This window comes from Danio rerio, chromosome 18, assembly GCF_052040795.2.
Source record: "Danio rerio strain M-AB ecotype USA chromosome 18, GRCz13ab, whole genome shotgun sequence".
Taxonomy (NCBI): domain Eukaryota; kingdom Metazoa; phylum Chordata; class Actinopteri; order Cypriniformes; family Danionidae; genus Danio; species Danio rerio.
This window is the reverse complement of record NC_141038.1, coordinates 38317237-38447500: the sequence shown is the minus strand read 5'-3', so window position 1 is coordinate 38447500 and position 130264 is coordinate 38317237. Positions and strand designations below refer to the sequence as shown.

General features: G+C 35.4%; 1 protein-coding gene and 1 long non-coding RNA gene across 3 annotated transcripts; one reads left to right on the top strand and one right to left on the bottom strand.

Moving 5' to 3' along the window:
• The first annotated feature begins 9153 nt into the window (after nt 1-9153).
• On the top strand, nt 9154-129254 carry LOC100535882 (uncharacterized). Its single transcript, XM_087293328.1, has 14 exons — nt 9154-9675; nt 24013-24330; nt 91395-91452; nt 97086-97340; nt 101308-101368; nt 103906-104036; nt 113922-114041; nt 116575-116688; nt 118681-118794; nt 123719-123832; nt 124138-124184; nt 124296-124463; nt 126812-126962; nt 127044-129254. The coding sequence occupies exons 1-14, from the start codon at nt 9412-9414 to the stop codon at nt 127478-127480; spliced, it is 2352 nt and encodes a 783-aa protein (XP_087149454.1). The 5' UTR covers nt 9154-9411; the 3' UTR covers nt 127481-129254.
• On the bottom strand, nt 51048-51984 carry LOC137488314 (uncharacterized). Of its 2 annotated transcripts, none has more exons than XR_015515158.2 (3): nt 51909-51984; nt 51697-51804; nt 51048-51129 (listed from the first exon to the last, which is right to left on the bottom strand). It is a non-coding gene; the product is annotated as an uncharacterized LOC137488314 (long non-coding RNA). The 2 variants fall into 2 exon arrangements; XR_015945129.1 differs by having other exon boundaries at nt 51084-51159.
• Nucleotides 129255-130264: the final 1010 nt, after the last annotated feature.

The window sequence follows — 130264 nt, the reverse complement described above, 5'->3', positions numbered from 1 at the left end:
AGCAAATTAGAAATTCCAAGAGTTCAGTTAAAGCAGGGTGAATCCGCCTTCAGCTACTACACCCCATGCTGTTGGAATGAGCTTCCAGAAATGATCAGATGTGCTCCAACATTAGGTACATTCAAATCAAGACTGAAGACATCTGTTTAGCTGCACCGTTACTGAATGAGCACTGTGCTGTGTCCGACAGATCACACTATTATGTCTTTCTTTCATTTTTTTATTCTTTTAAAACCTGTTTTAACACATTTTAATCAGTTATTATCTGTTTTAGTTATTCTTTTAAACATTTTTATATTTTGGTTTATTTTATTCTTGTTTATGTAAAGCTTATGTGCTAAATAAATAAACCTGCCTTACCTTACAGTTGGTTTCATCAGTTTGTTTTATGATTATTATTAAAATATTTGTTCTTTAATTCACCATTACACAAACCCAATATGTTTAACTCTTTATAGAGATACATTCAGAAGCTCATTATAAACTATCTAATGTACAGTACCATTTGGCACACATGCATTCTTTAATCTCAAGCAGTGACTGATTCATATTGAAGGTAAAATAGCCTCTCTCGTTGTCCTGAAGTCTTTGTGTGTATTGTATAAGAGGTAATTGTGTGTATTGTATAAGAGGTAATTTACTCTTCAATTAAGTTTGAGGGACTCTGAACCGTCGGCTAAATAATAGGGGCCGCCTTGAGTTACATTGTGCTGTGACCTAAATGACTGGGTCAACTTTTTTTTTCTTCTTCTCTCCACACAAATGTGCATTCTTCTACAGTTTTCCCAAGCCTCTGCACACTCCTCTGTTTTGCCTTGAGAAAAACCTGACCTTAACTGCTGCATGCTTGTGTGTGTTTCATGCAATTGGCAGTTTGCCTGGCAGTTTGTTCTTCAGCAACACTGCCCCTTTTGAGTCACACAACAGGCACGTTTTATGCCAGTGATGTGTGGGACACAGCTGCCCCCATAATGATCATGTAATGACCACATGACAAGCTGGACAGTTGACAAAATGGCGTACGTACATTCATTTAGCACCGTCTTGTTTTGAATTTAAATATACACCCACAAACGACAACAAAATTTTTGCTTGGGGTTAAGGGGAGAATTTGACTTTACTCATTATGTCAGAGGTTTATATTTTATTACTTTTTTATTAACTGCATAATGGAGGTTTATGCTGAATTTAACTGATTTTTTTCTTCCAGATAATCAGCAAATTCGACAATATTCTTGTCCTAGGACCTGAGGATTTGTCTTTTATGAAGTTTCAGTTTGAGACGAGTCCAGCAGATGGAGACATTTACTGCACAGTTGTATTATTATTGGGTCAGGACCTGAGGAGAATGAGCTGTCATTGTTTCCATCTCATTTGCAGATTTTCTGCCCCAGGAAATATGCAGCATAAAGGCTGTCATCTTTGCTTTTCATCTTTTGCCATTTTTTATAAACTTTTCATCCAAGTAGTTAATCAACACGCTGCAGATGTGAGTAGCCTACAAGAATACTTTTTTCCCCTTTCAGTTTATAGTACAACGAAAAATTACTATTTGTACATTTTTTTAATGATGAATCATTTACCACTATAAAGAGCCTTTTGACCAAAAGGTTCCTTGAACCTTTGCCAACCTGGCAATGGTCATTGACTTGCAAGAATTTACCAGCTTTTAAACTGTTTGTGCATTAACCAGGCAGAATGAATTGGGGAAACATCTTTTTATTATGGCTTCTTAGCTTCTTCTTATTACATTTCTTTTCAATACCATACATAAAAAGATCATTTTTTATTAATATATTATTTTCAGCAGTGTCATTTGTTTTGCTTTTATGTTCAAAACTGTTGAGCTTTCTATATCATACATGAACAGTAACTTATTTCATAATTGTAAGTTGTTTTTTTTTTTGTTTGTTTTTTGCTTACATGTTGTGCTTGGCAAAGTTTAATTGCAATTAATTGCATCTAAAATGTGAAGGTTTGATTTGACCTTATATGTGTGTGCATATTATGTATATATTTATCATTTCTTTGTGGTATATATACCAGTCAAAACAAACTATTGGGTGCAATCAAGCAAAAATGACAAAGGCTTAAAATTTAAGCTTTTTAAGCAATGTAAGCAGTTTTAAGCTAAAAATTGTAGAGCTTTTAATTTGGCAGAAAGTTACAGAAACTTCACCAGTTGAAAATAGTTTTACCAGCCTTTAAATTTTATGTGCATTAACCAGGCCGAAAGAATTGTTGTGAAATGTTTTTCTTATTTTCACTTATTTAATCAAGTTTTTTTTTTCAATATCATACATGAACTGTAAATTATGTAAATCATAATTCAGTATTTGTCATTTTGCCAAACAGTCAAATAACTTTTTTTGTTGTTGTTGTTTTTAAAGCATAAGACTGTAGTGCTTTAATTTTAGAAGAACACCACAGAGAAACTTCTCTTCTGAAACACGTTTGTTGACAACACATTTATAAAGCATCCTCATTACACCCTTGGGAGGATGTTTAGTGTGTGTTGCAATTTTGTAATTGCACATAATATATAGCTCAAAGGTGACACGGTGGCGCAGTAGATAGTGCTGTCGCCTCACAGCAAGAAGGTCGATGGTTCGAGCTGGGTCAGTTGGCATTTCTGTGTGGAGTTTGCATGTTCTCCCCGCATTCATGTGGGTTTCCTTCAGGCGCTCCAGTTTTCCCCACAGTCCAAAGACATGCAGTTCAGGTGAATTGGGAAAGCTAAAATTTTCCGTAGTGTATGTGCGTGAATGAGTGTATGAGTGTTTCTTAGTGATGGGTTGCAGCTGAAAGGGTATCCGCTGCGTAAAACATGTGCTGGATAAGTTGGCGGTTCATGTGGCAACCCCTGATTAATAAAGGGACTAAGCCAAAAAGAAAATGAATAAATGAATATTACTCAAACTCACACTTGAAGCTAATCAAGTCACTCAGAGATAAAAGAAACACTGGAATCATGTGTAAAAGAACACAATGTTGCACATCAGATATTCCGATATTAGATTAGATTAGATTCAAATTTATTGTCATTACACATGTACAAGTACAAGGCAACAAAATGCAGTTTAGGTCTAACAAGGAGTGCAATAGCAGCAGGTGCAGGATACAGGCATAAGTTATAAAGTGCAGTTATAGAAAAACTATGGTGATATTTACAAAGGGATGTACCATCAACATTATTTACAGGTTGTATTAGCTATGAACAGAGATTTACATCAGATGAAAATATGTACAGGTTGCTATAAACAATCAGAAGTGTGCAGATAGATAAACATAATTAAAAATGTATATGCACAGTGGATGTGTACATAATTACAAATGTCCATGTGCAGTATGTACAGTTCAGATAAATGAATCAGTGCAATGTTGTGCATCGAATATGTGCAATTTTTTAAATGTGCAAATGTTGAATAGTGCAGTGATTATGAGGAGTATAAGCTATGAGGAGACTATAATACAGTCTTTGCTATTTTTAGCCCCAATTATTAGCCCCCTTTGATTTTTTTTCTTTTTTAAATATTTCACAAATGATGTTTTACAGAGCAAGGAAAATTTCACAATCTGAAAGTCTGAAAATATTTTTCTTCTACAGAAAGTCTTATTTGTTTTATTTGTACTAGAATAAAAGCAGTTTTTAATAAAAAAAATAAAAAAAACATTTTAAGGTCAAAATTATTTTAGCCCTTTAAAGCTATATATTTTTTTCAGATAATCTACTGAACAAACCATTATTATACAATAACTTGCGTAATTACTCTTACCTGCCTAGTTACCCTAATTAACCTAGTTATGCCTTTAAATGTCACTTTAAGCGTATAGAAGTGTTTTGAAAAATATCTAGTCAAATATTATTTACTGCCATCATGGCAAAGATAAAATAAAACTATTATGTTTAGAAATGTGTTGAAAAAATCTGCTCTACATTGAACAGAAATTGGGGAAAAAATAAACAGGCGAATGATAAGTCAGGGAGGCTAATAATTATGACTTCAACTATATATATATATATATATATATATATATATATATATATATATATATATATATATATATATATATATTCAACTATATACTATATATATATATGCTTTTACAATTTTTGAATAAATAGGTCAAACACTTTTGTCTACTCATGTTTGCTACTGATATTTAAGTGTGTTAAGTGTGTTACTGTATTAAGTAAACCCTGGTTAAACAGTTAAAGTTTTATAATGTAACCATACTGTAGATTCCACAGTAAAAACGAATTAGCTGACCACTTAAAAGGTGAATAAACCCGCTGATAAAGTAACTAATCACTTTTTACAGTGCAAAAACGATCCTTATTTTTTTTTAAGCGTGTGCTGGTAATTCATCCACACTATTATTAAGAAATACTTTGATTAATGTGTTGGTTGGAGATCTACAACCATACAGGTGTAATTCCAGTCAGCTTATGATATTTTTAACGAATCCATTAATGGCATCATTATCTTTAAGCATTAACCGCAAACGAGACTTCATAGAGTCAGTGAGAATAAAAAGTGATTAAAATTCAGTTGAGTCGAGGTCAGTGCCTCTCTATGCTAATCACAGCCGGACTTGAAGAGCTCTCTGTTCTGGCCACGGGTCACTCTACTTTGGGAAATAACCGGTTTCCAGGGATGTGCGCGTCAGCAACAAGTCCATCCCGTGCTGGGGGGAGGAAACAGGATTGAGTCAATAAAATCGGCTCATTATATTTTTAGCATAAAGCAGATGCTTTGTATAGTAGTAACTGCCTTCATCTCTACTCTACGCACACACTGGGATTTTTTCCTGATGTAGAGATATAAAAGGCAGAGGGAATGTAGCTTTGTATTTTTCACAATATTCAGTCAAATGTCTGCTTTAGGGTGAGCTGGATTTAAATCTGGATTAACATGATTAAACAGATTAAAGGACACAAATTTGACCCCTTTTACAATATGTAAGATAAGACTTTGGTGTCTCTAGAATGTGTCTGTAAAGCATAGGTCTCAAACTCAATTCCTGGAGGGCCGTAGCTCTGCACAGTTTTGCTCCAACCCTAATCAGACACACCTGATACAAATAATCAAGGTGTTCAACACTACTCTTGAACACCATTATTAGTTGGATCACCTGTGTTTGAATAGGGTTGGAGCAAAACTGTGAAGAGCTACGGCCCTCCAGGAATTGGGTTTTAGACACATGCTATAAAGTTTAAGCTCAAAATACCTATCAGATTATTTATTATATAATGTAGAATCAGACAATTTTGGTGTAATTTTCGGCCCATTTTGTAGCCTGTGACTTTAAATCTAAATGAGCTGCTTCTCTCTGTCCACCGATTCGACGTGCATGTCTGCTTCTCCTGCGTTACAACAGATACACAGCCATCAGTGATAGAGACAGACACGGATGAAGCTAAAATAAGGTCACTAGTAAGAAAAAAAAGTAAGTTTATTTGATGTATTTGTGGTGGAGTCTATTCAAGTCTGAAACGGTGAGTCACACACAAGTGTCGTTTGCAGTACACAAACACACACACATATGCTTGTTAACTGACACCATGCAGCCGTAGTGATTATAGTGGTTAAGAATTACAAAGAGAGTTTACTCTTTTTTTTATTACAAACATGCTCTGTTTTAAATACCTATTCAACCTAAAATAAAATACTTATTGAGGTGCAGCTGATCACAGAGAGTTATTAACATGTCTAATCCCAGTTTATTTGCAAAAGATGTTCTGTGGACATGTGTATACATGTTATTATGGAAACATGGCACCTGTTAATCAATTCAATGTGCGGAAAAACTGCACTCCTACATTACTTTGCGATGGGCTTCAAAATCACTGGGATTTGGATCCCATTTTAATGTCAAGAATAAAAAAGAGACTTATTGTGTTTCTATCGCTCCAATATGACTGTGGACACACTATACATACACACAGTTCTGCCCAAATAGCTTACAAAAGCTGATTTTCATCATAGGAGCTCTTTAATACCAAAGCCAATTCACTACATTGTAAAACATATCCTTAAATTAGCAGTTTTCTCTATTTTGTGATTCATGTTTTTATTTTTCCTCATTTATTTATGCTTTTGAATTGAATTATTGGACCTAATCTTTCTTCCAGCAACTTTTTAAGCTTTAAACTTTTTTTTCCAAACTAAAAGTTTGAACAAAGTGACTTTTATTTACATTGTTAATGGTTTAAAGTGATACATTGTCTGGGTTGGTTTTGTACATTAACCGTGTAATAAACTGCCAGTAAATTTTCTGTTATTTTATCTTATTTCTAATACATTTTATGATTTCAAATTACTAAAATGTCAATACATTTTCAACATCAAAAGTCGACAAAGCAGAGATCAAGGTTCCTATAATACAATTCACAACCGTAAATAAATAGAAAACACATGTGAATCACAAAATAAAGCAATGTTAAATAACAGATCTTTTCCCCAGTGTAGTTCTGAAAGAACCCATGGCTAAAAGACTCCTAAAATTCTAAAGTTCATTTTTATTGACATTTTCCATTTATTTCTTTAGCTATTTGGAATTATAAACCGTTTACAGTCATTGTGTGTGGTCCTCAGCAATGACAGATCTAACTGTAAACATCAAAATAATCAGTCCCTGTGAAATGTTCAATCATCCATATTCATTTCAGGAGCAATAGGGCCCCACAAACAGGATTTTGGCATCTAAACTTCTGAATAGCTGTGCTCGGGGTGTACAGCTTTGTTCTTACCCAGCGACCTAATGATTAAGTCAGAGAAAGCCTGCCGTTTCCACTTTTTGCCTATGATGTGATAAGCTGACGGTAATGTAAATGTGCATGAGTATTGAATGTAACAGGCCTCTGTCTGTCTATTGTCCAGCCTCTGACAGGGTCTTTTAATTGGTGCCGCAGCACTTTGATCATGCTCGGAGATTAAGTGAAGCTTGAGACCTATTATTCCACAACTGCCATGGGAGTATACTTGAAAAGAAACCCTATTGAGAATTTCCAGACAAGTCCAGTGCATTATATTACTGGCAATTCCCATAGTTTTACAGTCGTTTTCAGATAGATTCACAGTTTCACAGACAACAAACAGGACCAGGAAAAAGGGGTGTTTTAAAATGGACCCTTTTTACATTTTCGGGTTTCTCATAGTGAAAGTCATTATAGTTGGGTAAACATAGAGAGCAGTGAATAGGAGAGAAGAGCAATTTTTTTACAATCCTATTTGCTGAAATAATAGAAGAACAACTCGACTTTGATAATATCAAGACTTTAAAAAAGGGAGGAAAGTGTGAGATTGATAACGGTAGCCAGAAGAGAGAACAACGTCAAATTTACTGTCCTGCGCGTATACAGGCATTTCAAACACCTCACACAAGCAGTATTTTATTGTAGTTTGATGCAAAGGTGATATACAGTAGGTCTAATACATGTCAAGTTTTTAAAAATGGAAATATTAAAAACTTTTAAGCATTTAAGATTGTGTTGACAGTTAAACGAGTCATAACAGTATTGTTAAAAGGGACAATTGTTAGATTTGTCATCATGGCTGCCATCATGTGAAAAACAAAAAGGAGGGAAATAATGAACTCTAAACACGTCATAAAACGTTCATCATGACGACTTCTTTTTTTCAAAGTGTGTATTTTTAGCTTATACTGAACAAGTAAATGTGATTAGTATCACGATGAATTCACATTTGAATATAGGCTACTCATTTATTTTCATATTTGGGCCATTCCTTAACTACGCACACTTTCAGCCTTGTGAAGTTGAGTTTAAAAAAAGCTTGTTCAAAATTCACGTAGCCTAATAAGTTTATACAATTTGTTTAGTTTTAAGATCTGTAAGCGGACACACTTAAATAAGAAGAGAAACATTTTTTTTTCCATCGTGATCTGAACAAATGTCAATTCCACCACAACTCAATATTCAGTCAAACATTGTCTAAGATCTTTTTTGTATGTAGTTTAACCAACCTTTCTACAATATATACAATAATTATGCGTTTGTCAATGATATAAATTAGATGTATGCTGAATTGTACACTTGTTACACTAAAATGTAGGATTAAATTGGTTAAGAGCTTTTTAGAAAATAAATAAACTGAATTTGTATATTAAATAGAGCATGAACTTATACATTGTGAATACATTTTTAACGTGTGATGAGAACTTTTCAAATATATTTTTAAAAATGTGTGTGGTGGTGGAAATGACAGTGGTGGAAATGACATTTGAACAGTTTATTGTGAGAAATAGCTTCAAGGATTAGCTTTGAATTGATACTAGCCTTTCATGTATACAAAACAATCTTATTTACCTTAATTTTGTTTGGTTTTTAAAAACATCTCTGAAGGTACAGCATGTTTGGAAATGACGTAGAATAAATGTATTTCCTTATCAAGCAATATTTATTTAGATTTTTCTTCAAGTGTTATTGCTACAAATTTTAATTCCCTCCATCTTAAACAATAGTGATGACACTAATCATTTTCATAGAAACCACCTAAATAATCTTTCACACAAACTTTTTAAAGCGACTACAGTGTTGTGGTGGAAATATATAATACTGTGCGACAGCTATGTTTTGTATAAAAACAATATTGATAATAGTCTCACATTAATAAGTATAAAATATTTAAATTATTTCACAAGTGCTTAATTAAGATACAATAATAGATACCAGATAAATAACATTTTAAAATGATATTTTAATTGTTGAAGTTTTTAAACTCTGGATGTGTGAGGCGAAAACAGTAATTTTGACACCTAAAAGGAGGTTGAATAATACGAAAAACATATAACAGAAAGCTAGTACATTTAAAAAAAAATAGGCTAGGTTTTATTGTTAGTTTGACAAAGAAAGAGAAATTTGAACAAAATTATAGCCTTTATATTTTGGATATATGAGTGTCTGTATTTGAAGAATTACCCATTTGTGAAACTGGTCGGGGTGTAGCAGCACTCTTAACACTAACAAACTCCAAAAATACGCCTGGATACGTGGATAGATTTTACATTTCTAAATACGTAGCCTCACAGAAAATCGGGTATTATTTTCAAGATAGGTGACGGATATACCCATGCGGAGGACACACCCTCTACTGGCAACTTTAACCGCTACAGCTTCCCAGGCGATGCGCAGTCTTGCTCTTGCAGCGCTTTGCTTTGAGAGCACAGCCTATCCGGTTGACGCGAGAGTAAAGAAGTGCTTTCAGTCACTGGGAAAGTAAATGGGATGAAAGCTCAAGTCTATAGGTCAGCAGGTCTAACATACAAAGCCTCTTAACTGCAGCAGGTGGAAGGAGGAAGAGCAAGAGGAGGAGGAGGCGCCCTGGACTCCGCGCGGAGTGTGGAAAGACCTTGGTGGTCTTACTTACCTGAGTGAGCATCATTCATATGCCCGTTTTCACGCCGTGTCTTCATGATGGACAGATGGACAGTGTAAAGAAAGCGTCACCAAGCAAGACAAGGCTGATCAGCGCGCACAGGACAAGTGCGCAAATGTCAGCTATGAGATTGGATAGAGACCGAAAGAGTTGGCACTCTTGGGAAAGCTCGAGTTCGGACAGAAGGAGTGCTGTTAGGGCAATGATAAGGGATGTAAAGCGCGGACTACACTGGACTGTGATTTGCCTGTTCTCGCTTGCGCTGCGCCCGCAGGTAAGCCGCTGATTACGCGCTATTTTCAGCCGCCGTTTAACCTGCTTTGACTTTTTCAGGGGTGTTTTCTACACAGAGCTCTCCGTAGACGATTTTCAGCGCTGTTTCTTGTTACTTTAGAACTATTTGCAAGAGATATGGATTATAAATGTGGTTTTCGGAGTGACTTTTAAGGAGCACAACTTTTCAAACGCGTCAGTGATTTTCTGGGCGCAGTCCTAGTTTGAGGTTCACATCGCTCAATCGTTCTCTGCCCCAGATAACTACTTCAGCTATTTTTAACAAAAGACCACCCCAGTGTCCTGCAAAATCCACAATAACGCATAATATCAATAATTATGTTTTTTTATTATGTACTCCCGACAAATTAAGACGATATTGCAGCTGTTGCCATGGTTACCTCCTCACGCAAAGGTGATTTGTGTTCGCGGGCAAACGCACCTGGAGATCTCGTTAACTCAAACTTTGTTTGTTAGAATCATATCCAGAGCGAAAACATATTTTAAAGGCACCCATCATCTCCTTTCAACCCCCATTTAGGACTTTGAATTACGGGTGTCGAACCCCCACATTAGTCTGTTTGGGAGCCACCTGTTGTTCCATCATCATCTTTCTTTGTTACGTGCTGCACTTGTCGCTCTTTTGGGCGGGTTGCCTCGTTCTTCATGCAGATATTTAATCGTCATGCTTAGGTGGCTCACATATCAGGCACACAAGGAATGTGGTATTGCAAATGTGTTAAGACTATGTAACAAGATACATTCTAAATAAATCTCATATCAGCTCAACTGGTTTATTTGCACATGAAAGCATCATTTTGCTTCAGTAGTAAAATGAGGGTATTGCAGTGTTTTTCTGTTTAGAGCGGGGCTTATTTTTAATTTCATTATGTTTACATCAGGCAGTAAAGTAGCGGCCATGGAGATTTTATAAAGAGAAATTGGTCTCTTTGTGGGCTTGTGATTTTGTCTTTGTTTGCATTCCCAGAAAAACATTCACTGACTCTAATTATGCTGATCCATCAGTACCACCCAAATGGCTTAGCTGTATTTAGAGAACACATATCATTGCTTTATTTTCAAAACATGAATCTCTCTTGAAATAGAAGCCTATTCAATTTGAAACCAATTGGCATCAAAGCTGTTTCTGAATCTCCTCCTAGTGCTACATAACCCGACGCAGCCACCTATTACTGCAGGCTGTGAGTTTGGGCCGATGTTGTTGGTCTACGGTGGGTCAGACACCTCACCTGCTGTGGAGGGCAGATCCTGCCTATGAGGAGCCTTTGAGCTCAGAAGCCTCATGTGTGTTCTGGCCTGTTACTGCTGCATGAGCATACCTGTCTTGACTCTGAGGGCGTGTGAAAAATGCTTATATTTTGGTTCTGCAGTTTTTGCGGCATGAACTTTGGTTTTTGAACACTTTGATGATTCTTGGAAAACCGAAGGCCTCTTTTCACTCAGTATGTTTACAAAAATTGTCCAGTTCTGGAGAGAGGAAGGTTTATTGGTTTTATGTTGTCAGGTGAGATGAGGAAGGGAAGTAATGAATGGTTTTGTATTGTTGGTTGGCCTATAAATCACTGGGCTGTGAAGGAAATGCCACCTGATCTACTGGGTGTTTATGTCTTGTAAACACTTGTATTTATCTGTTTGATCATTAATGTTGCTTTCTGCATATTTTATGTTAAATATTATGTATTACCTAATGTGACACTGACGAAAGCACTCAAAGACATGTTACAGCAGATCACAAGCACATCATAAAAAATACAAGTATTAAAATAACAATTAACATAAACCACAAATCGTTAAAAGCTATCCTAAACAAAAACATTTTTATCTGAGATTTAAAATTGGATATAGAGTCCACCTGGCGAATGTGCAAAGGCAGTTTGATTTTATTTCAACTTATTAAATAAATTAATGAGTGAGGACCTTCTTTGGTACGTGTCAATTGGTATAATTAACCAGACTTATCCAGAAGAGCACATTGATGTATATTTGATTGTTTTACCTAATGTAACTTGAAAGTAGTGAAGATGTTTTAGTTATTGCTCGCTAAAAGGTGAATAAAAATGTAGATTTGTTTAAAATTGTAATTGCAATATTAAATAATTATTTATTAATGTATGATTATTTATAAATTTTACAGCAATGTCTGTTAAGCCTAAAACACAACCCAATGCAGGTAAATATCTAAATACAGGCATTTTGTCCTATTAATACTTTTACTATTATACTGTTGATGAAAAATATGGGGTTGGTACAGTTTTTAAATGTCTCTCATTTCTACCAAGAAGCTTAAATTAATAAAAAAAAAATGCAATAATACTGAATATTATAATAAAATCGGGAAAAAAAATCCCTGTGATGATATTCAAAGACAGGCACCGGATCCTTCTTAAATTCTAATTTATGATGATGAAACATTTCAGTTGTGCTACTTAACATGGGAATGGTGACACCGTTTTTTTGTCAGGATGTGAAGTTCAAAAGAACACCTTGTAACATGATATAATTTTTTATGTTAGTTTTGTAAATGTAATTTATCAATGCTTTAAGAATTGCTAATATTATTTTTTTATAGTGGCCAAGGGAGCTTAAACGCGCTGCAAGTAAAAAACAAACAAACACATGCAAATAAAAAAACAAGGACACATTGAGAAAACATCTTCATCAATTGGACAGCACAAGCTCACACATACAGAAACATGCTGCAAATAGCACAGACCACAATAGAAATTTGTTCGGGGACCAAAAAAAGAGATGAACCTGGTGAATCCTTTAGCTAATTTTAACATCCGAATTATACAGTACGATTTCTTGTTGCTTGTATATTATGTAATATAATATAATGAACGTAGGTGGCACAGTGGTTAGCACTGTCGCCTCACAGCAAGAAGGTTGCTGGTTCGAATCCAGGCTGGGCTAGTTGGCATTTTTGTGTGGAGCTTGCATGTTCTACCTGTGTTCGTGTGGGTTTCCTCCGAGTGCTCCCGTTTTCCCCACAGTCCAAAGAGATGTGGTATAGGTAAATTGAATAAACTAAAATGCCCCTAGTGTATGAGTGTGTATGGATGTTTCCCAGTACTGGGTTGAGGCTGTAAGGGCACCCGTTGCGTAAAACATATGCTGGAATACTTAGGGGTTCATGGCGGAATAGAGACTTTAAGGCAGTCTTAAAAGCATTGAAAAAGTCTCAAATTTGATCATCTCAAATTAAGGCCTTAATAGCCTAGAATCTGGTAAGCAGTCTTGGATTTTATTACAAAGGTCTTATTTTATTTATTTATTTATTTTTGCCTTTCCTCGAATTAAGTTACAAGTAACAAAATTAACTGTTACTAATGTAGGCTACATAAAAATTCATGCAGCGTAACGTTGAGTGCATCTCTCACTCCACATCATAGCAGAAAACGCTAAATTGTGCGCACCCATTACTATGATTACTAGGTAAGTGAGGTACAGAACAAGATAGTCGCTAGCCTAGCTTGTCGGCTGAAATTGTGTTGGATAAAATTGATAAAAGTGTCAGTTTAATCCGCTGTGGCCAAGAAAACCGAATTACGCTTGGGTCAAGCCTGTGCCAGTAAATGACCGCAGCGCCTACTGCTGTTGGTGCTGGAAATCTTTTAAGCTAGCGATGATTGGTGTTATGGCCCTGGACTTCTATATGAGGGGTGCCAAACACACCGCGTGTAGTACTGCTCGTCAGCGCCAACCACCTAATGTGCAGTTCTGTGCTATCAGTTTTAAAGAAAATTCTACATTAGAAGCATTGCCACCACAGCCAAGGGACATCTTATCTTACTGTGGCTCAACACCAACTCTGCGGGCAGAAGTGATGTTGGTATTTAAAACAATCTCTGAACACCACTCTTACACATCGAATGAGAACATTACAGAGGTTTTCAAAACCATGTTTCCTAACTCAGAGGTTGCAGCTATTCTCATGTGGAAGCAACAAAAGTGCATATATTAATAAATTCGGATTAGCTCATTTTATAACTAAAGATCTGACTGACCAGGCCAATGAGGCTAACGGATTTGTGGTCAAGTTTGACGAGAGTCTCAATAGGATGACGAAATGTAAGCAGTTGGACCTTTATATTCGCTACTGGGTGGACGACCACGATGTTGCATATGTATAAAATATTACTGATGATTGAAATAAAATGCTTTATTTAATTTAAGTAGCCGACTTGTACATATTTATTTTTGAGGGTTTAAATTTTATACAGATTTCACATTTTCCCCTCATACTTCAGTCGTAATGGGTAAAAAAGTTGCCATTAAATTTCATTTGAAATGGTATTAAAAAGGTCTTAAAAAGCCTTAAATTTAATTTGGAGGATCCCGGTGGGTACCCTGAAAGACTATTCATTCATGAGACTGAATAAATGTATATTTTGTATACTTTTAGCCCTAATAATCTCTTAGATCAGAGAACAAAATAAGAACCAGCCAGGTTCATCACTTTTTGGGGTCCCTCAATGTTTTCCTTTGTGGGCTGCCCTTTTTGCAGTGCATTTATTTTTTGTGTACAGATTGAATGACTATTTGCAGTGTTTCTCAAACCCCTTAGAGCCTTCTTTAGTGTGAAGACATACATATTAATTCAGTTTATTCTAAGTGATTCTAAGCCTATTTCAAAAAGTATTAGTACAAAACAGTAGGCTATTTATTTTATTTGTTGACATTGTATGCTTTTGATGGTGGGCTTTAATATGGAGAATACATAACACATAATGCAACATGCTGTGATGTAGATTCCCAGTGGGTTATATTTAAATTACGTGCATCAGGGAGCCGCTATTAATATGCAGGAGACTCCCAGACTTTCCAGGAGAGGTGGAATGTCTGTCATCTTAAATTTCTGCAATGAAATATACTTTACATATTGTCAGATTGGTTGCAAGTAACACTGATTAGCTTAGTTTGGTGCTCATGGACACTTTTTGACTTGTTTTTGACTTTTACTTTGAGTGGGAAAGCAGTGGCAAATGACCTATGCAAGTAAAAGGGACAGTATGCTAAAGATTTAATATAGAGCATTGATTTCCAAAACTTGAAAGTTAGTTTTTAAGAAACTATTAAGAAATTGATTGAAATTAAGCTGACAGATATTAGCATAATATAACATAATATGAAATATCTTTGTTTAAGACATTTATAACATCCAATAAGGCATTGCATTTTGATATAGAGAGAACATTCACTGTATCACCGGAATAAAATAAGGACAGAGATGCCCCGTTTTTAGAGTACTAAAGTGTGTGTTTTTGGTGCAGCACATAAACATTGTTATGTACATTGTAATAAATGTGATTAATTTGTAAATGCTACCATGTATTATAATTGTTGCCGTTTAAAGTAATGTAAAGAATAGCCATCTTAACTGGACCAGCTGCAAATAAACTGTTGAGTCTGCAGTAATATTGCATATGTTGCATATGTGCAGAAACGATGGCCTAAATAAACAGGGCAGCAGTGTATCAGATACACCAGCTGTGTTCTTTACTGTTGTGCTGGATACTGTCTGGTACTTGCAGTTGGCCTTTAACAGCTGGAGGACAGATATTTCAACAGTACAGTCTTTCATGAATTTAAGAAAGCATTAAAACTAAAGGGATAGTTACCCCAAAAATGAGAATTCTGTTATTAATTAATCACCACATGGTGCTCCAAACTCATAAGACTTTCCAAAATTCAATAATTTAGATGAAATTTGAGAGCTCTTTGACTAGCAAGGGTTCTGAAAGGCCTAAAATGTAAAAAAAAAAACAGTTCATGTGACTTCAGTGGTTCAATCATTATTTTAGTGAAGCTACAAGAATATGTTTGAGCACAAAACAAACCAAAAATAATGACTTTCTACAGCTTTAACTTCAGTGTCACTTCAGGATCCACAGTCACGAGATTGCCACAATACGCTTCACTGCAGTGTTGACGTATAACTCGAATAGAAAAGGCAGAGGAAGATGCACATTATGCATAAAACATTTTTCGCAAACATGTCTGAAGATTTCAACACAGTGAATTACTTGCTTTTTATGCCCAGCTTTACTTATTCAAGTCAGAATATACAGAAATAGGCAATATGTGCCAGAAGCATGACACTTTTTTTGAACACACAACCTGAACTGAAACTGGAGAGAAGAAATTGTTGAACAAAACCATTTTATTTATTTATTTATTTATTTATTTATTTGTTCGTTCAATCGTTCATTCATTCATTCATTCATTCATTCATTCATTCATTCAATCGTTTATTCATTCATCATTTAGCACATATAATTTATTATTCTTGTAGCCTCAAAAAATTATGGTTAATCTACTGAAGTGAGTTTTGATAATGTTCTGGGCCTTTATTGTTTTGAGACCCTTGTACTCAATTAAGAAACAAAGAGCTCTAAGATTTCATCAGAAATATCTTCATGTGTGTTCCAACGAAGCTATTATGTCTTTTAAAACAACGTTCATGAATTAACCCATTGAAACGTGCAATAAAACCGCTGTGTTCAGTCTTGGCTGGTTCTTGCAGCATATGATCACACTGTTGTGCATCATAAATCATATATTATCATAAATCACAATTTAGCACTGTTTCAATCAATAATGTTTAGTTTAGGTTTCAGACCTTTAAATATGCATAAGTACAAGTAAACATAACAAATGTGCTTTGTAAAATACATAATGATGTTGATGGAGATGACAATCATATTTTAAACATAATCAGACATGTTTTGTTCACATCAGATACACACATATATATATATATATGTATATATATATATACACAGTTGAAGTCAGAATTATTAGCCCCCTTTACTTTTTGATTTTTTAATTTTTTTAAATATTTCCCAAATGATGTTTAACCGAGCAAGGGAATTTTTTACAGTATGTCTGATAATATTTTGTCTTCTAGAGAAAGTCTTATTTATTTTATTCCGACTAGAATAAAAGCAGTTTTTAATTTTTTAAAAACCATTTTAAGGTCAAAATTATTATATAGTTAACCCAATTAAACTAGCTAAGCCTTTCAATGTCACTTTAAGCTGCATAGAAGTGTTTTGACAAATATCTAGTCAAATAAATTTTTTTGTCATCATGGCAATGTACAATAAATCAGTTATTAGAAATTAGTTATTCAAACTATTATGTTTAGAAATCTGTTAAAAAATCTTTCTGTTAAACAGAAATTATGGGAAAAAACAGGCAGGCTTCAACTGTATATATGTTTAGGTAACTAGAATATTCTCTCATTGTTCACCCAGTTAAACAGCCATTTACTTTCAAGTATTTGGCAGGACCCTGTTAAATTATCACGTTAATCCAGCAGCTGTAATCTCTCCACTGCAGTGCACACTATGGCGCCACCTATCACCTGTCACGTTTTAACTAATACAATCACTATTAAACTGTTTAAATGACAAAGTACATGTTCTTACACACACTTTTGGACCAGAATATTCAATCAATATTTGCAGAAAAGAGAGAACCTATACAGGTATATACTGTACATAAAATCATCAGAGCTACGGTGTGTCATGTGAAAAACTTGACATGGTACCACCGATGTTTAACCACTGTCAAGACTCTCTCATCATCAAACACATTCTATTAGAATGTACAATTTGAAAGACTTTTTTTTTTTACTGAGAGCACTTTGATGGATGTTTTAAAAATGAAGCATTAGAAAAAATTGAAGTCATCAAAAGTGTAACAGAAAAATAATTCTGAAAAAAGTTTTTAATGTAAACCTTTATTTATTGAAATGTTTTTATTTCTTTATGTATCATATCTTATTGAAACTTAAAGTGGTATTACAGTTATGGCTATGTCATATGTTTTATCTATATTGACAACGTATATACTGATGGGCAATAAATAATCTAACTTGTAAACAAATTGTAAACTTGACACGTCACGATGGAAACTTTATAGTGACAGGTTCTACTTAATGGTCACATTAAAAAGCTCAAATAGGGGGCTCAGCAGGAGTGTGTAACATTCATCCAATCATTCCTTTTCTTTTAGTTTCTTTTTAGTCTCTTTATTAATCAGGGGTTGCCACAGCGGAATGAACCGCCAACTTATCCAGCACATGTTTTACACAGCGGATACCCTTTCAGCTGCAACCCATCTCTTTAAAACGCCCACAATCTTTCACACACAGACAATTTCGCTTATTCAATTTACCTTTAGCACATGTCTTTGGACTGAAACCGGAGCACCTGGAGGAAACACACTCGAACATGGGGAGAACATGCAAACTCCACACAGAAATGTCAACTGACCCAGCTGAGGTTTGAACCAGCGACCTTCTTGCTGTAAGGCGATTGTGCTACCCACTGCACCATTGTGAAACCGCAGTATGTAACATGTGAAGGGTTATTGACATAGTTTTCAATTCTGAGTGAGCTATCGCTTTAAGGATGTATGATTCCTGGTTTAGTGACTAAACAGTGACTAAATGCATTTGTTTGTACTATTAGACATTGATAATGCAATAGCAGTTGGCCCCAGTTATTCCATTGAATACTTTAGCTGCCCCCTCACAAATGGATATCCGTTTTTGTTTTGAAAAGCAGCATGTCTTTGTCTCTGATGTTGGACAGCAGGAGTTCAGCATGAGACTTTGTGGGGTTTTAATGTCTCGGTAATGAGCTCTGTGATGCAGCTCCACAAGAGAGACTGCTGAAATACAGGTATGCTGGGAATGACTCTGGCAGAGGATGGAGGGAGAGGAAGAAAGAGGGATGGAGAGTGATGGCCGGTGGTCTGTCTACCGACTGTTTGATGTGTCCATGTTTTAGGAGCAGGAATGGGACAACATGTCATGATGGAACAATGGGAGGACAGTGCAGGCATTCAGCGGTCCTTCTCAAACGTGGGGTCACAGGGAGAGGACAGGCACCACTGAGACTTACTGTCTGTCCCGACTCAGAATGTCAAATTCACTGGAGAATCAGTGTGCGTTTGTGTGGAACAGAGTTTGTGATGCTTTAGGGGGTTTTCCTGAATTGTTATCTTTATGTATAAGACATCATGAACTGGAGACACTAGACATTGTCCTAAATTAACTCATGATTACCCATTCAGGGGTCTAGCAATACATTCAAGCATTCTTTAGGACTGATCTCACAATACAGTGCTCTAATGACACTTTAATACAGGGGTTTTCAAACTTTTCAGACCACAATCCCCAAAACAATGCCAGTGACTTGTGACCCCAATATCCTTTGAGGTGGTTATAATACGGAAACCTTGCATGCAACGATGCACACACATCAATAGATTTTTTTAAAATGTATTTGAGTTCTGTAAATGGGCCAGAAAGATTAACCTGCTGCCATAAAATCAATCTGCTGCATCTTTTGCTATTGCTTTGTCTTTAATATAATGTAATCCCCCCAAGAGTCACAATCCAATAGAAAAAAGGCTGTAACTATAAACTACTATTTATATCTTCAGTAGGTTATGTATAAAATATGGTAATTATAATGGTTTAATAAAATTTATTAGATTTTTGGAAATCACAAAGCGACATATGATGAACAATTAGCAAAAGTACTACATTTGCCACAAACACATCACCTTAATTTCGTCGTTTGCATTGACTTTGTAAGTAACGTAGTTGCGCAAATACTTAGGCCCAAACCCAATTCTATTTTTGTATCCCTACCCCTTCCTCTTCCCCTTCCTCTTGGCCCTTATAATCGAGGGTTAAGGGGAAGGGCTTCAAAATATACCCCTAAGAATTGGGACATCACTACAGCACCCGCACACGTCATCATATGTCATCATGATCTCATGCTTCATGCGAGATCACATGATCAAAACTTCTGTAGTGATTCCAGTTGTGCTATTTTTTATTATTTATCTTCAGGAAATCAATGAAGGCATATATTATGTCATCATAACGATCTAATGTGCAATAAGATCGTAACAGTACTGTGTATTTACACTGTGGCCATATTTATCTATATAAACAAACCAAAAACAACATTAACATTACAGCCCAGCCACTAGACATTACTGAAAGGGTATTGGAGTGTCATCGAGTGTCAGAATGTTGTGGGACTGTTGTACTGGAGTTATTATTAGGGATTAAAGATTGCAAAATGTAGCAATTTTAGATTTTTTTTTTGCGTTTTTTTTAAAGCATGATGATAAAACATGAACGCGATTATGAATATATTAAAACGTGTTTGTTTGTCGTAAAAATTCGTAATAATGACAAAAAATACTAATTTGTGGATCTCCTTACTTCCGGGTTCAGCAATGCTGCCTCTGTGGCTGGTGTATTCTTGGAATTTTTTTTACCCCTTGGTTTCGAGTGTGGTTCTGAAAAATCTTCGTTCGAAGGGCTATTCACCCCTTCCCCTTAGCCCTACGCCTTCAAGCTAAAGAGAATTGGGACACCCCTACCCCTTGGCGTGCACGTGCAAAACGAGGGGTAAGGGGAAGGGCTAAGGGGTAGAATTGGGATTGGGCCTTAGGCTCAATCCCAAATCTACCCCTTATCCCTGGCATAGTGTGAATAGGCCCTTAGACTTCCAACCCGGGCTCATTGTGGAAACGTAGCCCAGCGGACGTTTCTGCGGACCGCGATTTATGTCCCGGGAGGTATGTATTCGAGCGTTTTTTTGTTTTCGCGGATCCGCGAGAGGCCGCTGTGCGCGCTTTTTTGCGTCTCGGGCGGGCGCCTCTCGGGAGTGCGCGGCGTTCGCGCCCGCGCCGTTCTCGCGCGAATAGCCGCCGGATCGAAAAAAAAAAAAAAAAGCAAAAGCCCCCGTCTTCGATTTCTACCGCGTTTTCGGATCCCGCCGCGTTCTCGCCCTTATTTTGCGGATTCCGTTTTTCGTCTTACCTGATTTCCGGAACCCGCCGTTCCCCGGACTCGATCCCAGTCGTCGTCCACCGCGGCCGGCTCCGGCTTGTCCTCCTCCTCCTCCGGGGCCTCCGCTCCGCCGACGCAACGCTGTGAGCAAGGCGGACAAACTGATTGCATCGGGAAAGCCCTCCACTCGGAGGCGAGCCGTCGGCCAGCGAGCGCGAAGAGGAGGGGCGGAGCGGCGCCACACCGCCCCGCAGCGTTCGCTCGAAAAAAACCAAACGCGGCCTTTACGTACCTCCGGCCACTTAAATCGCGGTCTCCAGAAACGTCCGCGGGGCTACGTTTCCAGAATGAGCTTGGGTTGTAGACTTCTCAAGGGGGTATACTGGTGGAGCAATTCCGATAAAAAAGTGGTTGAAAATGCCTGTTCTTTGCCTGTGTTTTATTTCACTTGTATAGTCTTATTGTGTTTTTTACAAACTTAAAAGACGTAAGGACATAAAAGAAGTTAAAACATTGGATAAATTGGATAATTTTCTTTTCACGTGATCAATTCTTAATCCTTTAGATCAAGGGTTCTTAACTGGTTTGGTCGTGGGACCCACATTTCTACATGGTCATCAAGCTGTGACCCAAATTTTTAGAAACTATAATACTTATATTATATTATAATATATAATATATTATATCATATTATAATATATTTTAGGAATTATAATTAATTTTTATTTATTTGACACAAGTAGTGACAGATAAATCATTAGAAAATCACAAAGACTTACAAATAAATAAATGAAATTACAACACTTTATTGCTGTCATTTAACAAAATGTATCAAATTATAGAAATATTACAAAGTAAAAATGACAAATACTGTCAACAGTGGTTAGGGTTAAGATAAGTTTCACCATGAACTAAACTGAACTGTTAATAAAACATGTCTGGTTTCTAAAGGTCTTGTTAATTTAGATGGTTTCGTGCTCTCTTGTGAGAGCACCTCGCTACTTATAAGTATGACACACTGAGGCTTTAAGTCTTTTTTGTCATCAATATATGTAAATCCATACTTTACATATTCAGGGTCGTACCTGCGCTTCGACATATTTGTTGCTATAATTAAGTGAAATTTCACATGTCAAACAGTAGGGTTGTCGTGCAGGCATTTCAAAATAAAAGTCAAAATAAATAAAAAATAAAATTTTTTTTTTTTGAACACACACTCCGGGACTCACTAAAAATGTTCCCGCAACAAACTTTTGGGTCGCGACCCACCAGTTGAGAAACACTGCTTTAGATAATACTTTTCTTTAAAACCTAGTTACTTTCAATGATCTACAATTATTTTAAACATAATTGATAAAAATAAAAATGAATATATTTATTTTATTCATTCAATTTTCTTTTCAGTTTAGTCTCTTTATTAATCAGGGGTCACCACAGCGCAATGAACCGCCAACTTATCCAGCATATGTTTTACGCAGCGGATGCCCTTCCAGCTGCAATCCATCTCTGGGAAACATCCATACACACTCATACTATACGGACAATTTAGCCTAACCAATTTACCTGTACCAAATGTCTTTGGACTGTGGTGGAAACCGGAGCACCCAGAGGAAACCCACATGAACGCAGGGAGAGCATGCAAACTCCACACAGAAACGCCAACTGACCCAGCCGAGGCTCGAACCAGCGACCTTCTTGCTGTGAAGCGACAGCACTACCTACTACCTAGTGTGCACCTACTGTGTCGCCCATAAAACATATATACATTTTAAAACTATAACAAAAAAGAATGAACCGTCTACGCCAAATATATAGGAGTTTATCTGAAATAAAAGAAGTCAATTACCTATAATTTCAAAGTCAGTGCAATGAAACATCAAATTAAGTCAATACTTGCTCACAATCCCTTTTCATTCAAGTAGACAAAAGCAGACAAAACTAAGTCCTATATCCATTGGCTGCAAACGTTTTACTTGACTGTTTACGTCTACTCACGCTGTAAAAAGCTATTAGTTTGCTTTGATTAATCTTGCTTTACCCATTGCTTTTAAAGCAATTTGTTGATTTTGTAAGATAATAGGTTTAAATGAATTGTGTGCATAATTATAAACATTAAGTTAAAAATTAACTTAACTCTTTCAAGTTACAATGGATTTCCTCAATATTTAAAGCCATGGGTTTGCTCACTTTTTTTAAGTAAAGTAACCTATTACTTTTTATAGTGCAGCATCCTTATTTCTGCTCAGAATAAAAAGGATTGAAGTGTGTGTGTGTGTGTGTGTGTGTGTGTGTGTGTGTGTGTTGTGACAGAAAGAGAGATTAATAAAGAAAAGGTAAGAGTAAAAGCAGAAAAGTCTGAATATTTTGATAAAAAAGGACATACCTGTTCCCAGGAGAAAAAAAAAGGAAATAGAAAAAAAGGATGTCACAGTCAGCGGGGGCAAGATATGAGCTGCGTTGTAAATCTGTTCCCTTGGGGAAAAGAGAAAAGAAGAAAAGAGACTATTGATAGAAAGAATGTAAGAGAGTGTTCAGAGGGTTAAACAGAAGGAAGTAGCTCACACAAGGGACGAGGAGACATAAGGAGGTAAATAACCTAAGAGGAGAAGATGGAGATAATAAAGTTAAGTGAGCATGTAGATGAAGAGGGCGATTACAGCAGTGAAGAGGATCATAGCTGTCTTTTCAGACACACAGAGTTTGCTTTGAATCAATGTTATCGTCTGTTCCTTCTGTCTTTATCTGCCTTCAGATACAAAGACTAGTAGAGTCATTATCAGTCAGATGAATAGAGTCTCATGAGGATTGTGTTTGCTTGTGTTGTTTGAAGGTTGTTGGATAAATAATCCACATCTACATGAAGAAAAAAGATTAACATGGTATATTTTTGGTATATTTGGTTTGTTCTGTAGACAATTGAAGAAAAAAATAGCTTAAATGGGCTATGAACCCCAGAGATGGGTTGCGGCTGGAAGGACATCCGCTGCATAGAAACTTGCTGGATAAGTTGGCGGTTCATTCCGCTGTGGCGACCCCGGATTAATAAAGGGACTAAGCCGACAAGAAAATAAATGAATGAATGAATGAATAATAATTCTGACTTCAACTGTGTGTGTGTGTGTGTGTGTGTGTGTGTGTGGCTTAGATTGAGAACCACTGAGTTAAGTACTTCCTTCTGCTTTTACTGCCATTATAAAGGAAAATGATAGCTTTAACATCATAACATATTTAGGCCTCAGCAGCACTATTGAAATTCTCACCTGCATACTAAGAAGGAGGACCAGCCGACATCCAGATGTGATAAACCTGTTTTCAAAAAGCCAATAACTGTGGAGAATATGAACAAGTATCAGAACAGAATTGAAATTCAAAACACCTATGGAGACGGCTGCTGCTGCTGCTGCTGTTTCTCATGTTAATGACTCACTGCCACTTCACTTATTCTGTTTGTTTTCCTTTTATTAACCTTGCTGTTTTAAACTCCCACAGGTTGTGTGTGCAGTGGGCACATTTGAGGTTCAGATTCGGCAGTGGCAGAACCCACAGGGCATTCTCCAGAGCGGACAGTGCTGTGACCCCCAGTCCAGCGGGGGGCAACGCTGCTCGTCAGGCGATCAGTGTGAGACCTTCTTCAAGGCCTGTTTGAAGGAGTACCAGGCTCGGGTTGCACCAACTGGCACTTGCACATACGGCACTGGCAGCACACCTGTCCTGGGTGGAAACTCTCACTCTTTACATCATCATGGAAATGAAGGAAGTGACAGCAGAAATGGGCGAATTGTTATCCCATTTAAATACGCTTGGACAGTGAGTACAAAACTAATTTATTTATCAGCTGAGGTGACAATGTAATTTGTACATCACATGTTGTTGAAAGCTTTAGTAAAGATGTTTGGGTGATGCAGGCTTTTCTGATCTGATACACGGACAATTCTACGTGTTTGAACATATGAGTAGGGTATTTTTCTAAAGGGCAGCTGTCATGTCACCGTTAAACTGTCAACTCAGAATGAAGGTTGAGACAAAATTTTGCTCACATCCCTTCTGAAGACTTTTTATATTTTATTTAATAACTTGTATGTAATAATTAAATATAATTTAATAATTTACAGCTTATTTATTTGTATATCCTTTCTGCTCTCCTATTTATTTGCATTTATTTCCTCTTGCTCCTTGTGGCTTTCCCTTCCTCTGTCTTTGCTTAAGGGAAACATTTATTCTCTTAGCATCACAGAGCAAGTTTGCTTACACTTTTGTTTTTAATCAATCTAAGGAATATGATATTTACTAGTTGTATGTGCTTTTACGATAAAGGGATAGTTCACACAAATGGGAAAATTCTGTCAACATTTGCTCACTGCTTTGTCAACGAACAACACAGAACACATTCATCTTCATAGCTCAATGAATTCATATGTAATGAAAGCAGAGACATTTCTGTCTTTCTATTTAACATTGTTTGTTGTAATTTAGAACAAATAAGTCTCTAGCTGTTTTTTATTTTTCAAAAGAAACAAAAATCTAAATGAATCAGGTGGTTTAAATCTTCTACAGTCAGATGTTAATGGTTTTGCTTAATTAAGCTTCTGATTAGCATATTTTTCCAATCTTCAATTTTTAAAGTAAATGAAAACTTTATTTATTAGAGAATTTTCTGTCACTTTGGTGCGTTTCTCACAACACTAGTGCATTTCTGAACGACAGTTAATGCATTTTTCAAAACAATAAGTACAAACTGCAAAACCTAGCTGATAACCATGCAACAGCGCGTCAAATGCTCAAAATGGATAGTTCATTCCTCAAAAGTAAGTATTGATGTGTCAAAGTGTCAGTGTCATCAAAATGAAAAGTCCTGACACCAATGTTTATAAACAAGATGGCTTTGTCATGGTTTCATTATGATAGTTTACTCTGTAAATTTTTTCAATGCAAAAAAAGTAAGATTTTGGTGACACTTCCTGAAAATGCTCAAGACAGCACTATATACTATTTGCACAGCCGTTTGAAAACTACAGTGAAGTTTGAGATCATTTAGTGCATTTAGTGAGGTATCTGAGTACAAGACACTGAATATGTATGTTTCCCTTTTTTAATGCATTTGCTTGTTGCAATTCTAATTTATTCACAACATTGTGCAAAAAAATGAATACACACTTACAGTTTTTCTCAGTCGCTTTGGTGCATTTCTCACAACATTATTTACATTTGCACAACAGTTAATGCATTTCTCAAAACAATTAATCATTTGTGCACATCCTAGTAGCAGTTTCTCATTCCTTCCAACAAATTGCAAATGCTTTTGGACATGCATCAATTGCTTTCATACAACTCTCTGCTGTTTATAACATTATCATTTGCTTATGTCATGTCAGTCAAAATTAACTAAACTTGTAAATGCTGAATAGTCATTCCAAATAAAACCTATAGTCCTCATTTCATTACTTGAGTCATTACATATAAAAAGGTTGAACTTGTTGTCAAAATCTGTTGAGCAAATTTTATTAAAAAAAAAATTAAATCTTAATGTTCCTGAAAATGTCTTCTAAATTGAACAATTTTCATAAATGATTCGCAGACCTGTGTATGTTGTAGGTTCAGTTCCAATATGTACTGCAATATTGTATGTAGTTGTGCACAGTTCTACCCAAAGGGAATTTATGTTTGTTGTAAAAAAGGGAGTATTTATTCTTGTGCACAATGCTGTGCAGGCATGTGCACACATAGGACTCAACCCTTTTTAGTCTTGGATACAAAGTGCCCTTCCAAAATGATCTGAAAAATGTGCCCCCTCTCCACAACTGTAAACAATACTGCAGGACATATCAGAACTGAACCTACAATACACAGGTCTGTAAATCATTCATGAAATTGTTCAATTTTTAAGACATTTTCAGGAAAATAAAGATTTACATTTTTTAAATAAAATTTGCTAGAAAAATTTTGACAACTAGTTCACCATTTTTGTATATAATGACTTAAGTAATGAAATGAGGACTATTAGTTTTATATGGAATAAGTATTCAGCATTTACAAGTTTAGTTAATTTTGACTGACATGACATAGGCAAATGATAATGTTATAAACAGCAGAGAGTTGTATGAAATCAATTGATGCATGTCCAAAAGCATGTGTTGGAAGGAATGAGAAACTGCTACTATGATGTGCACAAATGACTAATTGTTTTGATAAATGCATTAAATGTTGTGCAAATGTAAATAGTGTTGTGAAGAATGCACCAAAGCCACTGAGAAAAACTGTAACAGAAAAAAAGTGTCCCTAAAAAGCTTGTGGATCAACAGCGTGAGCAGGGGTGTTTTTAGGATTTTTATTTTAGGGGGGCTCAGCTCCTTATAAGGTAAAAAAATAAAAATAAAATAAGTAAAAAAAAATATATATATATATACCGATAACAATTTATTGATAAACACACCTCGTTCTCTCGCTGTCCACGGCTGTGGTTTGCTGATTGAATGTAAAACAAAATTAGGGGAGGAGTCGAATTCTGCCACCAATTTTTTATCAAATTTAAAGGGGAATAAGGTGATAATTTAGTCTACAGTTTATGAGCTAATCAAAAAAAGGTTTAAGGGGGGCTGAGTAGAAATATAGGGGGCTACAGCCGCCCTTAAATAGGCCTACCAACAACCATGAGTGTAAGTGCAAAGGCAAGATCATTCCCATCACCCCACAACAGTGCTTGGCTGAGATTGACTCTCAGAAATTGGAATTTGGGATGTGAAGGGAAGCTGATTAGGCTATTTAGGCATAGTTTTTGGGACCTTTTACTCATGACTTCATTAACTGAAGTTTAAGACAGGATCATTTTTATATTTCCATGCAACACATCGGGTTTTACTGCTGCCAATTTTACAAGTTTACATGTTTAGCTAATACAATATATTAAAATACATGCAACCTATAATAAATAGAGAGACAGAAATTTCTTGGTTTCTTCAAAAGTATACACCTTCATTTGTGCTTTTGAAGATGAATGAAAGTTTGAAATTATATGATGTTTAGCAAATGATGACAGCATTTTTATTTTTGGATCCCATGTCTGTCCCTTGTACAACTAGAATAATTGATTTGCTTCTATGCACCTGCAGCACATTTTGATCACACCTTTAATGTGCTTTCCAATTTTATTGACTTGCTGATATGGAAGTTTTCACTTCACCTTGATCTGACCTCAGTGGCATTACGCTGAGCATATGGAGGTAGAAATGCAGGCCAACTGTCGTTGAGATTGTAGACATGCTGTGCCAGGAGTCTTTAGTGAACCTTGCTGTGAGCACTGCGGTCAGTGTTTGGCTTTCTCTAGCCTGGCTCTTTAAACTGATTACACACTCATTGATTAGAGTGGATAGATCGAGTGTGTGTGAGAGAAAGAGAGCAAAAGATGAAGCTAAAAGATTGTAGCACTGCCTTTTGCTTTTAATTTTATGAACTGGTGTCTGGCTGGAGATAAGAATGTCTTTGTAACAATATTTGTATTGTTCTGGTCTGCTAATTTGACAAGCTGGTTTAATGCTTTGTATATTAGCATTTAGTGTTTCAGTGTCTCTCCATTTGTTTGTTCAAATAAAAAAAAATCCTTACCCCTCAAATACATTTAGCAAAAAAAAAAGTGTGTGCTTGTAAAAAAAACTGTGTAAAACTCTGTAATCGCCCTGATAATATATGCAACTGAAACTGACACAAAGAAACTCATGCGGGTCCAAGGCAAAACAATGTTTCCACTCAGTGCTGCCCCTACTTGTCTTTTAATGCTAAATGTAATGGTTAAATTACATTAAGATGAAAAAAAAAAAACAAGGTGGTGATTTGAATAATTTAATCTTGTGTAGTCAACTAAGGTGTTCAGTGTTGACTAGTAGTACCATTGATCTGTACCTTTTAGTCGACTAGACTCAAATCTTCAAATGCCATCCATTCATCCATCCATCCATCCATCCATCCATCCATCCATCCATCCATCCATCCATCCATCCATCCATCCATCCATCCATCCATTCATCTATCCATCCATCCATCCATCCATCCATCCATCCATCCATCCATTCATCTATCCATCCATCCATCCATCCATCCATCCATCCATCCATCCATCCATCCATCCATCCATCCATCCATCCATCCATCCATCCATCCATTCATCTATCCATCCATCCATCCATCCATCCATCCATCCATCCATCCATCCATCCATCCATTCATCTATCCATCCATCCATCCATCCATCCATCCATCCATCCATCCATCCATCCGCTATCAGCTGATCATCTGAGACCTTGGCATTCCTCTAGGGTGACAGCTTTTCACTCCTGCCACACTGCGAAGGAAACTCATATCGGCCACTTGTATCTGAGATCTTGTTCTTTTTTGGTCTGCATTACTGCTGTCACTGCACCAATGCACCTGTCAATCTTATGTTCCATCTTTCCTTCACTTGTGAAGATACTTTAACTCATTCATCTGGTGTAAAGACTCGCCTCCAACCTGGAGATAGCAAGCCATCTTTTCCAGTTGAGCATCTGGCCTCTGACTGGTGCTGATTCCCATCCTGGCTGTGTCACACTCTGTATCAAACTGTCCCTGTGCATGCTGAAGGTCCAGCTCCAGTGGAACCACCTGGACAACACATTCTGCAAATAGCAAAGCCCAAGTTTAGCCCAAGGCTGTACCTAGAAATTCAGTCCATAAAAATAATGACCACAACAGACATACCTGTCAACCCTCCCATTTTTCCCGGGATTCTCCCGTATTTTACAGTTCTATCTCGCTATCATCCCGTAAAGGTATGTTCATATATTTCTCTCGTATTTTCAGTCTTTCTCTGAAGAGTGGCAAACAAACATTAAAGAGTCGATCTTTGCTACATGCAACCCATACCGCTGAACCACCCTTCCCTTAAATGTGAGTCTGTTCTGTGCTTTCACTTTGTTTAGGCATGAAAACACTTTGAAGTATAATTACTCTTAATAATTATTCTTTTATATCACATTTTACCTGTTTTTATGTTTTGTTTTGTTTTTACACATTTTTATTATTTGTTTTTATTTTTATTTTACTTGTTTCTTTTATTCTCGTTTATGTAAAGCACTTTGAATTGCCACTGTGTATGAAATGTGCTATATAAATAAACTTGCCTTGCCTTGCCTTGCCTATAAAAATGGCGGGATCCCTTTCTATTTCATTACAGGTGCAGTCTCCCCTTCATATGCAATCCTCAAAACAGTCATATAGTGGTCTGTGGTAGTGACTGTCAGCTGACAGGCTCCATAGTGATAAATAGACACTGTTTCCCAAACGGATTCTCTTCACGCGAATTGAAGCTGAGCGAAAGTCTGAGTTTTGGGTGCTTGATTAAACAGACATATACACATAATTAACAATATTAATATCTAAAGATGTCGATCTTTGTGGGTTTTTTCAAACACAAATAATTTTGTCCTAAATAAGCATAAAAAGTTAGGAAAGCAATCGAATGCTTTCATTACAATGATGTGTTTATTTTTAAAGTGACACCTCTGTTATTTAATGTAATCAAACAAATAAAAATCTTAATAAATGAGAGTTTCATTCGCTGCTCTTTAATCAGAATGTGTAAGTTATACAGTGAAGAAAAGATTAATAAGATTTGATAGCTTGATTATATTTTATTATAATAGCTATTAATTTGAATGAGTTAACTGTTTGCTAATTTATTTGCTGATGATATGCTATGTATTGTTTCTTTTGTAAATAATAATAATAATAATAATAATAATAAAACATATTACTGACCATTTAACTGTTTATTTACAATGAGCATATTTAGTAATGTGGGGATTTTTTTTAAAGGGGGGTTGGGGGAATACCTTATTATGGTGGGCATATCCCTTATTTTCACATCCCAATGTTGACAGGTATCAACAGAGAACAAAACATAACATCTCTAAATGCATTTGTAAAATGTCAAAATTCTTACACTGTAAAAAGTGATTAGTTATTTTATGTAAAAAAATGAGTAAACTCATTGTAACTTTAAACTGTCAAGTTGACTTACCTTAAAATTATAATTATGCACACAATTAATACACTAAATTTTAAGGCAATGGATTACAATTGCAATTTACAAATTACATCCTTTTTATTTGTAAAAAGGTTTATTTACAAATATTTTATTTCATGATACTAGTTTAGGTACCTTTTTATTGTTTTATCGATGAATAATGATGCTTTTATATCTTTTAACCCTACTCCAAACCCAAACATAACTGTTGTACTGTGACTGTGTTAACATGGACATCAGTAATCGTATTATTTGCTTTAATCTAATCAAGAGAATAATAAGACTAAGGTCTTTACATGAGTTGCTTTTTACTTTCATGATCCCGTTTTACATGTTATAGCACATCATTTAATTAACGTCATTGCGTTATCCGCATCTCATCCAGAGTTTCATGTAATTTCGGGTGTTTTATTTTTAATTTGTCAACTTCACCTGCAGTTTGGCACTTTCACTTTCATTCACAAACATTTCATGCACGCCTTCCGTAACAAACGAGATATTGGATGCAACTATGAACGGCTGGAAGAGTTATGTTTTAATGGAAGTTCATACCGAGTGCTGAATGGATCTGCATTTCACGATGCAGGTGTCTGTGGTCTGCACTGACTCGGTAGGTGCGAAGAGTGTCAAACAGCCGCGTGTATGTGTGTGTGTGTGTGTAGACTATCCTGTTGCAAAACGCTGCGAAAAGTTCTACATGACGGTAATAAGTCGATTAAGGTGTTTACATGTCTGTAATGCACTTCAATAATGTGACTAAAATTGGCATACTTCACACGTCTTAATTCGATTTCTCTTTAGTTTGATTATGACCTTAATCTGATTAAAGTAATAAAAAAATCATTGTTTACTGGTTAACTCTAAATCAGAGTATTATCTTAATCGCATTAAAATCGAATTATTGGTGTCCATGTAAACCATAATAGACTGGAATGCAAATTTCTGTAATAAGATAATAAGTTGATAATCAGAATTGTTTTCCCAAAGATGGGTTGCGGCCGGAAGGGCATCCGTTGCGTAAAAATGTGCTGGATAAGTTCACGGTTCATTCCGCTGTGGCGACCCCGGATTAATAAAGGGACTAAGCTGAAAAGAAAATAAATGAATGAATGAATGAATAATCCGACTCGTCTAAATCCATCCAAAACCATTTTCTCAACATATGTACATTATAAAGAAAATTGTTATAAATATAATCACAATAATTTATTGTAAAAAAGGTCAATCGCAGTATCAGAAGTAATCCAAACGACAGTGTATTACAATCGTAGTTCTGTTAAGTACAATGTGTAAATCTTAATCTCGAAAGATTTAGATTTGCTCTTCAGTGTTTGGACTTTCAGCAGTGCAAATCAAACCACACTGAACTGAACTAAACTGAAGTTTAACTCTGAAAACCGGACTTCCACAGTTTCAATCCACTATAATCTTCTATGTTAAGCTGCTTTGACACAATCTACATTGTAAAAGTGCTATAAAAATAAAGATAAATTGAATTGAATTGAATTGAAAGCATCCATTTATAAATGAATTAATCAGTAAGTTTATAGTTGCTGCTGAGAATGGAGAGATGGTGGTTGCTAAATAAAGGCTTGAATTGTGGTTCTGTTTTAAACATGTGGATTACAGCACACTAATAAAATTAATTCATTTGTCATTTATTATAGTTCTATTGGCAGTCATATCATGACTTAAAAAAAAAAAAATTGTATCCCACATCGAACAAACCCAACATTATTAAACAACATGTTATGGTTACAGTAAATGATTCCAAACATGTTATTGATTTTACTGTTTTAAAGTATAGTCATTGTTTTCCGTCATTTAGAACAGAATAAAATCTAGTGTTCAGTAAACTGATTGAAAACATAATGCCATTGATATGACAACAGTGAGGTTGCTCATACTCATATAACTGACCACACAGTTGTTTTCAGTATGTCAGTATTGTAAATTAATATATCACTATTGTACATTTCAGTGTCTATGCAAATATGAGAAAATGTACATTTGGTAGAACTACACATAAAATTCATTCGAATGCACATGAAATCATGTTGTTCATAGCAACATTGTACCAAACCATATTCGTTGGTGGGAGTGAATTAAAGAATTTTTACTCACCATTACAGTCTTATTTATTGAGCTCTCACAAAAGCGACATCACAATTACAACCACGCTGCCAGTGAAAATAGTTGAGTTACAATGTCACGGACCACAGAATTGGTTTTCGATTGGTTAATTCAAAACTGCTCTTTATAATTTACATCTTGTTTATTTATATATGCTCTCCACTGTGCTCCCATTTGCGTTTATTTTCTCTGCGGTCATTGTCTTGACTAGAAAACAAGTCTTTCTTATTCTCCCACTGTGTCTGGTCATTTTCTTTCTCTTTCTTATGAGAAACATGCTTATTCTCTTTTATTTTCCAGACTGGTTGACCTCACTATATTTTACTGCCTGTAGCAAAGAAGCAGACACTATCACTACAAATAACCCATTAATCGTTAACTTAAAAGCAAATGTTTAATTAGACTACTGTGATTTAATACTGGCATGGTTTTTATGAAAGAATTTCTCATATGTATTAAAAGAAAACAGAACCATCAAGACAAGAGATGCCCAAGGCCCCCAAAGACGAAACCAACTCTCTTTTTTTTGCCTTGTGGTTGAGATCAGGAATGTCTTGCCACTATGCTAACTCATCACACATAATGCTAATCTTATGATCTGATTCTGAAGGGAGGGGTGGGGGTTGAATATCAAACTCTTAGATGAGTCACAGAAAGTCCAAATAAAAGAAAGAAGATTCTCATGACCCACATCTCTCTCATGTAAAACCTTACAATACACTCTTGCTGTAATTATGTCTTCCATGGCGCTGCATTACAACCAGCTCCAGGCCTCAGAATCCCTTCATAGTCATTTGTTGGCTGTCTGAGAATGATAGGACAATACAAATAGGGTTTGCTGGCTTATGTATCTTTGACTGTTTTGGTGCTTTTCCACTGCATGCTATGGTTTGGTTAGTCTCATATCTGAGGGGTTTTTCATTGTGAACTGTGCTTACCCAGAAGACACATAACGTCATAAGATGTTAGTTTTAGGTTAGATTTAGGTCGCCAGCATCTAAGGACAATGTTATTTTGACGTCCCATAACAACGTAAAATGACGTTGATATTTTGTTGATTTTAGGTTGTGTTGGAAAGTGACCAAAAGCCAACATTGAGCCAACATCTTTAACCAATGTCATTTTAATGTCAAATACTGACATTTATTCATCAGGGGCCTCATGTGCGAAGACTTGTGTTGAAAAAACATTGCATATGCAAAAAGCTGTAAATGTGCATACGCAGTAAAAAATTCAACTGTATGAAACACTGCGAACGCCGAGTCACACGCATATTCTCTTTGTACATCCGAATGAACGTGAAGCTGAGCGCAACATGCACGAGCGCAAAACCCCTCCCTGCCTCCTCCCCTATATGAATATGCTAATGACCCTACTTTGGCAAACCCTACGAAAAAGCAATGGCAAAAGCAAGCAGAAAGAGAAACTTTGAACATAATGTGAATTGGAGGTGCTGCTTTCGAAGGTAGATCGGAGAAAAACTGTGTTATTTGCAAGTTTGTCCTCCTGAATTAATAACAAAAGGTGGGAGAGTTTAGCTGACGTGGTTAACACAGTTGTGTCTGAACATCGCACTGAGTGGATTAAAAAAGAAATAGTGTGATGTAAAGGTGCAAAGTTTAATAGCGTCTTTAACAGCGTGAGTGGCGTAGCTCGTAAAACACGTAGCAACATGTTTTGACATGTTTGGGCATGAACTCGGTTTGAATCCAGCGTCTGCTGAACTCATACTTCTTTTTTTCCCCCGCTACATATTAGATTTTGCCTACTTTTCATCACAAGGAAGACAATTAGGAATAATTAATTAGTCTGTGCATCTTATTTTATTTGCACATTTATTAAATGGAAATGTTTCTGATTCACGTATGCAAATTCATCTTCAGATGGCGCCTTTATAGCAATGTGTGTGCAGTAGATCACTCCGATTACATTGAGCAAACCGGCGACAGCTGCAAGTTGCGCTTTAATATTTGGCTGGTCAACTGCATGGTATGGAAACCTTATATACCTGCTAGACATGCGGATGATCCCGTCTCATACAGCTGCCATTGCATGGCTCAAAGACACTTTGTAGTGTCTAATTTAACACAACTGCCTCTTGGAGTCCCAGATGGAAATAAAATAGACACGCACAAGAAATGCACGTACGCCAGGCATGAAGTTGGCGTAGACCAACGCACATAACCACGTTAATTTTGTCGTTATTAACTCCAAATGTGAGCATGAAACCTGTCCTACGCAAAGATTTTGTGCGTATGCAGCGTTGATACATGAGGCCCCAGGTATTGCAACTAAAATAATACGTCTGATAGACTTCATAGTAGTAACGTCTACACAATGTCAAGCTGTAACATCATTAGATGTTGATATTCTGTCTGCTTTTTAGTTTGCGTTGGAAAGTGACCAAATTGCATTGTCAGTACATTGTCATTGACATTGACCTGATGTTGGGTTCCGACATTAACCCTGTTTTCATTTCCAAGCAAAATGCAGTGTCCTACGACGTTGGGGTACAATGTAAATCTGATGTCATGTTGATGTCTTGTACCTGCTGGTATCTGATACTTTTTGGATCTACCTTGGTTAAGGTTCCAAGTAAGTTGTACAAATATTATAGTATCTATGCTTCCTTTCAAAAAACTGGAATATCGCATAAATATTTGTGAACAAAGCACAGTTTCCTCTCAGTTAGTTAAAGGGCGTACTCACACTTTGCTATCCAAACCATGGCCAGGCTCGCTTCCCGGATCGTTTGAGAAGTGGGCTCTGAATCTGGCTCAGGCAAGGTTCACTTGGCCGGCCCTAGCCTGGTTGGAAGAAGTGTGCCAGAGCGCTGTTCACTTGGGCTTTGGTGCGGTGCACTTGTAGTGGGAGCGCAAAACACACCTGAGCCCGAAACTGAAAGCGAGACGTGATTTTTAAGGGACTTTTTTATATGGATTAAATAATTATTCTTACTGTTCAATGAGAACAAACTGTTGTAGTTTAATAAAGACATAAACCCCTTACTGCAAGACAGCTGCACCTTTAGCAAACCTCCTAATTCCTGCAGCAAAAGGGCTTTATGGTTGTTTATGAGCACCAAAAGTGATTGATCTGTTCGGCAAATATTTGACTGCATGTCACTGTATATCAAACAACTTAAACTATTTAACTAAAGAAATCTCCACTGTGTTGAGTGAAAGCGCTTACTGAACAGCGCATTATCGATGACGTAAGCGTGCCCAGGCCTGAATGTAATGTAAGTGCGGGCCGCCGGGGGAAACAGGAAGAGGAAAAGCATGCTTACTTTCATCCATTAGAAGACGAAGATAAAACATAAAAAATCCACGGTGGCTTTTGGAGGTGTGAGATGCTCTTTGGGAGCACAGCTCCTTACACTCAAGTTTTAGGATAATACTGAACCACTAACTACAAAACAATCAAACTACAAAAATAACATTTTACTCAAAATGCTAAAGTTTATACCCCTTAATGTATCATAATTTGTAATGCTTTAGCATATCTTTATTTAGCAGTTGTAAAACTAGGGATAGGCCAAAAAGAAAAGTATGCGTTTAATTAAATTTAAACTGAAAATCTTTGTAAAAAAATATTTATTTGATTATTGAATTGTATAATTTTGTAAGACAATAAAATAAACCAATAAAATAACCTCATTTTATTGAAAGAGAACGAGTGGCCAATTTACAGCTGTTGCCATGGCAGCATGATAGCTCTATTTCAAGCAGCAAGAACAAGTATACTGCAAAGAAATGTCCTGCCTGCACATTATTTCTGCAGACCCATATGTTAAGCATGAGTGGTACATGGATATTTAAGTATGAGCACATGAGCAGAATGTCCACAGTGAAGAATGAGCTGAACACTGCTCGGCAGTAGGGATGTAACAATTCACAATTCAATATGATTCATGATACTAATCCTATACGATACTCACCCCACGATACGATTTTGTCACAATTTTACAAAATTAATTGAAACAAATTAAATTTTTTCTTAAATGCTGCACATTTTTTGCAAAATAATATATTTAGAGCCATAACTAAATTGCCATTTTAAAAACAAAAAAACTAAAGAAGACTCATTAATATAAACAAACTAAAACTGTGAATGTGCTGGGATTTTACATTTTTAAATAGAAATATCAGATGAAAAATATCTATCAGCAGAAATATCTCTGCCATTTACAATATCCCCTGCTGATAGAAAAGCTCTTTCACTGGGCACCGAGATGGCTTGTGTGAAAAGAAAAGACTTTTCTAAACCTAAGAGCAGTGTGTATAGAGGTGGTCAATAGGCCCTCTGCTCCAGGTGACTGGCAACTACATACTACTATAAAAAAACTGATTTTAAAATGACTAATTATATAGTAGAATAGTGACAGGAGTTGAACATGATAATAACTATGAATAATTAGTATTACTTGTAAAATGAATTAGTATTAATTAGTATAAGTGTGATACACAAGAAGAGATAATCTTGAACATTTTAAATATTCAATAATAATAATAAGCAAATTATTAAAATAAGCATAAACTGATTGAAAATAAGAAGGAAAAAATAATCTAATGCTGATTCTGTAACAGAACAACTTTCTCTTTCAGTCTGAAAAACGTCTTCACACTTTTACTATGAAAACACTGATGCACTCTGTGTGATCTCTGTAGTTTTCAGCTAATATTTTTACCTGTTTTTCTCCTTTAGCTGAAAACTGAATTATATTGAATGGTATTTTTGTGGCTGAAAATTGTATTTTACCTCCTCAAAAAAGGTCTAAAGTTAATCAATTTCTTATTCTTATTTTGTACATTGCGCCCTAACTAATTCAAGTAGATAGCTGGAATTGAGCCTGGAGCTTTCATAAACGAATTCAATTTCCCACATTTCCATTGAGCCGTGCATCATGAGAATTACTTTATCTACAAAGGATGTTTGAGAAGGTATTTTAGGAGGACATCATTTTGGAACATTTTTTTTTTCGTAATGGTTGGGATTGAATGTATGGTGCCTTAAAATGCTGTCATATAGGCAGCTCACTTATTCTGGAAAAAATCCTTTCAAATAAATTACTGTTGTTAGAATAAATAAAAAATAATGTTATGATAGATGTTTAAATAAGTTATGACTGAATTGCCTCTTGTTATAGTTATTAAATAGTTGGACAACAAGCAGGAATTGTTCATGAGCCAATGACATCACCACATTGAAATGGTTTATACCGCTTAAATTACTATCAATCTCAAAGCAAAGACAATACACACATTTCATTGTTATTATGCTAACTATTTGAAAAACAAAAAAATATGTTTCTCAGAATTTATATTTTGATAAATCATAACATTTATTGTCATGATTTAATTATATGCAAAAAAATGTCTTAAGCAAGTGCAATGATACATGTAACATTTTCTAGTTTAAAAAATAGAATTAATCTGCTAAATAAATGTAATATTTCGTCACCTTTGAATTATAAGGTTCTATCTGTGTTATGAATGATTTTGAGATATTGAGCTTCATAGTTTTTGCATTCCATATAGCAAACAGTTTGTGTGTAACATTTGTTTTTAAATAAAAAGTCTTAAAATTTGGGAGGACATCATTTTGGAACATTGTTTTGTAATGGTTGGCATTGAATAATAAAAAAAAATCCTTCAAAATAAATGGCTGTTGTTAAAATATTTAGGTTCTGCTCATATAGATGGGGAAATATGGCATTAATGTAATGAGGGTGAAAGATGTGATGTTATGTTTGTGATTATATTAATTTTGAATGGCAATAATGTTTTTAATAAAACCCTAAACCACCTGGAGCTTTATTGGTGAGCAGGGAAATGATGTGATGCAGGCCAGCTGTTCTGCTTGAGGGAACAGATCTGAGAGCCTCCGGCAAAATGGACTCTGTGTAGTTTGTGGGCACTAGGGAAGTGTGTCAGTCAAATGCAGTACCCTCAGTTTTAAGTAAAATTTCAATATTACAACATACTTGCTTGTTTGTGGTTACAACATGACCATTTATATTTCTTGAATGTATTTGTACACTCTTAAAAAAAATAAGGTGCACAAGCTGTCATTGGGGTTTGTGACTCGTTTTATGTACTAATAAAGTAGAAGGTACTTGAAAGGTACTTTTCAATTTGAAAAGGTACCACCTCAGTGACAGTGTACAATTTTATTTGTTTATGTAAGGGTGCTTTCACATATGTGGTTCGGTTCATTTGGTCTGGACCTAGAGCAACAAATGATATAAATGATTGTAGCATTTTTCTGCTGTTTTGGGGTCCTTTTCACACCACACAAAAACACAAAAAACATTTTATATATAATTACTTTAAAAAATTGTCAGTAAATACACCCAACACTGCAAATAACATATCTTGAAATTTTGTGGTTGACCAATCAGACTCAGTGTTCCAAAGAGCCTTGTAATAAATTGAACTTAATGTATATATAGATAAATGCTGTGTGAGTACATCGTGCTCTTTAAAGAGTCAGACCTGAGAGTGTGAGAAAACTTCGAAGGAGAAAGGCTGTCTGGATCAGTTTCAGGGCTGGGCTGAAGGGTGAGGGAGAGCCAGTGAATGGATTTCTGTGGGCATCAAGGGGGTGAAAGAACAGTATTATCTGTCCATCTTTGTGTGGTGGTTGAGATGTAGGGAGGGAGGAAGAGTATCAGGATCCACAGCCTCAGGTGAGGAGACAAACAGGTGAGAGCAGCTATAATGGAGAAAGGTGAGATGCTTTTTTGGCTTTTCTACCTTCTCTTCCCCTCTGCTTGTTCTCTGATCTTCCCAGTTGTCAGTGTCAGTTATTCAATGATGAGAGCCACTGTGTTTAACCATGTTGTCATACTTTAACGCATTGTGACTCTTCTTTTGTTTAGTGTTTCCTGATTAATGGTGTCATGATTGAAGCTGTTTGCCTTCATGTGGTCACACAGTAAATGAGATCATCACTCTCTCTTTCTTCCGTTGTGACAAGAAAAGAAGAGAGGAGGGCGTCTGTGATTGGGATGAATGGAGAGGGAGAGGAAGTTGATGTGTGTGAACTCGAGGTTGTGGGGTTTTGGGAATTATCAGTTTTGTTGACGCCTTCAGCATCTGAGGTCGAAACCTTCATCTAATGGGTCAGATGATCTGGGACTGAGGGTAAATTGGGGGTCTGTGGGTAATTGCGAAAGAATAAAATGATCTGAATACAAAACAAGTCAGTCTAATAGCTTGCAGTATGACCAAGATTGCAGTATCTATCTATCTATCTATCTATCTATCTATCTATCTATCTATCTATCTATCTATCTATCTATCTATCTATCTATCTATCTATCTATCTATCTATCTATCTATCTATCTATCTATCTATCTATCTATCTATCTATCAATCTATCTATCTGTCTGTCTGTCTGTCTGTCTGTCTGTCTGTCTGTCTGTCTGTCTGTCTGTCTGTCTGTCTGTCTGTCTGTCTGTCTGTCTGTCTGTCTGTCTGTCTGTCTGTCTGTCTGTCTGTCTGTCTGTCTGTCTGTCTGTCTGTCTGTGACTTGACAGATAGACACCGCAGCCACAATAGTGCTGTATGTCAGATGTATCTCTAGTATTTAGTTTTTTTTTCCATTTTAATTCAACATATTCACACACTTGCTCATCATATCATCAACTACCTGACATTCCAATTCAAATAAACGTGTGTGTGATCATGATCTATAACATGAGATGGGTGTTGCTATGTCTACTTGCGGCCGTGCATTTGCCTCATTCATAAAAAGCAAAACACGCAAGATTCAGCATATACATTTGCCAGTTACTCCCCAAATACATGCAAGTAAGTGGCTGGTGAACTTAGAGAAAAATAGATTCAACTTTATAGTTACTTTCACTATGTGTATCTGATATAAATAAAACACAACAGCAAATTATTTATGAATGGATTGTTAGACTTCCTTGTGTGTTTTTCAAACTCTAAATGTTTTGCTTTACTAGTACGTGTGTGTATTTACATGTCTAAAACATAAAATAAGCATTAGGCGGTTAAAACGCTGCATAAATGTGATAATATGACAAGCCTTTCTCTGGTTCAACACCAGCCAACTCATAAAAGCTCAGTTTGAATTTTTCAGTTACCAACTCTGCTTGTTAAGCTGGATAATGAGTAAACACCAGCACCAGGGACTTTATGGTCCTCACTTCGAAGCAGAACAAAAGAAGGATTCTTTATCTGTATTAGAGCATGAGAGAGGCCAAGTTCACTCTGCTCCGCACTAAACTAAAGTTTTTTTTAATAATCAAACTTTCTGCGTTGCACACCACAATGAATCGATTATGAAGTTCATTGCCAATTCTTTTAGTAATCAATTTTTATTTATTTAATCGATCCGTTGTTGCAGCCCTTGTGCATTTTAAATACCCAGATGATGCACTTATTCAACTGTTAAAAAGAAGTGCGAAATGTTGAACACTTCACGTTTTCAACACTTGCAGCTTTGCTCACCTATAGTGGAAGGGGCGGAGCTTTTCGGGCTAAAGTAATAATTAATATAACTTTATTAATTTTAGATTGTGAAAGCAAAATTCTCCTATGTGAGTGATTATGCACCCTCCCGATGATACATGCGGTTAGGCTCATGGCAGGTATTATTTGATGATTTGACTAATTTGCCAACCGACAAACATCATCTGGTAAACGGTTTGAATTTCCGCTTAGTAAAAAAACACCATTAGTGTTCCATTTAGGACAACACTACATACATATACTATGCTGCTGAGTGTGTAAGTGCATAAGTACATATTGGATAAGAGCATAGTGTATAGTGTGTTATTTGTGACACAGCTACAGTAATACTTTTTTTCCAATACTAGTTTTAACTTGATAAATGACCAAGGAATAAGCAGGATAACTATGCATTAAATTTAGCTTTAGATGGTTGTTTGCCTTCACATCCTGTGTTTATAATAATTTAATGTACATCAGGCCATTGATTATTCTTTTTTAAAGGGATAGTTCACCCAAAATGAAATTTCCTCACCATTTACTCACCTTTATGAGTTTCTTTATTTTATTGAACACCAACTAAAATAATTTGAAGAAACTGAAAACCTGCACTCTTTGAAATTCATAGCAGGAAACAATAATTACTATGGAAGTCAATGCTTACTAGTTAAGGTTTTTAGCTTTCTTTAAAGTAACTTATTTTATTTTCAGCTGATGAAAGAAAGTCAAACAGGTTTGGAGCCTGTAGATGGTGTATAAATGATGACGGAATGTTCATTCAGACATCAAAATGAAATGACATGAGTTGTTATGGATAACACTTGAAGTTATGTACATGTACTGTTTTACATTCACACTTGTATAGTATTATCCAAATCTGTTCTCCCCTAAGATTTAGCAAGGGAATTAATAGAGTGTGTTATGTTTTACATCCTCACTTATTAAGCAGGAAAAAGTGTAAAATAATCTATCGTTTGCCGTTTTTTTGCATTGAGTGTTTTTAACTATGCATTTTATACTATCCTGTTTTAGACTAAAGGTAATATAAAAAAATAACAGGAAAGATATTTGTTTATTTTATCCCAATATATTTTCAGTTTTTCAATGATTTTGTTTTTCCTACAGTGTGGTTGGTGTGCGTTTCATTTTCTGCATGTTGCTGAATTTAAGTGAGTGTGATAACCAAGTCCTGAAGGTTATCTGATGAAAATTGGATTCGTACCCTCTTTGATATTTAAAGCAATTTATCACTGTCCCTGCAATTCTCTGGGTGCCTGTATTCATGAGCTGCAGTTTTTGTGTATATGCTTATTTAAATCATTAGTTGATTGACCATATATATATATATATATATATATATATATATATATATATATATATATATATATATATATATATATATATATATATATATATATATATATATTATTTTATTTTTTATTTTTTTGAGTATATGGTTTTTGAGATAAGAGTTCCCTGAGGTCACACACTTTGTCCATTAGTGACCCTGTACCTCATTAATCAGCCGCAGCAGAGATGGTGCGAGCAGAACCTCAGAGCTGATTTGATTATAGAGGCTCGCAGCATTTATCAACTAAGTCTAGGGTACTAATTTTAGTAATCTGGCATTTAGCTGACACTTTAAACCAAACTTTTCTTTCGCCTGTTAGAGAGAAAGTTCCTCTGTGTGACCGAGGGTTAATGAATGGCTTAAGAAAAGGTCTGAATCTCACAGAAACAGGTCATCATTTCACATTAATGATTGTCAGTGGGTTTTCACGCTGTTTGGATACAAAGGTTCTTCAAAAAAAAAATTATGCTAGTCATATAATTATAAATTCATTATAAAGATAATAGTGTTCATATAAACACAATGAGGACTTTTCCCTCAATCCCCAGGTCTGAATCATAGATCTGAATGCAGACTCAGTGTAACAGGTCTTTTGCCCTGTCTATTTTAACCATTAGCACTGCTGGTTGCCTAAGTCCTCCTAAATCTGGAGGATTTAGGCAAACACAGCAGTACGGCGGTGTGTCTAAATGTGACTGAACTCCTGATAAAAGACAACGTCCGCCATTCTCCAGTTCTCATACTGCTCTCCCGACAATAATGCTTGCTGCACACAAACAGCTTTGCTGTATCGGCCCTGACAGCATCTCGGGAAAAAACATGCAACAAACACCGTGGATGATGGAAACAAACACATCCACCTTTATGAACAGCTAAATACTGTGTGCCATGGGTCCGTGTCTCACAGCTTGGCACTGGCAGGTCTTCCTTGCCTTCAGAAAGCACGCGCAGTCATGAATAATTAAGAAGCAGGCTCTTCTCATAGGATAAGAAAACTCAGCTATGAATAATAATGAGAAACCGACGTGTCATCTTTGCACTTGCAAATTTGATCCAGTTTTTCCCATAATTAAAGCTAACATGTAAGGTGCTAACATTGTCTTAACTGATGCTCAACAAATCTGTTAAAATCTCAAAAAAATACTCGAGGGTTTTGTGAACCTTTAATAAACCGAAGATTTAACTAATTTTATGGTTTTAGCTTGACTGATAATCACACGAGTACAGAACCATCTAACAAAAGGATTGATTTCAAATACTTGACTGAAGTAATGAAGTGAGTTTGGGGTAAAAACGATATTATGTGTGGAAACTTCACTTGCAGCATTTACTTTACAGAGATGGTTCACTGAGAAGCTGCACAGTCATTATCACAGAACGATTATCTCAATGTCATAATGTGATTTCAGACAGGACCACTTTGCCAAGTTAGGAGGCATTTATTGAGAAGCCTAAATTTGGTAGTATAGGTATGGTTCCTTATGGGGGTTCTTGCTTCATGGTTCTTAGCGCATAAACTTATTAGGCAAACTAGGCAATGACATTGCCAGCAACCAGGCAGGAATACAGGAGATTCTTTTGTACTATAAAGACTTGTAATAGATCCAAGGATGGCTTTGCTGTAGAGAAGGTTTTCCCTTTTCAAATGATGTCTAAAACAGCTAGAACTTGAGCGCTTGGTAGTCTGAAATGAGAGGAGACAGAAGTCAGATGGAGCGCAAATATATTTAAATGTATAAAAAAGGTGGGAGGGAGGGATGGGGGGTTGCTAGCAGTTTGAGTGTACTTACCTGAGCTTTAGCCCATGTGCAGTATATATGTGCCCGGTCTAATGGAAGAATAACAGTAGTTGGAGCAGCCAGTCAAAAGATTGCATCAGCTGATGGCAGTACTATGCCTATGTGGCCAGAATGAACTATCGCTGCACTCGTTTATCATTCACTTTAATTGATTTTGCCTAGAAACATGTTTTACAATGACTGTGCACTAAGTGCTGCTCCATCTGAAAGCATGTGCTGGTGGTATATATATTTAAAATATATATTTTTCTTCCGCCAGATCACGTTTTAAAAGTGATAGATTAGCAAAGGTTTACATAAAACAATTAAAAACACTGTTGTAAGGATGCCAAAAACTTGGTGGTAAATAATACCACGCCTTCACACATACACATTCTTCAATAGTCCTGTCATCCTGTTGTTTACACTAGACTTAAATTACTAGCACATAATGTAAAAAATTTGCTTCTTTGTTTAGCCTACGCATTATTTATAAAAACCTTTAATCTGAACATTTTCAACCCTCTAAAAAGCATAAAAAAACTTGAAACAATTTTTTGCAGCATTATAGATGTTGTGTAGAATATACAGTATCTGTACTATGAGGATTAAGAATACAAACAGAAGATAATCCAGAGGAACAAAACACACTGAACTCAAAAGAGCTTAGACTACAGATATACTTGCGAAGTTGTGATACTTATGTCATGTAACAAAATAAAAACTAAAAATTACATCTCCCATGTATATGGATTTTTTGTAACATAAACATACAATTCTCAAAATTATTATTTAAAAGGATTTTTTTTAATTCTATTGAATGGAAGATCTCTAAAGCAGTGGTTCCCAACCTTTTTTTTTTTTTTGCCTGAGACCCCTTTTGGGAGGTGATTCATAAGTTGATAGGCGACCATCAACTGTTTTCTCAGAGGATGACAAGCTGACAAAACATTGCTATCACTCATTTTTATGGAGAAAAGTACAAAACACTGCAGTGTTTGTGTGTTCTATGTTTGTCTGAGAAAATTTGACGTACCGAAATATGAATATTCCATACAAGCTGAAGCTGATCGGTCAATTCTTGTCACCTGACTTGCGGTGCGCTCGCAGCCTGGGGTTCGTTGGTGCGAGTGCGTCACACCACTTGTGTTGGAAAATATCGTCTAGAAATACACAATATGTAAACAGCTACTAAAAGGCCTCCATCATTTGTGATCTCCATCAGTTGATCTTCTTGCACAGCGATGCTGGATTCACCTGATTTGTTGACAGATGGATTGCGAATCCATGCCTTGGCGGTTCGTGGGTCTTTTCCCCTTTGCAAAGAAACTTTCCAAAGACGTCTGTTTCTTACTCATTTTGCTACTTGTAGGTTAAATTTGGCCACTCAAGTGACCGAAATGTAAACAAGAGAATATGGTCATTTTTCCAAATAAAAGACTTTTCAAAATAAAAGATTGTTCATACTCAGATAATAAATAAAACTAAAATAATTAATGATTTCTTGTGCAGCCCGGTACCAATTGATTCACGGACCGGTGATTGAGGACCACTGAGCTTGGAGATAAAATTAACTAAGGCAACATGATCATTCTTCTAATAGTCCACTGCTAAGAAATTTTAAAAAATGATGCCACCCCCACAAAGCTCGCTAACGCCCTATTTTGGGCCGGGACCCCCCTGTTGGCAACTGCTGCTCTAAAGTATAACCCATTTGAAATGCAGCAATCACGTGTGGAAAAGGTTGATATGCACTCTCAAAAATATTAGTCACCACCTCCAATTTAAAATCTTCTCTCCATTCCTCTTCTATTTTATCTGTAATCCTATAATTTGAATGGGCAATCAAATGTACCTGAGAGGATGTGCCTGCTTAAATGGAGTAAACTTGTCCAGACATGATCCCTGCCTGAGCTTACGTGTGCCATCCATCAATTAAACATGCAAAAAGCAATTTATCGATGACTCCCTGTCTATTCCAATGAGAAAATTCAGAAGACTGACTCTAAAAGAAAGAAAATCCACCCATACAGTTCTGTGGAAATGTTTTGGTTGCAGTTCAGAATAAAATGCACTAAAATGAATCAGTTTTCTACATCTGTCAAGAAATAATGGATCTGTGCTCTGTGGGAGCATTTTAGAGGTTGATGTGGTTAATCTGTACAGTTATTAATATAGCTGTAGCATGTTTACTTAAGCTAATGTTGACAAATGTTGACACAAGCTTCAGTTAATGGCAGCATTTGTTTGACTGGTGTCTTTAGTAGGAAAAACACACCGACAAGCCAACACAATTGCACATGGGAAAATTGAGGGATTTTTTTTTTATGCAAACTCAAGTTATGAAAACAGTACTTGTATTTCTGTATCATATGATGTGTGTGCTTTGTTTTGTGATTATTTTAGTGTATGTGTGTGTGTGAGAAAGCATGTGAGAGTGTGTCTCCAGGGTAAACTGTAAACTGATCTTCTTCTATTATGTCATGTTGTATTTCGGAGAGTTTCAGCACTCAGTTACCTGGACATTCCTGCTACCTGGGAACCAGAGAAGCTCATTTACCACAGGGATAGAAACAGAGAGAGAGTGAGAGAGAGACACTTCTGTCTGTCTTACCCTCTGCTGACTCCCACGACCACATACCTGTGCAGTCACGCAGATACACTAATGTATACCGTGCAATTGTTTCAATTCCATTGTGTCTCGCTCTCATATGCTGGCTTTGTCTCTCATTATATTTTATCCTTGCACTTTCCTCCAAAAGCTCTTCTGTATGCAGACTCACGGCATTGAAAAACACCTGTAAAGACAGCGGTCACATACAAACACACTTTGACTCATCGACACGCTGTGTTAATTCCATTAACATTCTTTCACATGCGTGCTGAAGATAAGATCCTAGCCTTGGGACAGTAGAGTTGGGGGACGCTGGGACATCACACTCTCATTTGTGTGCAAATTGGATTGAAGAGTTAGTTTGGATAAAAGGAGGGGTGCTGGTGGTCCTGATCTCTTCTCCTCTTCATAATTTAACTAAATATGTGCAAACACTCTGCAAAATTTTTGGAATGATGAGCACTTTTAGAAAGCTCTAAATTACCATATGTGTACATATCAAAGTAGGATAAAAATGTTCCTGAGTGTTCGCAAGTGAATAGAAGCATTAGTGCCTGTCCACTTTTTCAGCAGTGTCTAGACATAACTTGTCTTTTTTGACAATTATTTCAAAATGTCTACACTGAAATTTATAAGCCATTAACCAAACCAACTATCTACGTAAAATCAAAAGAATGGTTAAGAAGTAAAAAAAATTGGACAAAAAGACACAAGGTACAAGCTCATTTTAAAATGGAAGGGAAAATGCCGGCAGCCACTGAAGCTAAGCAGCTCTGTCAGTACCTGGATGGGAGACCACAAGGAAAAGCTACGTTGCTGCCGGAAGTGGTGCTAGTGAGGCCAGCAGGGGGCACCCAATCTGCGGTCTGTGTGGGTCCTAATGCCCTAGTATAGTGACGGGGACTCTATAATGCTTCAGTGAGCGCCGTCTTTCGGATGAGATGTTAAACCGAGGTCTTGACCCTCTGTGGTTGTTAAAAATCCCAGGATGTCCTTTGAAAAAGATCCTGGCCAAATTTGCCCACTGGCCTTAGTCCATCATTGCCTCCTAACCATCCCCATATCATAATTGGCTTCATCACTCTGTCTCCTCTCCACCAATCAGCTAATGTAATATGGCTCCTGCCGCGTCATCCAGGTGGATGCTGCAAACTGGTGGTGGATGAGGAGATTCTCCCCTATGTGTAAAGCGCTTTGAGTGCCCAGAAAAGTGCTATATAAATGTAAGGAATTATTATTATTATTATTATTATTATTATTATTATTATTATTAAAATTCTAAAACTTAAATAAATTGATAGAATACATTTTAGAATTAGAATTATTTGGTCACACTTTACAATAAGATTCATTAGTTAATGTTATTTAATGCATTTACTAATATGAACAAACAATGAACAATACATTAACTACAGTATTTGTTCATGTTAGTTAACGTTAGTTAATGAAAATACAGTTGTTCATTGTGAGTTTAACTCACGGTGCATTAATTAATGTTAACAAGTATGAGTTTGGATTTTAATAATGCATTAGTAAATTATGATTAATAAATGCTGTACAAGTGTTGTTCATGATTAGTTAATGTTAGTAAATGCATTAACTAATGAACCTTATTGTAAAGTGTTACCAATTATTTTTTATAATAATCATCTTCTTCATGGTGGTTGGCAGTCCATCCTGCTCCTGTCATTGTTCTGCACTCCATTTCCCATAAACCTTTGCATTGATAACCATTACACCTGTTTATCATCTGGACTGTTTCCCTTAGTATTGTTGCATCTGTTTGTATTATTTGGACTATTTTAGACTTTCACAGTTAAACTTTTGCCAATTGTATTTTGTGCCCCGTTGAAAATTCCAAGCATTTTCCTAGTTTCTTTGCCTGTTTTTGCATCTCAGACGTTTCCTTTGTATCTATGATTGTTTGCTGCCTGACTTGATCTTTTGGCTGTTGTTTTTTTTTTTTTTTGGCTGTGTGTTTTCTTAATAAAGCTGCATTTGGATTCCCACCTACACTCTCAGAAAAAAAGGTACAAAATTGTACCTTTTAGGGTACAAATGGCCCGTCACTGGGGTGGTACCCTTAAGGGTACAAACTTGTACCTCTATTTAAAGGTACAAAATTGTACCTTCTACATTTGTACCCTTTAAGGGACAATTTTGTACCCTAGACACTGAAGGTACAAAAATGTACCTTTTTATATTATGTAGTATTTTCAGGGTACTGACCCAGGCGTTTTGATCCTTTGGTGACTGCATGCACAAATAAATAAATCAAATATTTTGGTTCACAGATGTCCATTTTTATTTATTAATGTAGAAATATTTCATTACAACTCACAACTGAATGTGTTAAGAAATAAAATTAAACAGCAAGTATAAAGCAGACATGTAAAGCAGTAAAAAGAACAATTTAGATAAGAAAAAAAACTAAATAATCTACACTTAATACAAAGACCACAAGAATACTGTTTAAGATTTATAAACACATTACACAGGCTACATCAAGTACTGCACTTTATAAAGTCCAAAGTGTTTGTCTTTAGTCAGAATACTCGGTCATAATAAATAATTTGTCATCAAAATTTTCTCTGAATTTCAGAATGAAGGCAATGTTTCTCTATAAACTGCTTCAACAGTGCAGAAAACCAAATACATCAGTAGCCTCTTCCTCACCATCAGTAGATTACTCCTCATCATCCTCAAGTGGAGTTGTAATTTGTTGTAACACAATATGTGTTTATGCTTTTGATAAACATGACATGTAAAGCACTCATATCTGGAAAATGTTCTTTGACAGTCATTAGGACCACAAGTTATTTAAAAATTTGCTTTATGCATGAATGACAGCAGTGTGCTGGATTAACTTGATGATTGTGATTATCCCAAGAGCATGTAGAGAAACAAAAAACAAGGTTGATCACTCTGGTAGCTGGAGTGGGTCGAGGCTTGTCACCGTCCACCGTTCATTCAAAACATTCCACTGCAGAAACATCAAGGTGTTCTTCTAATAAGATGGATATGTCAAAAATGTATATTCGTCCACACCATTAGCCCGGCCAATCACAATCCCATCAACTCTGAAGACTGCCGTGCCTCGTCTTGTTAACACAGTTGTCCAGTCGGTGGCCTCCTCCTGTACTTGAACTGTTGGATGTGGTGAAGATGGTTCACTGTAAATGACAAAGCAATAATTACATTAATATCAGTCACTCTATCACTGATGAAGAGAAAAACATGCATAGAAAGTAAAATAATTAATATTCACTGATAAAAAAAAAAAAGTATCACAGATTAAAAGACTAATATAAATTTCATTCATTCATTAAATTTCTTTTCGGCTTAGTCCCTTTATTAATCTGGGGTCGCCACAGTGGAATGAACCACCAACTTATCCAGCATATGTTTTATGCAGCAGATACCCTTCTAGCTGCAACCCAGTATTACGAAACATCCAGACACACTTATTTACACACACATTTATACACTACAGACAAATAAGCTTACCAAATTCAGCTATAGCGCATATCTTTATACTTGTGGGGAAACCGGAGCACTTGGAGGAAACCTTCATGAACACTGGAACAATATGCAAACTCCTCACACAAATGCCAACTGACCCAGCCGAGGCTCGAACCAGCGACCTTCTTGCTGTAAGGTGACAGCACTACCCACCGCGTCATCCTAATATAAAGAATATCAATAATTATAAAATGCATTTATCACAGCATATACTAAACAGAAAACAACATACGCACCGGAGCACAACGAAATGTTGAAGTGTCTCGCTTAACAAGGCTGGCAACATGAGAAGTGCTGCTGTAAAATCAATTCCTGGAACATAAGATGTGGCATACAAACAAATATAAAGGTATCCATACAAAGCTAGAATTTAATAATAATTATCAAGTGGAGAAAGTTTAGAAAGAGTACCTTAGAGTCAGGTCCATAGCATTCTTCAGTTGATCTCTCATCTTTCGATGAAAACCTAGAAAATAATTTTAAACACGTGGGTGTACATTTATTGTTGTTTGTAAGTAAAAACCTACAAATTTAAAATAGTATGTAAGCCATTAAAACCATGGTATAGATAATGAGACATACTTACATCTTGTAACTGAGCCATGCTTTCATATGACATGCCCTCATTGGTCTGATGCTGTTAGGCTGCATTCTGTTGTTCAATCTTGTCCTGAAAGACAATTGGAAACTTCAAAAACTTCTGGAAAGCAATAAGATAAAGCAATAACTATTTATTTATTTTGAGATATTAATAAAATAGGTAAAATAGCTCAAGGTAACAGTTTCAGAACAGATGAGACAAATTATTACATTAAAGAACAAAGTATAACTTAAAACGTCGATTTATACATATGTGGTACATTTCAGCGGTCAACCCTGGCTAGAAAAATGGCCTCTAAATATAAAACATTATCGATAATTACAAATTTCCAGTATTAATAACAAAAGGTTTTATATCAAGGTATATGAAGACTTTAGTCGCGCGAGCTCCGAGCCACACCGCACATTACGTTACTCACGGGTCACGGCCCGATTCCGGTGCACGGATACGGCAGCGTCGGCTCGCTTCTGCCGCCGCAACTGGCCCGAGTGTATTTTGCTATTTGGGTTGCGATTATATTCCGCCGTGGCAACACTTATTAATAAAGCAGTAACGTAAGATATAAGGCGCGAATACGTAACGTAGGCGACAAAGGGAACTTTTACACCGAGAAAACTAACAGCATATAGTACTCACCGTCTATAACGTTATGTCCCTCGGTGACTTCGATATCACATTGTATTAACTTCTTTAATAAGCTGCAGACATCTTAGCAAACTCCATCCTGCAGGCCAGCCCGGAGCACTTAAAGCGGGGGAAAGCCGAGACCCGAGAGTCAGACAAAATCAACAGAACACGGCTTCACATGTAAAAATGAGACTGAAAATATATCTTTAATACATTCTTACCTGAAAAGTGTGGACTCCAAAATAGACTTTTCTTTGAAAAGCGTGCGAAGTTCTGTGTAAACAGCCAGCATACTCTACGGACCGCCTCAGTAACAAACACTACTATAACGTCTCAACAAGCCAAATTCTTAAAGAGACAGCAACATCACCACCTGTATGAAGATGCTGTCACTCTGCATGGTTCTTATTCCACATCCCATATACTATAGGGTCTTAAACAGTAAGCAAAGACCAGTATTTACGTTTTTAATGGTTAAAGTTACATTCAATTATAAATTAAATTATTAACATTTTTGAGAAAAAAATTTAATTTAAATACATGAAAAAAAATTAATTATTAAAATATTTAATTCAATCAATTTATTTATTAAATTTTTAAATTATGTATTTTAGTATTAATGTTTAGTATTAATACATTTAAATTAGTGTTATAGTGTCTTGATCTTATCATGAGCTGAGGGTACAATTTTGTTCCTATAGGGAAACAAAATATATTATTGTAAATTTAAAGGTGACAAATTGGTCCTTTACGGTACAATTTTGTATCCAAATGTGCTATAAAAGGTACAAAAATGTACCTTTCAAACCTAAATCTGGACATTTGTACCTTTATAGCCCATTTGGGTACAAAATTGTACCCTAAGGACCAATATGGGACCTTTAAAGGTACAATTCTATATTTTGTTCCCTTTAGGAACAAAATTGTACCCTCATTGTACCTTTTTTTCTGAGAGTGTATGTTACACCCATATGTTACACTTATTCTCATAAAGTGAGTTTATTATAGTAAAAAATGTAGTAACTAGGCCATAAATTTGACCATAGTTTTATACAAATACTAGGGATGTAACGGTATCAGAATTTCATGGTACGGTAATACCTCGGTATGAATGTCACGGTACGGTATTTATTGAATCATTTACAGGAAAAAAAAAAACTTTTGAAAATACTCCAAAAAAGTGCCAAAAGTGTCAATGACATACAAATTAGCCATCTATCTGTAAGCTTTGAAACAGGAACTTCAATTTTAATAACAAAAAAATATTAAACCATGTAAAAAAAATAAAGTTTCAATTTAGTATTGTTAAAAACTCATCACATTTAACATTTAATCACTCACTTAGATAGAGATGGGTTTAAAGGAAAATTATCATATAACTATAATCTGGTAAAAGCTGGTATCTCTGGGTATTTACAATGTCCCCTGCAACAGAAAAAAAACCCTCTCATTTGGGACTGAGGATTCTGGGACAAGAGAGATATGACTTGGCCCATGTTGACAGCAGTGGGGTAACGTTGTGCATTGTCTTTCCCCCACTTGAGAGGACAAACCATGAGTGAGATAGAGATCTCTTTGCGGTACAAGTCAATGTCTGCATCAATCTGAACAGTGTGCTGTGTTTCTGCAGTCCCCATGACTGTTATTAGTCGTATTCCCCAACTTGCAGGCACGTGCACACATAGGGCTCAACCTGTGCAGTGTACATGCCCTTTTTAGTCTTGGATAGAAAATGCCCTTCCAAAACGATCAAAAGTGCCCCCGCGACGCGACACAACCTCCGTCCAGTCCAGCCCTTCAGTAGGCGCGCGATAACACCTCTCTTGAGTATGCGCGCTCAACCCCCCCTCGGTGCTTTACAATACGCGCGCCACAACACAGCTGATTAGAACGCGCGCGACAGCACCGCTATTCAGCACGCGCGCGGCGACAACACCCGCTTTAGGTTCGATCATTTCCATCTTTTTTTCATCTCCGCTACTAGCAGCACACTCCATTTCCGCATTACTGGATCTGTAGCGACAACAGACCGCAAAGGATTATGGCCACGCCGGGGCTGATGGGAAATGAAGTTTCAGCTACCTCCCGTTCGCTTCATTCGCCTGAGCAAATTTTCTCAGAAGACCTATAGTTTTACCGAGCCATGCGACTTCGGTAATATCGAAAAAATTTTATATTGCGGTATGACGGTATTTACAATACCGTTACATCCCTAACAAATACCATTGTTAAGCTATGATTTATGTATGATTCATTTATCTGGACTATATCATACATGTATTTGGTTTTATTTTGGGGACTCATTTGTATTAAAATATTTTTATTCTTTAAGTACATATTAAATTAAACGATTAGTACATCTAAAAATGAACATTCTGTATTTAATTGCTCACCCTGATGTTGTTGCAATCCCCCGCGACTTTTAATTATTTTTGGAACACAAATGAAGATATTTTAGATTAATTTTAAAAGAGCTCTCTCATCCTCCATAGACTGCAATGGTCAAACAGGTTTCATAGCCAAGTAAAGAAACCAAATATATTTAAAATATTCCATGTGACATAAGTGTTTCATCTGCAATCAGCTCTGGGAATACTTTTGTGTGCCAAAAACTGTAAAACGACATGGTTGGTTGATCTTCTCTCCTGCATCAGATCAGGGTGCACATTTAATACAAGCAATATGATGCTTATGTGTTGCATTGCTCACATTGCTTTAATGGCAATATGTTATACTTCCTCTACTAAACGCACACCCTGATCTTATGCTGCAGACAAAATTTAGGTAAACAAATTCATTTTTACAGGGTTTTTTTTACCTCACAAAAGTGTTCTTGAAGCTTCATATGATTACTGTTACAAAGGTTACATATTTAACATCTCAGGACCTTTGCTGTCTTTGGAGGATGAGGGAGCTCTTCGATTTCATTTAGAATCTTTTATTTTATAATAATATTAAAGGTCTCTGGGGATTGAATGAAATTCGGGTATTTGATAGCAAAAATGAAGGTGAGTTATAAACTAAACAGTTTACATAATTTGAATTTGTTTGACGAATGGGAAAAACATTCACAATAACATACATTAGCATTTGGATTGATACTCTATATTGAGAAAAAAACAATCAAAAACTTGATTGAAAAATTGAAAAAAAATGATTTGTATGGCATCGATCCAGGGCTACATTTTTGAGAACCGAGAAATATGTGCTTGCGGGTACATATGGCTGCATTTCATTTGTAAAATGAATGCTACCGTGTGGTACCACTGGCTGCTTACCTCCATATGGACAGCTTTTCTTGGTGACTGGTTTGCTTGGTAGCTCGTCATCATCCTGATATATTATGCAGAATAGTACACAATAGCATTCACAAGAAATGGCAAGTATGAAAAAACATGCACCATCAACATGTTTTAGATTGTGATTAAAAAATCTAGTGGATTTGTGAGAACAAAAACTGCAAGACGTAGTCCAGGGTACACATTTCTTAGTTGTCAAAAATGTAGCCCTGGGCACATATTTTCAATGAGCCTGGGCTGAACCGATCACATGTTGTATTAACTGATAGTAGAGTATATTTGAAGGAACACGTGACAAACAGTTCTGATAGACTCTATACTTTCTATAAGGTAAAACAAAAGGGTAGGTCACAAGGACACTGGTAAAATTAGAGAAACATCCAGACAAAATGTCCAGGCTGTCACATTGTCGTCTCACTAATTGCATAAATGCTATGTTAGTTTAATGGTCCTGTCTTTTGTTCAGGTTATTCTGTATCTTTTATTCACCCCTTCGCTCTATTCCCTGGCCTCCTGGCTTTGTCCTTTTCCAAAAGTCACCCATCCATATCGTTCCTCCCACGTTCGTTCTCTCTTTCTCTTTTCATCTACTCACTCCTGGGTGTTTTCTTGTTAGCTGGACTGTGCTCTCTTGTCTTATCTACTCCAGACCCACAGTTCCCTGTCCTTTATCAGACTGTCTTCTGTCTAGCACTGACACAATTACATATTGAAGAGCTGGGAGTCTGACACAGGTTTGAGTTTGGTCAAATTACTCTCAATTCACTCTGACTGGCAGGTTACTTTAATTGGCTACTCTCATTTAAACAAGCCTTGTCATTTCGTCTTGTCATTTCATCCTCCGTCTCTGTTTATCCTTTCCGTCCCTCTCGCTCTCATTAATCTGAACTCACTTTCTTTTTTTTTTTTACCTGAAGTGTTTTCCATTTCACCATCAGCTCATGAAATACATGCTTTTGCGTCCTACATATTGAACTGCTTCTCTTAGGGCTGTTATTTTCTCTCTGAATGGGGCTGATCTCAGTGAGATTCTGCTGTTCTGATTGGTAGGATTGAGACTGTTCTTTTTTCTCTAGTGGCTGTTTCATTTTCTTTCTGGTGCTTAAGGCTCCTTCAGACAAATGAGAGGGATTCTGAGTGCAGACGGAAACCCCGAGCACAGTCAGTCTCATGGGACTGCATGGGAAAATGTGTACCATTCTTTGCTGATGTATAATTTTATGTAAATGTATTTTACAGCTTGTATCTTTCAAGTTTAAAGGATGTAATTTGATTCATTACCATATAAACTAGTTCTTTTACTAAACCACTCCATACATAGACTATAATTCATCGACTGAACATGTTAAATTGGCATTAGTCAGAATTGCTAAGAATTGCCATACTGTAATTTGGTGATTGTCATCATTTGACGACAGTTTGATTATGGTGGTAGATTTACTACAAGCTTTCATCAGTGCAAATTTTGGTCCCACTTTTTTATAAGGTGACCTTAATTGCGATGTGCTTATATTTACAGTAAGTATTTGGTATTGTAGATTAATTATATTCATAATATTTTTCACATGTGCTTATATTTTGAAACATATCTACATGTAATTCCAATTGTAATTACACTGTTGACCCATCCCTTACAGTTTTGTGGGATAGTTCACCCAAAAATGAAAATTCTGCCATCATTTAATTACTCTTGACCTGTATTCCATAGTATTTGTTTTTCTCACTATGAAAGTCAATGGTTACTAATAATGGTTAATTAGCTTTCTCTAGAATATCTTATTTTGTTTTCAACAGAAGAAAGATAGTAGTAAAGAGAGGGTAAATGATGGCAGAATTTTCACGTTTGGGTGAGCTATCCCTTTAACTAACCTTTTAACCTTGCATACCACCAAACCTGTCCCTATCCGTACCTGTACCTTATCCAACCTCAATAGCATCATAAGGGATGTGGAATACTAATACGAGCACAATAAGTACATTGTAATAGTAGTAATAATAGTAGTAAAGAGTTTTATATTTGATTAATATTTATTTTATATTTGAACATTCTTTATCAATCTTTTGCCCAAAAGTTTTGAATAAAGTAAAAATATAACTACATAGCAAGTCATTTCCTTGTGGCCAATATATATAAGCTATTAATTGAACTTAACAGTATTGGATATGATATGGCTTATAATGTTGTATTTTTATCATATAGCCCAGTAGTGTTTTATATTTCGGATCTAAAATTTATGAAATGAAGGTATTCATTTGAATCAAGGAAAAAAATTTACCAAGGTTTACCTTATCTGAACCATTATTTAATGTGCAATTCGGTGATTTAAAGGCCTAATTTGTAATTTCTGCCACTAGATAGGGTATATTCACAACAAACAGGTAGTTTGGAAGTTGTCATTTGTATTACATCCCTCTGCACTTCTGCAGAAATCATGTTCACGGATGAGCTAAAGTATTGAGCTAAATTCTTATTCTTATGGTGTTTATCATACTAAATACATTTTAAGGTTATGTTATAATGCTGTTCTGTTCAGTCTAATACAACAGAACATTAAAGCTTTGGTATCTCCATTTTTTTCTATAAAACCAAACCAGAAATAGCTGTTGACTTCATTAGCATGGCGACACAGTCTGTGACACTAGTTAATATTGCTTATTTCTCTGGATTTGGACATTCTTGGTCACTTTTGGGATAATGTAAGTACATAAATCAGCAAACTATATAACAATGTTCAAGTGGTTTTGAATGAAAAAAATCTTAAATATTGTGCATTTAGCATTTATCCAATTTGCACATTGTCGGAACATCACTACTAAAACTACCCCATCCTCCAAAACAGGGTTTATAGTAACATCATAGACTGATTTCACACGGTCGCCATTTTTAAAAGTGAAATCGAGGCTGCGGTGGGAAGAAACACGGAAGTAACGCCTGAGGAACCAGAGGAGCGTTGTGTACCTGGCTGTTCATCTTATTAGCGAAGAGAAAGTGACACAAATCTATCATTTTACCGCCTTCCGAGTGACCCAAAGGTCTACTCTCAATGAATGGTGAGAATAAAAAGGGATATCAGAGCTCATTTTCAGCTAAGTTAAGGGAAATGGCACTAGTTAGTTAACGTTTTAGATGCCATTTATCAAACTCGAGTTAATGAATTGATTCTTTTACTATATTAGACTTGTCACAATACTGAACTAAAAAAAAAATTTCCCATTAACATTTAAGACACTGTTGATGGCTTTATTAAATCAGCGCTGATTTGCCTATGTGTTCACGTGCACAACAGAAATGACTGTGATTTGCAGAGAAGGTCATCAGTTCACCCTCCGCTGTTTACCGAGTACAAACACAGACGAGCGATCTGCTTGATGACTCCACTGATCTTCACGGCTGCTTTGCGCTCCAGTGTCCGTGTATCTGTGTTTGCACTGGGTGAAGAGTGGTATAGAGCACTGGTGAATACTATGGTCAATCAGCGTTGTTTATGAACGCGCTCAACGACGCTTAAATGTTAGCAGGAAATGGACGTTTTTAAAACTTCAGTACCGGGACAACACTATTACAGACAACACGAGAGTGTTCTACAAAGGACTGCAGTGTTTTACCGCTCACTGGGTTACATAGGCTGAAGCAGTTGTTACTATTACTGCATGTTACTGCAATGTGAAACTTCTGAGTTTCTTCCCACCACAGCCTCACTTTGGTTGTTTAAAATGGTGGCCGCGAAAAATAAGCGTATTGAACCATTTTTTAACATGACAAAATTGGTTTAAGAAATAAAAAAGCCTGTTGCATTTTACAATGAGTACATTTACATGGACATCTGTGGGAATATAAATTAATATAATCTTGTTCCAAATTCTCAGCAATTTGCCACAGAAGACTGAAATCCACCTGAAAATCAACTTGAAACTTCAAGCTTAAGGAAACTTCACTTCAGACGGAATCTTTTCAGCTCAACAGCAATTTGAAGTCACTCAGCGGACGACACAAACTCTTAACTATTTGCTGACTGCAACCCTGATGAGCATTAAAGACACGCGAAAGTTCTCCCTGGTTATTTTAATTTGATTAAGACAATAGTTTGATTAAGAATCTAGCTTTTTAAACAGTGATTTTTGAATAACTTAATCTGACTAAAGTCATAATTGAACTAAATAGAAATGGAATTAAGACATGTGGACTATGCAGATTTTAGTCGCATAATTGAAGTGCAGCACAGACATGTAAACAACTTAATCAAACTATTACGATTGTGCAGGACTTTTAGCCACATTTTGCGACAGGATAGTCTCCACACACACACACACACACACACACACAGCTGTTTGACACTATTCTCTGCACCTACCGAGTCAGTTAAGACCACAGACACCTGCATCGCGGAATGCAATGTTTTTTTTTTTTTTGTTTTTAATCAAATCCCATTAAAAATAAAACACTTTTACAGTGGTTCATACTCACATTATCATGGGGGCATGCATGAAATGTTCCTGAATGAAAGTGAAACTGGCAAAAATAAAACACCAAAAATTACATGAAACTCCAGAGGAAATGAGGATAGCGTGGTGCAGTAATGACATAAATCGAATTATGTGTTATAAAATGTAAAACAGGATCATGAAAGGAACATTCAAAAAGCAACTCATGTGCAGACTTTAATCATGTTATTCTCTTATTCAGATTAAGGCAAATTAGAGCTGCACAATTAATCTTTAAAAGATCGCAATCTCGATTCGACCCCCTAGACGATCTTAATTCAGCATTTCTACGATTCTGTCAATCATATTTTCAAGTTCAGGAGAGAAGAAAAGGCGGCCGCACGAGTCTTTTCATTGTTTCACATACGTTGCTTAGTGACATTGACACCTCCAAATGATGTTGAATGAATTACATACTGTATTTATAAGGTGTAGTTCACCTAAAAATGTCATTTTTGTCTTCATATAATGATGTTTTCACGGCCGGAAAATCACACGTGACGTGAGCTGCTGACGGTGAGCAGAAAAGGTGCGCGCGTGTACTTTAGGGAACAGAACCTGCATATGTTGTGTGTAACAGGTAATACAGTTGTAAATAATATTCAGTTTGTTGAACAGCGTGATCTTTTGGGAGCTGTGTGGGAAGTATGAACAGCAGTCTAAATGAAACCGAAAGTGTGCACATCATTTAAATGATCAAATCACATTTTAGAGTTATGATTACGATAAGCATTTGATATGTTTTTTCTTTGATAGCGAACCCACAGTTGTGCATGAAAATAAATGTTTACAGTGTCAGTATAACTACTCTAGCCTATATATTGTTGAATATAATCTGATAATGGCAAATGTCTGATTTTACCAGTGAATAAAATTGTCTAATATGACAGATTGCAAGCATATATCTCAAACATAATAATTCAACATCAGAATTATTATAAGTAGAAAGAATTAGGCTATTTATAGAAACCAGTAGACCTACACATTATTATTGATGTTGTGCCATATGTTTGATTTTACCATACCTTTATTTTACGTCTACAGAATCGTGAGAGAATCGTGATCTTTATTTTAAGCAAAAAAAATCGCGATTCTCATTTTAGCCAGAATCATGCAGCTCTAAGGCAAATTATTCGATTACTGATGTGATGTCCATGTGAACATAGTCAATGATGTAAAGCGGCAATTTTTGAATATGCGTGTGTGTAATTTGAACGTTATATTTGGAGTCAGTGATGGATGTTCCTTTCATGTAAAATCAATAATTAAATTTTTCAAAACCTTCATAAAAAAATTCTGCAATATAGTGTATTTTGCTCTAATATTGCATTTATTGCTCTAATTCCTCTCTATTAGTAGTACTGTACATCAGTGTGCTCCTTTAGTATATGTGCAGGCTCAGGAAATTTAAGACTGCTTCAAGTGGTTAATGCTTTAAAATGAGATATTCATATGCAGTTCACTAGGTTTTTCTAACACTTGCTAAATATGTTTTTTTATGTGAACATGCCAGATGGGGTAATTTCCTGTGGAAGACAAAAGGGAGCTCCTGCCCCTGCCTTGGGCCCTGTCGCAGAGCGACTCGAGGGGGCCTGTTGTTTTTAGTTCTCAGAAATCACATACCTTTGTCAAGCCAATTAACCCAGAAAGAATTTGACTTTGAGAGAGAGGGGATATTACGAGAGGGTGGGAGAAAGTGAGAGAGGAAGAGTAATGCCGCTGATAATCATAGCTGGGATGAAAGAAAAACACGAGACAGAGAAATACCTCATGGTTAATGGGTGATCTGAGGGGGCAGAAGAGGAGAGGTCAAGGCCTTTAGTGTAGCCGTGATCATATGTTTTGCATTTTGATATATTTTATTGGGTTTAATAAAGCCCTGTTCCCCTTTAGTGTCTGGCTGAGTGATGAGGGGACAATATATGTGCTCTGTTAAAAAAGATTATGTACTGTTGTGGTTACCAGCAAAGTAGTTCTCTCTGTCATTCACCTTAGATCCGCCCTGTCATTCATTTAGATCCTACTTTTTGTTTTCGTTCCTTGTCTATTCGCAACATTTACTTTTTACTTCAAAAAAATTGAGTTAACCCATTGCATGAAAAGCGACAAGTTGACTTTACAGAATAAGCCCATTGTAACTTGAAACTGTTAGGTTGATTTACCTTTACTTTGATAATTACGCAAATTCATTTACATAAAAGACAACAGATTTACTTACTATTTTAAGTAAAGTTAATATATATTTGTACATTTTACAGTGTGGGATGAGATTGTCCAAATAATAATATGAGAATCATCCTTTTTCACTTGTACATACCATGCACTTATAGACGTGACATATATTGGGTAATAACTAGGTACAATCATTAAACCTAGTCCTGAACCTGACCTTAACTCATGTAGTTACCCTTATAGCCCAGTACTTCCTTAGGTAAATACATTGAAGAGTCTGACTAAGGATCTGAGAGTCCTTAAGCAAACCTATGTGTGTGAGTCTTTAAGAAAGCAACCATTTATTTGTGTGGTGTTTTATTCTCATTCCATTATATTTATGTATTGTTCTTTTAATAATTTTATTTTGATCGTGTTGTCATTAGACTTTTATATAAGGATCATTTTGTTGATTAATGATTTCATTATTAACCATTTGATTATTTATAATTTGATTTCTTTTTTAGATTTTATTATTACTACTACAATTATTCCTTTATTATCATTTCACCATTTTTATATTGTTAAAATTTTGTGGATTTATGATTTAAGGAAAATGTATTCTCGTGAGTAAGAGAGAAGAGATATCCTCCTGCATTTCAAGGTCTGTAATGTCACTGGACAATGTGGTAAAGCAGTAATTTTCCATTTCTGTTGCTTATCACTGAAAAAATGCAGGGTTCCACACAATCCATTCAGGTAGTCCTGACACAAATCGATTGAGTTAACAAATAATGTTTTTGTTGAGTGTAATAACACTTTAAATTTGTTCTGATCTGAACATTGAAAGATATGCAACTAAGATAATTCAATAAACTCCATTTTTTCTTTGTCATTATTACTTTTTCTCTTGCTTCTGCTTTATTTTTGGCTTCCTGGTCTATTCAACTAAATGGTGAGATTTATGAAATAGTAATAATAATCGTTTCCAAAGCGATTTAATACTTTCGAAAGTCACAATAGCAGTATATATGTCCATGCCTAATATCCGATGGCCAGAAAGTGATTCATTGTTTTATAAATTGTTAAAATTTTGGTATTTGTTATGCAGCAAGCCCAGAGATTGTTGTGTACACTATGACTTTATGTAAAATTAACTTTAATGTGTGATAGGAATAAAACGCGATCATAAACGAATGATTTCTCCACTCAAATGAATGGCGGCTTGGACCCGGAAACAGTATACATACGTCACAAACACGTCACCACTTAACAAGCGGATATTGAAAGGAGATTGTCAATTCAGTCCTGTATTCACTGTAAAACATGCTGGGTTTCACACAATCCCTTCATGTCATCCCAATTTTAAAATTTTTTAATTGATTGAACATAAAACAATTAAGTTTTCCCCCAAAAACACAAGAATTGTGGTTCAGCTCATTTTATATAAGTGGTTTGAACAACCGGCAAATATTATTTCAAGTGCTGGTTAGCGTGTTTTGTATAGGGAGGCTTTGCTGGCTCATTGTCTGGATACCCAGAGAAACAGACATTTTCTGACAGGATCTGGCAACTGGAACCAGTTTTTATCAATTGGCATAGAGAGTGTGTTCTAACATTATGTTAGGAAGTCACAACGCAATCTCACAGCAATTTGTAATTTTTTGATTTAGTGGCTAATACGCATAAATTCGTACAATCTAATTTGTACAATTCAGTATGATTTGCTCATCACCCAATGACGGTTGGGGTTAGGGGTGGGATTGGGTGCCATGCCTCCTTTTTAAAATCGTACTATTTTGTATGACTGAACTCGTACAAATTTGTATGAATTAGCCACTAAACTGACAAAACGTAAAAGATCAGGCTGGAACACATGCTGTGAAACTAAGTGCAAGCACGATAACACTCGAAAAGTTTCTTTTCCAAAACATAAAACAAGCTAATTACTTTTTCTTTTTGACTTTTTACGATAACTAGAAATAGATAGATAGAAATAATTGTGATAATTGTACTATTTTAATTTAAGACCTTTTGTATTATTGCAAGTACAGAATGCAGATTGAAAAAGTAATCTTTTATATTAGATCTCATTAGGCTGATTCAACAAGTACTGAACTAATCAAAAATAACATAAAACTATAACAAGCATAACATTGTGATAAAATCTGATTGCAGTAAGAAACATGTTTTTTTTCTTTTTCTTTTAGCGGTATTTCGTAAGATAGTAGATGATCAAGGTCATGTCCATATGTCATGATTCAGTATTATTATATTATAAGTACAGGCCTGTTTGTTTTCTCCAGAGCATGCTTATGTCTTATTAAATTATTATGTAATAAATGTACATTTATAAATACATGATTTTTTAAACTGTCACAGTTAACTTAGAGGCATTAATTGGAAGCAATAACAAACAACAATAAAAATAAATCATGCAAGAAAAAAACAAAAAACAAAGCAAACACAAGCTGTGCAAGGGCAACGAGACACAACTGGGGATACAATCAAGGTGAACCAATGAACAATGAACTACAAAGTGACTCAATTTAAGACTCTTTACAATTTATTGGACCTTGAAATTTGCTTCATCATCTAGTGATTTTATTGACCTTTTTGGTTGCAATGTATTGTCTAGCTTGGTCATGTACATTACAATACAAAAACTGGCTTCTGAGCTATCAGTGTTTAATATACTTGTATCTTTATCATTCATTCATTCATTTTATTTCCAGCTTAGTCCCTTTATTAATCAGGGATCATCACAGTGAAATGAACCACCAACTTATCCAACAAATGTTTTAGCCCTTCTACCCACAACCTAACGCTGGGAAACACCCATACACTCTTGCATTCACACTAATACACTTCGGGCAATTTAGCTTATTCAATTCACATATAGCACATGTCTTTGGACTGTGGGGGAAACCGGAGCACCCGGAGGAAACCCACACAAACACGTGGAGAACATGCAAACTCCACACAGAAATGCCAACTGACCTTATTGCTGTGGGGCGATTGTGCTACCCACTGTGCCACTGTGACATCCTTTGAAACTTTATATACTGTATTATTTTGTATACAATATGTTGTTTTAAACTACAAAAATGTCACTGAAAGTCACATTGTAAATCAATGAAAATCACATTGCTCATTGATAAAGATGATCTATTTAACATTGTGATTTGACAAAAAAGTGGTGTAAAAAAACAGATTTGTTTATTGAATTTAGACAAAAGCTCTAATTTTGTATACAAAAAAAATGTTTCTGTCTGTTTTCAGTTTCCCGTGTATATAGTTGTGTAAGTTATTTTCTTCTTCGTATGTGAATGAGTATTCCAGTGAATGCCCGTGGCCTGCATCGTGGTGGAATGCCAAACCATCTAAACAATACATCCTTCTTAGAAAGAAAAACAAGAAGACAGAAACAAGGAAGATGAGGGAGAATTTTAAACAGTTACAGAAGTTTGGAAATGAAGCATTATAAAAATACCCAGCAGAAGATTCGGAGGTGGGCATCTATGTTTTATTGTTATAGGAGATTACATGCCGTTCCTTAAGCAGACAAACAACAGAACGGACCTTCCAGACCCCCATCTCTCTCTCTTTGAGGTCAGCGGGGGTAAAGTAAAGAGATAATTAATGTAGCTGTTCTAATTTAGTCTCTTCCTCTCTGAAAAGCCCTTAGTGGCACTGCTGATGTCATCGTAGGTGGATGTTACAGCTTCCATGGCAACACCTGCTCTCTGCAGGTGTGTGAGAGCCAGAGCCGATTGGATGAGTGTGGTTATTATTGGATTGGGGAAGTGTGTGTGTGTGTGTGTGTGTGTGTGAATGTGCATAATTACTATATTGATGTTTTTAAGAGAGTGCTTTTCCTCATTGGTCGATGTGTAGGCCTGCATCCATGTTTCATCTATTCTTGTTACTGCAGGGACGTGATGTGATTTTGTATCTCACAGAAGAAATCTATGGGTACAGTACATAATGATATTTTGTTTAAGCAATGCGATCTCCTGGTAATTTGTAACTTTTTGATTTAGTGGCTACTTTATATAATTTTGTAAAATCTTTATAAAATCTGTTTAGTAAGTTTTTGTTTTCTTAATGACAGTTGGGTGGGGTTTGGGGGGTAGGCATGGGCCAGTATAAGATTCTGATGGTATGATAACCTTGGATAAAAATTTCACGGTTTCACCATATTGGGATTAATGCTCTAAAAAAAAAAAAAAAATATATATATATATATATATATATATATATATATATATATATATATATATATATATATATATATATATATATATATTTTTTTTTTTTTTTTTTTAAATGTCTGGGTAAAAAAAACTAAAAAAAATTTCCCCCTTTGAACACAATATTTATTTCATTTTGAGAAACATTTAAGATATTTTGGAGCAGTAAACATGTCGGGCTGAATGATTAAAATCTTCATTAGAAGATTTCTTCTTCATTCCTGCTGTCTTCATTAGTTTCAAAAACACTGATTTCTTTACAATTTAAAACAGCATCTTTGGATATTTTTTCTGCTGAAGATACTGCTGTCGTCAAAAAAATTAAATAAAAAAATAGCACACATACAGTTGAAGTCCGAATTATTAACCCCCCTGTTTATATTTCCCTAATTTATGTTCAACGGAGAGAAGATTTCTTTAACACATTTGTAAACATAATAGTTTTTATAGTTCATTTCTAATAACTGATATGTTTTATATTTACCATGAAGACTGAAAATGATATTTTACTAGATATTTTAAAGACACTTCTACACAGCTTAAAGTGTCATTTAAAGGCTTAACTATGTTAATTAGGCTAACTAAGCAGGATAGAATACTAAGGCAACTTATTATACAATGATGGTTTGTTCTGTGTACTATCAAAAAATATATAGCTTAAAGGGGTTAATATTGTCACTAAAATTGTGTTTAGAAACATTAAAAATTGCTTTTATTCCAGCCAAAATAAAACAAATAAGACTTTCTCCAGAGGAAAAAAATATTATCAGACATACTGTGGAAATTTCCTTGCTCTGTTAAACATCCTTTGGGAAATGTTAATAAAGAAAATAAAATTCAAAGGGGGCTAATAATTATGACCTCAACTGTATAGGAATGGTACAGCTGAAAATTCTGATGGTTTTAAAACCATGACTTTTCCAAACCGCGTTATACATTGAAAACGCTTATCGTCTTATATCTATAAGGGGGCACACTTCTTTTTAGAAATTGTGTAAAAAATATATACAATCAATCAATCAATCAATCAATCAATCAATCAATCAGATTGATTGATTGATTGATTGATTGATTGATTGATTGATTGATTGATTGATTGATTGATTGATTGATTGATTGATTGATTGATTGACTGATTGATTGACTGATTGATTGACTGATTGATTGACTGATTGATTGATTGATCTTACCTATTTATCAATCAATCAATCAATCAATCAATCATAAAAACATCAGAACATAAAGGCAATAAAATAAATATTTGATGAACCAAATCGTATTAGACATGAATTGGCCACTTTTCTGACTATACAACACATAAAATTTTTACGTTTTTTTTTTTTTTTTTTTTGAGATTGGGCTGCATTCAACATTTTCTGATAACATTTGATTACTGCAAGTCTTCAAATAGTTTTTGTCTTAAATTCACGGCTGTGGTGCGCTGTCAGCTGAATACAGGTCTAAAATAAATCTAAAAAGCAACTAGACTGCGCACTGAAAGTTGTTCATTTTTTTCGGATAACGACCAATTTCAACCGCGAGGAGATACTGACAACTTGATATGCAGTATTTCCTAAAATGTTATTCAGCTCGGATTAAAAACAATTCACTAAAATTCATTTAGTTTGTTTTTCTTTCTTAAAATAAAAGATTTGTATTGGATTAGCCTGTGTGTTAACATTAGAAATAATAATCAGGCTGAGATACAGATGCCCCCTTTATTCAGAAATAAAAATGAAAGCTTTTCTTTTCGACCATGGAAGCAAAATTTGAAAACTGTTTTCATTTAGACTTCTTAAGCTTCAGAGAGAACATTAACTGTATTGATGTAAGATGGGCCCATAGACAATTCAGATGGGCTGAGGTAAGCATGTATCTTTACGTACAAATGTAGAAATGTACCAATATACCATGTGTCAATATTTCTATATGATATACAATGATGTTTATTTCAAACTGCAACAAAGAGCCACAAATGCACAGACAGCAAGCTTTAGGCATACTAACAAACTCGGCTACAAAACCACCAGCACAGTTTGCTGCAATCTCTGCGTCACACTTGTGCTTTTCTATGCCCATGTGAGAAATTTTTGTCAAGGTTTTACTGACTGCTCAATTTATGAGTGGCCCACCTGCTAAGTTAGTATTAATTTTTAAAATAATAAAAAAAAAAGTTTGATTTGGAAAATGTTTGGAAAATGTGCTTACCTTTAAATTAAAATGCAAAATATATGATATTTGGGTAACACTTTGGTTTAATTCACAGTTCACATGATTTACTACTGGCTTATTTTCTGCATATTTTTTATTCAGTTCACCTTTATTTGTATAGGCGATTTTACAATGTAGATTGTGTCAAAGCAGCTTCACATAAAAGATCATAGTAAATTGAATCAGTGTAGTTCATTTTTCAAAGTTTAAGTTCAGTTCAGTTTAGCTCAGTTCAGTGTGGTTTAATAATCACTACTGAGAGTCCAAACACTAAAGAGGAATTCATCAATGCTAAGCTCCACAGATCCCAAACCATGCAAGCTAGTGAGGAAAGGCAAAAAAAAAAAAAAAACTTCACTAATAATGAAGAGATTAACTGTTTATTATCACTTAAAAAATATGATCTTAATTTACATCCCTAATCCTACCTACTACCTTCAACTGCTACCTGACTAACTATCAATAAGTAGCTAATTAGTAGCTTATTTAAATCTTAGTTAATGGTTTGTTAAAAGCATGAATTATACATTAAGGTGTGACTGATATTTGTAATCTATAACAATAACACCCATACATAAAGAATACCTTCACATACATTTGGTGGTCAAGCCTCAAGAGTCACACTGTTAAGTCATCTGATGTACAAAGGGAGTGAGTTATGTTCGTTTACTGTAGTGTTGATGGGGAATGAATAGTGATAGTGAAGCATGTACAAACAGCATGTAAGAATAGTGAGTCAGTGATGGAGAGAAAGAGAGAGAGGGAAATTCCTCTTAGAGGGCTGGAGTTCTTCCTGTTGGAGTGAGCTCTGTTTTTACAGGCTGTCTCAGTCGGGATATCCTCCTGTACCCCCATCTGCGGGACACCATTTGAGTTTTGCAAATCATTAGTGTTTCTTTTTTCATAACACTTTTCATTTTTCATGAGCATTGCTTATTTGCTGCTTTGGAATGCACAGCGGGGTCTATAAACCTATATGTAAATTGAGTATGAAATATTTATTATGCTGCACTGTTTCTAGGTCACTATTCAAATAAGTCAATTTTGACATTGATCATATAAGCTCCTTTGTGCGGGAGATTAAATGTTCTTCCACTGAAGCTCAAGAGGGATCTTCTGAAATCATTCCTTAGTCTGACACAAATGTATGGCATTTATTCACGCAAACGCTGCTGTCATTAAAGTGAAACTCACACCATACAGTCTGACACTGATGTTCCGATTCAATTCAATTTGATCACTCAAACTGCTTTACTGATCATTCAAATGAAAAGAGAATCTGCTTAAACATGCATTCTCAGTTTCATACTTCTAGACGTCACGGTTATTTTAAGTCATTGAATTTGAGGGAGACAGACACAGTGAGTTAGAGTGACAGAGAATGAGTGTGTGTGTGTAAGGGCATTGAGTTTAAGGATGAATGCAAGTTGCTCTATAGATGTTTATGGATGGATGGGCAGAGGGAGAGAACATAAAGAGCTTTTTAAGAAAAGCCATCATCAGGGGAAATAGGCTGGCTCAGAATAGTATAGTACCGTACTGTTGTTACCAGTGATGCAGCACATTAGCAATAATCTGTTTTAATAAAATTGACATGCATTGTTCATTTATGAAATGTATTCAAGTAGTAGCTAATTGGATTTCTTTTCAAGCTCGCTCCACATCTTTCTCTCTTTCTTGTCTATGCATTCATATGTACAGTATTTCCATCCTAACTCAGACCAGATCATTGCTGTCTTGAAAGTCTCCTTTAGCCCTCATCTACCCCCGGACAACCTGTTCAAATATTTTTTATCCTGCATCAGCATATAAGTTGTTAATGTAAGGTTGCTTTTTCAGTCACACACAACAAAAATGTATATAAATTGTATTTATAGTATAATAGTATATTTGTTATAGTATAATAGTATATTAATAGTATAATAAATAGTATTAATGTATAAAAATCTATAGGGTCTTGTTAGACATGATGTGACAGGATCTCGGGCTAAGAGATCTTGCGAGAATAAATCACGATGAGGTTTCTCATCGAGTTGAAAAAGTTGTCTCGTGAGTTGTGATGTTATTGTGGAGCGTGAGGGTGATTTTAACAAACTTGGCTTGTCCCTAAACCATTCGGAACTGAATACTGTATATGCAACCTTAGGTTCGCGGTCACCTGTCTTGTTCGTATCAGAGATCTGAGTGGGACGCACTCTCTTATTTACACACTCTCAGATTCACACACACAGAGAGAGAGAGAGAGAGAGAGAGAGAAAGAGAGAGAGAGATGCACAGCATTACGCTCTTTCTTCCTCTCATTCACACACACACACACACACACATAGAGAGAGCGACACACAGCACCACTTGCTTTCTCATTCACCCACACACACAAACACACACACAAACACAAATGGGAGCGATATTGTTTGACCCCGCACCCGCTCCCTTTCAAATTACATCAGAGTTATCGACCGTTCCCGCGTTTTTTTCTGAAATTTATTCCCGCACCGCAAAAAAATCTGGTCGGATCGTGCGGCTCCTGCGGTACAGCAGTGGGAATGCAGACCTCTTGTATTTACCGCGTCTCCCTCCTCGTTCGGTCAAAACCGGAAGTACTGCCAAACAGCAGGTCACTTGGTGCGTGACTCGCCATCTTACCTTACCTTTCTCTCTCTCTCTCTCTTTTCCACACTGTCCAGTAATGACAATCCAAATACGCATTTGTGGATATTAAATATATAATATTTATTATTTAATACTTGTCTCCTATTTAAGTACATTGTTTTTTATGACTGTATAACAGTATTGAAACTGACACCGTTGCTATTTTTAGATCCTGTGGTATACCATATTACCGTATTACTGCCCAAGCCTAGTTGCCACATCCAAAAGCAGAGGCTGCTACAACTGCAACCACACACATTAACCACTGTTCATAACCATGCAATGGAATAGCACTTAAGATAAGCTTAAAGCCATAATCGTCATAAACTCAAATTGAGCTAAGACTTGTGGAGTATTCCTATTTCAGTCGCATTATTGAAGTGCAGTGCAGACATGTAAACGCTGTAATCAAACTATTACAATTGTGCAGGACTTTTAGCTGCATTTTGCGACAGGATGAGTCATACACACACAGCTGTTTGACACTATTCTCTGCTACTATCCAAAAAAGAGGAAGCTGTTGCTGAATGAAAGTAAAACTGCTGAAAAGTTTAAAACCAAAAAATACATAATCACATACATTTTTTTTTAAAGTTTAATTTGGCTAAACAAGGCTAAGGTCAAAACACAACAGACAAAAACAAAGAAGCGCCAGGACATACATACAAAGACTCAGCCCTGTACCGGTGTATGTGTGGTGTATAAATAGTCTGAATGATCAGTGAGCTCAAGTTTCAGCTGTGTGTGTCTCATCAGCGGTGATCGGCAACTGGTGTGTGAGAAAGGGCATGGGATTTGTAGTTTGTCAATGTGACGTGTAGTTCCCCAGCGACTGCCAGGAGTGGATTGCTGGTGATCGTGACAAGAGTATTGTGAAACCTTACTGAAGCCATTATTGTGATGCCCAGGCCTTGTTTACATCAACAGAGGTATTTTTAAAACAAGTTTTTAGGAGATTTGACTGTTTGTGAAAACACAAAATGAGTTTTAAGTTGATAGAGATTTTTTAAACAAAGGCAGGAAAAACTTCATTTATTAAAATGCCTGTGTACGTTTGGATATGGTTTGAAATTGAGCAGATTGTCTTGACCACATCAGTAACAGCTAGATTGGCTGATTAGATGTTTGTGTTTTTGAATTGAACAAATCTACATAATAACATGGCTGATGTACAGTAGATGCAGACTGCTATTGTCTGGAGACCAAACTACACAGTTTTAGACTAAAACAAGTCTTAATCCCTCTCTTAACCCCCCACCGTTCACTGATTCTAATCTCAGACAAACCTCTTTATTAAATGTTCCTGAATAGATGATAGATTGCAGATGTGAAGCTGCTTTATGAATTCAGAGAACCGCATTTAGCAGAGCCTGTTTCTACTCTGTAAAGGTCCAGAAAGTTCCGAGTCCCCTTATAAAGTGTGTCTATTCTGAGGCTCCGGATGCAGTGAAATACAGTGCTAGTTCATTATGAATTCACTACAGTGCAATTGTGCCTCTTTTTCCCTTAAGTGTGAATAGAGGGCTTTCATAAGCAGGCATCCAAGCGTATTAGACAGTCAGACGGCTCTGTTGCTGAAGGATTTTGAAAATAGCAAACATAACATCCCCAAATTAAAGCATATGCATATACTGATCATATTCTTCCAGAGGGAGAGATGTAGACTCTGCATATCAAGGCCTTAGTTATAAAATATTATATTCACGTCTGAGAATTGGCAGGCAGCTAGTCATTATCATAGACTGTGATTTGTTCGTGGTTTTTTATGCCTGCCAATCTAGTGATTTTCCTGAATGTTTTTTTTTTTTGTTTTTTTTTGCGCCGTTACTGCTGGACAAATCTGGCACAAAATGCTTTTAACATGTCAGGAGCCAGTTAAGGCTGAAATGCAACATTTGATGTTCACCTGGGGGGCACAAAACACACACAAGCACACAATCACACTGACTACATTTGTGCAAATCTGAAACATGTTACTTAGAAATATGTGACGTTACACACGTCATTTACAGTACAAGTGGTTCTTGTACACATCCATGAGAAAATGGGGCATGTCATACATATTACCTTGTGATTGACTGACCTAAACCCTTTCACTAAACTCAAACAAGTGTTTTCAAAAACAAATTCAAGAGAAAATTGCATATTTTAAAATATATATTTACATTGCTTTATCTGACTTGAACCTGAGCACTTTTGTAGGACACCTTACAAAATAGTGTAAAATAGTGTAGACATAATGTATTTTATAATGTAAAAAAAAAAACACTTATTATATTGCCTTATTTTAACCCTACCCCTAAATCCAACCATCACAGGAAACTTGTGGCAACAACTGAATGTCAAATGTTCCCATTAAGTATGATTTTACAGTATGTTGAATTAAAAGGACCAAGGACATGTCCTTATCAAACACACAAAACTCTCATGCACACACACCAGGGCTGCACGATAATGGAAAAATTTGACATTGTGAAAATTAGTTTTTTCGCAGTATATATTGCGATATACTGTATTTAAACAATGGCAAATGATTAAATAGCACTATTTTGAAAGAGTTTATTTATTTATATTGTTTGATTATTAATATTAGCAAACATGTACAATAGCTATGACTTTTGCTTCAATAAACTCCTAATTAGCTCCTTATTAATAGTTGTTAGGGTATTTCAGGAATAGGATTAGGGATATCCAATAAGATTATGCAGAATATGTATAAGTACTAATAAGAAGTAACCAATATCTCAGTAACATGCATGCTAAAAAGCAACTAGGTAATAGTGAGAATTTGTGCCTAAAGTGTTACCAAATATATTAATTTTGATTGATTAAGATGATTCTGTAGGAGAGTGAGTTATGCACATGATAAACAAATTACAAGTATATGATATGTATAAGTAAATGTAGAAATTACACTGCAGAGTCTTAAGAAATAATTCAGTAAAATTATTCTTTATTAAGCTTCCAATTGGGGGGGCTTCATTGTGATGCAGTGGGTAGCAAGATATCCTAACCCCAGCATAACAAATATTAAAGGCTTAGACATTGCAATTGTTAACACATAAATACATCAAGGGGTCGTTATTGATAATATGTTGACATTTCAACCTAACAACCAGGCTTTCTATAAAAAATGTTCAACAAAGACTGTTTTTTTTTTTCTGAGGAAACAGATCGTTTCAGGTCTGTACCTCTATGATGACACTGTTTTACAAACAATTTATTAAATCTGTTTTATCTTTTTGCATTGTAGCTTGGTACGGTAATCTGAGTGTGTCAAGTAAGAACAGGTTGAGCAGCCTGGTGAAGGTGGCAGGCAAGATCATCGGTTTAAGCAAACTAGTACAATGATAATTTACCATAATTATGTTTTCAAGAGAACTCAGGGTATCCTATGCACACAGGATCCCCCATTGTACTCTGCGTTTCAGCTGCTGCCATCAACTTTAGAGTTCCTATTTGCAGGACAAATAGAACCAGAAGTTATTTTATAATAGTGACCATTAGGTCATTAAATGAGTTCAGGAGGGAGGGAGATGCACCTACATAATGATGTATGGTATGTTATGTGGTAATCTTTTATTAATGTGTACATGAAACTTCGCCTTTGTTATGGCACCTTGCTGCAATTTCAGTTTCCCTGAACGGGATAATAAAGTTGAGTCTGAGTCTGAAGATTGCCCCACAGCAAGAAGGTCACTGGTTCGTGCCTCAACAGGGTCAGTTGGCATTTCTGTGTGGAGTATGCATGTTCTCCTCGTGTTTGCGTAGGTTTCCTCTGAGTGCTCCGGTTTTCCCCCCACAGTCCAAAGGCATGCCCTATCCGCTTGTTAAGTGGTGACGTGTTTGTGACGTATGTATACTGTTTTCGGGTCCAAGCCGCCATTCATTTGAGTGGAGAAATCATTCGTTTATGATCACGTGTTATTCCTATCACACATTAAAGTTAATTTTATATAAAATCATAGTGTACATAACAATCTCTGGGCTTGCTGCATAAAAAATACCAAAAATTTAACAATTTATAAAAAATTAATCACTTTCTGGCCATTAGATATAAGGCATGGACATATATATTGCGATCGTGATTTTCGAAAGCTTTAAATCACTTTGTAAACGTTTATTATGACCATTTCATGAGTCTCCCCATTCAGTTGAATAGAGTGCTTGGACCCGGAAGCCGCTTCGCGTGACGTCACACTTAACAAGCGGATAGGTAAATTGGGTAAGCTAAATTTTGTGTGGTGTATGTGTGTGAATAAGTGTGTATGGGTGTTTCCCAGTGATGGATTGCAGCTGGAGGGGCATGCGCTGCATAAAACATATGCTGCATAAGTTGGCGGTTCATTTTACTGTGGCGACGTCAGACTAGAAAATGAAAAGAAAATTAATGAAAATGAATGAATGAAGCTTCCAATTGGTAAAAGTTTTTGTGCCTGAATACTTTATTCTGTCTCAGAACTTAAAATCATGCAAATTATAGTATTTCACTCCATTGTGGTAAAACTCTCTATTAACACTGAAGCAACAATCCCAATTCAACATTGCATATCTAAGTGGTGACTATTGCACATATTTTGATATTGATGCTGAAACGATATATTGTAAAAACCAAACACGCGCACACACACAAACACAAAGTCTTGTTATCATTGTCATGAGTGCCAAAAGACTGTGGAGTTTTGTCTCTGAAGCTTATCTTATCTGTGTTGATGTTGTTTACAGCTGGAGCTTCCGGCATCTGTTTGTCTTTTGCTTAATTTGCTAGTTTATTTCATGTATTTTGGGTGTGTGTGATTAGGCATGATTGTGTGAGAAACAGGCAGAGATGATAAACAGGACATGATGTATTTGTGTGTTTTGTAATGGAACCATCTTTGGTCTGGTTTCAACGGTTCCCACAGGTCTTAGAAATACTGCACCAGCACAAAGAGATAATTATAGCTTTCTGACAGAGTTAAGGCCTTTAAGCTTGAATATTATAAGATGCAATTAATGTATAAAACAATGCTTAACTCATAAATGTTGGCAATAGTCGTTATGAGCACACACTATATGTTAGAAAATTCTCAAGTGGATTAGAACTTAATCTCACCTTCAGTCCTGCTGAATGAAAAACAAAACAAAACTCCATGAGATCAGGCAACATGGTGGCTCAGTGGTTAGCACTGTCGCCTCACAGCAAAAAGGTTGCTGGTTTGAGACTCGGCTGGGTCAGTTGGCATTTCTGTGTGAAGTTTGCATGTTCTCCCTGTGTTTGCGTTGGTTTCCTTCGGATGCTCCGGTTTTTCCCACAGTCCAAAGACATGCTCTATAGGTGACTTGGATTAACTAAATTGGCCATAGTTAATGAGAGTGTATGGATGTTTCCCAGTACTGGGTCGCAGCAGGAAGGGTATCCGCTGTAGTGACCCCTGATGAATAACAGGACTAAGTCGAAGGAAAATTAATGAATGAATTAATTAATTGAGTCATGATTTAATTAATTAACATATGAGATTGGATATTGAAGGTGACGCAGTGGCGCAGTAGGTAGTGCTGTCGCCTCACAGCAAGAAAGTCGCTGGTTGGAGCCTCGGCAGGATAAGTTGGCATTTCTATGTGGAGTTTGCATGTTCTCCCTAAGTTCGCATGGGTTTCCTCTGGGTGCTCCCTCCGGTTTCCCCCATAGTTCAAAGACATGCGGTACAGGTGAATTGGGAAGGCTAAATTGTCTGTAGTGTATGAGTGTGAATGAGTGTGTGTGGATGTTTCCCAGAGATAGGTTGCGGATTAATCTCCGGATTAATAAAGGGACTACGCCGAAAAGAAAATGAATGAATGAATGATTGAATGAATGAATGAATGAGATCTATAGGTTGAACACATCTTTTGTTATTTTTCAAAATGAAGTTGGATTTAGATTAAAAGCATGGTTTATTAAGATAGGAGGAAATGTCAAATGAATACCCTTATGCTCACTCTATAAATCACTTAGCATGATTTCATCCAGAAATGTTTTTTTTATTTTCTACTGAAGCATAGCTTTGTCACATAGCTTTACGTTTAGTAAAGTTTAAAGTAACACTTGAACTTTTGTGACTTGAAAAAAAAAAGATATTGAAATCAGTGTCAGATTCGCATATATGGTTTTTCATCTGATAAAGGGTTTAATATATTGTTTTATTACTATTATTTATTTGTTCACATAAAGAAAAAAAAAATCAATGTTCAATTGTTTTAAACATAATTACCCAAACCCCAAGTATCACGCTCTTTCTGGACAATTTTATTGATACACATAAATATGCTGTATATGGACATACACGTATTGAAGGAGGATAAAAATGTATCTTTTTTCATTTTGAAAGTAGACATTTCTGCAAAATAACTTCAGAATAGGTAAGTAGTTCAAGGATTATATGTCATAAACCTTAAAACTTTTTGTTTTATTTGAGATTTTCTCATTAAATACAATTTGCTGATCAGAAACAACATGTTTTGTTGTTGTTGTGGAGAAGAAAAAGAAGAAATAGGTTCTGTCGACCATATACAGTCAAGTTTTTTTTTATATTTTAAGAATTTACTTTAGCATAATAGCAAATAACAAAGTTAATTTATTTCCTTATTTCTAATTATATTGCAGCAAACGTCAGGAATTACAAAGAAACAGCAACTACAAAGAATAGCACATGTTAATAAAATAAACTTATTTCGTTTTTCAACTCAGTTGAATTAAATAACTTTAGTGTTTCATTGTGTGCACCATAGTGGCGCAGTGGGTAGCATTCACTTGCCTCACAGCAAGAAGGTCGCTGGTTCAAGCCTTGGCAGGGTCAGTTGGCGTTTTTGTGTGGTTCTCTTTTGGCATGTTCTCTTTGTGTTGGCATCGATTTCTTCGGGTGCTCCGGTGTTCCCCACGGTCTAAAGATATGCAGTATTGTCTTTAATTGTCACTAAATTGTCGTTAGCATATGTGTGTGAATGAGACTGCTTGGGTGTTTCACAGTGATGGTTTGCAGCTGGAAGGGCATCCTCTGCATAAAACATATGCTGGATAATTCATTCCACTGTGGTGACCCCAAATTTATAAAGAGATCAAGCCGAAAAGAAATAAATAAATCAATTAGTTTTTCATGGTAAGGTGTACTAACAAATGTAGTTCATCATTTTAAAAAGAGAACCGCATTGTAAAATTGTCCAAATATTTGTCTTATACAGTATAAATAAAGAAAAGTCTTTTAGATTTATGGGATGATCATATTTGGGACCCCACGCATTAAAAACTTGTATAATGTATAATTTATACCACAGTCTTTCAGGACCACAGACTTTTCCACCTTAGCACAGTTAGCTCTTACTGTTTGATTTGCTCAAAAGAGCTAAGATGATGTTTATAGCCAAACCATGGCGCTGCTGTTTTGATGAGCAGTGATTCACGGCTCATTAATCACAACATGAAGACGTCAAACTTGCATCGCAGTTAGATTAGCTGTAAGGGAAATGACAGAGGCCGAGGTGTGGAGCAGAGGAACAGTGATTTAGCAGATTTCCGAACTTGACCCCTGACAGGAGACACTCGTACACCCTTCCTGCACGTGTGTGATTGGCTCACCTGTGTGTTTGTGTGTTTGACCTTGGCACTGGCACAAGGGCCGCTGCTCTACACTATGCTGATGTAGCCTGATAGAGAGAGAGGGAGAGAGAGAGAGAATAGAGGAAAGGAGAAATAACAGATAAAGGTCTGGGGACGGGCCAGCACTGATGTAATGGGTGTGTGTTTTGTGGTTTTGTTTTAGAGAGCTTTACTTCCTAACCTCTCTGTTCTTCTGCCTCAGCTCTTCCGCCAGGACGTCCCAGAGCCAAAACACAGACTGAGCTGAGAATATCAGCGGCTCCCTGAACCTCCCACACACTCAATACACACACACACACACACACACACACACACACACACACACATAGGACTGCAGACGAATCATGAATCAGTCTTGTAAACATATATAAGATCCCAATGCTGGTTATGAACACCCTATTTTTCGATCAAGTGTTCGACTTTTTGTTCAACATATTTTTGTATTCATGTCACGATATTTGATTCTCAGACTTCAGGTTTTGTTTTGGGACACATAGACTTTTAAAGTGATTCTATTCTATTCTAGTTTATGTTCTGTTATGATTTTTGAACACTGATTAGAGTATAATCATGTATTTATGTGATACAAAAACTTGCTATAGTTTTAATGTCAAATAGTTTATTAAAGTTTGTCAAGACAAACTTTGAGGCTGGCTTGACAAAGCCTGGTAATAGTTTATTTAGTTTAAAACAGTTTGAAAAAGTGTAAGTAGATTTTTAGAGATAGGTAGATGATAGATAGATAGATAGATAGATAGATAGATAGATAGATAGATAGATAGATAGATAGATAGATAGATAGATAGATAGATAGATAGATAGATAGATAGATAGATAGATAGATAGATAGATAGATAGATATAGTTTAAAAGTGGTGGAGGTCTGGAGTGAGTTTGGTGGTCATAGGAGGAGGAGATGGTCTTGCAAATATAAATATAAAAATTTTATTTATATTATATAAAAAATTATATTATATTATATTATATTATATTTATATTTATATATATTATATTATATATAAAAATTATTTATATTATATAAAAAATATAATAATAAGTTTAAATAGGAAACAGTATGTTGGCTTTTACAAGCCAGCCAAATAATGTAATTATTTTAGTAGATTATTTTTGGAAATTTCATAATAATAATAATAATAACAAAGAAGCAAGCAAGCCCATCCAGGTGAAAAAAGTAACGTTCCTCACTAACACAAGATTGTAATACTTTATTTTTAAAAGTAACTTCACCCTCTACTGCACGCATTATGATAGATCCATATATAAAATATTTGACTGTTTTTTCTTTTCTCAGAATGGCTTAACTTGAAGTGCTGTATAAAAAATTGGGGACATTTTTGTAAGGTATTTTATGATATGTTGCCATATTGCAACAGCGTCCAATAGTGGATCTTACTTAGAAATTTCTAATTTAGAACTTTAATGATTTACTTACAAACAAACTAACTTGATAAAAACTTTGTGAATGTTGTGAATGTCATCTTAACGTCCTGGAGGTGCATTCAGCAACAGTCTGTCAGAAATTGCGCCACTGAAAAACACTGCATGTCATGTGACTTAACCAAAGCACATCATTGGCTAAACTAAGGTCTTCTCTTTCCAACAAATCAAAACGTTGGCTTTAAAAAACAGTGGCAGGGAAATGAACATAATTATCATGTTGTCATAAGGCAGCACCGTGTGGTAGAGGGTTAACACTGTTTATGGAAGGATCGATGAATCATTTACTCACCCAATTCAAAACACTGAATTATTCTGTAATAAAGCCTCACCATATTTCAGAGACGCATTTGATCTGCTTGGACTATTTTCACTTATGAAGTATCTAGCGGAAAACGATTGTAAAATTATAACATATAGCATCTAAAATATCATAATAATAGTAAGTGCTCATATACTGTCAAAAATCAATGTCAGTGTTGGAATTTAGAGAAACAGCACTCTGCTGACGGTGCCATGTTACTTATTGACTATGCCATGTAATGCTATAAGTATAAAAGTTTTTAAAGGTTTTTATTTGGGTCAGTGACAAAAGAGGTTTGGCAAGATGGGAAATTTAAAAATCTTTTACAAAGTTGATTTAAAAGCATCCGTCAGATATTTTAAAATGTACAGATTGTGTTCATGTTGATTTTATGTAATTAAAAATAACATTTACACCATTTTTTACAAACATCAAGACTGAATGCAACTGAAAATGTCAAATGGTGTAACTGCCAAAAATTGTTAATTATTAAATAATTTACTACTCCTAGATGATATGCAAGTGTACACACTGAAATAAATACTTCATTTTAAAATACCACAATAACATTTATTTTATTCGCATTATCTCTAAATGTACATTTTAATGAGTTTTTGCAATATTCGGCCGGACACATGCTAAAAACACATCTGATTTCTAAATAATCTTTGACAAATTATGTAAAAAATGTTAAAAACTATTTTATTACACTAAACTGGGTGTTTTAATTTTAATTTCACATTATTTCCATGTACATAATTATATTTTTATGTAAAATACTGGTTACACCAATTGACAAAAACCAGTTACACCACCTGACAGTGTTGCTTCTACAGCCAAAGATTTTGAAATTGACAATTAAAATCAATTCAAATTACGAATGATAGTCAACAATTTCAGCTGAAGTGATTTTAATTTGTTTTAAATGTTAACCAAAATGTCTGGCAACAAGAAATCATCATGGCGCGTGAATGGTGTATCCATGTCTCATATTGTAATGACAGTTGAGGAACAATATCTGAGGGGGGTGGGATTGTCATTGACAAATGCGTTTAGAACAATGAAACCAAGTTGCTGAACTTTAATACACCAAGTAATAACATCCTTTACATTAAATGTGTGGCCCTCATCAATAGAATATTAACAAACTAAAGAAACATGTTTAACATTTAACACCTTTTCCATCACTGTTTCTTTTCAGTTGGCTTAAGTAAAATTAAAATAAGTAGATGATATTAGAAAAAAATCCACTATTTTACTTCTAAGCTATTTAGAAACAATTTGCCAAACACTGTACGTAAAACACTAGTACGTAAGAACTGCTGCTTACTCGTTGTTGCCTTGGTGCTGGGATTAAAGGCCAATTTTTGCAAGCATACACGACTGACTGACAACAAATCATTTCATGAGTGTATCCACAACTTATCCACAAACTATTTATTTTATATAGTTAACGTCAGAATTATGCAGAATTATTATTAGTCCCCCTGAGCTATTAGCTCCCCTGTTATTCTTTCCCCAATTTCGGTTTAACAGAGAGAAGATTTTTTTCAACACATTTTCAACACATTTTTTCAACACATAATAGTTTTAATAACTCGTTTCTAATAACTGATTTATTTTCTCTTTGTCATGATGACAGTAAATAATATTAGACTAGATATTCTTCAAGACACTTCTATACAGCTTAAAGTAACATTTAAGGCTTAATTAGGTTAACTAGGCCGGTTAGAGTAATTAGATAAGTTATTGTATATCCATGGTTTGTTCTGTAGACTATCGGGGGGAAAAAGCTTAAAAGGGCTAATAATTTTTACCTTAAAATGGCTTTTAAAAATTGCTTTTATTCTAGCCGAAATAAAACAAATAAGACTTTATCCAGAAGAAAAAATATTATCAGACATACTGTAAAAAAAACAAAAACAAAACTGATTTCAACTGTAAATAAATTCATTTGTTTAGCAACTTCTGACTTGTTCTTCACAACTTTTCATCATTAAAGTTCCTCCGAGTCACCTTCAGTTGTTAATAATAATAGTACAACAGCGAGCGCATCAAGTATGAAAACCTCCAAAACTTAAGGCTGTGTGCGCTCAGTCTATAGAGGCTCGTCAACCTTGTTTCATTTCCCATGTTAATTTTTTCTTTTATTTAAAAAAGAAATTCCCAAGTGCTCTTTAACAGAGAGAATATTATTGTCAACACATCTCTAAACAAAATAGTTTAAATGACTAAATTCTAATAACTGATTTCTTCCGTAGTCTTTGCCATGATGACAGCAAATAATATTTGAGTAGATAATTTGTAAGATATTAGTATTCAGCCTAAAGTAACATTTAAAAATGTAATTAGGTTAATTAGGCAAGTAGGATTTATTGGCCAAGTCATTGGGTTACTGTGGTTTGTTCTGTATTTAAGAAGGCTAACAATATTGACCTTAAAAACTGTTTAAACATTTTAAAAACTGCTTTTATTCTATCCAAACTAAAAGAAATAAGACTTTCTCAAGAAGAAAAAAAATACATACAACATTTCAAAGGACGGTGATATAGTGGCTAATGTGGTTAGCACAGTTGTCTCACAGCAAGAAGGTTGCTGGTTTGAGTCCCAGATGGACCAGGATGGCTTACTGTGTGGAGTTGACATGGGTTTCCCCTGGGAGCTCCAGTTTCCCCCACAGTCTAAAGACTTGCGGTATAGGTGAATTAGAATAACTAAATTGACTGTAGTGTATGAATGTGTGTGAATGAGAGAGTGTGTACATTATTTTGTGTGAATATAAACATGGATTAACATTAAAAAAAACATTCATGTTGTGCAGTAAAATAACTTTATCCTAGGTTTACAGAGCTTTAATAGTAAGGTTGTGGATTAAGCACCTATTTCTCAAACAAAAATAAATAAATAATCTACACTATGAACACAAATAGTTCCAAATAGTAGTTTAATTTATGTCACATTATTGATCAGCATCATGAACTAATGACATTTGACTAAATTGACCCCCGACAGAAAGACTCCTGCTATATGAGTCAAATGGTGTAACCAGTTACACCCCTTGACATTTCAACTTAAAATAAAATTTGACAGGCATTATCAATAACATCTATGTAAGCACATGGGCTTGGTGGGAATATTTCAAATTTAACTTTTAAATACAATACTTATTTTTATAATATTGAACAATTATCAGTGCATTTCTGGGGTCTTACCATTTGACATGCATATCTAAGAATAGCTGACCATACCTTAAAAAGGTCAAAGTATCTCACATTTTAAAAAGAGTTACTAACCTTTGCATGCAGCAATTAGTCTTATCAAGAGTTCTTCTCTGTGATCCAATTTCCTGTCTAACTCTCTTGTGCACAATATTAACAAAATGGCTCAATAAATGGTGGTTACACCATCTTGACATTTCAGAAATTTGAGGTGACAGACAAAATTCCCCAAATGAATAATAATATTTAAAACAATTGTGCTATATTTACCTTTATTTACTATTAAATATGTCTAATGTAAAATTATGCCAGACTAGCCGATACAATGTTTCATTGAGGCTTTCACATTTTTTAAACAAGGTAAACTATTTGGTACCAATTTTTTTTGGTTACACCACATTGACATTCTTGCAATAATCCCCTAAAAATTTTCTTAAAATGGATTAAAACCAAAAAATTAAACTTGGTCCTCAAAATAGAGAATGTATGAAAGTAATTTGCTTATTTATTTTGAAACTGGAACCTACTTGAATTTATTTAAAAGACATGGACACAAAAAAATGAGCGTCACGTCATTGACCCATTTACAAATTCTTTCTGTGTGCAGTTGTGCTCATTTCTTTTCCTTTTTTTACTCAACAGACTTTCTAGTTTACAATGTTGTGTGAGCCTAAATTGACCCACTTTTGGTACATCAATGCATTGTCCATTATCAATTGCAATTTACACTGAATATAATAAAGTTAGAATATTGGTTTTGCTTTCCTAGTTAGAAATTTGAATTGGGTTACTTGACCAATCTATTTTAATCTCTACAATACATATTATGAAACACATTGCTAATAGAGAAAGTATTCTTTTTTATTTATTTTTATTATTATTTTTTTTGATAATGGATATGGACAGATTTTGTAGTTGTTAATGCTGAGCTGGAGCTAGATTTCCATCCAAGTGTGTGTGTGTGTGTGTGTGTGTGTGTGTGTGTGTGTGTGTGTGTGTGTGTGTGTGTGTGTGTGTGCGCGTGTATGTGTGTGTGTGTGTGTGTGTTTGAGGGTATCAAGCACTCTGTTTGAGTGGTCTGGTTATCTCGTTGCAGGGGGCTGAGAGAGGGCTCCGGGGCCTGAGTGGGGACCACTGTAGGTGGACATTTTTGTTTGTGTGTCTGAGAAATTTGCCTTTGTTCTGGTTGTTTATATAAGGGTGTGGGTGCTGTGAATGTTTCAGGCTTGTTAGGGCACTGAGGGCATGCTGTGCATGTGCATGTGTGTGTGTCTGTGAATGTGTTAAGAGGGAAAAGAGTATGTACTGCTGGTTGTTATTTTTGAGTGCGTTGTTGTGGCGAGCAATAGTGAAAAGCTATTACTCATTTGAGTGAGCAAACAAGCATGTGTGAGGAGAGTACAGTTGTGCTGTTACAACATAAAGCAGATCTTTGAAATAGTGCTAGTTTTACCTTCACACAGTTTTTGTCTCTAAAGAGATCATTGAGGATGTAATGGAATAGGATGTAATGTCCGTTTACATTGTGCAATGATTGTTAGCTTTAAAAGCTTACTATGAAACATTTATTAGAAGCTAACATTAGCTAACACAAGTCTGTTGCACTGCTGCTGTCTAAGTGGACATCAGAGAGTGCTGTAAATAGTTTTTTAATGTATATTTGTATTGTGTGTCCTAAATAAGAAAACTTAAAATAGTTTTTAGATGTGCAATTATTGCACTAGCATTAGCATAACTCTTGTGTACATGTCTTCCAGTGTCTAGTTTTCACTTTTCAAATTACCAAACAATATAAACCTCAAAACAAAACAAAATAATATAGTTTATAATGGTTTGGTGGTTATAAAGGAAATAGTATTGGTTACAGTAATAGTAACTGTAATAGTACCCGTGCCTTCTATTATTGGTATGTTAAAACCACTAAATCCTAAAGGAATATATCCCAAAAACAGCTTTAGTATAGTTTTATTTTTGCTACACAATAAGCATATCTGTACAGAAATGACAGCTAGTAAACATGATGATTATCTCAAATGTTTAGTGAATCTCTGCAGGTCACATTATTTCAACATGGAGACATCACACTACATAAGTAAAAGCCTTTTTAAATAGAATATAATTTATTAGAAAATGTCATTTATACAGTAACATGTACCATTTCTATTAGCTACAAACCAAATATGAAAGCCATACATTAATTGTTTTTATTTATGTGTTAAATTAATAATAGTGTGATAAGCCAATTGTGAAAATATTGTATTAAGTAAATCAATATTTAATATAAAAGATATGGGGATGTCATTTCCGGCTATGAAAGAAGAGTTGTGTCATGGAAGGCTGGAAGCGAAATTTATTTTTTTTTTACCGTGTAACCAACACAATCTCATGGCAATTCGTAACTTTTTCATTTAGTGGCTAATTCGTACAAATTCGTATGATCTAATTTGTACATTTTAGTATGATTTGCGTATCCCCCAATGACGGTTGGATTTAGGGGTGGGGTTAGGTGCCACGCCTCCTTTTTAAAATCGTACATTTTCTTACAACTGAACTCGTACGAATTAGTCACTAAACTGCCAAAACGTAAAATACTTACGTTTTCTCGTGAGATCAGGCTGGTGTAACATAGTTCAGTTAATTTATTATTCAAATTTATCCATACCGACATCAATGGAAGAAGAGACTGATTGCTAGCACACTAAACTAATCCTTAAAATGGCAAGTGATCAGTGTGTGATAAGGAATATTTTTTAATAGTACTTAACAGGTTCTAATTAATCAATTCAATAATACCATGGTTATTTTACCAACCACGTGAAAAAAATACTATAGTATTTTATAATAAATCATATATTTACAGGAAAGTACTTGAATGAATATGTTGTGGTAATTCTATAATTGCTGAGAAACAAAGACTTTTAATATAAACAATTTACCCAATATTGTAAAGTTTTTTTTATTTTTTTATTTTTACATATATTATAGGCCATGCACCACTGTTTATTGTTAAAAAAACTAAAATATAAAGTTAAACTAAAGTGTTTATTAGTTTGGTAACAATTTATAATAACTACACACTATAAATCATTTATTAAGCATTAGCATCTAGTGAATTCATTATCTGTTAAGCATTAACTCTAATTTAATAAACGTTGGTAAGCCGTTTATAACTGCAGCTACAAATGCTCTATTATTGGCTTTTAACCACAATTATAATGTGCTTAATGATTGTATTTTTATACTTTGTTAATAATTTATTTTTCATTACTAAATTAAGTATTAGATCATTTACAAACCATTTGTATTTAAGAGTATAGTTGGAGGTTTTTAAGATCATTCAGAATGAGTTAGCAAATGATTAATTAACTATTCAAATTAACATTTACAATTATTATTATGACATATAGTAATGGTTACTCTGTATGTTAATATATGCTTTATTAACTCAAATTCATGCAGTTTTTTTGTCCTAATCTAAAGTGTGGACTATTTATGCTTAATAAATCACTAATAAATGACAATTAAAGGCTCAGTATCAAATGATCAATAATCTTTGCAATGTTATCTAAAAAAGTAAAATTACTGTAAAGTTTAAACATTGCTGAATAACAAGAGTGTCAAAATAAGACATAAAACTGGATAAAAGAGCAACAATATAACAATTTAACAATATAACAAGATGCAATGTTTAAATTGTACAGTAATTATATTTTAAATAAGGTTGCAAAGATTATTTTTTATTTGAAGTACAGTTTCATTTGTGTATCTTCAAACGAATAGAAATGAATAATGTCGTTTATGTCATTTTTCCTGTTTAGAATATAACTGAGCCTTTAATTGTCATTTATAAGAGATTTAAAAAGCATAAATAGTCCTCACTTTAGATTAGGTCACAAAACTGCATGGAGTTGAGTTAATAAAGCATTTATTAACACACAAATTAATTATTAATATATCCATGAATAAAAAGAATTATAAATGTTGATTTCAATAGTTTATTAATAATATACTAACTCATTCTGAGTGATTTTAAAAACCTCCAACTACAATTAAAAACAACTGGTTTGTAAATGATACAAAACTTAATTTAGTAATGAAAAATAAATAATTAACAAAATATGAAAGTACAATTACTGAGCACATTAAAAATGTGTTAGTGAGTCAAGAATACAGCATTTGTAGCTGCAGTTATAAACGGCTTACTAACGTTTATTAATGTAGAGTTAACGCTTAACAGATAATGAATTCACTAGATGCTAATGCTTAATAAATGATTTATAGTGTGTAGTGTAGTTATTGTTAAGTGTTACCAAAGTATGCTGTAGCTTCATTAAAAAGATATAGTATAAAATAATTTGCTATGGTAAGGTTCAAAAACCCTTGTATTTACTACTAAAGTAGCATTTTAGTTAAATGTTGTTAAAATAACTGGCTGTCAGATCCAATACCAAGGCAAAAATAATATCTAATTAGTTGCAGCAAATGCAGCAGTTTGCATACTAGCCTACACATATTTGTTTTGTTAGCTTTAGCAATTAGCTCATGCTGATATATGCTTTAAATAAATATTTCTTTGTTCAGTTAGGATGATTATTTAAAAATTGCAGTGTTTTCTGACAAATAAAATTTAAGTTTCACATTTAACTTTCATATAAAGATATTTTCATGATCATGAATGGTAATGCTAATGGATATGGGAATGCTAATTGTCACAATCACTTCTAATGACAAAACATTCTAGGCAATTATAAGGCTTTTTGCTGAAACACGAATTATGAAGCCCTTGCTCTCATGCCTATCCTCAGTCAATCAGTCATTCAATCACTGAATCATCTACTCCCAACTCTTAACGGCACTTTTATCAAGCTCTCTCACCAGTGGTTCCATCTCCGCGCTCAGCTCCAGCACTCCCCTCCTCTGTGGTGGACACTTATGAGACAGACGTGACTGCACATCCACGCTGCCTTTTAGAGTTTCCTTACCCAGAATGCCACAGCTGTGTCATTTGCATGGCAGGGTTTGGACCTCTCACTGGAGATTGAGAATGTGGCTTTGAATTATTCATTCATAAGGGACAGAGGGAGGAAGAAGAAAATTGTTCTCCTTTTTTCTCTCCATCTGTCTTTTTCTGCTATTTGATCATGAATTTGTCAACTTCCTCTTTAAATCATCTTGTGATGGTCTGGCTGCTTGTTCAGTACGGTTTGAAGTACTCTATTTGTTTAAGTACTCATGGCTGTCACTCGTCTGGGAATGATGAGTACTGTTTTCCATCAAACTTGGTCTCAGCGCTACTGCAAATCAGTGGTGACATTCTCTGTTTTCGGGGTTTTCTTGTTGTTTTCAGTGGCACCATCTGTTTCCCCACTGGATATATTGGAGAAAAGGAGCCCAAACTATGAGATCCAACAGCAATTTTCAGCCTGGTACACATGAAGAGCAGATTGTAAACAACCATGATCAGTGTCACATCTGTACTATATTAGTGGTGTTTACTACAACATTTACATGATGTACATGTGAAAAGTGCAACAGCTAAACTTTAGAAAACATTGTTAATGCAGAAATAGTATACTCATGATATATGTGACCCTGGAACAAAAAGCCAGTTTTTAAACAACAATTTATACATCAATAAAGATGTATGGTTGATGTATACATTGATGTATGGTTTATTGGAATAGGATGGGGCATAGTAATATCATATAGGAATAAAATAATATAGGATACTGCTTAAAAATTTTGCTTGGATGTATTATATACATACACACGTAACAGAGCAAGGGAATTTTTACAGTATGTCTGATAATATTTTTTCTTCTGGAGAAAGTCTTATTTGTTTTATTTCGGCTAGAATAAAAGGAGTTTTTAATTTTTTAGTCACCATTTTAAGGACAAAATTATTAGCCCCTTTACATATTTTTTCAATAGTCTACAGATAAAACCCTCGTTATACAATAACTTGCCTAATTACCCTAACCTGCTTAGTTAACCTAATTAACCTAGTTAAGCCTTAATATGTCACTTTAAGCTGTATAGAAGTGTCTTATCTAGTAAAATATTTACTGTCATCATGGCAAAGATAAAATGAATCAGTTACTAGAAATGACTAATTAAAACTATTATGTTTAGAAATGTGTTGAAAAAATCTTTCAAACAGAAATTGGTGAAAAAAAACTGGCAAATAATTTGGGGGGAGGGGGGGCTAATAATTCTGACTTCATCTATACACATTTGAGGGTAATACCAAATATATTACCCTATTATTATTATATTGCTTTAATTTGCTTTATATTGCTTTAAATTGCTTTGATGGTATTTACATTCAAATCAGGTAAGCGCTGAAGGCTTTAAAACAACTTGTATGTGCCTTACAATTGTTAAAGAACCAAAAGTAATGGGACAGAATAATAATCATAAATCAAACTTTCACTTTTAATACTTGGTTGCAAATCCTTTGCATTCAATTACAGCCTGGAGTCTGGACCGTATAGACATCACCAGACGCTGGGTTTCATCCCTGGTGACGCTCTGCCAAGCCTCTACAGCAACTGTCTCCAGTTCATGCTTGTTCTTGGGGCATTCTCCCTTCAGTTTTGTATTCAGCAAGTGAAATGCATGATTATGTACAAAATGTGTTCATGGAACATAATCTTTACTAAATGTTTTTATGATTTTTGGCAAAATAGTACATTTTGACTGATAGATTATGAAGTGCATTATGCTAGTTTATAATTCTGTTGTTTTGAAATATGGATAAATTGTTCTGACAGATGTACTTACAGGCATTTAAGGTAAACTACACACACATTTAGTAAATTTATTTTATTTGGTAAATTTAATATACAGTCAATTTAAACGTAATATTACACAACAGCACTAATTATTACTGTATGATCAAGTAATTTTCACATGGTTTAGTATTAGGCAGCATCAGAATAAGTGTATTTTACAGCAGACCAAAAGATTGTTAAAACAATTATCCAAAGGAACTCATTATAAATGCACAGCAACGTTTCTTTAGAAATACAGTCAGGTGTACACTTTTGTTACATTAATATGTCACTAAATACAAATGTTATTTTTTTTATTATTATAATTTTACATTTGAAATAAACTACAATTGCTTTTTTAAAAACTATTTTTGTGTGAAAATGAATAATAAATATATGACTTATTTTGGAGACTTGTGGCTATTACTTGACAAGAAAACATGAGGTAAAAAATCCTATAGATGTCACACAACCAGCGATCGCTTTCCAGAGATCGCTGGTTTTCACACGAACTTCAGGACTACACTTCCGCATTTCCCAGGACTACATTTTCAAACATGCACTGCTCCCAGTCACCCATGTTCACACATCTAGCTTGATTGCACTCACCAGCTGTACCTTGTCAGAGACTGATATCACACCATACATAAGCCACTCATGAACCCATCCAGTTTACCGAGTCTTGTTTGCATTTTGTGACATTACAACGCGTTTCCCTGTATTGTTTCTCTGTGTTAGACCTTAGCCTTGTTTTCCTTGTTCTCCTGTTTAGCCGCCTGCCTTTTGACCTGTTGCCTGTTTATATCGACTACGATTCTGGACTGCCTGCATATACCTGTTTGTACCTGATTTGACCACTGCTTGCCTGACGCTGAATAAACCTGCATATTGGATCTTACCTCCTGTTGTATCTGTCACTTCCACCCCGTCGTTACAATAGAATTCTATACAATATATTGCATATAAACAAAAGAGTATCCCACATGCTGAGGTGGTGTGATGTTTTGGTTTTGACAGCCACATTTTGATATGCTACGGTCACCTTAGCAACCGCAAAGTAATGTCTTGGCAACCATCATGCAGAACACAGCTAGTTTCTATTAAAATTGCAATTAAAATTATTTTAATCAATAATTAAATACTGACACTCTGCACTGAATTATGAATCATTTATACTGCTTTTCTACTGGATATGCCTGTGTTTTGACATAATAAACCCATCACAATGTATTAATACATGTGTCGACATAAAACACACTCACATGCATTCTTTTTCCTGTTTTCTTTTTGTCTAGAAATCATTTTCTCTGGTCATCGAGGCTTTGGACCATGACAATGAAACATCAGAGGCAGGTATGATGATATATGTGTGCGTGCGTGAGTGTGTGACTTCAAAAAATAAAATCCACGGATCATATGTGTCCTCACAGAACCGATTTGTAGCAATATAAAAACAGAGAAAGCAAGAATGAAAAGAGGGACATGGCCAACAACAGACAGTCAATCTGTATTTACCCATCATGCTTGTCTACTGGGGATTACAAGAGAACTGAGTAATGCACAGGGTCAGTCTCCGTGACTCTTTCATTTCCTGTGTTGCTTTCTGATTGTTTCTCCTTATAATTGAAGAAAAGCTCCATGACTGAAAATTTGTTGCTGCATTTTGCACACAGACACTCACACACACACTGATTAGGTCCTCATGTGCCATAATGGCGGCGTCTTTAATGAATAAATTACACACATGTGCATGCTTCAAACAACGGCGAGATACATTTTAATCATTCGCATATTGGCTCTTCATATTCATAAATAAGCCAACTTAATTTGCTGCACAAACATGCAGGCACATCTCTCAGCTGCCTTTCTTCTTTGCTTTTTCTTGTACAAAGATCTGTCTCCTTGATTCTTTTCTAAAATTTTCCCTCTTTGTTAATCTCACATTCTCACTGTCCTCCATCTTCTGTCGTGTCTTTTCATTTACTCTCGCGATCCCTTCTCTTGTTCTTTGGATTTACAGCTTGTCATTGGTGGGGTGAGGCTTAGGTGGGCTCATTCGGGACTCTAAATGATGTGAGTTTGGAATTGAACAACCGTTTTCCCTGCCAGCTTCGGATTATAATACAGCCATGTATTGCGAGTGCCATATAGCTTTAACAGTCTTCACAAAGTCCGTCCTGACCCCATATGTCCTTGAAAAAAGGCTTTTTGAGATGGAACAAAAGAGAGATAGACAGACAGACGAAACGACAGACAGACAGACAGGCAGGCAGGCAGGCAGGCAGGCAGGCAGGCAGATAGTTAGATAGAAAGAGTTGATCAGTTTGTTTCATTGTCTTCTGGATGATCATTAGGGTTGTTCAAAACTTGCAATTGTAATTTATTAATGTTATTAATTGATAAAAAAAAAAAGTAATTGGTTAATTGTAGTTGATATTTCATCATTCTGAAATGTTCTGCATGACATTTGTTGTAGTTGAATTTGGTATATCTAACCTACAGCTTAACATTATTATAATTTTTATAATGTTTTAGGACACTTACTGCAAAGGTATGTTACTGATAAAGTGCATTATGCTAGTTTATATTTCTGTTGTTTTGAAATATGGAACAATTGTACTGACAGATGTACTTACAGGCATTTAAGGTAAACTACACACAAATTTAGAACTATTTTATTTAGTAAATTAAATATACAGTCAATTTAAACCTAATATTACATAACAGCACTAAGTATTACTGTCTGATCAAGTAATTTTCACATGGTTTAGTATTAGTCAGCATCAGAATAAGTGTATTTTACAGCAGACCAAAAGACTGTTAAAATAATTATTTAAAGGAACTCATTAAAAAGCACAGCAACGTTTCTTCAGAAGTACAGTCAGGTGTATATATATAGTGTGTGTGTGTGTGTGTGTGTGTGTGTGTGTGTGTGTGTGTGTGTGTGTGTGTGTGTGTGTGTGTGTGTGTGTGTGTGTGTGTATACACACACACAAGTCTAAATTATTAGCCCCCCTGAATTAGTAGCTACCTTGTTTATTTTTTCCCCAATTTCTGTTTAATAGAGATAAGTTTTTTTTCAGCACATTTCTAAACACAATAGTTTTAATAACTCATTTTTAATAACGGATTTATTTTATCTTTGCCATGATGACAGTAAATAATATTTTACTATATATTTTCAAGACACTTTACAGCTTAAAGTGACATTATAGGCTTAAATAGGTTAATTAGGTTAACTAGGCAGGTTAGTTTAATTAGGCAAGTTATTGTATAATGATGGTATGTTCTGTAAACAGTCTAAAATATATACAACATATATATATACCAACAATCATAATACTGTTTGAGGTTTTCACATCTGCATGCTTTTTTAGTTTCTTGATGCATTCTTTTTTTTTATTTAGTACTTTAATGTTATGTAAACGTACAAAAAATCTATTCATAAAAGATCCAAAATGTACTAACGCTAGTCTCACCTTTTAACTATCCTGACATCACAGATCACAGTATCAATAACAACTGTTTAATTCCTCTCTCAGATGAGATGGATTCTGTGTGATATTTATCTCACATCCTTGATTTAGAGATCAGACATTCATGTAAATTCATGCGCCTGAACATGTCAGTGATAAACTGCTAAAGGTTTTCTGCATGAGTGCAGCTCTGCTCTAGTCATTTACATCTCTAATGGACTGGAGTGATGTTTAAATGGACCACAGCACTAAATTACTGACTTACGACGTTTAATTACTGCATAAACTACAGTCCATTAACGGGAGTAAAAAAAAAAACAGTGTCCAGATCTGTCTGTATGTGTGTGTGTGTGTGTGTGTGTGTGTGTGTGCGCGTGCGTGCGTGCGTGCGTGTGTGTGTGTGTGTGTTTGTGTGAAAATCTGGCTTTAGGGTTTGTGTTTTGGGGTCACTGTATTAGGTTGATGTTTTTATTTTCATTAAGTGCGAGGGGCTGCTAGGATAACTTATCTGTGTTTGAACACCTTCGCTCTTGCATGTTTTCATTCCTTTGTTTTTAAGCCCTGGTGATCTCATCTCAGGCAAGCTTTCTTTCTCTTTCTTTCTGTAGTTATTTGTAAGTGGTAATGCCCTTTATTATTACATAATACATCTTGTTCACCAGGGTTTTTTCAAAGGGGTAACTAGTGTACAAAAGATAATTAATTTAAAAACCCATTATAAAGTATTATCCAGTTTATCTCTGTCAATAGCATTATTGATTAACATAATTAAAATTGATCAAAGATTTAAAATATAAGACTACTCTCTCACTTTACTATTCATTGGCAAATGTGCACTGCTCAGTATGGCCACCGCAGTGAAGGAAGTCCCACCTTCTGGTCAAAATAGCACATCATTATACTTCATGGTCACTTGTTTTTTAAGGGGGTCTGTACAGATTTACTTGTTCATAATGTAACCTCATTGAGTTACAATTATGTCCCTGTGTTGATTTTGACAGGAGGAATGACTTGATCCCATCACATTTTGTGTTCTTCCACACTGTAAAAAGCAATCATAAAAAATAAAGGGAGTAACCCTCTTGCTTTTAAAGCAATTAATTGACTTTACAAAAAATAAAAAAAATAAAAATTGCAATAAACGACATGTTGGCAAAACTCTCACATTTAAAAAAATCTAATGGCTTATTACAGTGTAGTGTCATCCTCCAGTCTTTTTTCTAAATTTGTGTCTGTTTTTCCACTGTTTTAACTGTGTCCTCTGGTTACTATGGAAACAGCCATTTAAAAGACTGGCGTGCTAATCTTGGCATGTGCATTATTTTGAGCAAGCTGGAGACATGTTAGCGCTTAAAAAACAGCAATTATGGGACAGATCACTTCAGATTTTTTTTGTCGATGTAAACATGTAATTTAATTGTGAGTTTCACAGAACATTTTTCAAGATTTCATTGAGATACAGTATAGGGCATTGGTATTGCATGAACTGCTTGGAAGTGTTGAAAATCTGACAGACAACTTATCTTGAAAGGGACTTTGAATCGATTTATTACAAAAAAAATTGACAATTCAAAGTAGAACATTACACCATGGTTAGTTACAACTGATGGCAGTTAAATGCTGGTCTTAAGTAATGAATTAATATTTGTATTCAGCAATGACACATTAAACATTTATTTAGCTTAATAGGCTTAATACATTTATTTAGCTTATAGGCCTAATAAAAAAAAATAAAAAAAAACATTAAGACATTTAAAATATATATACATAGTCACTTTTTACACCAGGGGTCCGTTTTACATACCTCACTTAAATTATTTAATATGATTTTGCAGATCCTGGATCTTTTAGTCTTGTAAACCAATCTCTGAATGAACTGAGCTTAGCTCACTGCATGTGTTGTGAAGGACAGATCTATTAATCCTCGAAATCATGTCCAGCAATGCAACGATTGGCTAACAGCATAGCAGTGTAATGACATCAAGTGATTAATATTCAATTATCCATGTGAGCAAAATTGCAAAAAAATTGTAGTAAACGGTTTGTTAAATATGATACACAACACGCAGTATTTTGCAATTTATTTAGTTCTACTTTATTATAGAAGCTGTTGTGAATTTCTCTAATCCGGGTCACGGCACCAAAAACTGTTGGGAATTTCTGTACTCTGGCTCACAGCACCAAACTGTTGTGAAATTCTAAGATGAGCCCAAAAAAACAGGGACAACTTTCGGTATCTTCAAAGCAGAATTATTTTAACAAGAAGAAGTCAACATGGCTGTGGCGTCATCGAAAGAAACTCTCAATTGGTACAACAGACATTTAGTTTAAATACATTTGATACATGTAGGTAGGGACAGTCATGGTGGGGTCAGTCAAACAAAGCATGCAAATTAAGTGTTGTTGTCAGCAGGGTAACAAACCTATTCAGGCCTGATCTCATCAGTATATAAGTGCCTATTAACGATACATTTTAGCATTAAACAGTGTGCAAATGATGCTCTGGAGACAGAGAAGACAATAGATACAGCTGTGTTGCGAAACTGATAATTTGCATTACTTTGGAGACCGTCAGGGCTCAGGAAACCAAGACATTTTAAGGTTACAACTTTTCAGTTATATATAGATAATATAAATTTATATTGCCACAAAGATTAGGCCAAGTTTCTTAATCGGCGAAAGGAATAACTGCCTGTTTAAATTAATCAAAAAAAGCATTTTGGTATAAGTAAAGGTGTCTGCAAGTTTTGTGAAGCATCAAATCACCTGCAGATTAGCTGTCAAAACATGTGCATGACGTCATAAAAAATCTGTATTATTATTATTATTATTATTATTAATATTATTTTTATTATTATTGATTTGATCAGAAGTGGCAATATTTAAGTTGTTTGTTGCTTGTGGCTTGTGTCCACCTCAAAAGGTAGTCACATATATTCAGCCAGATTGCTTTAATAATGGAGACACGTTTCAAGTGGTCGAATGTGTGTCAATACCCTTTAAAGGGTATTGCTGCTCTCTTAAACCTTGTGGGACATGTTTTGCATAAGTCAAACAGGATTTAAACTTTGCTGTCTGGACCCTTAAGATTGGTTTGAAAACAAATAAAAAAAGTAAAAAAGCATCTTAATCTGTACTGATAATAAATTTGTTAAAATCATTTGAATTCTAATCAATATAGTACTGGTAAACAATTAACTGTGACTGTTACGATTGGCTCAAACACAGTCTTAATAGTAAAGAAAAGTCACGTGTTAACAAAAAACATAACTAACAAAATATATTTAAAACAAAGTCTTTATGAATCCCACATAAAGAGCCTCAGGTGGGAAACCTAATTCAAAAGTCACCAACCAGGCAACCTGCAAATCACAAACCAAACAACACAAAATACTAAGAAGATTTGATAAGTAGAGTTTAGCTTTTTTTCATGTCCTGGAAAGGAAAAATAGAAATGCTGTTTATTTAGTTTTGTTTTAATCTGCTTTCTCTGTTTGCTGCCCCCCTCAGGTCGGGAGGAATTGATAGAGCGCGTGCTTCTGTCATCAATGCTGAACCCAGGTGAGCAGTGGCAGTCTTTCCGGCATCACGGCCGAACATTCACTCTGGAATACAGGCTTCGGTTCCGATGCGATGCCAATTACTATGGCCCGCTCTGCAACAAACTCTGCCGAGCACGAGACGACTTCTTTGGCCATTTCGACTGTGATGCTTCTGGTATCAAGGTGTGTAAGGAGGGCTGGACTGGAGCAGAGTGCAGACAGGGTGAGTGAAGCCAGCACAGCATCTCCATCTACTGTGATATTCAGGACATTCACAGAAATATGTAACAGTTGAACATTTGTTATATACAATTCACACAAATTTATATTTATTGGGGAGATCAAAATTACAAAACATACTATAATTTACTGAATTTTAAAACTGTGCTTTAGTCCTATTTGAAGTTGTCATAACAGGAGAAAAATAACTAAGCATTAACATAAACATTTGTTCTGAAGCGCAGGTTAAATGAGATATTTGGAAAAATTAGAGGACACTCAGATTTTTCACAGTTATTGGTGTTAATCTGGCAGCTGCTGGTAATTTCTTTAATTATCAAACAAACCCTGCAGTGTACAATGGCTGGAATGTCATGTTGACAGCCAACAAGAATCGATAATAACCTTTTTTGAGGTTTCTGTATTGCAACATGACTTTATGACAGCGCATCATTTTTGCATTTTCATGTAGACCAATTTAAAAAGAAAAAAAAAAAAACGTTTGTGTGTGAGATTTTCTTTTTCCAATGGAGGGAAAAACTCCAAAAATATCTGTGTTCACAAAAACTACCATTGTATATGTGCACATGGCCAAAAGTGACTGAAACCCTTTTGACAACATGTTGTCCACAGAGACCACAGAGATGAGCCTTTCAGCCATAGAGAGAGAAGCTGGTCGAGAACTATTTCTACTAGTTTTTGAGCGCTGTGATTCAGTTTTCTCCGGTCATCGTTTTATGCTACAGTCATTTCTGTTCTTTAATTTTGATCAAAATAAAAGTTTTTTTTCAGTTCTCAAAGTATTGATTTTAGTACTAATCATACCACGTTCTTAAATGCCACTGATTGGGCATTGTGTTCACATGCTTAACATATTTGCTACATCTCAATTGGCCTAGTTACAGTGCATCCTAAAAGTGTGTTCTATTTTGTGAATGAAATATACATACTGTGAAGTGTGTAACAGAAGAGTATGAAATCTTGGGGACATACTATTTCCTCATTAATGCACAGTTCTGTTGCCTCGTAACAAAAATGTCAAAAAATGTAGTCACATTATCCCTATTCCTTCCATATTTAATTTTCTACCATACTAGAATTGCAATAGCACAATAATCTGACATTTGTAAGTCTTTCATGCAGACAAATCTCAGGTGTGTTCATAATTATTCATTCATAATTCAATGACCAAACACCTGTTTGTTGTTGCAGATGAAATACATACTGCAGAAACATTTTCCAGTAGGTTAGATGTAAATTAACAATAATTCGAACACCTTAATCAAAGCCTCTCCAATTAACTGTTGATTTCACGCATCCACCATGTTTATAGGTTGTTGTCAATTGTTACTAGGGATGTCCAGATCCAATCATGTGATCGGAAATCGGACATTACCTCCCAATCAAGACTCGAATGTAAAAGTATATTATATATATTCTCATTGTTTTTTACCACATCTATAGTTATGCGGTGGCACAGAGTTAGATCTCTTTCTTGACTTCACACAGAAACAGCAACTCGTGCGGCCTGACATCACTTTGTTGCAGAGACGCTAATGGGCAAATGCCGGCAAAGTAGAACATGGAAGCAGCTTGAAGTGGAACTAATGTGTAACTAATGTGGAACCCTCTAAAGCAGGACGATTTGTACATTCCAATAGGTTGTCACTGAGCCACATCATCGCTCATTACCATAAAGTTGATCTGATTTTAACTCTTTTTGATGCTTAAACCATCCAAAACACAACACACTGCTGTCACCTGAGCTCGCTGAATGACTTCCGTCAACTTTGAAGCTCTTGCTGGTGGCGTCGTGTAACGATGAAAACTATTCTGAAAAGAAAAAGTTTATTATTTATTTTCTATTATATATCTCCACTGTATTACAGAGTCAATGATGCCAATATGAATTTTTCAATTAGACTAGATTAGTTTGCTTTTTGCTGCATTGAATTGCTTTAAAACTAAAATTTAAAACTAGTCAGGACAACAGCAGACAAGTGTGTAATAAAATGGTAGAAAATACCATTTGCTGAGGCAGAATTAATAATGTTTTTTATCAATGGGAATGTCAACAAACAGCAATCTCATACCAAGTTTAAATGTGGGAACATTCACAACTACAAATTCAACAGTTAATTTGTGCTTTTGACAGTTAAGATTTCAGCAGCTGGATTATTTATTCAGATGATCTTCCAACATTCCATAGAGGCCAAATCTGTTTTTCTGCAGAGAATGAATGAAGGGAGAGAGAAATGTCTCCTCTGAGAAAACACATCCTAACAGTGTCTCTTATGATCAGGAAGAGCCCGTATTACCACCAAACCCTAAGCCAAACCATTTAGAAAGCTATGCTAACAACAATTGAGTGCCACTTTATGACTTGCTACATTTAGCAGTTTTTAGTATTCTCTGTATAGATGTGTAATCTTATTTTTTTTTAATGAGGAAATCTTATTTATTGTTGTAAGTTAGCATTGTCAGGTAAATGTTAAAGGCTATTATTGCATAGCCTTTTGGAATATGTGATTCTGATCGGTCTATCACAACATTTTAAGGTTTGTTATTCCCAGATAACAACCATTAAAACGAATAACTCTTTCATCTGGGTATTTTGGTAATTTATCAGTAACGTCATATGCATATTTTTATGCTTGTCTTTTACACTGCTTTTCTTGATTGTTGTGGCACCATCTTGTGTGTGAATAGGTTAGTGTACGCTCCGTTCAGCCGTTTTAGTTATCTGTCATCTTTACATTTATTTAAAGAGTAAAAAAATAAAGCTCGGACCAGTGTTTTGTGTCTAATTGTCATGTAATAAGCCGGATAAATACACCTGTAGGTGGTTGTATACGCTGTAGGTGGATGATTTGTGAGCATTTCAGAGTAACACCGCTGTGTTTCATTATTGAATTAATCCGTAAAAAATATGTATATATGCACACACACACACACACATCCCTAATCAGCAGGTAAAATTGTGCATTTCTTAATTTCTATTGATGTAAGTCTTGGTTAGAGTAATGGCAGTTCTGCTTAAAATTGCTTCTCTTTACACAGAAAGAAATATAACAATTTTTAATGTCTTTGTAATGAGCAAATACATTACAGCTTTCTGAAGATTTATTTAAAGACATAACACCTGTGTGGAAAGGAATAATAAAATGTGAGGTGTTGGACCTGAACATTTGACAAATAATATCTTAAAGCACCATTCACACGGGGCTTTAGCGTTAACGCTTGACTGAAGGCGTGTCTGAAGTTGTGGCTGACGCAACCGTCACAGCAGCTTCAGCCAATGAAATTCAGTCAGCAATAGGCCACTGTTTAGCTGGTGTATTTGCATGCAACGATCTGATTGGCTGCAGTTCCGTCAACTTTTGCAATGAGCAACGCCTCTGAAGCGGCGCAGACGGATACACAATGCAGTTCGGCAACGCCTGACGTCACCCATTCAAAGTGAATTGATGCTGACGCCCAGTGTGAATGGGGTGTAATCCCTGTAAAATCATACTGAAAGTTTTTTGGTGTTAGTATCATTATGTTAGTCATGAGGTTGTCTAAAAGCCATTGTGTTCCAAAACAGTAACAGAACTTGTATTTAGAATATATAAACATAAACAATATATTGTAATATAATATGTAACATACAATAATAACTTTTAGTTTGTCACTTCTGACAAAATGAATCAACAACATTTCTGTAGCAAATCCAATAAGGTCTTCATATTAATAATTTGTTATATTAGCTGTTTTAAAGTAAAATTATGATTGAATTGCCTCGTTATAGTTATGAAATAATTTGACAATCAGAACATGTTCATGGGCAAATAACACCACCACATTGAAATGGTCTATAAGCATATCACAATTTTTTTTTTTTTTTTTTTTGCACCTAACCAAAGTTGCTTGTCTGATGAGTGTTATGAAAAAAATCAACATAAATCATCTGTGTGTATTTTTTATTGCAGCGGTGTGTAAGCAGGGGTGTCACCTGGACCACGGCTCCTGTGATCTGCCCGGAGAGTGCAAGTGAGTCGGAAATATTCAGCTCAACCTCATGAGGAAACATAACTATTTTACAGATTGTCAAAAAATAAGCTAATTCATCAAATTTGTATGAAAACATATATATTTTTAAAAGGAGGCATGTCCCCAAACCCCACCCATGAACCCAACTGTCATTAGGGATGAGGAAATCTTACTAAAAGTATGAATGAGATTAAAAGCAGTCAGTAAATCGAAAAGTTATACGTCCACTGACATATAGCACTGAGGTGTTAAAATTGACCCGGGTTCAATTCCTGGCTTGAGGTCATTTGCCGATTCTGCTCCCCACACTTTCCTGTCTCAACTGTACACTATAAAAAAAAAAAAAAAAAAAAACTTGCTGCTTCAAATTTTTTCAATCAAACTTTATTGATATTAAGTTATATAATATCAATAATATATAATACTTTATATAATATTAAGTTAAAGTTTGCATAACTTAAAAAAATGTTGTTGAAACCATATTAACTTATAAAAACATATAAAAGCAACACAAAAAGTGCATTAAATTGTTACATTTTTACAGTGTACTGTCCTATATTACAAAGGTGAAAACCCCCCTAAAAAATTGCTAAAAAAGTTACACATTTTTGTGGGATTGGAAATATTAAATAAGATGCACGCATACCAGTACAGTGCTCAGCACAAATGAGTACACCTCAATTTGAAAATGTATCTATTTATCAAAGAATATAGGTAATATATATGCGCAAAAAAAAAAAAAAATTTAACAGATATACATTTGAAGTCAGAATTATTAGCCCCCCTTTGGTTTTTGTTTTTTGTTTTTGTTTTTAAAATATTAGCCAAATGATTTGATGAATTTTTTACAGTATGTCTGATCAAATTTTTTTTTTAACAGGAAAAGTCTTATTTGTGTTATCTGGCTAGAATAAAAGCAGTTATTATTTTTTTAAAAGTAATTTTAAGGTCAAAATTATTAGCTCCTTAAAATTTCCCCGATGAGTTATTAAAACTGTTATGTCAAGAAATTTGTTTAAAAAAAATCTTCTCTCCGTTAAACAGAAATTGGGGAAAAAAATAAATAGGGAGGCTAATAATTCAGGGGGGCTAATAATTCTGACTTCAACTGTATATATATATATATATATATATATATATATATATATATATATATATATATATATATATATATATATATATATATATATATATATATATATATATATATGATATTTTTGTCACCAAACATCTTTACAAATAGAAAGATATACATTTAAGTATTATTGCAATAGTAGAAATATTGCAAAAATAAATGACCAACAACAAAATTTCAACAAAAGTTTTTACTCTTTTTAAAAATTTGTTGTAATATTTTTGCCTGACATGTAAATTTGGGCAACTCATTTTCAGACATTTATCATAAGTTATTTTGTTAGATAAGCTCCAGATTTAGCTTCAGTACTGTCTGATCTATTACAGTTGAAGTCAGAATTATTAGTCCCCCTTTTAATTTTTTTTCTTTTTTAAATATTTCCCAAATAATGTTTAACAGAGCAAGGACATTTTCACAGTATGTCTGATAATATTTTTTCTTCTGGAGAAAGTCTTATTTGTTTTATTTCTGTAAAAATAAAAGCATTTTTAATTTTTTAAGAATCATTTTTAGGTCAAAATTATTAGCCCCATTCATTCATCATTAATTTTCTTGTCAGCTTAGTCCCTTTTTTAATCCGGGTTCACCACAGCGGAATGAACCGCCAACTTATCTAGCAAGTTTTTTACGCAGCGGATACCCTTCCAGCCGCAACCCATCTCTGGGGAACAATTATTAGTTACTTTAAGCAAAAAAATTTTTGATAGTCTACAGAACAAACCATCGTTATACAATGACTTACCTAATTATTCTAACCTGCCTTTCAATCTCACTTTAAACAGTACAGAAGTGTCTTGAAAAATATCTAGTAAAATATTATTTACTGTCATCATGACAAAAATAAAATAACTATAAAATAAATTAAAAATAATAATTCAGGGGGCTAATAATTCTGACTTCTACTGTATATATGCACAAATACAATACTGTAAAGCATTCTGTTGACCTTATTCTTCAATGTGGAAGTGCGCTGGTTTTTGCGATTGTTTTAGAACTTCCCTTTTTCAGTTGTCTATGGGAGAAATTACTGGAAATAATAAACTTTAGAAAATGGTCAAACTACTTGCTCTACAAACAAGTGTGTTCATGACTATACAGAAAAAACAGAATAAAACAATGAGAAAACATCAGTTTGCAACATCAAGCAGCATAACAAGCTGTTTTTAATGTCTAAAAATAAATGTAAGTGAATGAGACCGGAAGTCTCGAGCCAAAAAGTTTCAAATGGCTGCGGCTGCTTGTACATGAAAATAAGTTTAATAGAAAATATGAATTTAAATGAGACATTTGTGAAGGGTGTACTAATAAATGCTGAGCAATGTGTATTCACAAGCTGATGGCTTTTGTTTATGTCTTTTTTAGCACTTGATTCATGTTGCAACTTCTTTCTCTGTGTGTGTAGGTGTCATTATGGCTGGAAGGGTGATCTGTGCGATGAGTGTGAGACGTTTCCGGGGTGTGATCATGGCACTTGCACTGAACCCTGGAAGTGTGTGTGTGACACTAATTGGGGCGGCCTGCTCTGTGACAAAGGTGAGATGACACCTGTAACATGAAGAAATGTGCTGGTGGCTTTTTCTGCAAAAATGCCAGTTCTTATTATCAGGGCCATCAGTCAGTTTGCTTGTGATTAATTCATTTTGTTTAGCTTGCGTGTTAACACATTCACTTGCTTTTTTAGGAAGGGAAAAAGTGTTGCGTGTGACACTTGTTGTTGTAATATATGCGCATATTTAAAGACAGAAGGCAAATACAGGTTTCTGAAGATGGTTCACACTGGAAGAGATAATCACACAGTGCATCTTTTTAACACACCCAACATGACAGCTGTGACCTTTGCTTTTAGCAGAACTACATTGCTACAAATTTTGATGTAATTGTTATTCAAATGTTGCTATAATTGCAAATATTAACAAAATTCACTAAAGATTATTTAAAATAGCAGACTAAAGACTCCAAATATTATAATAGGCTATGCTTGTAAGACGTTTAATAATTAAAGTACATATGTCAGGACATTTTCCTTTGGCTTAGTCCCTTTATTCATCTGGGGTCGCCACAGTGGAGTGAACCTCTAACTTATCCAGTATATGTTTTACACAGCAGATGCCCTTCCAGCTGCAACTTCGTTCAGGGAAACATCCTTACACTCTCACTCACACTCATACACTATGGACAATTTAGCTTATTCAGTTCACCTATAGCACATGTCTTTGGACTGTGGGCGAAACTGGAGCACCCGGTAGAAACCCACGTCAACATGGGGAGAACATGCAAACTCCACACAGAAATGCTAACTGACGCAGCTGGCACTCGAACCAGCGACCTTCTTGCTGTGAGGTGATAGTGCTAACCACTGAGTCACCGTGTTGTTGTACACATTAATAAGTGTTTAAATGTTTTTGAAAGAAATCATAAATGTTTGCAAGGGTGTATTTGATTTAAAAAAAGCATCACAACGATAAAATATAATAAATACTTAAAACTATTTCATTATATTTTGAAATGTGATTTATTCTTAAACAATCCTTCACCAATGATTATAAATTACTGATTTGGTGTTGAGGATAATTTATTATCCATAAACAGCATTTTTTTGAAATACAAATAATTTATAGCCATTTAAATATCTTCTTACTTTTCGGAAAGTAATAATTCCTTGCAGAACTGAATTATTATTAAGAAAACACATACCAAATGTACTTTAACTGTGTATAAAGAATAAAATATAGGCAAAAAACATTTGTGATGTTTTAAAATAAAATAGTTTTATTTCAAACCCAATAAAGTGGATGGAGTAGCTCTGCCATATAAAATACTACTTGACAGATGCCAATAAAATAGGAAAACACTATATTTTATCTGAAATATCTGCTATTATCAGCTGTCAGTCAATCATTTCAAGAGTTCCACATAGATATGCTTGGCATTTATAGCAGGTTTGGCATGCTGTCCCGGGAGAGAACCCTGAGCTCGGAGATATTTAAGCCCAGGTCTCCTGCCTGGTCTAGAAGCATATCAGGAGATCCGAGATCAGGTAGGTCTTGATCGCTCCCCCTTTAGAAGGGGTGAAAAAGGAGGAGATAGGGTGGAAAGGGAGGATTCTTCCAAAACGAAGATAGAGCAATAAGGAGAAAGTGATCCATTTGTATTAAGTTAGGATCATTCTGATCGGATTATTACTGATTATGGATGAGTGGCCAGCGGTGCACAATCATATCATGTGCTCCTCTCGAAATTAGTTTATGAATCTTTACTTCTGTGCAGGGTTCCTGACAAAACCATCTCTGTCATGTCTTGACAACTCAAAGCTGATGATAGCAGAATGAAACAGTAATAATGTCAAACTTTATGAGTTAAAGTTTGTGTTAAAGTATTATGATTTTGTTACAAATTAACTGCATTAAACATGTTTTATTATAAATAATATGTCACAAAATGGTACTTGATTTGAATGTTGCTGCTGTCAGGCAGAAACTTTGTATCTTCACATTTATATATTTTTATAAATAATTGCTATTGGTCACCCTTTATGTCTGTCTAGAGATTTTATTAGTTATCCAATTAAATTATAAAAATAATTATTTATATAAATTATTAAAAAAAAAAAAAAAATTCACTCATTCATTTTCTTGTCGGCTTAGTCCCTTTATTAATCCGGGGTCGCCACAGCGGAATAAACCGCCAACTTATCCAGCAAGTTTTCACGCAGCGGATGATCTTCCAGCTGCAACCCATCTCTGGGAAAATTATTATTTTATTAATATTTTATTCTTTTTATTATAAATTCATTTAAAAAAATAATATATTTATATAATTTATTGTGATGCCAATTGAGTATTTAATTCTTGAATGATTCTGTAAAAACAATTTAATCAATATCAAACATTGTTAATCAGCAGGCTAGGAACAGTAATAGGAAAAAAATAATGTAAGATGTTTCTCAATGTTTCTCAATATCTACAGATTTTTATTTTAATAATATAATAATAGGGCAGCGCGGTGGCGCAGTGGGTAGCGTTGTTGCCTCACAGCAGAAAGTTCACTGGTTTGAGGCGCTGGCATTCAGTTGGCATTTCTTTGCGGAGTTTGCATGTTCTCCCCGTGTTTGCGTGGGTTTTCTTCTGGTGCTCTGGTTACCCCCACAGTCCAAAGACATGCACTATAGGTGAATTGGGTAAGTTAATTGTCTGTAGTGTATGTGTGTGAATGAGTGAATGAGTGTTTCCCAGTGATGGGTTGCAGCTGGAAGGGCATCCGCTGTGTGAAACATAGGTAGAATAAGTTGGAGGTTCATTCCTCTGTGGCGACCTTTGATTAATAAGCCAAAAATATATTAATTAGTAAGCCAAAAATAAAATGAATTAATAATTTAATAATAATTATAATCATAATTTGAGATATAATTTAAATATTTTATTAATTTTTTCTTTAATTTTTAAGATAATTGAGAAGAGTTTCTGCCCAACAGCAAGGGTTTACAGAGTCATGAATATCACTCCCCGCTTACAGCAAAGGCACTGTTTGTGTAAATTGATCCAGATTAGCAGATCTGGACCCACGCATGGGGTTTTGTCAGGGCTTTGTAGAGGTGTAAGCTGATAGTCTTGGGTAAACAGAATGTGAGCCGAGTGCCTTTTTGGAAACGGAGGCTAAAACAGGCACTTGTCATTTATCGTTTATGTGAATTTTACACACACACACACACACACACACACACACACACACACACACAGACTAAACATGTGTGACCCTAGAGCACAAAACCAGTTTAATGTTGCATATGTATATTTATGGCAATAGCCAAAAATACATATACTATTACAATTCAAAACATTTTATTCTTGTTTTATGTTTATTTTTATTTTATGTTTATTTGTATAGCACTTTTTTTTACAATAAATATAATTTTAAAGCAGCTTTATAAAAGGAGCACATTGTTACAATACTGTCAAAATCAGAAAGAATAAAGGTGTAGTGTTTAGGGTGGACAGTAAATATACATAGTCAGTGATCATAGTCATAAATTAGTGGTCACCGACCTTTTAAAATTCCTAACCTTAAGCTTGCTGAAAGGCAAAACTTACCTATCAAGAAGCTTTTTTTTACACAATGTTTAAACACAGTTGTGTAGCAGCAGTCTGTGAATATAGCCAGCCTCAAATGGTAAACATGTACATGACATCAGAGGGGGAAAGCCCCGGCCATTAGTGACAATCTTTCCCACATTAGCATTAACAGCCCTGAGTGAGAAGCAGCCGTCTACCATTAGAGTTTACACAGCATACCTGCTGAAGATAATGCCAACTAAGACACAAGAGCATTTTAAAAGTGGAGTTTTAGGAGCTGTAATAAAATTCTTTAAATAATAATAACTACAACAACATTAATAAACATACTAAAGTATTATAGCATAATAAAACGATAGCAATTGTGGATTTTGCAGCACAAATTCACAATGTTATAAATAGGCAAACTGCTGCTTGCAGCTTGATATTGTTATGGGTGCTTAGGGCCCGATCAAATCAAACATGTTGTTTGGGGTGAGAGGAACCATTTTAAAGGGCCATGATACCTCCTCTTTCGGTTTGATTCTACCTCAGAATTAAAAAAAAGAAAAAAGCTTCATAATGGGTGTTGAGCGCAGAGGTGTCAAAGTAGGTCCCTCTTTATTCCAATCATAACCCTGCTGGAAATCTAAAGAATTTTAAACATAGTTGAACACAGCAGCAGGGATATAGGCGATGTGTCTGAATGGTAACAAGCTCAACTGATAAAAGACAAACTCTGCCATTCTCCAATTCTTGTCCAGCTCTCTAGACTAAAATGCTTGCTGCAAACCAACAGGTTTGCTGTACCCTGACAAAATCAGGGAGAAAAGCATGCAACAAACCCTGTGGATTATAGAAACAAACACATATGACCTGTGCCATGCACAGATGCAGTCTCACCTGCAGTCATTAGGTCTCACAGATTGACAAGTCTGCCTTGCCTTCAGAAAGTACGTGCTCTCATGAATAATTAAGAAGCAGGATCTTCTCATAGGATAAGAAAACTTAGCTGTGAATAATAATGAGAAACTGACATCACTCCTCTTGCCAATTTGCGCAAGATCTCAAAATTATACAGGTTTATCCACAATTAAAGCTAACAGCTGCGAACATTGTCTTAACTGATGCTCAACAACGCAAATCTGTTAAAATCTTTAAAAAAAAAACTAAAACTTGAGGCTTTCTTGAACCTTTAAAGTAGTTTTCTATTGGCAGTGAGCATTTTTCATGATGCTTATGCACCCTGGATGCCCCATGTTTTTGCAGGAGCATTCTGAGCATTAACATGACATACTGTAAACATGTTAAATGGTTCATGTTACATGACTTTTTTATACATTTCCTACAGTAAATATATCAATACACTGTTTTTATCAAAAAACATTTACATTAAAGGCAATTTTCTTAGTTTATAGTTTTTTTTTTTTTGATTACTCGGTTTCCAGAATTTTAAATAGATGATAGACCAAATATTTTCCTGTCATAATAACATACAGATCAATGGAAAGCTTCATTCATTAATTTTTCTTTGGCTTAGTCCATTATTTATCAGGGGACACAGCAGAATGAACCGCCAACTATTCCAGCATATATTTTACGCAGTGGATCCCCTTTCAACCGCAACCTAGTACTGGGAAACACCCATACACTCTCATTCACAGACGCACTGAAACACAACAACAATTTTAGTTTATTCAATTCACCTATAGCGCATGTCTTTGGACTGTGGGGAAAACTGGAACACTCAGAGGAAACCGACGTGAACACGGGAAGAACATACAAACTCCACACAGAAACGCCAACTGAGCCGAGGCTCGAACCACAGACCCAGCGACTGTTGCGACAATGCTTCGCCCTTCCTGCATAAATCTCATTATCAAAACATTGACACTTTTTGACACTTGGTTTTGTGGTGCAGGGTCACATGTGCAGACATATGAATTGAAGGTTACTGAACTTTACTGTAGGTTCCAGCTTGATCTCAATGATTCTGTCACACAGACTTCCTCTAAACTCGCAGTAGCCAGTTTACCAATGCTGCATCATTTTCCATCTCAGTGCTGGTTTTAATTTCAGTGTCTATTTTGTATGTTGTGGTTGTAACTCTTCCAGTTAAGCATGCTTGAGCACTGTGGGTAAATCTTCAGGAAACAATCCATTTGAGTTGAACTCGTCCCCTCAAGCGTGACCTTGTAGGAATTCTTGGTTAGATGTTGCATGATTTATGAAACAACCTACATTTAAACAATGGCTTAGACGTCAAACTCGATTTGTGTCTAGGCCAAACTGGCATTTTGTGCAGCCCCATGAGTCCGTGGAACCCCAAGTGCTTGAAAGAATTGTTTAAAAATCTTTTTTCTACAAGCAACAGTTCCTAGTGGTAAATGTTTATTTTAGTGAGCTATTATACACATATAGATTACAGATGTTAGTAGACTGTATTGATAGAAGTGGTGGCATGTGGGGATCGCGGATTATTAAAGCTGCTTTCACATAGCTATCATTGCTTTTTGATTTAATAGTTAATAATGTATGTTTCTAACAAGCCCTTTAATAATGATTTTTACAGTACGAGTTTATGCATCAATGTGTTTTATAGGATTTGAGAGCGAAATTGGTCATGTGAATCATGTGGCTTTAATTTGTCCTCAGCTGGTTGGAGGGTTGTTTATTTTTCTTTCTTTCTGCTAGGAAAAATTAAATGATGATACATTTTCATTGGTTTTGTCCTCACCACAAGTTTCTTATTTCTAGAATCAACATGAAACAACACGCATAACACAGTGTATCACCATAATGTGACATTTCTCGGTGAAACAGGATATTTAACAAGGGGAAAAAATGGGAGGCAATTGTTTTTATCCACCCGGAATAGAGTAGATCAAGTAATTCCTTATAGAAAACTACATCAGCATCACATGTTAAAATAATTGGTCCCACTTTATATTAAGTGGCCTTAACTAATATGTACTTACACAGGAATTAATAGTTTGTTACAATGTACACTTATTGTAAATACATGTATTTATTATGTACTTATGTTTGATTAAATACATGTATGTAATTACATCTGTAATTAACTTTTGTAGTTACATTTGTAAATACACTGTTGACCATCCCTTACACCTTAACCCACCCTTAAACCTACCCATGCCACCAAACCTGTCCATAACCCATCCTCTATCCCAACTCAAAAGCACCACAAGTGTTCGCAAATACATTATAAATGAAGTAAATACATTGTATTTATTTTTTTATGTAAGTACATAGTAGTTAAGGACACTTAATATAAAGTGCAAAATAAATGGTTTTATAATATTTTAATGTGTTTTTTTATGTGTTATATATATATATATATATATATATATATATATATATATATATAAATATATATATATATATATATATACTTTATTTTTATTTATTTATTTATTTTTTTCATTTACCACTTAAAAGTGAACTGTTTCAGATGTGGCAAAACAACATATTTGAGAATTTGTTGACAGACTTTCAATGCTACTTCTATTCAGTAAAATATCTGTAAATATTAAAGGGCTAGTTCATGAAAAAAAAAAAGAAAAACATGTTATTAATTACTCAACCTCATGTTCTAACCCTGAGATCTTTGTTCATTTTCAGAACACAAGGTAATATATTTTATATTAAATTTGAGCTCCCTGACTCTCCATAGACAACACGAGTTAAAGAGCCCCTATTAAACTGTTAAAAAGGTCATATTTTGGGTGTGGGGGTCTCCAACAACAGGCTGATATGCATACAAGGTCAGAAAACACCTAAATTATCTTACAATATGCATTTATTTACAATATTATAACCTCTCCTTACCATGTTGCTAATCTGCGCTGATTGGTCCGAAGACCCAGTCTATTGCGATTGGTTGACTGCTTTAGCGTGAGACAGAGAGAATTGCCCATCACTGCATGTCAACTGTTCTGAAGTAGTTAGAGTGAGAGTGTATGTGTGAGCCCAATGCAGTTGAACACCTGCACATTGCTCTATTCTTAATCATGAGTAAAAACAGTGACACACATTCAGTATTAATCTACACAGTGGAAAAATCTGAACTATTTTGAAACTTGACCACTGCACGTGTGGGAACGGCTGACGGTGGGCATAGCAACAATAAATGGCAGAGGATTGCGAGCTCTCAAACGCATTTAAATCCGTAATGAAGAGGGCACGCTTCGGGTTTCCAATGGAATTTTAGACATGATATGAGAATAACTAGAGAAAACAAGTAGGCAAACATCTTAATCGCACTTACTTACACTTACTTGTGAAATGGAGGAAGGAACTGATCTATGAACTGTGTACTGTTAAGTTCAAGCTCTGACAAAGTCCCAAACTTCAATAGTCTTTTCTGATCCTTCCTTTAACAAACGGCTGATGAATCCCCCATTGTAAGTGTGTAGATTGCGGAAGCACTCATCAGAAAAATGATGGGAACACTGCATAAAGCTGGAGCTATAATGCTGAGGTATTATTGCAAAAAACTCTTCACAGCCTACAATCTTTGGATAGGAAAAATAACACTAACTTTCCCTCACACTTCAGAGCACAGCGTCTTCGCGACATGATTCAACTGGGATCTGCTATGTTTGTCTTCCTTTTTTTTTATTTTCCCGGGTCTGCGCACACTACAAATGGATGAGGCTTGAGTCCCATTCAACATCACGCCAACACAGCTGAAGATTCGTTACCCGACGATTCATTTAAACCACTCTGAGTCAACTCTTTTTTTCAGATTAATCAATAGTTTTAAACATGGCGCATGTCCAGATTTAAGCCTTAGCTGGATATTTCACTTCATCTAGAGCTGGTACACACGGCATAGAAGGTCATTTTCAAAAATCCATAATAGGGGCTCTTTAAGACATTCAAATTTCAGAAAGGGAAGACATTATAAAAATAGTCCATGTGACTAGGGCTGCACAATATATAGAAAAAGTATTGTTGTCGCAAAAATTATATATATGTATATATATATATATATATATATATATATATATATATATATATATATATATATATATATATATATATAATATCTTTATTGCCAGCAAGTGCAATAAATGTAATTCATTTTATGTCTCAAGCATTTGTGTCCTTCATGTATAGGTGTTTATCCATATCTGAACAAATCAGATGCGGCCTTTACTATGTTTATATCCACCTCTAAACATAAAGCTGAGAATGGTGAACGTGGAGCAGAAAATAAATGCTAATGCTGGGAGACAAGAAAGGAAAGTCACAATAGCCAATAAGAATCAGTATTTCCGCTGAAGATTTTCATCAATTGTGGTGTTTTAAAGTTACAAGCACCTTGAATTTTTTTTATTAGCTCAGAAAAATATCTACTACCCATTTATTTGAGTATGATAACATGTATAATTCTTTTTAAATTGATGATAAAATAACATTTTGCAAGTTAGAAATATTGTTAGAAATATCAGTATCACAACACTCAACAATATGGCATATTTTCCCAATATCACATGCGACTTCTGTGGTTGAACTGTTATCTGTAATAAAACAGCAAAAAATTTCATTTTAGGGTGAACTAACCCTTTAAACAGACAATCTACTAATACTTTGATTAAAATATAGTAGTTGTACATGAAAGTCTTTCAATAAAACACCATTTATTTCTTTAACTGGCACCAAAAGTCCAGAATTAGGATGCTCGCATCAAATTCAAAGCTCTGATGTTTGCCTACAAAGTGACTTCTGGCCTTGCTCCTTCTTATCTGCTCTCACTTCTGCAGATCTATGTGCCCTCCAGAAACTTGCGTTCTGTGAATGAACGTCGCCTCATGCTTCCATCCCAAAGAGGGAAGAAATCACTTTCGCGAACGCTCATGCTCAATCTGCCCAGTTGGTGGAATGAACTCCCTAACTGCATCAGAACAGCAGAGTCCCTCGCTATTTTCAAGAAACGACTAAAAACTCAACTATTTAGTCTCCACTTCACTTCCTAATCTGCAATTGCCTCTCTGGTTATACCACTAACTGTACCCCCCAAAAAAAAGTACTAATACTTTCCTTAGACTTTACAGACCTGAAACTTGCCTATAGCACTTATTCATTGTTGCTCTTATAGTTGTGTAAGTTGCTTCCTTGTCCTCATTTGTAAGTCGCTTTGGATAAAAGTGTCTGCTAAATGACTAAATGTAAATGTAAATGTAAATTTAATTAATTGGAATTAATTTTGCTTGGTTTGTTTAAACTTGAGAAAAGCAATTTCAAGATAATTAATTGTCAGAATGTCTGTCTCTCTGTCTCTCTCTCTCTCTCTCCCTCTCTCTTTCTCTCTCTCTCTCTCTCTCTCTCTCTCTCACACTTACAGATCTGAATTATTGTGGGAACCATCAGCCATGCAAGAATGGTGGGACTTGTACCAACACTGAACCCAACGAGTACCTGTGTGTGTGTCAGGAGGGATTTCGCGGCCGCAACTGTGACATCGGTAAGCTTACTCTATAAAACACAAGCATAATGTCCGTCAGCCCTGACAGCCCATTTCAACCACAGCGCAAAGATGTGATGTGTGAGGATAAAACCAGCAGAATATCAAAGTCTAACTGAAGCTCTGCATGTTCTCAGTTTTTCACTGTGCCACCCTGCAGGAGTTTGAACAATTATCTGCTCTGTAATAATTTTAGCCCGTGTAAACGTGTGATCTGTGATGTGGCTCTGTGAGGTGTTGATAAGAGATAAATTTGCTGAAAGACTGCTCTGGAAATTAAAAGCACAAACCAAGAATGACTGTAAGATGGCAAATACAGACAACAGCATTAAATACACACACATGCTAAGGTTTTTTTTATTTGTTTTTTGAGTTGCTAAGACCAACTCTTCAACACTTAGGTCACTTTTTCTCTTCACACAATGAGCACAACAGCAGTCTACATTGTGTGTGAGCTAAACTCTGGATCATTTATCATTGCTCTGGTAAAAAAAAATAATAATACATTTGCAACTATATTTAAAGTGTACATTACAGGAATTGTTCACCCCAAAAATACTATTTTGCACTGTACTATAAATATGGACCTGTGGAGTTTTTAATGGAAATTTACATCTAAATTCTTCTGCATCTTTTTGGCTCAGTACAATGTCTTGGGCAGTGGTGATATTTTCAACAGTACGGGCAGTGCATGTACTTCCTGCCACACGACATACTGATCCAGTGTGATAAATTTTCAGCAACAAGTAATCCAATCCACCTTTTGTCCAATTTTGAGTCGGAAATTCACTAAGAAAATGTGAAGCACTGTAGTCTTTCAGTTCTCGTAAACCTTTGATTAAACTCTTATCTTCATTCGAAAACATTTTTATTTAAGCCTTACACAGCTGAAAAATAAATACGTCATCATTATGCCATCATTACGTCATCGCCAAGGAAAGTAAATAAAAGGATTAGGTCACACTATTCTGATGGTCTGTTAGTTTTAAAATTAAGTTACATTACATCTACATGCCAACCAATTCTCATTAGTAGACTGTTAGGTTGCGGTTAGGGTTGGGGTTAGGGTTAGTGTAAGCTGACATGTACTTGCAAAGTTTCTTATAGTCAGTAAAATGTCTGTTGAGGGAGCATATCAACAGATATTAAGCAGACAGATTACTAATACTCAAATGAACCATCAAAATAAAGTGTTACCAAGGATTATTCTAATGTTCAGGCTGTGCTGTTATTCCTGTTTAGAATTCAGTCATTCTTATTCCTGTTGTACGATAAGCAGTCTTATTTTTGTAAAAGTATTATTTGCAGTCTTATTTTGGTTTGATATATTAGAACTGAGCAAAACATAGAGAAACATTAATATCTATCCAATGTCCATTTACAAAAAGATTATCAGACCTATAGTATAAAGTAATATAAATACTGCATAATTGTATACATTATATTTATCTTAAAAAGAATTGCTTACATTAGCAAATAAAACAGTGTTGAAAACAGTGTTGTTGTAAAACAAGTGCTGAGAAAAAAGAAAGGATGTCTCTTAGAAGCTTTTAAGCTGTCGTTCATTCATTCTCACCATAATCAAGGTCTTGATCGTAACATGTCTTTTTTGTCTCTTCTGTTTATATCATGTCATAGCATCTGTGGGATAAAAGAACTCCATCCTAAAATGGTGTTGTTTAATGTAAAGTTAATTAGACTCATTCAAAAGTAGCATCACTGCACACACACAAAAAAACACGTTAAAGATGCATGTTACACTTACAACTGTTCAATATGTTTTTTCTTTTTTCTTATTATGAACAGAGTTGTGAGGGAAGGGACATTTTCTTTTGCCATTCAGTGACAATCAGACAGGCTCATGCAGTACTACTTCTTTTAAAATCTAAATATGAATCAGAATAAAGCAGTCTCCTCATAAAAGCCGGTTTATCAGCATGCCGCTACATTGAAAACTACATTTATTCGATTTACGCCTTCTGATTGGTTCTAAGGACATAGTGGCTTTTGCTGTCCAATGCAAGTGGCATTTAAAGGCTTTTGCCAACAAACTGTTAAGTCTAAATGTCATTAATCATATATATATATATATATATATATATATATATATATATATATATATATATATATATATATATATATATATATATATATAGTGGTGGGTCGTTATTGCCGTTAACGTTCTGCGTTAACGCAAGACTCTTATTGAGCGATAAAAAAATATCGTCGTTAATCTATTCTAAAAGTTATATTAATGCTCTGTGTGGATTGTCAGTCTGTGTTTTATTCCAATTGGCCTGTTTTTCATCTGGATTAATGCACTCATAGATTTGCATGAGAATGACAAAACAAAGATAATTGAGGCTCACAGTATGCCATTTCCACATACTAAATTCTTATTATTCAGGCATGTCTAGGCTTATTCAGATTTTTATCCTATGGCTACCCAATTACCCAATTGGCACAGCACAGGATATGATGCAAGGCAGAGATGTGATGCAGATTATAGCTTTTTCTCTGATTCCCTTAACAGTGGAGAATGCCTGTCTTTCTGCTCCATGTGAGAATGGAGGAACATGTGTTGAAGATCCATCAGGTTTCAGCTGTCGGTGTTCGCCGGGGTGGACAGGACCCTCCTGTGCCTCTGGTAGTTAAACACGCATACACGCACACACACACACACACACACACATACACACACACACACACACACGCACACACACACACACACACACACACACACACACACACACACACACACACACAGACACACACACACACACACACCTGCAATCAGCTCCAATCAAAGGCAGCTGCTATTCCTGTACTGCTGTAGCCAATTTAAGTCAAAATTACTCAGACAAAAAATACTGCTTAACTGAAGAACAAACAATCAGCAATCACATAAGGACATGTAGGATGTAGAGATCTAGGTTGAACAGGCTGTAAGAGCTATAGGAGACTGTTGCAGTATTTTTACATGTTTTCTGCAGTTGAAAGTTGGGGATCAGTGAATCAGTACCAACACTAATGTATTTTAAAAATGAGTTTAAACTGGTGATTTTTTTCCTTAAATATAAAAAAGACTAGGTGGTACATTTTTGTTTAGCATGCAAGGAACATTGCAATGTAAAAAGGGATTTACTGAATTTACCTAAAAAGTGAGTAAACCTGCTGCTTCAAATAATTACTAAACGTACAATAATTCTAAAAATGAAGTTAAATCAATTTAAAGCCCAATCCCAATTCTACCCCCTTAGCCCTTCCCCTTACCCCTACCCCTCGTTTTGCGCGTTCACATCAAGGGGTAGGGGTGTCGTAATTCTCTTTCGCTTGAAGACGTAGGGCTAAGGGGAAGGTGTAAATAGCCCTTCGAACTAAGATCAGGATTTTTTGTCATTATTACGAATTTTTACGACAAACATATTTTTTTATTTATTCATAACCGTGTTCATGTTTTATGGTCATGTTTTAAAATAAAACCCATCCATAATCATAACTCCTGTATAGCAGTCCCACAACATTCTGACACTCAATGACACTCGAATACCCTGTCAGAAGTGTCTAGTGGCTGAGAATGAGCTTTTTACAGTGTCTGCTATAATGTTAGTGTTGTTTTCGTGTGTTTACATTAATGAATATGGCCACTGTGTAAATGCACAGTACTGATCTTATTGCACATTCGATCGTTATGATGACATAATATATGCCTTCAGTGATTTCCTGAAGATAAATACCCAAAAATAGCACAACTGGAATAACCACAGCAGTCGCGATCATCTGATCTCACATGAAGCATGAGATGGCCATGACATATGATGACGTGTGCAGGTGCTATAGTGCTGTCCCAATTCTTAGGGGTATATTTTGAAGCCCTTCCCCTTAACCCTCGGTTGTAAGGGCCAAGGGGAAGGGCTAGGGGTTCAAAAATAGAATTGGGATTGGGCCTAACAGTTACAAATGTTACAACAGTTTAAGTTACAAGAACCATGTTTTCTGATGAAGACCATGTCATTTGAGGAAGATTTTGTTTACAAGATACAGCATGTCTGTCTATGGCCTCTCTCACCTATTACAAGATATACTGTAACCCAATATGTAACTGCTTTATCTTTGTTATGAAATCTTTAACATTGCTTAAATGTAGCAGCCTTTCTGATTTCAGTAAATATTGGTAAAAAAGTGCCTTTAAATAAAATCAATTAAATACTTAAAAATAATTTGAGCTTCAGCCTGGTTTAATAGCCTTTGTATATATGTACAAATTAAGCTGTAAAAAATAGTTCAACCATTTAAATGCAATGGATTTTTTAAGGATATCAGAAAAAAAAATCCCAGGCAAAACCCTCACTTAAATTGACATACATCTTCAAAACCATTCAATGTGTGAATTTAAAACCATTCAATGTATGAATTTAAATAGGGTATCACTTTAAATTGTAGAGTCTCCTCTTTCCATTAGTGCCAACATCTCAATTTTGAAACTTGGGTCACTGTGACTGATTTTGATGGATCAGGTCACATATATACCGTATGAGCACTATCATACGAGTGCATAAAGTGTGAGATAGATAGAATGAATGGCAGTGAAAATAGATGATGAGACATGACTGAAATGACAAGTTGTTTTCATCTACAGCAGTGCAGCAGTGTGACTCCAGTCCTTGCGGTCGTGGAGCCACATGTCAAGAGACGCCTGAAGGTTTCCAGTGTCTTTGTCCTCCCTTTTGGACTGGCAGAACCTGCCAGCTTGGTAAGTACAAAAGCAACACTCTCACTTCACCCGTCTTGAGCCGTCCATACATGCCCACACTTGCCTTACCTGGCCTTACGCTCGTACCCATCCACCACCTCACCTGCTGTAACCTGCCTCTACCTGCCTAAACATGTCATAGACCGTCCTTTACCTGCGAACAATGTGAACACCTGTTCTGTCTTGTTTATGCTTGGGACTGCCGCACTCTCAGGGACTAGTAATGCTTCAAGGAATTAAACATAAGAAGCCATAAAAAAAATGAAACAACCACTATGTTCGCTGTCTGAAACCACCAAATCACAGTAAACAAATCCAGAGATGGGAAACTCTGATGGAAGTAAAAACATCCTGTGTTTAAAAATTCTATATCAGCACAAGCCACATTGAAACTGTTCATCAGCATCATTGCTCCACGACCATTATCCGGTAACCCACATCAGACAATTTCATGCTAGAGTGTGCAGTGTATTTAATTGCTGAACGGCGTGGACCTGTGGTTGGATCCATCAGTGATGTTGTTGATGCTGGGAGAGTCTCTTTTACACTCCACTGGCCCTGAGGCTCGGATCAGCTGAGGGTCTCTGGAGTGAATCAGTCTCTCTAGACTCCTGACACTCTGTGAAATGCAGTCGTGTGTCACAGTGACACCTCAGAAAACAGCCGCTAGCGTCAGCACAGAGGCATCTGTCTTTGATGGCGAGATATGGGTTTTAACCAGTGCAGAAATGGCGTAGGCAGAATAAACATTTTCTGATTGAGACAGATATTTAAGAGATAGTGCTTTCCTGCCATTAATAAGTTATTACAGCAATTTGTGTTTGAGGTATAGTACAGTAAGTGAAACCCTAATGCATGTCCTGAATGAGTTATAAGACTTTTGGATTTTACTGGAGCGAAATATAAGATGATGAGAAAAGTGTAGATGAAAAAAGTGTTGCATTCAAAATTGAAGAGTTAGTGGCAGTGGCGCCCACAGAAAATGTTCTTAGGGGTGGCCAAAAGAGGCCACACCAAATCTTGGGGTGGCACACAAAAAAATCAATGAATTCAGTATAATGTTAGTTATTTTTGTTTCTGGTAAATGAAATAATGTGGTTTTAATTCATTTAATTAATTACTCTTGAAATACTGCAATTTATTCCTTGAAATAATTCAGCAAGTACATGTGCAAAAATAAAAAGTCAACATTTAGTTTAAAAACACTTTACATAAATATATAAACAACTTCAGTTATTTTTATTGTACAGCATACAGTATGCCATGTCTAAAATTAATGAAGATTAATGAGTTAATTAATAAAACAAATGAACAAACTGGACAAAAGGCATTACTATATACACACACACCCTCACTATAGAGACTCTTATAATACCAATTATCCATATTCCTTTTTGAGTCACAATCTTATTAATACAGCTTCTTCTATTGATGTACCTTAAGGTAAATATTAAATTGCCATTGGTGTCTATTGAAGGTGTGTGCGTGCTATCAATGATGATCGGGGAGGGCAGTGGTGGTTCTAGTTTAAATGACACCCTGGGCGAACCACCCCAATTTATTTATATTTATTTTAAATAAATACAATTATTATTAATATTTTTATACAACTATTATTCAAAATAATTTGCAGAAATCAGTCCTAAATGTTACTGGAAAATAATGTAACAGCTGCAGATCGCTTAAGAAATATTTTGCATGGATATTAGTTATGACAATTTTATAGAATACAAAAAAATGTTTTATAGAATTATCTGTGTTCTAAGACCCGACATTTGACCGAGAATTAATGTTGTGAAGTCTTAGCCCCCTGACTCATTATTCCTCCTTTCTGCTTCATAGCCATGCTTAGTGAAAGTAATATCATCATCATATTATATAAACTTTAGTTTTATCGGCTTGCAAAATTCGCTGCGTACCGACACCTCTGCACAAAAGGCTGTTACTCCGGTTTTATGGCACATGAGCGGCGAGTATTTTAACGGCGTGCATGCAAACAACCGGGATTTATACAGAAGCGCTTGAGACACACGGGAATGGATTCTCTGCGCATGCGTCAGTTTGCTTTCACCAGGGTTGTTTCGTTACACATAGAGAACACGTACAAAAGATGCCAACTGTGATCGATCCCTGATGTCTTTATTCTGGGAGTGCCACTCTAAATTAATACACTTAAATAAAATAAATCGTATCCCAATGCTTTTACTAGGGGATTTTTTGCCACTGTCTCCACATGCTGCCCCTAGCAAGAGGATTGGGCGATCGTCCCCATGCCTAAATCCGCCACTGGGGGAGACGGAGATGCAGTGAATCAGCCAAGTCAGTGGCACCAACAATAATTTAGTGACTGCATTTTATTTATTTATTGAAATATTGGGAATTTACATAAGTACATTTAAATTAATAATATCAACAGCAAATTCATATTGAGGTGGCCACAAGGGTGTTCACAGAGGAGAGCCAAGAGGTGGCCACCCCTTGGGGGCGTCCCTCGTTAGTGGCTGATCACACCAAACATGCTTTTTTGTTCTGAGAGCACAAGGTGCCAAACACACAATTTAGCTCCATTGAGTGCATTGTGTCTGACATTGCATGTCTGAGATATGCAGTCTCAGCTTGCATATCCTAGTGTACATCCAGATGCTATTGGTCATCTCTGTTGCCAGAATGACTTCATTTTAGAACTCTTTTTTCCGATCAGCTATCAGACTTTTAAATTGATAACCAGTTGACATAAGCAGTTTTATTTATTGCTCAGTAGCACACTATATTCTCCCTCCCAGTTTGCACTATTAATTCATACAATTGCACTCAATCTGCTCTGGCTATTATACTGTCGTTTGCACATAAGCCAGTTGCTCCAGGCACTTTTTTGTATAATAAAGACAATTTTAAGAAGTATTATACATTGTTTACATCTGTTTACATTACTCCACAATCAGTATTATATGTTATTTACATTCACACAGACAGGGAAACGTGTTTCCTTACTGTAAACATGACAATTAACACATTGAATTGAACTGAATGGAATGAAATTGAATTGAATTTCAGGCCTGATGCTTTTTAATAATATTGTGATATTCATGATTTGGGAAGTCATAGAGCTCTGGATAAATTGAAATAGCAACCACAAATTTTTTCTTCAACATTAAAAGTCTCCATAGACATATTGACAACACAAATACTTGTCACCTCAATGAAAACCCCACATCTGCTTTCATTTGATTTGACATAGAATGCTTTTATTTTGCTCAGAGTTGAAGTTTTTTCAGCTGCATGCGCACAGAGCACCATAGAATGAACACGAGGCCCAACAGCTGGTTTAAACTTTACACAGGCTGTATAAGCAGAGCAAAAAACACTTGCGGCCATTAGAGAATCATTTTTTTTAAAAAGGCACCTAGTCGCCAAGAGCATGTTTAGTGTGATTGGTCTCTTACACAACTTAACTTTGGCTTACTTGCTTTTTTTATCAGGGCTTGCCATTGGAAAATGATCCCTGTTGATCTGGATTTGAATTATGTGTGTGTATTTTATACTATATATCTTGAAAATGCACAGCTTTGGAAAAAAAGAAGCATTTTTTCATTCTCTGTATTCAAGTGGTAAAAATACTAACATCTGACAGAATACCATGCATTTGTTTAAAAGAAGTGGATTGGTTCTTTATTTAAATCAATAATTTTCCTAGCAGAAAATGTTCTGAGGGCTGTCAAATGTAAGTGAAAGCCATCAGTCAATTCTAATTTCTAAAAATGTATTCATCCTTTAAATTTAGCAGAAATGCTCACTATTTTGTTTTTGCTTCAAATTAGCATCAACTTTGCTGCTTATAAATAGTTAGTGTGGCAGTTGTTATGTGTAGGTATTGGGAAGGATTAAAAAATGTAGATTATAACCGTGCAGAATAATTATTTGCAGACTCTTTGCGGAGGTTTAACTTGTGATGTATATGACAGAGCAGTGCGTGCTTCTTTACAAAGCTGTCTGGAAAGTAAACACTTCAAAAGGATCAGAGCATATGATGAGCCCTTCAGAATGCAATGCAAGGATTTTTTTTCTTGAAGTCTTTAATATTGGCAGTCCAGTCAAACAAGAAAGATGTTAAATTTGTAGCAGATTTTAGTTCTGCTTCATTAATCACACATTGGAAATGGATTGTAGGTCAAGTTAAATGTGGCATTATCCATTATTAATATGCTGCAAGTTTTGGCAAATATTGAAGATCGACTGGGTATTAGATTTATGAAATTTGCATACTATACAAATTATACACATTATACATATATCTACAGTTGAAGGCAAAATGATTACCATTGCCACCCATAAAATGGCCACATCCTGTTTATTTTTTCCAACACATTTAAGCATAATAGTCTTAAAAACTAATATAGTTTGTCTTTTCCATGAGGACACTACATAGTGTACTATTTATAAGATACTGGTAGTCAGCTTAAATAGGATAATTAGGTTACCTACACAGGTTGGGTTAATTAGACAAGGCTTTGGACAACTGTGGTTTGTTCTGTAGGGCCCCAATAATACTAACCTTTCCATTTTAACATTTTTATTCCAGCCAAACTAAAAGAAACAAGATTTTCTCCTGAGGAAAAAAAAAAAAAAAAAATATATATATATATATATATATATATATATATATATATATATATATATATATATATATATATATATATATATATATATATATATATATATATAATAAGAAATATTAATAATAAGAAATGGTATGAAAAATTCTCCTGATTTCTTTAACAGCACTTATTTGAAAAAAATGTAAAACCTCACAAGATGGCTAATAATGTTGTATTCAACTGTATATACAGTATACTGTAAATATATTAATATGATGTTATACTTATTATAGCCTGACTTCATTTTTGTGTCTCTTCCTCACCTTTAGACACTAATGAATGTGAGACTGGAGTGTGTGTCAATGCCCGCTCCTGTCGGAATCTCATTGGAGGATATTTGTGTGACTGCCTGCCTGGTTGGTCAGGACCAAACTGTGACATCTGTGAGTATTAAGCAGAGCTGCAACATCACATGTGGTGTGCTTTCACGAAACCATAAAAAATATAAATAAATAAACAACCTACGTGATTTGACTTTCAATCAAACATGACAGTATCAGTGCTGGTGGGAAATGACTTCTCGGTGAACTCATTACGAGTTTGTTCCTGCCATAGTCTGTTCACACAGTCATTGTAGATTCATATTTTATTGATGTATGTAGTTAGCTAGTCTCTTTCTTCAGTGAAACCCAGCATTTCCACATGGTTGGCTATTGATTTTTTTTTTTAAATATCATCTATTCAACAGGGAACAGTAGCTGTCGGGGCTTGTGTCTGAATGGAGGACACTGTAAGGTAAGAAATGCTTCACGCTGATAAACTCTCTTGCTCTTTGAGGATGTGAAGACACTTTGACATTTATCCAGTTCTGCTTCAGCACAGCTAACCTCTGTGTGTGATGTGCAGGACTCGCAGTGTGTGTGTTTGCCGGGATTCTCTGGTAAACTGTGCCAGATAGCGGTAAATGCCTGTGACAGCAACACTTGCGTTAATGGAGGGCAGTGTGTGGAGCGTCAGGGTGGCACAGGCTTGCTTTGCAGATGCCCGCTGGGATACACGGGCACCCACTGTGAGGTGAGAACTTGCTTCGTTTCCATCACCACAGGATTCTGCAATTTATTCAGCCTTAATTGCATCAAGTCTGAGTAAACCTTTAGTGTTATGATGAATTCCAGAGAAAAACAGAATTTGGGGGAGAAAATGTGGGTGGAACTTGATTTTTTGCACAGCTCCTCATAATGTTGAGCTTACAGCAGACTGACGGTTGAAGGAAGATCATTATGATTGCTATAAAAAAAAAAAAAAAAAAAAAAAAAAAAAAAAACGGATGTGACCAACTGAGAAAGTTACAGTAGTGGATCCAGAGTAATATATATGGATAAACATGGAGCCTTGGGCTAAAGATATTAAAAACAGTCAGATTATTATTATCAGATATATAGCTGCACAATGTGGCATCATATCATGTATCAAATTTATTTTCAGAGCTGTGTTGCGGTAAAAATAGCAACAGTAAGCACCCGCAGCTCACAGAGTGCAACCATTTGACATGACTGATGCAGAATGCACTGCCCAGCTAAAATAATAGTGGCCCTCATAATCTGAAATGTGTTTTTTTTTTAAATAATGAATACATTTCATGGGTTGTAGTATATATTTTAGTAAGAGACATGGGTTGTAGTACATATTTTAGTAAGAGACATCATTTACTTTATATTAAGTCATACAGATCTTAATTCACAGGGTTCATTTTAAATCTCTTCCTGTACTGCAAAGAAATAAAAAAAAACACTGGATTAACCCACAGAACATGGGCTATGTTTACCATTGCTCAAAATGTTTTTGCTTTGCAGTTTTGAAAAAAAAAATTTAAACGCAGGGCGTCTGAATCCACTTTTGCTATTTTAAGGACGAAAAATTACTTTTCATGTTTACAGTTGCCCAACTGACTTTGGTAAGTGTAAAAACTAAACACTTCACTAGCGTGAAAACAGTTAAACAGAGCATCTGCAGCGCGAGAATAATGAGCCTCCTCCATTCGGCCTTTACTTTCACTTTCTCTCTTTTGTGGATAAGGAAACAATGGAAACTTACTACACTGAAGACATCCATTATAATTAATTTAGTTTGTTAAGCGCAAAGATTTGTTTCAAAACTATTTCTAAATTCAGTTCTAATTTCCAGCAAACGAATAAATGAAAAACAATAATAATAAAGTGTGGTCAAACAACTAAGTTATATCCAAAGAAAAGTCCAAAACCTGACAGGTAAACTTCTAAGCTTGTTTTAATAAAACAAATATAAATATGTATATAATAAATAATACTAATGATAATAATACCATTACACAAACGCAAGTTGTCATGAATAAACGAATAAAAGCCCCCGAGGTGAAGAAGGCATGGAGGTATGCTTTTTTAATATTTATTTTAATATTTAGAAAGTAATATTTTTTTATATTTTAATCTTTTAATTATTTTTCATTTGTAAAGCCATATCCGTATTGTTGTACATCCTGCATGTTTTAAGCAATGTGTAACTCGCTTTGCGCCAAACTTTAGACCTGATTTCAGCTGGTCTATTGAACAGTCTATTTTAGTTACTTAAAATAGCAATGCGCTAACAATGTGCCTTAACACACCTCTTTTCTAGACCGAAACACCTATGAGTCCACAAAGTGCCGCAAATTGATTTGCTATTTAAACAACGTGGCAGGAAAAATTAGGGTTGTGTTGATCTGAAAATAGCAACAAGTTGGGCAAACACGTCTTACACCTTATTGCACCGGGTGCATGATAGGGCCCAAAGTCATCATGATGGCAGACCCCTCATATGGAAGAAAAAAAAACTGTTGTTTAAATCTGTGAAGCCGTTGAATTTTCAATAAAGTGTGTATTTTACAGCACAATACACTCCATAGTAGAGCAGTTTCAGTTTGGTAAGGCTCACTTTTGGAGGCTTTTCACTGCAGTCTTTTAGTACAATCTTGGTTGGGGTTTCAAGCGAACAATACTGTTACTAAAATGTGATGTAAACACTCTGCTGGTCACCAATTGGACCAAGACAATCTTCACTATACCAGCATCATTGGATTTGTGACACAAGAAACCAAATATCCACTATTTAAAAGTAAATGCACTATTCTTTATTTACATAGAACAGCATTGCCTCTGTGTTATGAGTTGCTTGTGTCGAGGTTTTGTTTATACCATGTTTACGATGATGTCACGGCAACAACTAGAGTAATTCCACCCATTTTAAGCTGCACTAAACTGCAGTGGAAACGCAAAACCAAACTGAATTAAAGCAACCATACTGTAAAGTGCAGTATAAAAACGACTTTTTAAAACAGCTCAAGCTAATATTGCATTGTGTCCACTCTCTGATTATTCAGTAAAAGGTAACTACATGTCTTGTTTTAGACGGAACTGGATCTTTGCAATCCCAACCCCTGCCCAAAGGAGATGCCGTGCCTCAGCACAGGAGGAGGCTACAAATGCGTCTGTCCTGAGGGTTACTTTGGAAATGAGTGTCTGAACCTTAAGGATCCATGTCATGAACCACATTGTCAAGGTAAGGGGGTTTGAGAGTCATAAAAAAGTGAATACAGTGTGAAAAAGCATTGTTGGATCTCTGCTTTTCTTGGCGTTGCAGGAGCAGTGTCAGACCCGAATGCAAGTGGGTTCAGTGTTTATATGGTGTTGGTGGGTGTATTCGCTCTGCTTGTGGCTGGCAGCTGCTCTGTGTGTGCATTACTGCTGTCCCGTCTGCACCACCGCCACCGAACCAAAGAACAGCTCCGTACGTCAGCTCCTGACGATAACGCCATTAACAACCAGAGGCAGTTCTGCACTCTCATCCGAAATCTTGACCACAGTGTGGCCATACTGCCTCCTGCCCAGACTGTGCCCACCTCAGTGCCCACTGTGCCCATGCGGTGCAGCGAGGAGATTGAGCTCACTTTCCCCCCCTCGCCTGCACCTTCTCCAGCTCTAAAACCAGCCCATGGCCCAAAGCTGGACATCTGCAACCGCGAACGGGAGAAACTCAACCGTTTCCACTATGCAGAAAGCCAGGAACTGGAGGTGTGACCGCACTTTGTCTACTGGGAAGGAATTGGACTTCATGGTTTTTTGTGATTGATGTATCTTAACCAACCTCTGCTGGTGAACCTTGAACTCTTGAGCTTTGCATTCTACAGTAGTCAACATTTGAAGAGGATCAACAAAAACAAAAATAAAAGTTGTTCTAAAACTATTGAACACATTCTTGTCCTAGGACCATTTTGAAAACCTTTCTTGATCCACTTCAATTGTTGACTACTAGTGATATCTGAGAAGGTTCAAATATTGAAGGGAATTACTGACACAATCATCTGGAGAAACTGACCGGCAGGGCTCAAAATTGCATTTTGACACACTTGATAGGCAAATTGAGACAAATAATTCTTGTTAATTTAAATATTTATTTTTTGATATATATTTTCCCAATGATATTTAACTTTTCATGCAAGATTAGACAAACAAAAAAATGGACCATTACACCCCATTCACACGGCATTACTGCATCTCTATTACTTCGAATGTAGTGATGTCAAGCAGGGGCGGACTGGGACTAAAAATCAGCCCTGGCATAGTAGCCACACCAGCCCACATTACCACACCGACACAGCCCCACCCAAGGACACGCACATTCACTACTTATATTTGTGTACAGATGGTAAAATTATATGAGCAGTACCTATTTAAGAGATATTTAAACATTTAATGTATGTGACTGAAACAAAAACAACCCATTTATATATGCAATAATGTCATAAATTTTCTTTTCGGCTTAGTCCCTTTATTAATCTGGGAATCGCCAACTTATCCTGCATATGTTTTATACAGTGGATGCCCTCAAAGCTGCAACCCATTACTGGGTTACCCAATTCCCAATTGGCCTACCTAATTCACCTATAGCATGTGTTTGGACTTGTGAAGGAAACCAGAAGCAAACCCACGCGAACATGCAAACTCCACACAGAAACACCAACTGACCCAGATGAGGCTCAAACCAGCAACTTTCTTGCTGTGAGGCGACAGCACTACCTACTGCGCCACTGCACTGCCCCCTTTCGAGACTAGTTCTTTTATTTTATGTAATTGGCAATGTCTGACTTGACTGCCTTTCCCTTTTTATGGTCCATCTCTGACAATTAGCTTGTGTTGCACTCACTGTTTGTTTGACATTCTTGTCAAATTTTGATTATGTCTGCGTAACCTCAGATTGGGTGCGGCCCATCTCCCGGTTGTTGCTGATTGGGCCAATGCTTAACATTTACTGTTATTCTTACTATTATCACCATCATCATCATAATATTCACATCTCGCACGAGATAAAAGCTGCCTACATTAAAAAAACAATACATATGAAAAAAAAAAAAAATGTAAAAATAGCTGACCGGCACACATTTAAAAAATTGTTCGGCCCTTCTGGCATTTGCCAGAATTGCCAGATGGCCAGTCCGCCCCTGATGTCAAGCATTCCCAAACAGAACTGTGGGTCTGTCGATTCACACTGGCTCTGTTGCTTGTGGAAAAAGCAGACACCGACTTCAGTCAATCAGATTGATTCATGCAAATGTACTAGTGCATACACTAGCCCAGGGGTCACCAATCCTGGTCCTGGAGGGCCGGTGATCCTGCAGTGTTTAGCTCCAACTTGCCTCAACACACCTGTCTGGGTGTTTCACACTGCACTAGCCAATCACATTTGTGTAACACCAAGAATAGGAGTTTATTCAAATGGAGGAAAGGCTTATCACTGTTGGTAATCACCCACTGTTTTCAGATCAGTCTTTATGCGTATATATACACTACTGGTCAAAAGTTTGGGGTCTGCTCTATTTTTTTTTTTTAATTATTATTATGTGTTTATTGTTAAATAAGCTTATCCTGCTCACCAGGGGTCCGTTCTTTGTACGTGGATTACTCAGTTAGCTGGATTTGGATATTGACGATTTGACACGATCAAGGATTGTTTCGTTCTTCAAAGCTGATCCGAGAGTTGTTGTCATAGCAACAGTTCTGCTAGGTCAAACCTGATCGGGAGCAGGTTCAATTCATATGAACAGGATTAGATCGGCTTAGTTCAAGCAAAGATAATACAGAAAGTATGTTCCGAATTCTGATATTTTCTTACAGTAGTAGTTATATACACTTGGGAAAATGGTACATATTTTTAAAATATATATAAAGTTATAGTCATTAATAAAATTAATTAAGTTATACATATTAATAAAACTAATGCAATCTGCACCCTCGAAATGAAAGAACAAAGATTGCCACCTGGTGGTGCAAAGAGAAAACTTATTGATATGAACTTTTTAGATCGCTTTAGTACAAATTGTGTATAATAGAAATGCACAATATGTGACTTTTTTTAAAGCAATAATACATTTATGCAGTCATAAACATGTTTTGATAGTTAATATGCCAGTGATTTGATGCTTCACAAAAGTTGCAGACGCCTTTACCAATATGAAAACGCTTTTGTAAACAACCAGTTATTCTTTACACTGATTACAAAACGGCTACTATACTAAAGAAATTATTTTCTAAATGTGAAACTAAATACATTGATATGCATTGAAATACATGATGAATACTCTTGACACATGAAAGTGTAAAGCCTGCTGCTCACAACAAATGTTGAAGGTTATTGTGTGTCATATTTAACAAGCCGTTTACTGCTAATTTGATGTAATTTTGCTCACATGGATAATTGAATATTAATCAGATGATGTCATTACGCTGCTGTGCCGTCAGCCAATCGCTGCATTGCTGATCATGATTTCGAGGATTGATAGATCTGTCCTTCACAACACACACAGC

Bases quoted from the DNA above. Each gene is read 5' to 3' on its own strand.
- LOC100535882 (XM_087293328.1), top strand. From the start codon at position 9,412: ATGCCCGTTTTCACGCCGTGTCTTCATGATGGACAGATGGACAGTGTA. The intron at 114,042-116,574 runs GTAAGCTTACTC...TTCCCTTAACAG, and splicing joins CGGCCGCAACTGTGACATCG to TGGAGAATGCCTGTCTTTCT. The intron at 123,833-124,137 runs GTGAGTATTAAG...TCTATTCAACAG, and splicing joins AGGACCAAACTGTGACATCT to GGAACAGTAGCTGTCGGGGC.